At 41.2% G+C, this 115,902-nt stretch overlaps 1 protein-coding gene across 1 annotated transcript; it reads left to right on the top strand.

The window, feature by feature from the left end:
* The first annotated feature begins 17,434 nt into the window (after window positions 1–17,434).
* ldlrad3 (low density lipoprotein receptor class A domain containing 3) lies at window positions 17,435–105,480 on the top strand. Its single transcript, XM_067589332.1, has 6 exons — window positions 17,435–17,902; window positions 51,887–52,033; window positions 62,464–62,589; window positions 64,381–64,515; window positions 102,222–102,624; window positions 103,261–105,480. The coding sequence occupies exons 1-6, from the start codon at window positions 17,848–17,850 to the stop codon at window positions 103,439–103,441; spliced, it is 1,047 nt and encodes a 348-aa protein (XP_067445433.1). The 5' UTR covers window positions 17,435–17,847; the 3' UTR covers window positions 103,442–105,480.
* The last annotated feature ends 10,422 nt before the right edge of the window (window positions 105,481–115,902 follow it).

Raw genomic sequence — 115,902 nt, 5'->3', positions numbered from 1 at the left:
GTCTGATCTCAGTATTGAGATATTGACTCTGAGAAACTCATTTAGCCGGTGGTCATTTCTATCTGGGCGGTAACGCGTCTGGATTCGCATTCTCTTGCGAGTTTCCCTTTACAGAAATAATGGGGCTTAATGATTTACCACATGAGGCATTGATCCCCAGCATTCACTAAGCCACTGCTGACTGACCAAGCACCAGAGCACTCAAACCCTTTTAGAGTTTTTTTTTTCTTGTGTGTGTTTTAGTGTGGCTGTGGCTAAACTGATTTAAGTTAATGTGAGGAGGGAGAGCCAGACACAGGCTATCCCATGCTATCAAAAGGAGGCCTGTTTCGGCGAATAATCATTATTCCATCATCTGTGTTGCCTCTGTCGTGGAGTCCAACCTGATCAACAAAATAATAACAAACCTGAGGGGGGACAATGTGCCTGTTGTCTTGGAAGGAAATGGGGAGGAGAAGATTGTCTGATCTCATTTAGCCAGGAATACCACAAGGTTCCCTTTTTTTCCACACCCAATTACACCTGCTCTTCCAGGTTCACTTCACTGAGCACGTTCACACACAGACATAAAGACGCACACACACAGACACACACACAAATAAACACAAGCACAGCCGTGAGACCCCCGTTTCCTGATGGGCAAAGAGAAAATATTTGTGTATTTGTATTGACATGAATTAATTGCTTCATGGGTTGTGAGATTGAATTAGCTACGTGACATGCTTGCTAGTGGTGATGCGGCTTTGATTGCTGTCTTCAATAGAGCCCATTCCTCTCTGCCGTCATTTAAAAGACAGTTGGAGTCTGTGGTTTCACCGTAATGGAACAGCTTCACCACCCACCAACCCACTATGATATGCCTTAATGATTCTGTTTATTAGCATGTTAAAGCTAGAAGAGAAATAGGACGTTTTTCTCTAATAACAGACCACACATTGCCCTGAGGTGTGTGTGTGTGTGTGTGTGTGTGTGTGTGTGTGTGTGTGTGTGTGTGTGTGTGTGTGTGTGTGTGTGTGTGTGTGTGTGTGTGCGCCGCAAGTGTATGTCTAAATGTGTGTGTTTTTAGATTTGTGTGAGGATGTGCATTAGCCTGTGAAAAATGACAGTTTATTTGCAGGGACATACACCTCCGCCCTTGCCCAGATTGCATGTTCTTGTACCATTCAAGAGAATGTATTGCTTGTCTCGCAGTAAATGCACTTTCTTATTCATCTTTCCCCTTGGCCTCTACACACACAAACACACAAAAACAAGGAAATAGGCATCAGTCAAGGTATGTTTGCCCACATTTTTTCATGTCCCCATTGTTTGCTTTTGGTTCAACCAGTCAACGAAGCTAGACATGACTATTACAATATCTGACATGGTGTTATAAAGACTCAAAGGTAGCGTCACCTTTGAGTTTAACATTTTTATTCCTTATGGTGACTTGCGTATGAGCAGGTACAATTAGCATATCGGCTAAGAAAGATGTGAGTAAAGGAATGGAACTTCAAAAACCAAACCAAGTTATGGAGATAGTATTTCAGAAAAAAAAGACACATATCAGAGTGCAATGTTATCTGTATTTTTAGTCACAACCTGCAGCAACACCTCCAGTTTGTCTCCTTTTTGTGTTCAACAAAGGGCTAAAACACCTCTGAGAACCGCTAACAGAGAATGAATCAATCTCTTCCCAATCGTGGATTTTCGTCTCTTGAGATCCAGCGGGGGAGAAGGTGACGCAGACTATGGCCCATCCCAGACTGACTGACAGCAGGCATCTGTCAGAGGTGGCAGGTACAGACAGCTGTCTGGCAGCCCCAGCTCATGAACAATGACTGGGTGGAGACAAGACGGCCGGGGAATCCATCTCTTGTCTCGACAGCCTCCATCACTCTTACATCCCCAAGTCAGCAAAGACACCTTAGGGCCTCTATCTCTAACCTAGGTGCAATATTTCCCTGTTTGAGCATCCTACTTGGACAAGTAAGGGAATTGTAGGGTAGGAAGAAGGAGAAGAGACTGAAGGGATATTGTGATCAAAAGAGCAGCAGATGGGCAGAGTGCAGAGTCACACCTGGGTTTAGAATGAGGATTAGAGTTTAAAATGAAGCTTGCAATGGGAAAACAAAACTGTTCACATGCAAAGTAATAGAGATGGGGATCATGATGGCGTGGATGCAGTGAGAAGGGGCCAGGATGCTTGGTTTCGTCCAGCTGATAATGGAACGTGCCCCTGAATAAAATGAACATCCCGCCTAGATAACACCTACTGCTGTTGCTTCTGGGAGCTGTAACACATTATACTCTCTCTGTCACAGCTGTGATGAATCATCCCCACAACAAGGATGAATGTAGAATGTAGAGAAGTGGGAGGCAAAATATTGCATTTGCAGGCTCGCTCTCTAAAATCCATGCCCAAAGGTACTTGGAAATGAAAACAATGTGTCTATATTGTGATATCAAAATGGAATATTAAATTTTTTGGTTGACACAAATATGTCAAGATGTGTATGACTTCCGAAAATGATATGTAGCATTAAAATCCTCAAGTTCTCATGTTTGCTTCCACAGAAAAAGTGACAGTTTGACATCCGCCTACGCTGACTTCACTAAAACCTGGCAACCTGCCTTGATCCACACATGTTTTCCCTCCATCTCCTCCTCGGTACCATCTTTCCTCATGCCTCTCATCATTCATGCTGTGTACACAGTCTGTCCCTCTCTGGTTGCCCAGGCTCCTCTGGAGCTTGTTAATTGCATTGGTGACACAGGTTTGTGTGTGAAGCAGCAGTAGTAATTGCTCTGGCCTGGCCTGAGGAGAGGAAGGGTGCAGCAGTCTGGCCCCCAGGTCTGCCCCAAGGCTATGAGATTAGATACAAGCTTCCATGTTTGATGAGATGGATAGCATTAGCAGTTTTATCAGGGACAGAATCTACCATCAAACTTGTGCTGCTGCCCTCTCTACATTTTACTGCAGATACTGTATAAATACTGTATAGATGTTCTGTGCTGTATACTTTGCACAATTAATCAGCAGCTGGAAAACAGTATGTACAATATTTTGATGACCTATGGATTACAGAAAGGGCAACAGTTAGGGCCAAAACACACCGCCACTGAACGGCATGCGTCAAAACAGCCACCCCTGTGATTTTCTATGTACAACCCCCACAGTGGTGGCGACTAGGCGCAACGCACCCCTCCACACTTCCAGCCACTGTCCTATTTCCAGCATCACCGCCTCTGAAAGAAAACACTTTTTTTCCAGAGAAAAAGCTGTTTTGTACTTCAATACAACGTTGACCCAACTGCAGACGTTATATACTAGTTTGTTGCAGCTTTTCACTGTAGTTTTGACTATTTCAATTGTGCCTCTATCTACAAGGCAGAAATGAATTCATTGTTGGTTGATCTGATGCTTTCAAAACATAATCTCACTGCTTAGATTATTATTTTTTCAAGTTATTAATCAAAAATACAATCTAGGAGTATGCATGTACATCCAAACTGAAGAAGGCAGGTGCTGGGCTGAAAGTGAGTGAGAGTTGAAATAAACAGATAAACAGCTCACACACTGCAGGGCTTCGATGTCCACTTATAATTTATTGCACCGATAAATTATAAATTGGGTTATTGGTGCAATAAATTATAAGTGGACATCGGAGCCCTGCAGTGTGCAAGCTGTTTATCTGTTTATTTCGATATTAATCAAAAATAGACAACTGCAATAGGCAACTCACCCATGGCATTTTGTTATCCCGAGCTGTACTCATAGAACTGGAGTTACATCCAGGTAACTACTATATTGATGCTTTGCAGCGTGATGTTTCCTATTGGTGTTGGGGCGGCACATCACATGACATGTGCGGCAGTGGTGTGTTTTCAGCTTTATCCATTCGATTTATTTCTCTTTATTCTAACACAAGGAGATCAAATGCCATCACTTTGCACAATTTGTGGACCCACATGCATGAGAGTGGCAGTCTTAAATACCTGCTGCTGTACAAATAGCTTTCTCTCGGTTCACAGCTTAGTGTCAGTGGCCTCCATTCTTCAGCCTATCCTAGAAAAGACTGGAGATTCTGCTGTGGCATTTGGATGGAAACCAGTGAAATCAGTTGATTTATATATGAAACACCCAAAATGGTGCTGTTTTATGAAAAGAAAAGCCTGCACTGTACTGTAGAATGTGCATACCTTGCTGAAATATACTGAAGAAGAAGTTGATATTTTTGTTTCAGGGGCTGTGGTTCTGGCACAGTTTCATTCACTGGAAAAGTTAATGCAGAAGTGAGAAAATACCAAAGATGAAACTGACTGACTGGGGCCTTTCTATCTGGGGGTTTCCTCCTACTTCAAAAGACATGCATGTTAGGTCTTATTAGGAATGCACCTGCCATTACCCTTGACCAAAGCACTGACCTCATAACTGGATTTGGTTCCTGGGGGCTGCACCATGGCTACCCACTGCTGCTAAATAGTTTGAATGGGTCAAATGCAGAGGACAAATTTCATCCCACTGATTAATGAAATATAACAGGTGTTGCTTCAGTTTTCTAGTTCAAGGTTGCATGGGTTGCTGCCAAGAGTAGTGCTCTTTGGCAGTCTTGAAAGTGGACTAAAGGGGTGTCATGGAAATTAAATTTCGGAAAGTAATGTACAGATTGGAGGTATTGTTTCTCTAAAATTAATGTGATGCAAATGATTTTTTCTCCTAACCATTCTCAGGTCAGAGAGGAACAATCTGTTCTATTTCACAATCTCCTAAACAGTTTTGGCCACCCTCTAGTATGGAACAGCACATTTGAAATTTGCATGTACCACATGGATAAACCAACCAAACGCCCATGCAGTATGCAATATGGGGAGCTTGCTCATTTCTTCTGTGTAGCCTGTCAGGGACTAGAGGTGTTGCTTTTGGTTTGTGTAAGAACAAGTAGTCTGAAATATGATATGTGTTTGCTTGACAAAGGTTTGTCCCTTGCAGCATGTATTTCCAGTCGTGCAACACTTGTATGAAAAAGAACAAAGGGTGTATATTGTAACCCTAGTTCTACGACTGCTGATAAATCCCTCTTATCCAATCATCCGGCTCTGACTTTATGAATGTGTAGTGTACAATGACTATTCATACAACTGGTACCAGGTGGGGTTTTAGTGGGTTTTTCCCGATAAGCCAAACTGGAACATGCACTTCTCCACAGTAGAAGATGGTTACAATGTGTAGTCCAATATTACATTGAAGCAGTGGCAGCCTACAATGCTAAGAATTCCAGTTATATTTGCAAAATGCAGCTACTTGTAAATGTGATTTTAAGGCTATGATAAAGCTTTTTTTGTGAAATTCTAAAATCAGATTTTACTGTACAGAATAGCTGCGCAAATCTAGGATTAGCAAGGATTAGCAAGCACTCTAATGCTTCTCTTAATGTTATGAATGTATAATATTTTCTGGTAGACGAGAATGCAAGGAAACTAGACATGGAAATGGGAAAATATCTAAAAAATATGGATACAGAAAAGAAAATATCAGTAAGATAATTTGTACAGTCAACATGATATTATCCATTCAGTACTTTACTGACATGTTGAATTACTGTCTGTCCTTGTACTTCCCGCCTACACTAAATGTGTCTTCAGCAGACTCCCCGTGGCGACTGCTTAATCAAGATGACAAGCAGCTTTAAAAATCTGATCCTAATTGGATGCAGTGATGATAAGACATTAACTAAACATGCACTCTTTTATGTATTCTCCCCAAAAAAAATCTCACTCAACAAGAGCTTTTCCTTGAACTAAAACCTTCAGCTGCATAGAACTGAATATAAAAGACAAACTGCAGCATGAATTTGTCTGAAACTGTAGCACCTTTCAGTTTCCTGTTTTCTGCTGATGCGTCTGTCACCTCTTTGGTGCTGCTGCACTTCCACCCCAAAGCTCCTTCATGTGGAGAACCAACACTTGCTGGTATGGCTGATTTGCTAATGACCTCCATTCGGTAAGGTGGAAGATAGAAGCTTCTGCAGCGCTTCAGCACATCCTCTGCATACTAGAAATCCAGACATTGCTCATAATACTGCTGCTAAGAGACTGCAATCAATACACTACAGTGTTATATAGTATTTCTAGTGTAGCTCTAAAACATCCAATAGACATCTGTTCACTAAATTTGAAAAAAAAAAAAAAAAAAAGCCACAAGAGGAGAAATAAAAAAAATGAAAGAAAATTTGTATTTTTTAAAATTTTTTATTTATTTTACCTAGGGAGCCATTTTTGATGGATTTCACCAAAACTGGAGCGGCGAATTGGCAGAGTAGATATTTCAGTCTGTGGCTGTTTGTGATTTTGCTTCTCCCTTTTAAGGGAGAGAATAAAGGTGTGGTCTCAAGGGGTGATATATTTTCTGCAGAAAAAAAAAGACGGAACTACATTACAGGCGGTGAGAAACATAATAAATATTGTGTGAACTGAAGTGCAGTTTGAAAGGCATGAAAAGTAAAGAAATAAAACCGTAAACAAGGCATGAGGCAGATGCTGCACCTGGACCAGAATTCCACTGCAGATAGAAAATGTGTTATGATGTGTAGATATAGCTCAAATCATAAATACAGGTGTTATTGCTTTCAAGGAGCTTTAGAATCAGGTTCATTCAATATACCTTCCCAGCTAGACAGCTACCTTTCTAGGAGTCTGTATTCAATTATCCTTTAGCATTATTGATGCATCTTTTATCTGTAGTGGAGGAAATGGGACATGGGACTTCTAACAAAGGGCAGACAATGAGAAGATAGAGCAGAATGAAAAGTAATTCTATTCTCCAAAATGATTGCAGTAAACTAGACATATCAGGGCTCCTGCAAAACAACGGTGGGAAGCACGCTTTGCTTTCAAGGCTAAGAAGAGGCTGCTGTTGAATTCAAATCATGTATAATACACAGAACAGCACAAAGGGATTAAATGTGTTTGTGTTTCTCACTTCTGTCCACATACACTACTGGAGGCTGGAATCCTGTCTTTCTTCGATTTCATTGTCTCTCCAAAACAGGCTAACATCCATTAGTGCTGGCAGGCAGGGGATTGAGATGAATGTCTTCCAATTTTAAGCACCCCTCTGAGTGCCCTGCAGTGTCTCACAGTATACAGGAGGACTGTGAAGTGAGAGCTGGAGCTGTCCCAAGGTAGCTCGGACTGTTTCAGAGTGGCCTTGCAATCTCTACCTGTGGGTGGAATACCAAACACATATCGATGAATGTGCTTGTGCGATGTCATATAAATAGTTGCACGGACAACTCTCGCTTTCTTTTGTCCTTTCTCTATCATGCACACACACACACACACACACACACACACACACACACACACACTGGATCCCTTGAGCAGTGGTGGAAGAAGTATTCAGATCCTTTACATATGTAAACCAATACAGCAATGTAAATATACTCCATTACAAGTAAAGGTCCTGCATAAAAAATAAAAAATTACTCATTTGGTCCCTCTGACTGATATATTATTATATATGACATCATTATATTATTAATACTGAAGCAGTATCAGTGTTAGAGCAGCATGTTACTGTTGCAGCTGCTGGAGGTGGAGCTAGTTTCAACTACTTTATATACAGTTGGCTAGTTTAGTCCAGTGGTTCCCAACCTAAGGGTCGGGCCCCTCCAAAGGGTCACTAATTGATTAATGGGAGAGGAAAGAAGAAAAAACAAAGTTCTGATACACAAATCTGTTTTTAGTTTTTGGACTTTTTCTTTAATCTTTGATTTGTGGTGAAATATGGGATCATTTGAACATTTATTGAAATGAAACCAGGTGAGACTTTAGAGGGAAAAATCACTATTTGGTGGAGCTGTTAACAACTCAGAGACATCTGAAATGTGACCCGACTACACACTGCTTTTTGTAAGACATGAAAAACCAAAAAGGTTAGAAACCTCTGGTTTCATCTTTAACAATGTGTTGTATTTTAAAAGCTTGTTATATTATCCATTGTGTCAAATCTTCATCTAATAAGTAATGTAGTGCAGTAGAAAGTACAATATTTCACTCTGAAATGTAGTGGAGTGAAAGTATAAAGTAGCATCAAATGGAAATTAATCAATAAATCAAGTAAAGTACAAGTACCTCAAAACTGTGCTTAAGACCAGTACTTCAGTAAATGTACTTTCCATCACCACTGTCCTTGAGAAGACTCCAACAAAGTTCAGTCTCTAAAAATGATCACTTCAAATGTGACCACTCTATCTCCATTACCATGCCGTGAGCCTGCATGGCAGATAATGGATAAAAAGATGGCAACAATGCGCATGCAAACACACTCACTGAGAGCCCTAACTGATAACTTCTTTCTTTCTGAGAGGCAGAATCTGTTTATCCAGACTGCACTTGAGTCACAGTCGCACTGTATATAGAATCCTTTATACATGAAAGCTTTGTCTATGACTGAGTGGAATAATGAGTGGATACAATAAAACTTGCTTCTCTTCCCCATATTTAACATCTACTTTCTGGCTTCTGTGGTTGCTTGGAGAGTCTGTCTTAAGCCTCTGGATGCCGTAGCCAATCAGTATGCTCATTTAACCCTGTGCCCACCTCATCACACTAGGGGCCACAACTTGGTGAACGGGGTTTGACTAACCATGATATATGAGTCGCCATTAAGATAATGATAATAAAATGGCCGTCTGATTAAAGGAGCATCCAGTCATGTTAATTGTTCCTATGATGAAAGGTCACGCTCGGTCTGAGCCCAGGCGCCACCAGCAATGGTATTTAATGAGACTTTCTCAATTAAATTATCCATGGGGAAACAAAGACGGAGGACAGCTCTCTCTTCTCCTTACTGTGGGTCCTGAGGCAGTTTGTCGCCCCATCAAATGTTATGGTGGATGGATCGTTCTCAACCTTTTCCAAAAACCACCATCATGAACACTTCAAGTATGTGAAGTTAAGCTATTGTATCAGCACAACACACCGCATAAACATGCACCAACGCTTCCCCTTCTCCCTAAAATAGTGGATTTGGCCTTCCCCTGCCAACGTGCTGAGATGATCTCCCTCCTTTGAGGATTAGAAACGATCAAAGCCATGCTCATTCCACGCTCACATTTCCTCCCTCCCAACAGCAGGCGGGAAACCCCCTTCGGCCCACACACACACCTCTATATCAGCCAGCAGGGAAAGCTTCAGGCATGCTCGAGAGGGCATGGGCAATACGCAAGACACAGGAACTTTCTATTACTGCTCATAAATTCTTATGGTGTTCCAGTGTGTTTTATGGTCACTTCCTGTGTTCATCGAGGGTGGCTCATTTATACGTGGAACACGTTTTGTTTTTGAATTTGAATGGTTCCCGCCGTATCGCTCTGAGGCAGTCGGAGACATGTTTAGACTCCGAACCATGTTATCTTCACACTTCAAAAGATGTCCTATATTTCAACTATGTTCCACTTTTCAGCTGCTATTGTTTAGATGCCTTCCATGACCGCCCTCTTTTCCAGTCTCAGTGTGTCAGTGCTGGCTGACATATAGACGTGAATGTGAATGTGTGTGTGTGTGTGTGCAGACTGGCATCACCCCATGTCACTGTGTGTCACAGCTCCATAGCCCCTCAGCGGTGACTCTAATGAGTTAGCCGAAGGCGAGGCAACAGAACAAAGCGATTTATTTGTTTGTGTACAGGCTGTGTGTGTGTGTGTGAATATATGCGTGCGTATTTCTGTTTGTGTTCATGCCAATAAATGAATCAGAGATGTGCAGCGAGAAAGGGGTTGATATTTGAATATAAACATTTCCTGTGGCGCTTTGGGGATGGGGCCCAGCAGCAGTGGGCATTGAGCTGGTAATTCTTCACCCTGTGATCAAAGGCCTGGTACTCGGCGAGCCCCCCCTTACCACCCTCTCTCTCCGTTCCCCTCATTTTCCCTTCCCTCCCCTCTCCTTGCTGCTCCAATCAGGGCCAAGAGCAGCCAGGCGTGAGTTATAACCCCGTGGCGGTGGTGCTTATTATCCCTGAGTCTTGCAGATCTTACTGGTCCCGCCCGACTGGTAAACCCTCACTGTGCTGACTCTTAGCCCTTCAAAACCAACTACCTTCTCTCATGGTCAATCTCCATGCTCTAGCTGCACCCAGACTTAAACAATCTCTTTCAGTCATGGCCTTTTCAGAAACCTTTAGACAGCTACAGTGCTGCTACCTCGAGCCATCATCCCATGTTTGGTCTGTTGAACAGTCTCTAACCCCACCACAATCAAGTCTATCATGCCCTTGACGAAACCTCTCTTAGCGCCCAGAACTTTCAGTTAAGTTAAGATATTTCATGCTCCCTTTCCTTCTAACCCCTTTCTTACACACCCATCTATATTTATGCACTTGACTGCTGAATCTTAACTATGGACCAATTCTTTCTTCCCTCTTTGCTCCAACTTGCTGTCCGCTATTCCTTCTATTCTAATTCACACTTCAATAGCTCAGACGTGTCACTCACTAGCTGGCGCCATACATATTCGTTCTTTCCAGCATCTTGTAGACATATAGCACTGCTGTAATATTCTCAAGGTTACTCTCAAGGTTGCCCTCCCGCAAATCTGGGTCTTTTTATCTAACACAATAGCCTGGAGCAGTCTGATGAAAAATGCAGAATAGGGCCAGGGCATGGCAGGGAGGCAGGGAATGAGTGGCCCAGTTTGGCCCATAAAAAAACACCTGCGATACTTGGTGGTCCACTAAATGAAAGCAGCCTGCGGGTGTGAGCAGTGGGCCAAGCCAGAATGATTGCTTTAAAACAGGCCAAGCCTGCTGGGAGCACTGGTGCCTCTTTTCATCCAGGCATCACTCATCACATGACCTTCTGGCCTTGATGCTCTCGTCTGTTCTTCTGTGCCCCTGTGCACGTGTGTTCAGACTTATGTATGACAGACAAAACTGAATGAGTTTAGTTCTTTAATTTGGTTTAATCCAAAACCAATTTTAATCTTGACTCTGATAACTAGAGTTATTGACTTTAATGCGAACAATCTTTTTGACACGCTTGGGTAAGAAGGAGAAATGGAATTGAGGGGGGGGGGGGCAATGGAGAACAATGAGGCAAGACACAAGCAACATTTAAAAAAAAAAAAGGATGTGTCAGAGGAGGAACTGTTTTATTTTCTGAGAGGTAATTGCACTAATGCTAACGAATGCAATTCTGGTGCACGTGAGCTGCTGACAAGAAGGTTTTTCAACCAACAAGTATTCCTACACAAACAACAAAAGAGTCAATTTTTCATTGCCTTCCAAAATGACACAAATCAGACAATGAACATTTTCTGATCTGATGATGATTTTACAGTCAGGACATTGACAACATTTGTCAGTGCCTTCCAAAACAACGTTACAAAAATGATTCACTTAAGCATTTTGTAATCTGTTACCTCTATGGTTATGGTTCAGTTAGGTTTATCCAACTAAAACTACTCTGTTGATTTTAGAATCTGTGGTCATGATTAAAAGAAACCAAATCTTACTTCCAGTATTTTGTTTCATGTTAGTTTTTCCAGTATTTTGTTTCATGACTATATATCTAACAAACCAACAATGATTCCAGCAGCTTTATTCTATTTCATTTAGCCCCAAGCACTGTGTGTCTAAATAAAGCCTCACAGAGGACAATCTCGTTTTAACATAACGCCCCTGGTGTATCTGCTCTCTCTAATCAACCATCATTTAAACTCAGTTGACAGTAATTTCATTATTTAGAGTGACATCTAAGATCATATGGGCAACAGTTTATATTAATATTTGCCCAAAGAGAAGGACCAAATCTGAGGGATGAGTCTTTGATGAGTGCTCACAGTTAACCGATGTCTACTAATCATGTATAAGTGAGAGAAGATTGCTCATTGCTCAGCTGGACTTGACCTTGTTTGCAGCTGTTATTTAGAAATGCCACTGTCTGTTGTTTGGAGACCAGATTCAATAGGCTAATGGACCAATGCAGCCTTGAGAGCCAGTTCACCACAGAGTGTAAATCCAGCCTCTTCCAGCTTCACATTTGAACTTATTTGGATATTTATCTCAATATCAACTGCTAGTTGGTCTCCAGTTAAATGACTGTGTAGTCTTGTTTTCAAGTATATGTTTTATTATTAAAGATTATTCAGTGTAAATTGCTCACTCAGTGGATTGCAACCAACATTTGCCATTAACAGACCCAGCAGTGTAAGAAACCAACTCAGTCCAGGGATTGATCTTATTTTTCTATTACAAAAATCTTATGCTAATGCCAATGTCGTTATATTTATTATCAACCTTGTATTTTGCAATTAGCCGTATGTAACCCTTTCCATTCTGTACATTGTTTTGTATAGAGTAATTAAGAAAGTAATTGTTGATGCTCCAGGCATTTCTCACTCAAATTGTTATTGGCCCCTGCCTCTGAATTCCCAAATCAATATCTGTTCCTTATTTGATTCTCAGCCTGGGCCTTATAGATTGACAGTCATGCACGCGCGTGCACACACACACACACACACACACACACACACACACACACACACACACACACACACACACACACACTAAGTCGTGTTTCCATCACTTCAGAGGACATTACACTGACTTACATTCATTTCCTGGAGACTTTTCCTAACCTTAACCATAACTACCACATGCCTAACCCTAACCTTAACATAACCCTAAACTTACCTTAACTTTAATCCAAGTCTTCACCCTAAAATTAACATTAAGGGGACTTGCTTTTTGTCCCCATGAGGGAGGTGAGTACCTACAACATGACTGTGTGAACAGATTTACATCCCCACAATGTCAGGAATACCTGGACCATGCACACACACACACACACACATACAAAGCTACCCTTTCAATCTCTTTCTGATTCAACATTTGATGTCTATCTGATGTCCCTGCAGTGACACCAGGCAAGATGTCAGCTTTGCTAGTGTCAAAGGAACACAGCATTGATCACATAATTGAGTGATTATCCAATTAATGCATTTGGAAGAGCATGAAGGAGACATGGGTGAAGTGTGGGCAAATTTCTACAAGTATATATAACCACGTGTGTCTCTGCATGTGTTTTTACACAGTTGGTCACATAAGCCAGCATGTGAGTGTGAAGTGTTGTTTTGGATGTTTGCCACTAAAGCCAACTTGTTAATGGGCCAGCAGAAACACTTACTCAAATCATTAGCGCACCTTCCCTTGATGTGTCCTCTCTCCTGTTTTTCTCTCGCTATTGCTTTCGGACTTGCGCACTTGCACATAAACATAGATGTCCTTCACTTCAGAGCGCTGGTTATTAAATGTAAGATGAATGTCAAGAGACTCACGCTAGAGAGTGAAACTGCCATTGCTAGTCCTTTAGGGGCCTTGGTATGTCATAGTTACGTCAATGGCAGTCTGACATGACAAGGACGTGTCATCCTGAAATGCTCATGAGTTGTATTATTGCTCTCTCCCCCTCATTTCATGCTGTCATTAGATAAAGTGATATATTAGCAAAGTTCTCAGTGGCAGTGGAATCAGCTATTCTTGTTGGCAAAGTTACAGTATATTTTTAGTAACACCCTAAAGCTTGCATGTGATCATCCGTAATATCATAAGGTAATACCTTAAGTATTTAAGAAGGTTTTGTCCAACTGCATTTCTCCTCTATCCAAATCTTTTTCTATTACAATATCTTCCCTGATTTTTTTTCTCTCTTCTTTGTTCACACCTTCCTTTTTCACCTTCCTCATCTCTTGCTTTCCTCATGCACCTCCTGTTACTTTTCTTGCCTGTGGCTTCCTTACTCATTCACCTTCCCTACTGTTCCGTAAGTGCTGTTTTCTCTCTCCACACACCCACCCTCCCACACCCCCCACCCACACCCACACACACACACACACACACATACTTGCACACACATCGACTCCCTTTGTGATGCTCCCGTTATACATTCCCTTACTTCTCTACATCTCAGGCTAAATCTCTCTCTCTCACTCTCTTTCAATGCCACCACACACCCACAGGCAAAGTCATCCCAGGTTGCTATGCTCCCCCCACTTTACCAATCAGATTGTCTCACTACCTCATTTTCCAAATTTGGCCACTAATTGGGTTTCTCCTGCGATTAAGTCAATAACAACCTTCATATTAGAGTTTAATGTCCCCTAATGAGTCCATTTGTTGGCCAGCGGCTAATTAGGTCTGAGCTGTTTATAGATAGTCTAAACTAATTGATGGGCATTACTGAAAGACTGTGTATCAACCAGTAATGTAGTTGAGTCCATTTCTGCTTTTAGCCTGCAGCTCTCGTGTGCAGAGGCCCCTAAAACAGATTATAGCATTGTGGTTCATGGACCAGGCTGTAATTTGTGAGACAGCACAGCATTAACATTAATGATAACTCCGGGGGAGCAGAATAAAATCCATTTAACGTTGAATGACAAATGTGCTTCCTCCTAAACACGCATTTAGTTTTATTAGTGTTGATTGAATTCAGAGTTTGTGCTGAGGAGACTTGCGTCTGCTTTTCTTAACTGTGGCAATCATTGAAATATTAATATCTGCCAACTGTAGACTTCTCAAGAGTGGTTACACAGTACACTTACACAACCACCAAACATCAGGGCTCATCATAATAGAATGAAATACATAAGGGCCTACAGGCAACAGTTGGGGGATAGGAGGACAACAGGCCCCTAAAGAAGCTATCAAGCTGGAATCTTTGACAAAGTTTTAACAGATCCGACTGACATGCCAAGACCCTACCCCTGGAGTTTAGGTCTGCACGAGGCTTTGGCTTGATAAGGCACTGTGTAGATGAATATAAAGTGAGCTGGAGGAGTCTGATATTGGGACTCATCCCAATCGTATGCCTCCAGGTTAGCATGCTATCAAACGGAGGGGTTCGTGTGAAGCGAGGTTGTCTGTCTGCAAACAGCTGCGGCTCTATGATAAAGAGGAAAGGTTTGGTAGGTGAAGCCTCCTGTCCTTCCATCCCTCCCTGTCTCCTCTCTCCAATTCATTTCAACTTAAATTGGCATGAAAACATCACTTCCAGCCTTGTATTTCCATGTGAATGTTCATGTTGTGTGCATCAGTGCCTGGACAGTGATTGTTAAATGCTAAATTCCTCACAATGTGGAGGTTGCTATAGAGCTAAGTTTGTATATTTGTGTTTGTATTTTTTCAAATCGAGGGTAAAAGGACACAGGATGTTGAATGTTGTACAGATTGAAAAGCCCTCTGAGGCAAATTTGTGATTTGTGATATTGGGCTATAGCCTACAAATACAACTGACTAGACTTGACTTGTACAAAAACACCAGAAATACAAAGTGAAAGAAGGAATCTCTTTCCGTGTGTCTTTCTCTTGCTTTCTGTGCCAGCACCAAAAAAAAATCTTTCACGCTTTGATTTCCTACAAGTATTTGCCTCTTTTAACTTTCATCAAGGCAAACCATCTGTTAAAAGATTGCTCCAAATAGTTTCCCCCCATCTGTTGCTAGTTTCCAGTGGTGGAAGAAGTATTCAGATCCTTTACTTAAGCAAAGTACCAATACAGCAATGTAAAAATACTCCATTACAATTAAAAATCCTGCACTTAAGTAAAAGTACATATGTATTAGCAGCAAAATGTACTTAAAATTATAACATTACTGTTTTGGAAAGAGGACAGCTATAAGGATACACTCACTAAATGGAGTGTGTGTGTGTGTGTGTGTGTGTGTCACTGTTAAACTGTATAAAATAAACAAAAAATATAAACAAGACGATTTTCTGGCTTGAGTCAAGTGAACCTACCGAGATGTGGTGTTGACCGACCACAGTGTATAGTTCTCTGTCAGAAACACAGAAACCTGAACAAATCCAACTTTCTAAGGCAACTGACAGTAACGCTGAGACCTTCTATTTTTTACCAGAAGGCTCAGAGGTGCCGGAGTGACGGTGATGCAACCGAGAGAGGGAAGTAATCCCGGAGGGGAAAGCACCCGAAGCGAGCCTGAGGAGCAGAGCTAATGCTGAGCCAGCCATTGCTAAATAATCAAACAGAAACTCGACTTTCATAGTCGCTTGCTTTGACATAACCACTGTGGTTATAAAGTTGATAGTCGGGGGATTTTGTAAAGTTCTATGTTGCATTGGATTTAATTAGAGGTGTTTTCCTGTTATAATTAGAGGTGTTTTCCCGTTAAAATTTAGGCCACATGTGACTGGTTTTCTATTTGCAAGATTAGCTACAATAGTTGGTCTTATTGAGGCTACACCGGCTCCTTGGGACAGCTGATATTTACTTAAGATAGCATCCAAAACAACTTCACATAGTCTTATAAGGTAGCGTACACTTTGTACTGTCTATTAAGCCTTATGCTTCACAATGCTGAAACAACAGCTCCAGTGGGAGAAAAGCATGTAAGGGCACCATGGGCCCCGCCAAGATCGGCCCCATGTCAACAATACCAGATCTAGCTATTTGAGTCAGTATCAGCCCGATATCCGATATCATTATAAGATCTGTGCATCCTTAATCATTATATTATTAATACTGAAGCATCAGTGTTAGAGCAGCATGTTACTGTTGCAGCTGCTGGAGGTGGAGCTAGTTTAACTACTTCATATACAGTTAGCTAGTTTAGTCCAGTGGTTCCCAACCAAGGGGTTGGGCCCCTCCAAAGGGTCACCAGATAAATCTGAGTTCTGTTAGTTTGTGGACTTTTTCTCTATAATCTTCTGTTTTTGGTGAAGTATTGGATCATTTGAACATTTATTAAGGATAAATAAAACCATGTGAGAAGTTGAGAGGGAAAAATCACTATTCGGTTGAGCTGTTAACAACTCATAGACATCTGAAATGTGACCCCACTACACACTGCTTTTTGTAAGACGTCAAAGGCAAAAAGGTTGGAAACCACTGGTTTCATCTTTATCAATGTGTTGTATTTTAAAAACTTGTTATATTATTGTGTCCAATATTCTGTTGAAAAGTTACTAAAGCTGTCAGATAAATGTAGTGGAGTAGAAAGTAGCCTACAGTATTTCCCTCTGAAATGTAGTGGAGTGGAAGTATAAAGTAGCATTAAGTGGAAATATTCAAGTTAAGTACAAGCACCTCAAAATTGTACTTAGGTACAGTAACGTTACTTGAGTAAAAGTTACTTTCCACTTCCACGGTATCACTGCTACTTTCTTACTTTAAAAAATACTGAATAACCTATCGCCACTCTTTTAGTTTTTACTATTTTTATCTATTTAAACAAAATGCTTTGGCAAAGTTTAACCTTATACATTCTGGGAAAGTGGTCCTCGCTCAAGTCTCCCTCAAATCGTTTTCATATCAAGGAAACCCGTATTGACCCTCGTGTGGTATCAGGATTTGTCCCGAGTTTTATTTGTGTTTGGTCCGTTGTGCTGTCTCTGCTGTGAGTGGGTGTTAGCGAACTTTGCTTTGTACTTAACCGAGTAACGGTGAAATCAATTACCCTCTGTTTTTGCTAGTAAGGACCGTTAGCGGTCCCTGTCCCGCAGTTTGGGAACCGCTATCCCTGCTGGCCGACCTCTGCTCTCCGGCTCTCTGCCTCCGACTCCGCCTCTCTGAGCAGCAACACACGAGCGACCGACTCCCCAGCCTGCCTGCCTGCCTGTCTGCCGCCACCCCGAAGCCCAAACCGGACTCCATACTTCTGACCCAACATACGCCACATGTACTCCTAATTTTACCGGAAGAAAAAAAAGTTCCACTTGAAAAGTACAACAGGCAGGAGCAACTCTTGTTAGCTGTACCGGAGAAGTTTTTTGCTTCTTCTTTACCCCCAGTTTTTGGCCCCGCGGCGGGGCAGGACAGACGGGACAGGCCTGGGGGGGAAAGGAGAGCATATGATGTGGATCTGGTACCTTCTGCTTGGTTCGGGGTCAGGCTCAAGAACTGTTGGTAAGTTTTTAAAAGCACACGGAAACTAATGTTGTTGTCACAGCGCGGACACGCTTCTGTGTACGGGTGGGTCAGAGGAAGGAGAGGAGAGGGAGGGGGGCGAGGGGGGTCAGTGTAAAATCCTTTGAAGTGTTCGCTATGTGGCATAAAGCTATTTTTTTCCTTCGACGAGTGCGTTCAAAATGAAAAGAAGTTATCAGACTTTTGATTTCCATCGAGAGAACTGGGGTTTTTTTTGTTGCTTTTTTTCTCTGTAAATTGGGAGTTGTAGCAGCCGTGGCAGCAGTTTTAGAGTTTTTCGTGCATGTCGAATACATCGCATTGGGAGCATGTCTCCTTCACTTCTGAGTGAGAATAATTTTGCTACAGACACCCTCCATGTCATATCCATCCACTGTGTGTTTTACTGAGATCTCCTCCGGGCTAACTTATGACCGAGAGGTTGTTGACAGGGCAGCGTGTTGACAAGTCAATCTGCTCTGCAGCCCCGCCATGGCAGCTGGGGCCCAGTGGAGGACACTTGTATACAGGAGCCCTTACTAAAGTTCATACATAGGACAGCCAGTTGGCATTTAACTCCTTTTAAACATGTAGCTGTTGTTGTGAGCTGGTTTTCCAATCAGTGACATCAATGCACTGGTCATTAGAGCATGCTGCAGTGATTAATTACATTAATGTGAAATACTAAATGAGCGATTCAGCAATCTAAATATTCTGCACTTACAGTAAAGTTTAATAATAACACTTAATAATAAGGGATAGTTACTTTATTTGCATGCATTAAAGCTAGGATTTACTTTTATTGCCACTTATAGAACATATGTAACTTTTATTGAGTCTAACCGTCAAAGAAAGCATTCAGAGATATCACTTTTCTGTCAACATGCTTTGAGCCATACCCCAGTCACATCCACAGTGTATTGCATCCTAATGTGCTAAACAGGTATTGCAGGTGCATTAAATGGGCGTGGCTAATAGTCTCTATGATGCTCCTTGTACCATACCTTTTTTCATAAAATACTTTTAGACATGTCACAAGACCACAGATATAAAATGAAGGAATGCTAAATTCCGTTTAGCTGCTTTGGTTTCAGGGTCCTGGTATTGTGCAAGCTGGCTCTATTTCATGGTTTACTGGGACACTTGAATAAAACGGAGCCATTGTTAAAGGAGCACTCTGCTGATTTAGCATCACACTGGTATGACATTGTCAGACTCACAACCAGTGTTGGGAATAAAGTAATCTGACTTTACTGCGTCTCAGAGCCATGTTGTAAAGTCCACGTCATTGTAGCCAACTCGTGGTAAAACATAAGCCTTGTCTCTGGAGTTATAGCGTTATATATTGTAAATAATCAGTCACTGAACTCCTGCTGCTATACTTTGATTTCCTGGTTTGAGTCGTGGTTCAGCAGTAAAAGCCGGAGCGGACGTTTGAGTTGTCTTTTTTTTTATGTTAGTGAAAGTGGATTGAACTGAAGTGATTTGGGGTTGTGGGGAAAATAAAACAGACCCTTTACCGTGTGGATTGAGATTGTGGGACGAGTTACACTTTTGCATTCAAAGTAACACAAAGTTACATTGCCTAGTAACTAAATACTTTTTATATGCAGCAATGGGTAAAGTTATTCAATTACTTTTTGTAATTAACTAGTAGCTGTAACTGTAAATAATTACTAATTTCCAGTAACTTGCCCAGCACCGCTCACGACGGACATTAAAAACAAAACCAGATCAAAATCGATGCAGTATTTTTTACTCAATGCATTCTTCTTTCGCGTCAAAACATGCCACCTGCAATACCCACAATGCAACTCGACTTGATCCAGTTGATTGTACAGATTTGGAGGTCTTGTGCTAGTGGTGGCTAATGTAGCCTTGAGCCGCTTGATGAGATGAGAAGTGGCTTACAGAGGTCTGATCACTTTTTTCTAACTCCACACCCCCAGATTTTTTTTTCATTTTCAAACTTGTAGTCTTGAGCTCCAACTGATGCTGACTCAAGTAACATCACTTGAGGTAATTTGTAGACATTGTGCAGCTCCCTCTGGAGACACAAAAGGCTATATATGACTTTGATGCTTACAAATTGATGGAGTTCCCCTTTAATGTTATTAGTAACACCTGTGCTTTTCCATGTCTGCTGTGAAAAGGCCTGTTGCTATAGTTTTATTTTAGGACATTTGTACTCCATCTAAACAAGTACGACACTTCTAAAATGAAGATTAACCACTTAGTAAACAGTAACTATTTTCCTCCATATTGGCCAGAGTCAAGCACGTACATATGAATATGTTTTTGTCAGTGTCAGTGAGCATGAAGTGTAAATATCATTATAGTAGGTGTGGAACAGAGATGTAGTGTGGGCTGCACCCCACCCTGGTTTAGTTTCCCCTGCAGGATGTCCTATATTGGAGTAAATGAGCATACACATGTGATGGTTGTCGGAAATATTCTCTCATAATATTACTATAGTATGTTTCAATCGATATCCTGTTGCTTTAATGTTGTTAGCTTTTGAATAAACAAATGGTACTTCAGCATTTTATTAGCTCATAGACTCACCAGGGTAATAATAACACCAGCTAGACTCGAGTATGTGCATGTGTGTTGCATTTGTGTCTAGGCCTATATATTAGATTACAGAATAGATATTACCAGCCAGTATTGTCCTCTCACAGGACATTGCTGGAGGTTATACATATTCAAGCCTACATATCAAGCCAATGATATTAAATTTGGTGTTCTGTCACAATATTTTGCACTTAATTTGACATTTACCCAAAATCTATTTGGGTCTTGGGGCTGGGCAATACCTATAAAAATGATAATGACAATGTTGACATTTGAAGATATAGCAACAGGAAATTACTCTGGCAGCATTTCCCACCCCACACAGAGGCAGTGTTAAAAATAAGTCAAAATCTGTTTGAATGCAATAGAAAATATATTTCAATGGAAGCTCTTTGTGCATAAGCTTCAGTGTTTTTCCAAATGTGAGCTGTGGAGTCTAAATATTTTACTAACTACTTATAATTGTTGTCATGAATGTTGAAGATCTGCAAATACACAGATGAGATTTTAAGTACAGTTCATTTCCTGCACACATCTCACTACTCAGTAAGATATTTTGTATGACCAGCAATTGTTGAATCTACAAATCACATCACAGTAAACATTTGTTTCCATGCTGTGAACAATGGACAGTCATTTAAAACACTAATCCATTCATTTTAATCAGTTTCCAGAACACTTAATGACCAGTTAGTTTCAGTGAGCGTCCAAAAACACCACAGTTCCCAGTTTGAATCACACAACCTCTGAATGGAACGTAAAGTGAGCCTGGCTGATCAGCATAAATCCTTATACAGATGTATGGCTGTAATACTCAACATAGTGTAGATATTTTGTAGACTAAAAACACCACAGACATAACGCCACATCACAGTCTATGCTAGATCCTCATAATTTACAATAAATACCTCGGTAAATTGCACAGGCTCAGAAAGTTCACAATTTTTCATCTCAGCCAATGTCACCACCCAGTTTCTCTTTTTAAAAATACCGTTGGAGGATAGTAGACTCTGTCATTATTGTTTTATTTGTTTTGGCTCTAAACAAATGAAAAAAACCTGTGCTCCAATTTGGGCTCAGTTTCTGTCCCATAATAATAGTGAATTATTAAATCCAGTAAAGATGACTCTTTTTTTCCCTTTCAGAAAACAGATTTTGTAGATTAATGGCACTGAACTGGACTCTTAGCTTAGCAGTCTTAAGCTGCCAGTGCACTCCATCAGACCTGCTTGTTGGATGGTCAAATAGCTTTTGACCCCCCCACCCCCACCCCGCCCCCTCACACACACACACACACACACACACACACACACACACACACACACACCTTTCTGACCTTGAAATTGGGGGGACTGCCTCTGACAATTTCTGTAACTTTCCAAAACGGACAATCCATTATTCACACCCACTTCATGCAGTGATTGGCCATCTGTGTGAAGGTGAGGAAGGAGCCAGAGTTTGAACGTCTGTTTAAAGCTCTCTTTTTTTTCATTCTTTACACAGCTATTTCTGTCGCTTTTCATGTGTATAACCAAGAGCAACACTATGAATGATTTCAAGGAGAGACTGTCTGTAAATGTGAGCCGGTGTCCCTGTATTTTAAACAATATTATCTCCCCCTCACTATGACAGCAAGGCTTTTCACTTTGCCTTCAAAAAAATTATATAAAAAACTTTTGATTAGGTAAGACAAAACCTCATATGAACCAGTTTTTTTTCTAGTATAACCCAGCCCTTGTGCTCCCCCTCAAAGCTACACGAGATAAATCAGTGCTTTTATGTAATATGAGCTTTAGCCACATGCTCCCTCCAATAATGAAATGTTGCAATGCAGCTAGAAACAAGGCTAGTTTATGATATTCTGGTGTGCAGCCTGAAAAGATATTTAAGCTGTTCAGCTGGTCTGCTTGGGCTTGTACCAGAGGAAATATTGATGTAAATAAACTGAGGTAGAGCGTCGGAATGAATTAGCTTTGCACCAGTTATTTCCTCTCACACCAGAGGATGATTATTGTTTGTTTAGGATCAGCGGCATGATATACAGTACCAGTCAAAAGTTTGGACACATTTTCTCATTCTGGGAAGGTGTGTTTGACTGGAACTGTACATGCCAACTTTATAAAGATTGCAATCCTCCTTTGATGTAAGTCTTTTACTGATATGTGTGTGGTAATCAAATATTATATACTGTATATATACATATATATATATACTTTTTTTAAACTATCTGATACATATTTAAATTCCTTGCATGCATGTTCTTGTCCGTCTCTGTGTTTGTACAGTATCTGTGCATATGAATACTGTTTTCCTTTGATTTATACTCGCTAATAAAACATCCACATGAGTACGTTTAGCTTGTTTTCATGTGTTTAGGCTTTAAAAGTAATTGTACATTTGTAGTAACATCTCCTTGTGACTATTTTCATCATGAATAGGTGCTCACAGAGCTCTAAAAGCTCAGGTCTTGCTTCAGTGAGGAATTTTGGATGAATCCTTGATTACTAACACACTAGTGTGATGCTCACCTAGTGGAAGAGTTCAGGGGTTAGTTCATCCAGCACAAATGTACAGTAAAATATACAAAAACAACTGTCAAAGGCTCATATTGGAATTTCATTGTTTTTCCAGTGTCTTGTATGAGAAAGAGCATATGCATACAAACTGACAGCATCACCTCAATCAACATAAATGTGCACTCCATTACCTCTGGTGCTGTGTTACCAGGCCACACACACACAGCACAGGTGGGAGGCTATTTTCATTCATAACCAAAGACAGACTATTTGGGTCATTTTTACCACTGAACAGCGAAGCAGAAGCACATTGTCTCCTGATTATTGTGCTTTGTATTTCTGCACTGTGGCCTCCCAGAGCCAGGCCAGTAAACTGTTGTGTGTCTGTGCCTATCTTTGCGTGTCTTTGGAACAAGAAAGAGAAAGAGATGTTGTGCTTTTTTTTCTCGCCGGCTGACACGGTTACGCTTCCAGCCATAGTTGCACAGAGAAGGCCAGTGATTAAGGAGGGGCGGTGTGGCTTCAGTTCCCAGAGTTGTTAAACAAAGCCACATGACTGGAGTCACATTTCAGACCTTGGTAACAGTGTGGCTTTAACTGCTGTAAGCACATATTGTGCGGTTTCTATTTCATTATCCTCACATTACGCGTGTTTCATGGCTTTGACCAATAAAGCATATTTGTACGTTGTAGGTTCTTTGAAGCATTAGTTGTATTCTCTCTGTGTGAGATGCAGGTTCTCTGTCCATTCTCTTTGAGCATCTCTAATCTATAAGTCATGATGCTAAATGTTTCATGGATGGAGAGTGAGGGGTAAAATGTACTGGAAAAAGTTGGAAGACAGCTTATTACATATTGATTTTGTATTGATCTGAACTAATTTGCCATGCAGTGATGCAGAGGCTTTGTTAATCCCTGATGGTTGCCTTACATTGATCTAGAACGTCCTTGTTTGCCAAGATCAAACCTCAGTCTTGGATGAATCTGCTTATTTACTGAATAGTAGAGTTGTTTTGAAAGCACAAGCTACTAGATTTTGAATTCGAGATTTTGTCAAACTTTTGGATATATGACGCTCTTGTTTCTCAACAAATATAGTGTTTAACCTATACTTACCCAGTACACTGTATAATATCTACAGTTATTCTCAGTGGAGTTAACCATGAGGACAGTTTGTTCTACAATCACTCGACATCGATTTTAACTGTCTACAGTGCCAGACCCAGAGGCTGAATTGATAAGTGCTGAGACGTTTGTTTAAAAGTAAATCCCACGCAGTGAATGTTTTAGGGGACTTCAAGACCGCTGCAGTCTCTCAGTGTTATTTTTAACTTATGCAGATGTGTACATACCCACACGTTATGTGAACTGTATGTGCAGCAGAACAACTGAGAGAGAACATCAGACTTACTTTTCAATATCAAGCCTTTTAGCGGACTGTTGTAAAGCCGGAAAACAAACTCGACACTCCACTCGGTGTTAAACTCAGCTGTGACTGGAGGAAAGTTGGCTGAACTTAAAGACTCCATGAAATGGAGAATTCAACTTCCTGGAAAGTTGTTAACTTTCTGCAAAACAGTGAGGTTTTAATGGTGAGCTCACACTGATGTAACCAAAAACCCTTGCCAACACAGCCACCATATATTTTTTAAGAAATCCCGCCCCTCCACCCCTATTATCAATTCAAACAGACTCCCTCTCCTTAGTTGATATCCTGTTGTTGTTCAGTTGAGAATAATCGTTTAGGGTAAAGTCACCCTGTATCCGCAAGATGAGGTGGAGTTGCAGCTCCCCATTCATTGTCTCTGTGAAGCAGCAGAGCACTCACAAAAAACACAACAAGGAAGGCACAAGCACAAAGACATCTGACATTAAATGTGTATTTAATGTAAATTAAAGTCAAATGTAACATATTATTTTAACGCAGAAAAAAAAAACAGTTCACATGCAATTTCTGATGCAGTTTCGGCATCGATCCGTATCATTTGTAAATATAAACTGTAGCCATGGAAGCAAGCAGTAAACAAGATGATTGATCTGCCCACAAGTGGAGCTTTGTGGGAGGTATCAGCAGCCTGGCAGCTTTGAATACTTTAAATACTGAACAAGCATATAGGCTACATCTCAATATCAGGGGCTGGATCCAACAAACGACAGCTCACTATGAATGTGATGTTATTTATTATGACCCGTTCTGCTCATTGATGTTTAGTTTAAAAGTGTAATTAACCAGTCCTTACGAGTGCAACACTCTGCCACTAACATGTTTTTATATTTCATTATGGATTAAGGCTTTGATTTATGCACCATGAGGGTAGTTAAACTTGTGGATATGCTCTAATTCTGCCTGTAAAATATCAAGGTAAATGAATATTGAAGTGTTCGTTATCATGCTGCCTTTTATAGTTGGACAAAACCTGTCCTATTCCAGTTCTGTAATTAAAGAGATTCTGGCTAGTTGATGATGCTGGATTGATGTTGAGTTTTTAATTTGAAGCAGTCTACAGCTCTTTTATCTGACTGGGGCAGAGCTGTCAGTCTGTTGTTGAGTTCGGTCCAAAGTTTTGTGTCTTTGAAACGGTGAAATTGTTGACCTTTAAAGATGTATTCAGTCTAGAAATGCAGACTGAGGAGGATCCAACCACTGAATTGGGAAACAGCTCCACAGTTATAGATTATCTGGCTTACTCAGCACATTTCCTCAGTTTTGCCCCGCCCAATCACCTTGGTTACCCGACTTTTATCTTCATCCATGGGCGTGCCCTCCGAGAGGAGAATAATCTGCTGTATGTGTCCCCTGTGTTGCTTTGCCTGCAGTCAGACAGGGATTGGACCCTGGCAGACTGACAGCTGGCTCCCCTGCTGTCCCCCGTGATCAGCAGTCATTTGCTGTACTGTGTCTCACAGCCACTGTGGCAGGCAGTGTGGACACTGACAGGCTATTTTGGACTGAAATTCCAGCATCCCTCTGTCAAACCAAACAAATACTACCTTAAAGGTCAACAAAAACCCAGAGAGAAACACAGATAACATCAGGGCAGCTGATCCTCTGTTTGTTTGCCTACCCGGACGAAAATATACATGGTGCGAGTGCAATTTGGGTCTTTGTATGACTTTGACTCGTCCATTGAGATACTGAGATGACTATGGCCTCGAAAACAGGCTTATCATTGTCTAAAAAGTCAAAGAATCGCTCTTAATCACTCACTTCAGGCTAAATAATCTCTTATTGATTTCTGTGTTTAGTATCAGCCACTAAAGATAAGATGGATAATGAGAAAGCTCAATAAGTGTCCCTAATATTTTTTTAGATTTACAGAACATTAACGTGTATTTTCTATCATGTTTATTTTCTCTACTGTCCAATGCTTCATCGTCTACACAGGGAGATTAGCTGCCAAATGCCTGTGGTGATGATTATGCCGCAGTAAACTTTAGTGTGGATATACCTTTTGCCCCATACATAATTATTTTGAATTGTGATACAGCTCCGGCAGTTTCATCATTGCAGCGAGCGGGCCAGCTTTGTCCGGCAGCTTCGGATGCTGTAATTAAATGCAATTTTCCAAACATCTAATCATGAGGTTATTTTGACTCAACAAGGTTTTTTGATTGCAATCACACAGACATTTTCTCAGTGTCTCTCCTTTTGCTCGCCAATCGTGATTACATAAGCATTCAGTGTCATGTGTGATAAATATGCAAATTGCCTTAATAGCATTGTAGGTGCAACCTGTTTTAGAAACCACAGCGTTACCGCAAATTCATCTATCTGCAGGATTAGATTAATCTGTAGGATCACGGAGACCTTTAGCGTAACTCTTTTCTCTCTCTATTACACAACACGATGATTTAAGATTGCTTAATAGGTCAGGGGTAAACTCTATATCCGAGACTCACACCCGAGAAAACTCCGAGACACTCCGCTCTCCGCTCTTATCCAGGCGGAAAAGTGCGAGGGAGAGATGTGACCCGCCTTTCTTTTTGCACCGGATTGACATTTAGTTGACAGCGCCAGTGGAATTCTCTTCACCTATTATTGCCTGCTCACTCACACGGACACACGTTTGATTTAGCAACCTCTCAGGTGAAATCCCAATCTAGGGATGTAGAAGCTATTATGCACTTGATGCTATTTCTCCAGGCGAGTGCATAAATGAACAAATAAGATCAATCTCAATTCAGCTGACTTGAAATAATTGCCTGTTTGTCGCAATTAATTTCAGAGCTTTGACTCAGGAGCCTTTGATATTGATATTGAATTTCCCATCATTCACCATCACACCTGAAAATCTACTCATTAAATGGAGCTGAATTCAAAGAATTAGTCCTTGTGTTAAATGGATGATAAAAGGGTCAAGGAAGCCAGGGATAATTCCCTTGTCTGTTGGAGGGAGGAGAGGTGAACTGATCTAGAAGCTGGGAGTTGAGACGCGACTCCACCTCTGTCATGTCACAAACATGGCTTAACCCCTTTAGCTGTCGGTTGCATGCTTGTTCTTCTTTCTTCCTTAGCAGAGATTATGCATTTGAGTCAGTGTCTATGTGTGTGTTTGTGTATGTATAAGGTTCAGTGTGTATGCGCAATATGTATAAAGGGTAATCCTCTCTTGGACAGGGACCAGGGGAGGCGAGGCGCTCATCTTCACAGGAACTAATCACCCGATCCCGCCTGCTGTTTACAGAGGCAGTCTCGCCAGCCAAAATCAAATGCAAAGCCCATGTTAATTGCCTTAATGCTGCTTCCCTGTCAACCATGGCTTGGCAGCAGCCCCCAGCACTAGGCCACAAAATGAATTCTTTTCACTTGTACAATGAATACCAAAGACGAAAGGGGGGTTCCTGCTCCTCAAGAATGCAAGACAGGAATCCATTTTTTTTTACCCTCTGATATTCTGAATCAGGGAGAGCAGAAGAGAGGTATGAGAGGGAAAATGTAAGTGGATGTGGATTTGTTGAGGAGAGGGAGAGAGGGCTGGAAGTTCAGTCCCGGCTTTGGTCATTATTGGGCCGGAACTATTAGTCTTGCAAGGGTCTAGTATGTCAGAGACGGTAATTGAGTCCGTCTCTGTGCAGCCTCCTCTAATGAGGAGCTGTAGGCCTGAGATTTGACTAATTTCTTACATGTCCGGGACAATAAGTCAGCCCGGCCATCCTGCGCTTAATGACTCCAGATAAAGGATTGGTGGGATTTCCAAAGACTTGGATGGATTAATGTACTGCAAGAGTTAGTGCACTCTGGAGACTTGTGTGATGACATTCCAAGGCTTTTGATGTTCTGACAGGGCTCTGTGCCACTGATAAAGGGTATGTGTCGTTTGTTTTTGTATTACACATGTATTTTTGCTGGATAAGTATATTTTATTGATTCTTGACATTCTTTTTTTTCCCCATGACAGATAAAATAATCTATCCATGTCATATAGGTCTCCATGAAGGGAAGACAGCAGATGAATTAATTGAGCTGTTGATTGGTTAGTTGTAATTACACTTGCAGTGAAATTGCCAAATGCACAATGGCTTGAATGAAGTAGGAAAAAAATGGTGTATACTGGTATTGGTACTGGTATCGTCATTTTTTTTAAACACTACCCAGCCCTAACAATGGCACATCGGTCACTGGTGATCGGATCTTTCTGATGCACCTAAATTTCCCACGTGACATTTCCAAAGATGAAGAATACGTACCTGCACCTTAAATGCCATATGTTCACTCAGTAACCACACGCTTTTGTAGACGCTTTGACCTGCATGTGTTGTCTGCGCTGCCCCCAGTAGAGTTGAAAATGTCTTATACCGAAACCAGTCAAGCTGGTAAACATCACATTTCACCCTCATGTGATTCTCATCGTCACCGTGTCCGCCATGGGTCAGGAGCTCATCTGTCCTGAAGGAACAGCACAGCAGCTGATTATGATGGATTATGATAGATTCCTCCTTGACTGACCTCTGCAGCCAGTTACACATTCTTTACAGCACTGGCACATACACAAAACACATATACTTAGACGCTCGTAAATTTATTGGCACAGACGAGTGTAAACACACACACACACACACATATCAGTGTTCACGCTCATAAGTGTGTACACTTGCATGTTCACCTTGCAAGTGTTGGGAAGGTACCTTCACACAAGAGAAGACACACAGGGCATGAAGTCATATATGGACACACATGAATATTATACACACTATAAGTTAAGTCTGCACCCATACAAATATATACACACATCTTACAACACAAGATCATGCACCGCCTTTGTGTTGCTTGCAACTATCCCTCTTGCGAGTTACTGTAGCTAAGATCAGTACCATTAAATGTCCTGAACCAAAACCCAGTTAACTCACTACACACTCAAATGAAAGCAAACAAACCTGCAGTGAAAAAAAAAAAAGAAACGACTTCCCAAACCAGGCCAATAGTGCGAGATGCTTTCTGAGCAGGCCATTTGTTTTCATTTGGTTTGGTGTCTTTACTGGTGCCGTGCAGAGCACATTGAGCAGTGTGTCTCTGTCAGAACAGCCAACTCCGCCTCCACCCACAACCACCACCCCTCGTTCATTTACCACAGATGGTACTGGTGTAGATGCGGGAAGAGAAATGAAGTTGGATGGCGCTAATCGCTGGTGCAGACTGACACATCAACAAGCCACCAAAGTGCTGGTCTTTGTGTTTTCTCCTGTTTTGAAATGGAGGAAAGGCCATCAGGAAACAAGTGGAAGTATGTAAGAGTGCATGGTGATATTGACTCAGGGGAAGCATCTCAGGATGTGTCTGCATGTGCAGCAGCAGCAGCGCTCACATGTTATACAGTGAGAAGAAAACCTTCATCCTTCATAACCCCAATAAGCCAATGAAGCTTTTTCTCAATGCATTGTGAGAGTACTTTTTTTAGCCATTACCATGACAACATAAAGGTCCAGGGCTCTCTGTGTGTGTGTGAGTGCATAAAACAGAATCACAGGTCTGAGTAATGCAGCCGATCTCTCAAAGTGAAAGCGAAGCCGGACGAAGTGGGCTCACCAACGAAGAAGAATTAAGCGGCAAAGAGGACACGGAACGTGGGGCCGTCGACACTGTGATCCTGTCAAGACAGACGTAGATGAACGAATACTGTGCACACACCTGCTTAAGCACAAACAGTCAAACTCATGAACACACATAAAAAAACACAAATTAACACGTCTCACATATCCACTCGCTATCACACAGAGGAAAGAGAAGAGCTTAGAATTATCCTTACGCTGCCAACTCATTGCCCTGACCGTGATTAGCAGTTGGAAAAATTGGTCACCTAGTACTCTCATGACCTTTCTCATCACCATTCATGTATTTTCCTGTCACGTCGCTTCTATGTCTAAGTTGGCCTTTTACAGATAGCACATCAACTGAAATCTTATTGGAATGACCTTTAGTTACAACATCATCTGCCACGGTGAGAACTATTCACACACCGTCTACCTTTTAAACTAAGGCCCTCCATTTGACTTATTACCATTTTGTCTCATCAACATTCGGATGAGTAGATATTATATTATACAGCCAGATAGAGAGAGAGGAGACAAACGTAGAGAAAGAGACGGAGAGCACCGGCGAGGGGCCACTGGCACTCTTTTCCTCATCTGCATTCTGTTGAAATAATTATATTGTAATGCCCCCCGTCACTCCCCCTTTACCCTTCCTCCTTAATGTAGTGTCTCTATCTCACATCCCTTTATTTCTTCTCACACTCACCTTGTGCTCTCTTTTTCTGTTCCTCTATCGCTCTCTTTGTCCCAGTGTTTTTGGCAGATATAGTTCATTTCCACTCCTTTTCAACCCCTGCAGTGACTCCATGGCCTGGCTACACAATTAGGAGCTCATTACTTGCTAATACACAGACTAGAAGACAGACAAAGGCAGTCTGTGCCTTTTTTGTTGTGCACGCCCAGCTTCCATCAATTTCTCTCTCTCCCTCTCTCTCTCTCTCTCTCTCTCTCTCTCTCTGCCTCCCCAGGCACTTTTTAAGTAAAAGGGTGCTCTTCCTCCTCCTTCCCACTCCTCTCATCCCTACCCTCTGCCACAGTGCATCTTCTCCACGGCGCATAATGAGCCTTCATGTGCTAAGAAGAATTAATAGTTCAATTTTCATCTCTTAAGCATTGTTTTTATGAAATTAAATTCACTCTCAACCCGTATACCTATGCCATTTGAATATGTGCATGTCATTTTCCAGCTCATTTAGCATCCAGAAAGCTTAACTGCTTTATAATTCTGTTTACCTTGATGTGTTTTTTTTTTTTTTTTAACTGAAAGAACTGTTTTACGTTTTGTTTTTATTGAGAATGTCATTTCTTTATTTGCAGATGTTTTCCCCCCCTGTCACATTCAGAGCTCACACTGTGTGACTAGAGGCAAACTGAAAAAAACACAAGTCTCACAGGTGTAACGTAAGGTCAGCTCCGGCAGCTTCCCTCTGTGCCACTGTTTGCATCATTTCTCACTATCTGGCTGGCTCTGCGGAAATGCCAATTTGCTCAGTAAGGGGTCTCGCGGCGTAGCGGTGGATGAAGGTTGTGCGCTGTTTACCGGTGTGTTCTGCGACAGTCGACTGCATGATGAAAGACACGCAGGGGAGCGTTGACATTTAGTTTTGTGCCGGTGATGGGCCAATGTGGGGAATCGGAATTAATGGGTTAGATATGCTTGTTTGACAGGAGAGGCTTCCTCCCCAGGACTGATGAGGAATACAAGCCTATAGGAAGATATTTGTCTGGCTGGCATTGTGTGTGTGTGCTTGTGTGCAAAGCTCTGTGGGCCGTGTGCATTCTCAACTAGTGTATGTTTGTATGTCTGTGTCAACCAACACTGCTTTTTGTCTAAATTTGAGTGGCTCGCCTGCAGTGCCATCTAAATCTCATTTTAGTCATCATCCTCATTCCCCCCCCCCCTCCCTCCAACTCCATCAGCTCCTCCTTTCTGTGAAGGTAATCCCAAGGTGATGTTAATAGGCTGGGATGCTGTTGAAAATACCCCTGTCATCCCTCGGAGGATTAGACGGACATTTGCTTCTCTGAAACCCAAACCAAGTGGTTAAAAGAAAACTACAACAGAACAACTTTTTTCTGAAAGTGCCTTATACTGTTTTGTCCTTAACATCACTGCACTGGTTTTTATGTCTTCACTATAAAGCCTGCATTGTAATGCATTTATGTTCTGATCCCCATTTTTAATTTAACCACAGATGGAAGCATAAACAGCCAAAATAAACCAATGCTATGGGATTATAGGCTCAGTGTGATCTGTGATCCCAGATTAATGGGAGACCAGTGTGTGATTAATGGGGCCTTGTTTAGCCAAGCCAGGATAATTTGGCCAGTCACCATTCCAAAGATCCAAAAGCAGTAAGGCGGTCATTGCGAAGCCTGTTTGACAAAGGACAGGGTGCTAAATGAATACATAATAATAAGGCAGAGGCTAATGAAACAATCAGTGTTGTGCTTATGTTGCCAAAGAGCTGTGTGTGCATGTTTGTTTGCAAAGTATGCATCTTTATGTTTCCATTAACCTTTATGTATCCATAGGTGAGAACACAGAAATAGCTTCAGGGAATCAGGAAAGAATTATTTGAACAGAAATCTGTAAGCTGCACATTACAAACATGGAGAGAAGAGAGAAGCTCATAAATATTCATATATTTCTCCACTGACCTGACCGTTACCCTGCACGAGTTTATACTTCACTTCATTAAGCCACAATCTTTAGTGTATGTGTGTGTGTGTGTGTGTGTGCTACTATAATAAACATTAAATCAGATCAATCAATCATACAATCAGTCAGATACATACAGATGTAGTTGAAGTTGAATATTCCACATTGTCCCTTCATTTTATTTCAAGATTCAATGAATCTGCTGATTATTTTCTCGATTAATCGTTTATAAAATGTCAGAAAATAGAGAAAAAAAGAAGAGACGTCTTCAGTTATCCTGTTTTGTCAAATCGACAGTCCAACGATATTCAGTTTACCATCATGTATGACACAGCTCGCTCACTTTTGAGAAGCTAAACATTTGGCATTTTTGCTTAAAGAATGAATAAAACAACTATTCAATTATCATTTTCTGTCGACTGTCTAATCGATTTATCGACTAATTGTTGCAGCTCTATTGACTGTGTTTCTGCTGTGCCTGTGAAACGTGCACATCTGTAATCAACCGGTCTTTGTTCTCTGTCTCTTTTATCTCTCTCTCTCTCTCTCTCTCTCGCTCTCTCTCTCTCTTTCAAATTCAAATTTTGCTTTATTGGCATGAATATCACAACAATATTGCCAAAGCATCAAGAATCAATGAAACAAAATAACATTAACACAACATTAAGATTGATGTAGGCTATATTAATTATATATGTACAGTATATCTTATACATATATTTGTGTGTGTGTGTGTGTGTGTGTGTGTGTGTGTTTGTGTGTGTGTGTGCGCGCGCCCTACTCAGTGCTATTTCAGCCCACAGACGCATTATCAATAATGCAGCCTCTTTAACAAGGCTGAGGCTTTTAAGAGGGTTTGTGAGTGCCCCTCCCTATTAGATGCCCGCTGGTTGCTGGGTGGTCACATACTAGTGGAAAAACATTCAATTTCGTACTGAAACCAGAAACAAGCTCGCTGTTAACAGACATTTATTTATATCGTTGTCAAGGCTTTTTCTTCTGAACCTCAACAATTCTAGAAAGCACTTATTGCTTGTAGGGGGAGAAGTCAGTATCTCGCCAGGGATGTATAGAACTGAGCACTGCCTACATAGCTGAAGGCAAAAATGAAACGGTAGCTAGAGCAGGAAGGAAGCACAGCTACTGTACCACTGTATAAAGTTCATATTCCACTTGAAAGTATTTTGTATGCATCTGTGCAGACAACAGAAGGCTAGTAAGGCATAGCAAACCTCAGACTGTCTCATGCACTGTCGGTGAACTGTCTTTTCAGGCAAAAACCCGTGTGGTGCAGCCTGCTTAAGTTTGTGTGGTGTACATGTGTCTGTTTGGATTAGTTACAATGGTATCTCAAGGACACAGAGGTTGTTTGTTTTTCTGAGTAATGCTCTCTGAAAATTAAGGTTATCCCTCAATGTCTGTGGTAATGCCATAAGCTATAGGAGGTTAGGAAAGTTCCATTTATTCTGGCATGTTGATTGAAAACAGCTCTGTGTTTGATGTGTGTCCAAAAGAGGAGCTCCAATGCAGGAAAACAACATTTGTAAAATATATTCCAGAGATCAAAACACTCTGCTTTTGTTCTCCTCAGCCTTTTGTCATGCGCTTATTTGCACAGTTGGCATTCCCTGTTTGAACATTTCATTTTCCTTGCTTTGAAAAAGACCCTCTGTATTAGTGGTGGGACAAAAAATCAGTATTGCAACATATCGCAATATTTCCACTTACGATACGTTATTGATACACTGGCATCAAGTATCAATACTTTTTTTTTAAACATAAAACCCCTCAGAATTAATTCAGCTACTTTGGCTTACCACTACCAGAGCGTAATTACCCTTCGCCTGAACAGACTGGTTACGGTCAGATGAACGGCAATTGTAGGTGAGAAAGAAGAAGAAATGCAAGTAAAACGACCAACCATGAGCACCTGCTGTCAGATTCACTGTGGAGCTTTGACAGTCACTAGAAGCACATTCATGGCCCTTTGTAAAAGTTTCTGTGTGGTACCTGTGTCGTAGCTGAGCTAGCAGCTCTACGAGAGGCTTTCTGGTGTGTGTGAGTGTTTGTGGGGGGGATTGTCAGTACGTAGGCAATAGCATGTTATGTTTAGCCTACTGAATATCTTGTTAAGCTCTGATTAAATCATAGTTAGTTATCAATGGGTCTTGTGTTGTGTTTACCTGCACAGATAGTGTTATTAGCATGACGTCACCTCTCTGTCGTCTCTTATCAGTCTCGCTAACTGTACCAGCAGCTCTGTGAGAGGCATAAACTGAGGCAACAGTTATCAGTGTTGTGATATTTATACTTGGCGGCATTTCTGTCGCTAAAGGTCCGCTGGTTTGTGTGCGTTATGAAATGACAGTTACACGTCTCGTTTGAAAAAAAATGGAATGGAAATGGAATTTGGATTTTATCTACCTGGGCGGGCAGCCCAAGTAGAGTAGAGTAGAGCAGGTATGGGAAACGCTGACTTACAATGCACACTCAAAAATAATGATTGTGTTCTTATGTTGCCAAATTATCCCAGTTTTCAGAAAAGTATTACACGAAGAAGAATGAAATGCCATATCCAGGGTAATTGCTATTGTTTGGGGAAGGTTTGTCAAACCTCATGAGCGTAATTGAATGTGTGAAACTTTAGTTTTTATTATTGTATGTGACCCTATACAGCAAGTCTCATATTCTTGTCTGCTTCCCTTGTGTTTTATATTAAAAAATATGCTATATAGGAGCATATTTTGCACATCAGAAGACTAGGCTTATATTCTGTGTCTCTTCCTTGAGGAATTTATTCTGACTTACTGCCTTGAGAGCCACTGTCCTTATTTTGTTAAATAACAAGCTAAACAATTGCCTCTGCTGCATAGATGGTGAGTCATCTCCCTGTAGCCTATAGAGAGGAAAAGCTTGTGATCCATTGTTTGTTCCTCTCCAGAGGCAGACAGGATTTTGTGCTCGACCTGTAAGAGCTGGCCAGTGCTGTGGTCAATCGATCCTGTTGAGAATCGATCACTCTGTTCTTGGCAGGCTTGTGCTAAAGACTTTTTTTGGTTTGGTCAGAGGGTGTTTTTCGAGATGTCTTTCGACTCCTATTCCATTTCCCAGAGTGGTGAAGTCAGCTGGCAGCAATCAGTCTGGTTGTCTTGATCTGGTCAAGACATGAACTTTCCATCTCAGCCACGCCAATGTTAACCCTTTTCTGCGGTTGCTGTTTTACATGTTTGGGTTTCTTTCATCTCATTTTTTCTCCCTTTACATGTGTCAGACTTGTAATGTGTTAAGATCATCACACATAGTTTATTTGCTAACCAGCCAACATTACACTAAACATGTAGAAGGGACCAAACCAACACATTTTTCCCCTCCAGACACATTTAAGAAAAGTTAAATCATGAGTATTTTTATTAATGTTTTTTCCATAAAAACATATTTGATATCCTCATCAAAAATTCCAATATTTATGAATATTCAAATATGGAGATACCTCCGGCACTGTCTCGCGCCATGTACATACATTTAAGACATGAATATTTTTATTAATGTTTTTCCATAAAACATGTTTGATATCATCAAAAATTCCAATATTTATGAATATTCAAATACGGCGATGCCTCTGGCGCTGTGCCACGCTATGTAGCGCCCACCACTTAATGTCACTGGTATGATCACACTCTGGTGTCGTATGTCCCATCATACGACAACCTCTGTTGTCATATGATGTCACATCAACCCCTTGATTATTATTCCCTAGTGGGGAAGTCTTATTTTTGGAGTGTGAAACCCATTAAAAGCTACAATAACATATACGGTCTGCATATCAAGTTTACCAGTCACACCACAAAGTAAACATGGCATGTGAGAATATGCATTACACTAAAATTGGAATATATTGGAGCGCAATATTGTGCATCCATGGTCACTGAAAGCATTTGTCTTAGATTATCTGCCTCAGTCACATATTGTTACTTATTCATATGCTCTAATACTGAATGCCATGTCCCCGCTTAACTCAGCATCTATTATTTTGCTGGCTGGTAATTATTCCAAATTTGTCATGCTGTTTTTTTCTGTCCCAGTGTTCCTGTACCAACTGATAATGCAGAATGTGATAAATGACCTGTGAATTATAAAATCAGTTTAGGCAGAGAGTTCTTTACAGAAGTGATCTGTCCACCTTCTTCCCTGCAGTCTATTTATACAGCATGTACTGCTCTTCTTCATAAACAAAAAAAAACACATAAAAACTTTTGATTTACTAACTCCTAATTTTAATACTCATATATATTCTGCTCATTCCCATCTCCTCTCTCTCTATTTTTGTTTACTGCTCTTTCTTTCACAAAATGCCCCTTAATTTGCATCTTTATGGGACTTTGTGTCAATTTCTGCCAAAATGAGGAACAACATTTAAACCACCACATATGACTGATTACCTATCAGTAATATATTGAATCCAATCACTCAATCACTGTATCACAATCAGATTTCTGCTGTGACACACTGGAACCAGGGGGGCACTCGCACCTATGGGTATGTTTGTTAAATAAGGAAATGATGATTAAAATATCTCTGATGTATGTGACAAATAAGACTCGTTTTGTGTGTGTATCACAGTTTATGTGAATGTGAGTGAGCCTATTCGGTATGCTGTGCATTGACAAAAATGAACAGCACATTAAAATTGATATCAATTTACTTTCAATGTAGCTTAGAGAATAAGCAACCTACATTCACAAAAGACCATTTGTTCAAGTATGTTAATGTTACACAAGTATTAGTTGCCGAAAGACTTGATTTCACACTTTTTTAAAGCCTAATTGCATTCATAATCTGCTTTTGTTTTGCATTTTCTTCATTAGCTATTTCCACTCTGTTGTGGATTCTAACAGGGATTTAGTTATTGATTGACATGGGTGAGCATAACATGCTTTTATTTATCTGATCATTTTGGCAATGATAATAATCTAACTTTACCTAAGCCTTTCTTAAGAGCTACATTGTTCTCTCATTAAAATTAAGTCTAAAACTGAAACTGTGGGTCTTCTTCGGTTGCTCATTCAGCATAGCTGTCATGAACAGGGAGTGCACACTACTAATAAAGTAACTATATAACAGGTGATGAAGCCTGTGGCCCTTCCACTCAAACACACAGATTTACAGAACCTCCTCCCAGAAAATTATTTCCATGTGTCTGTTGGAGGCTGGAAAGGCCAAACTGGCTGAAAGAGGCATAGGCCTAAATGAAGCCAGTATCATATTATTCAGGGTTTGCTGTCTGTTTTCATGCATGGCTGCCTTTTTCTGAATCTCTCCCCATTAAGGTCTTGCTTGCTCTGTTGCTCTGTGCTTATGCTGCCCTGCCTGTGTGTCTGTCTGTCTGTAGGGTGTCTTTAATTGATGCAGACCGGCTTCTTTACATTTGTGCTTATTTTACTGAACGCTTCAGTGAGCTGAAAGGAACAGGATGGAGAATCTTTTTCCTCTCTCAGGGAAGCTCTTTCTCTCTCTCTCTCTCTCTCTCCACCACACACACACAGCCAAATCACCTCCACCTGCTTGTGTAGCCATCCCATTAAGAGTGGTGTGTAATTGAACAAGATTATAGCCCCTTTTATACAGAGATCCTACAGTATTGCCATAAAGAAGACCTGTCATTATGCTGGCTTGGCTTTTTTACACAGAACCAAACAAACAACAAACCTTGTGTGTGATTTTACACAACATGCTGGCATTCCGGAATGAGATGCCTGACGTGTTACACAACAGCGTTGACAAAAAGCGTGACATATAACATACGCGTCTGAACAATAATGGAGGACGACCTGAGTGTTGATGTGTTTTTGCTAGCACATTTATGCCACTCTTCAAACGCAAGCAAAGTCGCTGTGCATCGTATACAACATGTTTTTTGGCAGGTCGCACACATAACAAATCATCAAAACGTCACACCCCTGAAAAAAAAAGAAAGTTATAAAAACAGTTTTAAGAACAATACATTCCATTCATATTCTGGAATATTTAATTTGAAAGAGAGTTTATTTTAATTCTAATTATAACTATTTTAATTATCTGTTAACTCCCCCTGCTCCTTCATCTGTTTGTGTCTGCAGATGTCTCTCATTTTTCTAAGACTCACTCTGTATTGAGTAGCAGAGCCCAGCCAATAAGCTTCTGGTTAAGACACTGCAAGGAACTCAGAAAGGTTAAAGGGTTGTGATCTGTGAAGACCATCACAGGCATAGAACTAACATACACACTGAAATGTTGCAAAGCCAAAATCAAAGCTAGAGTTTCCTTTTCAATTACTGAATAGTTCAGCTGATGTTTGTTAAATTTCCTTTAAAAGAAAAAAACTGGCTTATCCACTCCTAAATCATCAGGCTGTAACAACACTGCCCCTGCGCCCACATAACTTGCATCTACCTCAAGGTTAAATGATTTCTCCCACTGTGGAGCAGCCAAAACAGGATTACATTACAAACATTACAAATAAGGGCTTAAACACTCTCAAAAGCCATCTGAAAATCTGAGGACCAAACATATTTGGTCTTAACCATCAACAGGTTTGTGATGGGCACAACAACAGTAGAAAATTAGGAAATTTTCTACCAGAAACACTGGTAATAACCAACTAGCCCCAAAAAATGCATAAGCTCCTGCTTAGTTGTGGGTAGGGCATAGTCATCAATAGCCTGCACCTTTGCATGTACTGGACACACTCTGCCTTGCCCAACCACATGACCCAAATAAGAAACTGTGGCCTTTGCAAACTCACTCTTGGCAAGGTTAATTGTCAAATATGCATGAGCCAAGCGGTCAAACAACTTTTCAATATGGTCAACATGGACATCCCAATCATCAGAGTAGATTACCACATCACCCAGATACACCAAGCAACCTTCCAACAACCCTGTTCATCAGATGTTGAAAGTTTGCTGGCGCATTCCACAAACCAAAGGGCATCACACTATAGGAGTACAACCTCGTGGGCGTTATGAACACACGAAACTCTTGCACTCTCTCAGACAACGGAATCTGCCAGTAGCACTTCAAACTTGCTGACAGGTTTAGCCAACCCCACTTGGTAAATACAGTCTTCCATACAAGGAAGTGGATAAGATTATTGACCTTACAGAAGTCTGAACAAAATCTGGGAGTGATATTGGATATTGGTGAAAACACTCCAAGACGCCTTGGCTCTTTGCATGGTAATCAGATGCCTCATTGTGCTTAATGGAATGAAAAGTTTGACCCCTGATTGGACTGAATGTCCCCCTACAAACACCGGAGATGGAAACAAGCTGCGACAAAGCACGCACCTCAGACCTGGCTGTGATCGTGCATAAAGGATACGCAACTGGATACCTTGTGCTCTAGCACATCACTCTTAACAGGTAACTAGTACCCGATTTAGAGGGAGGCAATGGGCCCACAAAATCAATAATTAGATGCTCAAAAGGCTGACTTATAGCTGTTATTGGGCACAGTGGAGTGGGCTTTAGGCTCTGGTTTGCTGGTTCGCTCACATATATAGCATGACTTTATGTAAGCAGAGACATCTTTTTTTCAGTTGGAGCCAAAAGAAATAACTCAGGATGTGGTCATACGTCTTCTTGACACCTCAGTGGCCAGACTCATCGTAGGAAACCTTCAGCAACATACCATGGAACCTAGAGGGTACAACAACTTGGTAAACAGGTTCACCAACAAAATGCTCCCACTGAGGCATCCATCTTCTCATCAACACCTCTTTCTCAACAAAATAACACTGAGTGTGGTTTTTCACCTCACCAGAAGGATGAGCCATCTCCAGCAGAATCTTGAGGGAACAGTCAGTCCGCTGTTCCATCACCAAATCACTGTAAGAAGCAGACCAAGGAACATCAAGACATGTCACATCATGCTGCTGTAGAGTGTCATCATTTTCAGTGGAATTTATTACGTCTGACTGTGCGCGCTTCATTGCACGCGTCACAGCGCATGCCGTAAACACATCAGGAAACTCTGTTTCACTTTGTCATGCTTAATGCTAACCAGGGGCACTGGAACTGTGATAGCAGGAGGTACAACATCACCCAACACCTGACTCCCTGGTATATCATTACCCAAAATCATTGTAACACCATCCATGGATGCCACCTCACCCTGAAACAGATCAGAAAACATCATCATGTCTCATCTGAAAATGGTAAGGCTGATGCTAAAATGAATTAATCAAAAGCACCAGTGTCACACAATATTTTTATGTACACTTTCTCATCACTCCCTACTAGAGAAACAAAACCTTTAGTGATGAAAGGCAAGTAAGACTGTAGCTCTGGGCTAGACATCTGTGGTTTCAACTCACAACCTGAAAACTCAGACACCTGCTCAAACACTGGACATTTGCAACAAAGATTGCTGGCTTGGTGTTAACACTAGCTCCAGCCTGCTTAAGACTACATTTAAAAGCATAACAATCTCTTCTCCAGTGCATTGTTTATGACAATAATTACAAACTCCAAATGAGACTTGTCATCTCTTTTCCAACTCCTAAATCAATGGCGATATGCTTCAGGCACCAGCTCATATGCTTTGAGAACAGCACACTTCACCAAACAATCACTGTTACACAAAGAAGAATAAGCCTCCTGAGCCCTGCCAGTTAATACACATTGCAACATTAACATGTGAGTGGAATCAGGCCAACCCCATGCATCAGCTTGCCACTCAAACATTTAGAAGAAAGTTTCCAGATCTCTCTCATTAAATCTGGGAACTAGCCTCAAATCATCCGCAAACCTTCCCGGGGTCCCACTTGGAACAGAGGGATTATCAGTGAGCAAAACATCAGCCATAACTTTCCCCTCTCTAATCAAAGTCAGTTTTTCTTTTTGCAGTTCAAGTTTTGCCTGTTGAGTTTCTTGCCTCATCTTCTTCAATGACAACACTTTTTTCATCTCAATACCCTGCCACATTTTTTCCACTGTAACTTCCTTCTCTTTCTCTGACTGCTTGCAAAACTTAAGCAACTTCTTCTGCTGTTCAAAAGTCAAGCCAACGCTGGGACCCACTATTTAAGGCAGAGATGAGTCCTCAGTACCCGCGAAGAAAGGAGCATCCTCTGCAGTACCTAACACTTTTTACCAAATTCATTTTCAAATTGGCCTTCACTGTCTCCTTAGCTCTTTTATCACCAACATCAACATTGTAATACTCAGCTAACTTAACCAACTGATCCTTTGTGCACTGATCCAATGATCCAAAAACCTTTCAGATGGTGCCTCTACAAACGCTCTTACAATTTCCTCCATACTTGACCAATATTCGCAACACAGGAGAACAAAGGAATGCAATGTGTTAAGACCCACCAGTGTGCGCAAGAGGAATAAGCAGCCTCCAAACGGAGCTTCCCTGCTATCTGACCGCTTAACCAAAAATCTAGCTACATAACTCCCTAGTCTTGATGAGGCATAACAGCAGGTACTTGTGCACTAGCAGCCCGCTGGCTCAAGAGCAGCAAACAGAAAACCAGCAACCACCCTGAAACCATAGATGGGCTCTCGAGCAAATTTTTGGGAAACTGGGAAAGGAAGCTCTAACCGCCAAACCCCAACACTACCAACCTCCCCCCTGACAAAACCCAAAGGGGAGACACCACTTAACTTACAAGGGGAACCATCAGGTAATGCAAACACAGGTGGATCAACACTTATCCTCCTATGCCTCAGCGAATATCCTCAATCCAAATACAACAGTTGTAGGAAAAAAATAATTCTCCTCAACCACAAACACCATGAAAAATGCGTTGCAAACATGCCCAATCTCAAGGTCTCAAAGTACATCTCCCAGAGCACAACAGACTTATTATATAAGGCTTCCTACGTAACAATCACAAGAGGGTATCCCTCACACATGACATCACTTTCTCATGAGAGTCCAATTTCCCTATTACAGTAAAGGCTTTCCCCACTCACAACCAGTTTTAACTGGAATGACACGTGCTCTCGTGCTAACAAAGCACTCGACTAAACTTAATTTACTCAACAGAAGATAATAAAAACTAATTCACTTAGGGAAAAAGAAAGAAAAAACCCACCAAACCTTCCTGGCATTCTCTTCAAAACAGATGACCCTCCAAATGGTTAGGACCAGCTCACAGGCCACAGCAAAGGAGGGATATGCACGGCAAACTTAGGAACTGAAATTTGGTAAAGTAAATTACAATGATAATTGCATTGAGTTAGCTCAATGGCACCTCAGCTCCACCTAGCCAAGGACCTGTAAGACACACAAAGCACACACAGTACAGTAAGGACCAAGGCAACAGGCTTTGGGGCCTTCACATTGGCAAAAACATTCCTTTTCCTCACAGAGCTCAATAACACCCCTCTATGGACATGCTATTTTAATGCTCCTCCCATACCCTGGGTATTACTTTTCACTTCCAGTGAAGGTTACAAAATATACAAAGACACCCCAATCAGTTTTTTGGTGCTGTTTCAATCCAAGCCTCAACCTATCACCTGGGGCTAATCAATGCAGGTCAGTTATCTGAGCCTGCTGTGGAAGATGGGGTTAAAGCAGTTAGAGCCAAGCCAATAGTCATCTCAGATATAGATTTATATAACTGACCTTTCATGCTCAGAGCACAGGGAATAGAACTCGCTTAGGGCGGCTATTACAAGGAATCTGAGGGCAGAAAATGATGTTACTGCCCACCTCTCTGTTTCTTTTTTATTGCCTCTCTACCTTTTCCTTGCGTAATTGTTCGATGCAACTCTTGTACAGCTGTATACTTATTCTCCGTCCTTTCCCATTTGCTCCCCTTTATCTACTCATCTTTATTTCCCCTTTTCCTTCATGAGCTTACAGTCACCACATGTTTTCCCTTCATTGTCTTGTGTTGATTCCTCATAGCACCCTTTTTGGTTCTTCCCTTCTGCCCACATTGTACTTTCAGGTAAGGGATGTTCTAGAGGAGTCAATCTGTATGCTTTAAGGTTTATAGATCTTATTACCAAATTAGCAGAGCTTTCCATAAGTTCCAGCTGCCGGCCAAACAGCCGACTACTCAAAAAGTCCATCCAGCTACTTTATTATATTAATTTTTGATTCTAATAAAATAGTTTTGATTAACAAATTCATTATGATTCACTATGCGTGTACATTTACGACCACTAGCCTCTGCTTCAAAACAATGCAAGCATGATGATAGAGAAATGTGCCTATCTGTCTGTATCAGTCCCGCCCCCACATGCTCTATATGAACGTGTGTGTGTGCGCGTGTTCAGCTGAAAGGTTGTGTCCTGCCGAGTAGAGAGCACAGCATCGTCTTCAGTGTCTGACAAATATTAGCAAAACAATAGATGACAAAACAAATTAAGAATGGCATTGATTGCACAGACAGGGAACATCCTCATTAGGATGTTGGCAGAAACCTGACACTGCATTTTCCATATACGCCACACAGATGTGAATGAATGAATGAATGAATTATTTATTTACATTGCACTTTTTCAGCCCAGTATCACGCCAAAACGTGTAATACACCCGGCGATCCACTAGAGGATACCGTCTAAGATGCATTGCAAACACACATTAACACAGGGAATGTTGTCAAAGTAACAGACCTATGTCATATGAGGAAAATGTCGGCTATGCTTCAGCCTCAAGCTGTAATTTTACAGTTTCAAATGTTCTAGAAAGCTTTTGTATTTTTTGCCATTGACCAGTTATGCAAACTAATGCCCCAAATCATGTTTTAAAAATAAAACACCCCCTAGCTGGCTACTTTTTCCCACTGGCTGGCGACTCCATATCCTTGTGGAAAGCCCTCAATTAGGTATTCAGTGTTTGGGCAGCATGCTGACATTTGGCATAAAAATATTCGTTGGACCTGAGAGACACTGGCATATGTGGGTGGCTGTACCTTAGGCTTCCTTGCACCGCCCGTCTTTGCATATTTACAGTTGCTTGGGGTGCACTGATGTCTCTAGACTGCTATTTCCAGAATCATTATGTATGAAGTGTACCCAAGGAAAATCTTAGAATGAAAGTTGGAAGCTTGCCATTTATGCATTGACTTGATTTTGGCTCGTTCCAATGGGCAACAGTGGTCAAAGATATTGAATAATTGACAACCCTTTTAAGAGATTGTGGGTATGTGTTCCTAAGATCTTTTTATATCCAGTCATGAAAAAAAGTAATCAGACTGAGCCACTACATTATAATTTTATTATTGTATTTGCATGCGGGATGAGTTTGGATGATTTTTTTCCCTCGTTTGTGACATCACTCAAGGTTAAATTTAACCCAGTAATGGCAGTTTTGGTTTAAGTTTGGTTTAAAGTCCCCCTCTACTCAAGAATGTGTTTCACTTGTTGTTACTTCACTTGGATGTTTGACCCTCACTGTGCAGAATGATGTATGAGCAGGTCTATGAATGTGCAGACTAGGGGTGCTCCCGAATATAAATACATAATTCGGCAAAGCACAGATAGTGTTTTGTTTTTTTTTTTACAAATAATTGTTTCATACAAATTTTTAAAAAATTATTTGTTTTTGGGAAGAAAAAAAAAAAAACATGCAGGTCGCTCACATCGCTATCTCAGTCCCTCTCCTCTGCTCTGCCGTTACATCTATCAGCAGGTCTCAACGAGGGGAGTCATATCCACCTGCTACATGACACACATTTCCTAATTTGGACATCACTCCCGGATTTGGGGGTGTTCCCTACAGATAAAGCTGAGCTACTGACATACACGAAGTGCTCTGAAGGGACTCTCCATAATCTGTTGTTCCCCTTCTCCTTTCCACAAAGTCGGGTTGTAAAATATAGGCAATAAATGAAAAGTGCAAAGCAATAATCGCCTTTGAAGTTCTTCCCTACACATTACACAGTGTGCTGTCTCTGTGTTATGAGTGTATAAATAGGTAGAGGTCTGTCTGCAATGAGGCGATGAGTAAAGTTTTTGCTCAGTAGTCAGAGGAGTTGTCTACGACCTGGGAGACTCCAGTTCAGGACCCAATGTGGGGACCTCCTTCATAAAGTAGTTTATTCATGAACACTTATTGTAAAACTTAAATTTTCTAAAATTAAAAGCGTAATAAAAACAAAAACAGGATTTTTAAGCCTCTTTCCACTCGTATTCAAATACAAATACAAAAACTGGGCTCTCTGCACATCCAGACACATCAATCTGCCGATGGCGGACAGATTCTCTGTGCTCACCTTCAATTTAACATGTGCATCTACAAGCACGACTTTGTGACAACTAGTTTGGAAGCCAATTGTGGTCCAGTGTGAAATTTGAAGCCTCCATTTCACAAACTCAGAGAATTTTCATTGAAGTAGGAGACATCTTGTGTCCAGTTGTTAAACTTTTGAAATGAACAATATTTGTATATTCAGAGATTCTGGATTTTTCAGGGAGGGAGTAGATTTTAAGAATTTTGAACATGGAAAAACTATAACAGACAAATCATAATTCAAAGGAGCTTTTTTGCCTGAAAACATGTCAGGAAGGTGTCTTTAAACTTTGTGTAAACAGTTGTGCTCATATTGCATGTCACCTATGACTCAACATGGGACAAGGAAAGATTGCATCGGGGGGGGTTTTGCCTTTAGAAAATGTTGCAAAAAATATTCCAAATTTAATTTCAGTATTATTCAGAACCACTGGGAAATTAGAATCATGTTTACGCTGGGAGTTCATTTTTATTTCAAATTATAATTGAGGTAAGAGAGGTGCACTTTATATACAGTAACAGCAACAGCAGCTGAGTTGAAAGACGGAGAAGGAAGGATTTCACCCCGGGTGAACTAGTGAAACTTCTTGGAAGCTCAAACAGAAAATGTAAATGCTAATTAAAAAAGTATCTACCTGATGCCTAAAAGATTCCACGCACTATGATTTAACAGTCTAAATAGAACCTTAGTGGACACAAGCATGGCGGAGGGTGGAAAAGGATGGGAGGCAGAGGATGGATGTGCAAAGGCAAGGATAGCATAGTCAATATTTACCCTTAGTAATTGGTCTACACTTCCCCCTGCCTTATCTCCTTCAGTTCTCCCTCACACACCCAGAGGGCTGCTACTGGCCATTTGGGTGCCCTAAGTGTAATTGCTTTGTGGTGAGCCCCCCCCCCCCCCCAAAAAAAATCACACAAATATTTGGAAGTGCAGTCTTCTTTTATTTTCATTATCAATGTTACAAAAAACACAGTATATATTACACTATAGAATTAACTATTGAACATACAAAAATGATAATATTAAAATAATAACAAATAAATGATAATACAATAAACCAAAGAATTATGTTTACATTATCAATGTTACTATTATTGTTAAAATAAATAACTAAATATAAATAAATACAAATAAGAAAAATATGAACTGTACAATTAGTCACACATAACAGAAGAAAATTCACAAAACTTTGCTATACTTTGCAAAGACAGTTGCCTGTATATTACACTACAGAACTATAGAACAAAAAGCACACACACACACACACAAGTGTTTGAAAGTGCAATCGTCGTCAATAAGATAAACCAAAGAAATATTCATTATTAATGTGACTTTGTGACAAATGATTTTGGGGACACTACACTGTATAAGAGTGATGTTACTGAATATTTAAAATTCCCCAAATTTATGCAAAAGCACATTTTTCCAAACTAAGTGTTTCACACTGATGTGTGAAGTGATTTTGGGGACACTACACTGTATAAGAGAGCTATTGAATATTTTGGTAGTATCTCTTTTCAGTGTTGCACTTTATAGACGGTTGCTGCACACTCATCTCACAGCCGGCTGTACATAGAGACCAGTGTTATTAGTCCAGCTCGGAGGAAGGCTCGTTTGGGTGCAAATTAGGTTGTAGCTCATTATCTACCTTACTACGGTAGGAAAGAGGCATTGTTTGCGTTTTAACTATGTTTCGCTTATGAATTATTAATCCAGGAAGTTTGAATCTGAGAATATATTTCCAACTTTACTGAGGTGTGTTTGGCGCCCCCTCCAGCACTCGGTGCCCTACGCACAGCATGTGATGCGCGTGTACATAGCGGCGGCACTGCACACCCACTGTGTGACCACGGTTGTGCAAAGCTGTGTTGTGCAGCAGCGCATAATGCCCTGAGCTATCCACAACATAATAGTAAAAGCATATGGGATGCGTGAGTGAGTCGCTATGGATGGACACTGTCATGTCCATTAAAATTCTGCAGGTCACCTTGGGACTGTTTCAGTGCCCACAGAGAACTGTAGTAAGTTATTATTATGTTAACAAGCTCATAGAGAAGTCCGTAATGAGCTGTGTAGCCACCCTTACTGTGGTAATGAGGTGGGCATGTTCGTTACCTCAACTATAAACCACTGTAAGAAGTCGGGCTTATTACTGTATTGATGGAATGACAAGGGCATACAGGAATAATAAGGTGTGTTGAGCTCGCCAAAAGAGGGACTCACATCCTGGATGCGAGTACCGCCGCACAGGTTTGTTATTGTCGTCGCTGGAGACTCATGGGAAAAAATTAGCTGTCTGTCAAACTTCTTTCTTCTTCACTCTTTTCAGCTGCCCCTCAAACACACACACACACACACAACACACAACACACAGCCCTCTCTCTGTCTTCTCTCTCTCATGCTCTCAAAGCAACTCTCCAATTAACCTGATGCCTCTCAAACAGCCAGCTCTTTGTAGTCATTTTACACGGCTCCCTCTTACACTTTGGTCTGTGCGGGTTCTGAATGGACATTTCCGTGGTATTTTGTTGCGATGTGTTGTCGACATTGAGTGGCCTTAATCACGCCACCTGTCTGTGTGTAAGTATGTGGGGCTGTAAACTCTCACAAAAGCTGTTGGCTGCTGAGGGAATTTTAAGTATACACATTATGGTTGTATAGTTATGAAGATATATTCAGATAGAGCCGGTAAACAATAGTGTGCTAAAGCCCTCTGACGTCAGTGTCCCTCTCTCTCTCTCTCTAAATATATAGGCTCTTTCATGCATGCACCCCTTTGTGTTAATCTAATGGCATTTAACAGATGTTGGTCTCATATCTAAGTAAGAACTAGAGCCATAACAAGCCATTTCACTATTACAAAACACCAATCTCAGTAGGTCAGACCTAACATTTCCACAACACTTTCAACCCGGCACAAGCCTGAATCGAACGCTATCAGATGAACCCCAGCAGCACAAGGTAAAACACGCGCCCTCCCAATCATCATCTCTTATGCACAAAGAAAATAAAATCACTTTGAACTATGAAACACTGTGAAAGAGACAATTATAAGTTGTTAAGGAGATTCTGCTCATTTCAGATCAGTCTATAAATACAAATTTTCACCTTGCCTTAGGCGAAAGAGGTTAAACATGCCTTTGAGCAACTACAATAATAATCTGACCAGCACTCTTTCCCTGTGTTTTCGATTTTCAGTAATGGATGAGTAAATGAAAATCCATTCAGTGCTCGTGCATGTCAGACTAATGTTAAGTGATGAAATTGATATGAAAATGTATTAATGGATTCACTGTGAGAAGCAGCATCCCTCACACTCAAGACTCTCATTAATTAAGGCTTCAACAGGTAGATAAGTTTTAAAATGCAACAGTGATACAGCCTGTGAAAGAACAAAACAGTCTTCATCCTCTTCATCATAACATTTTTAATTTGCTCAAGCCCTCAATTAAGACAGAAGGAACATGAAGGTAAAAGACACCTGTGTCTGAATGACAAAAAGCCATCACTTTAACAGATAGAAGAAGCCAGCAATGTTACATATCCCGTGTCTCCAAAGTGCATATGTTTGCTTAGGTCTTTCTTTTGTTAGAAAATAACAAACAAACAAGGGTGAGAGGGGAGAAGCACCAGGGGAGATAGTGTGAAGATGGTGGTGTTTTCTCAGATAGGTTAAAAAGAACTTGACATTTTGCAGTTTCCAAACATACCTGGATGGCTGTTTATATATCCAAGAGACTCGCTATGGTGAAGTGCTGTCTACAAGAAATGCTCTCTGCAACACCATCTGGGATTCTATTTACTGAAATCCTCTACAATACAGGTGAAATTGAACAGGGACAGTCAGTTTCGTTTTACAGTTTGTTAAAGTTGTAACCAGCAATACATATAACAATTTTCATTCCAATGCACCCATGATTTGCATGCGTATATTCATTCATGTACTCATGTTTGGCAGGTCTTCCCACCACTGAAAGAAATAAAAATCGGAATGCGTTCCAGTCTTTATAAATTACGAGAGCCTTCTCTCTTCACCCCTCACTCCCCTTTTTCTATATTGCAAGAGACAAAAGAGGGGTTTGCATCATCCCCACAGAGGATCAGAAGGGCCGTGCTGCCTCATTTAAGAGAAGATCTATACATGGTTTCCAGAACCTTGCGACGGTAAAAGGGCAGCAAGAGAAGAATGATGTAAGCACAAGTGATTTCTACGTGTCAGTTACTCGGCTGTACTCTGAAAACCGGCTACATCTACGGACTGAATATCAACTAACCGTGTAGAACCTGCGAGCTCTGGTTATGAATTCACAAACGTTCAAAGGTCGGCACTTTCTATTTGTATGTGAGTACAATGGATCTCTCGGTAATGAGTAATGCCTCATCGAGAATGTGTCTCCGTAATGATTAAATAGACAAACAAACCTTTTTTTTTCTTCTGCACATAGTGAATTCATTTATCTGATTTGTTTTGAAATGATGGAACACAGGTAGCATTTTCTCTTTAAATAGCACTACAACATGAATATTTAATGTCTGTATAGCATCCCTATGAAAGACGGCGTGTTTAAATAGCTATATTATATGCGCTGTTTGTAGAATATTAACATTAACATACAGTCAGTGCTGCATTTTTGGAAACCGTTGACCATTCTCTAAAATTGAATTAAGCACTGACAAGCTGCAAGATCAGGCATTGCACGAAACAATTGATATTGATGCACAGCACAAAATAGGAAAGCCTACTGCTGCTCAAAACTTTATTTTGCAAGTTTTATTTTTCCAAAGTCAGATTAAGAATCATTTTAACACCTATGATAAAAAACCAGTTCCAACACTATCATCCTGTTCTGTAAAAATCTGATTAAAAAAAAAAAAACACATAGAAAGTGACACCAGATGAGATAGCAATGACAGGATGTTCTTTGGGATGGAGGTCTGATATGTGAGTCGGTTGTAAAAAACCACTAGTGTCAGTGGATCTAACTGAGTGTGAGATAGAGGCTGTCACAGCTGTAGTCTCATTTGTTTAGAGTAATTAAGCCAAAGTATTCCAGCGCAATTGACAGTGACAATATTGATGTAACAAAATTGCTCAGTGTAGCACCTTTCTCACATTTTCGCATCCCTGCTCTTCACAATTGGAGTCATTTAAGCGGGAATGATGTATCGTGTAACCCAGTCAGTCACAGCGCTGGTTAACCACACCGTCACTCCAGGCTTTAAAGGTCCAAACCTCTTGTCAGCAGGTGCAGCTCCCGCGTCGTGCTCTCGAGCGTAATGAAGCTGCCTTCCAGCTGAACCCAGTTTTTCAGCACTGCAGCATGAGAGTGTTGCCTGGTCTTCGTGAGACTCCTCATTACCGCCCTATAGTTTTTTTGTTTACGAGCTAAACCGCTCACCGCATCGTGTCAAACCTCAGCCAAAAGGCCGTGTTTAACATTCCAGCCCCATTATGCCGCAGCTGCACTGCGTCAAGTAGAAAATGCCCCAAACTAGTCCGGGGCGCATGCTTTCTGCCGAATGTGTTTATTTCTGCTCTGTGTTGGTATCTGTGCATCTATGTCTGAGAAATATATGTGCTTTGTTTGTATGTGAGCGTTCTTTGGTGTTTGTATCCTTATCTGCCTTATTATGATATTGCCCGGCTCTAAACTGACGCTTACATCCACAATACCGTTAACACTATATGACCTCGTCGGCTTTAGTATTCATGAGATTGTCCTCTGTTTATTTTCCCGTAGATTGATATGGCTTTTTAAATAGAGCCACTGCCTTTAATAATCTCTATCTTTAGAGAATGGAGATAATAACAGTCTTCCATTTTGACTGTAGTGATGAATATCACTGGAATGCAATATCCCTCTACTTGTTTGATTTCTTTATGGAGTGAGATTGTAATAGTCTGTCCTCTTCTCCCTTTCTTTCTCTCTCTCTCTGTGTCTATGTGTCTGTTTGTTCATCAGAGAGCCAGCTGCTCCCAGGGAACAACTTCACCACAGAGTGCAACATCCCTGGAAACTTCATGTGCGGAGATGGGAAGTGTGTCCCAGGCGGGTGGCAATGCGATGGATTGCCCGACTGCTTTGACAAGAGCGATGAGAAAGGCTGCCGTAAGTCCAGTTCAGGCTCCGTTATAAAATCCTTTTTTTTCTCTCTCTCTCTTAGATGTGCCGTCATGTCTTCTCAACTCTTGAGCTCATGATCCAACATCGCTGTAGTAGTAGTTCTTCTCCCTTCCCATTCCGCAGAGCCATAAGGGCCATTTAAACCTAATTCGCTGCCACCTTAAACTTCCCTCTTCAATCCTCAGTTCCCTCTCCGCCCCCCCCCACAGCACGTGCCTCTCCTCCTCCCCGCCAGACCCTCGGCCCCAGTTTAGCACCAGGGCAAAGCTTAATACCATCAAAGCAGAGGCCGATTACTTCTGTGTGCAGGAATAGTAGCACATGCATAATTCTACGTAAGGCTACAGTAATAGTTCAGTTTTGATCCTCACTTTTAGTTGGCTTTGATCTTCTCGGTCTGCCGCTCCTCCTTCTCTCCCTTCCGTCTCAGCCGGAGCTCCACACAAAGATGGGATTGCTGATGAAGATTGACTTTGAGTTCTCGCCACACTGAATGGAAAACCCCCCACCCCCCATCATCTCCCGATATATTCATCTCTGTAATTTTCTCACACTAGCATCCCCATTTTCACTCCTCTCAGCGCCTTCACTCTTTATCTCATCTGATGATTTTTGGCTTTTGGCTTGTAATTTGCTTCACAGAGGCTTGTTTTCAATTAGGAAAGCATAACCCTCTTCTTGCAGAGATTTGTTTTATCCAGCTAATTCTCTGCCAAAAATAATAATAATATGGTTTGTCCTCCATTCTTTCGCCTCTTTTCAGTTTCTTCTTCTTCTTTTTCTCCTCCTCCAGCAGTCGTCAGCTATCTCACTGTTCTCTCTTGTTGGCAGCTCAGCGAGCCAGCAGACTACTTTTGACAAAGTTTTGTCCCATGGCATACTAGCGTGCGCACACACACACACACACACAAACACACACACACACACAGAGAGAGGGAGAGAGAAAGAGAGGCACACATAGCCTATATAGCCAAACTGCAGTCATCAGTCTTCTTAGCTCAGAGGTGTCATAGACTACTTTCTTTGGTACATTCTGCTTTTGACTTAAAGAAGTATGTTGAATTAATAAAGTTCTTAGATGGATTAGAAATAATATTCAGATGCATTTGGACTAATTACATCAGTAATAAATACTTAAATGGTCCTGTTTTATCTAATGACGCAGTTCAGCTGCCAGTTTGTAACATGCTCAACCAAAATCTTTCTCAAGCACTATCACTTTGAACCTACAGAAAGGCAAGATTCTCTTTTTGTCTGTCACTGACACTACATGACATACTGCCAAAGTTAAAAGAAAGTCATAAAGCAACACACTCAGGCTGCCTGTCTGGGATGTCAGATGACTGCTTGTGTTTGTTTTTGTCGATCTCTACATTATGTGCTCCGGCATAAGCGGGCCTTATTATCCTCAAATAGATGGCTAGTTCTCAGTCGATATCTCTGGCGACTGCGTCACTAAATCCTCAAACCCCTGGCTCCATTAGGGGCTCTGCAGGGACAAACAGACAGATGGAGGGAGGGAGGGAGGGAGGGAGGGAGAGAGGGGAGAACAAGGGAGTCAGGGAACGAGAGGAAGTAGAGAGGAGGACTCATTATGGTGGCTACAGCATGAGTTCTGTCTAGAGGTCTATTATCTGAAGAGAACACAATGCCTGGAAACTTTGAGACTGCAGTGCTGGATTCTCTGCAAGTGGAATCGTAATTAGAGAAACTCTCCTCAAAGAAAACACAGACACACACACAGTTTTATACAGGTGTGTTTGAATATATATATATATATTTTTACAACAGAGGGGGGTGGTAGATTCTCTAACTTCATAGAAAGTTTTTGGACTACATGCATAGTGAGTTTTAAATGCCGACTCCTCAGAATATACAGTAGTCGCAATCTTTTTCCTCTTTTTTTTTGGGGAGTGAAATTTCACCATCTGAGCGACTTTCTTTACTTTTATAGAACCAAGTAGGTAATGATGCATAGTATGTGATGATGTCTTCCCACCATCTTTTGCAATCACAGTCATTACCATGGAGGCAGTGCAGTGTTGACCACCACAGGATATTAAATTTCCTCTCATCTGTAATGTGAGCCGATGGCTTCTGTCAAGAGGTTTCCAGAAATATGAGTGGTGGATGCAGCTTTTATTGAACACCTTTGACCACTTTTACATTCATTTGTGGAAAATGGGAGTGAATCTTCCTAGTGTCCGTGCCCCTGTAAGGCACGTGTGTGCTTTGCATCCGTGCATATACACACAATAACTAGATATTTATAATATGAATGTGTGAGCATATAAAATTCTATGCCACATCTTTTTTGCTCAAGGACCAGTGCCTATTTTTACTGTGTACATTGCACCAGGAGACAGCTGAAGTGAGAGAGTAGATCCCCAGTAAGCCCATGCTGTTGAGCCAGCAGATTGTGCTGATGTGGGTGTCTCTGATCCAAGGAATAGTTGCGCAGAGCCAGAGGTAAAGGTCGTATATGGTGACACCTCCCTGGTGTCTCATTAATGAGAATTTTGTTTTTGAAAGCCATGTTGCTAAAGGGGAAATAAAAAGAGAACAAATCAATTTGGAATTGCAAATGACATGCTTGAACATTTAAAGATCAATTTTCTTTTTACCTCTGACTGTAATCGTAATCGCACATACCGAGTTGCATCTGTCCGGTCATTACAAAAGTGTTTTGTAAAACAGAACCACCCACACATGAACTTATGATGACACTTTCTGGCAGTTGCTTCGCCTCAGAAAAAAACTCCTTTCTTCATTTTTTTGTTGATCTGACTACATTTTATTCCAGTGCGTGAGGAGGTTCAGAATAGAACCATGCAAACCTGGTCTGCATTTACTTACTTATTGTAGACATGTCCCAGACTGTTACGCCTGATAGGCCAGGAATTGTCTCTCAAATGGTCAGGGAATGTTTATTCGCCTAGAAAAGACCGACTTTCCCTTCCTCCCAAGCCCCGCTGCTCCTCTCTTGTTTGTTTGTTCTTCCGTTCCCCTCTAGCACAAGGGTCAACTTGTGTCATGTAAATACTTTTGCTGGCTCTTAAATAATAGTCTGAGCGGAGAGAAGAGAGGCAACATCTCCATCCTGAGCTTTATTGCATTAAAGATGCAGCTTATTGTATTACTCTCCTGCTGTGCGAGGCCACGACCCCCTTGCAGTTCATTTTTTATCAAGTCCATTTTTTTTTTACGGACTGTAACCTCTGCTGCGTTCCGTATGAAATTAACAGGATTTCAAATGAAAACATTTCAGTTGTTTGCACATTAGAGAGCATATAGCAATAGAGCATCTTCTCTATGTGGGTGTGCTTCATGCAGTGATTCAGAGACAGGCTGCTGACTAATTCCTCACACAAAGAGGACCACAGTAGCACTCTGCTCCCTGGCGTCCATAACGACAGCCTTGGAGAGTGTTGGACGAAATAGATACTGACAGAGGAGAGAGGGAGGAGAGCTGACTGAGCTTACTGGGCCTCAAAGCCAGGATTAGCCCCTTTGCCCTTGTCTGGGCAGGGCATGAGCAGGCAAGAGAGGAGAGATGCGTAGAAGGGCCAAAAGGGTGAATGGACATGGTGTATAACGCAAGGAGTGGGGAATCGAAGAAGGCGGAGTGGACAGAAATGCAGTTAAGAGGGAGAGAAAAGACAGAGAAGCACATTTTTAGAGAAATGACTGTTCTGAACTAGCAGTCCTACAGGTTGAGGTCATGGCTTTTCTGTGTGGAGGAGTCCATGTGTTCACAATTGTACACTCACAAAACTTGTGTGCAACTTTTACTTTGCTTTAAACTGGAAGGGTCGTCAAGCAGGGCCAGTGGCTCTTACTGAACGAAGATCAGAGAACATCAAGCACAGCCAAGGCCTGCTGCTCATCTCCTCATAGTCTGCCAACCCAGTTACATATCCATGTCAACATGTCTTTAATCAAGGCTTTTGTTCCTGTCTCGCCACTTGCTCAATATCTAAGTGACATTACCTCTCTTTTGTGTTGTATTTTGCATTTTGCATTTAGACCACATTTCCTGTAAGAAAAAATCTTGATTGCTAGTCACAAATGGATGTTGCTGCTTGACACTTCCTTCCTTTAGAGCAGTGTTCCCCAACCTGGGGGTAGTAAGATAAGTAGGATAGGGGTGGCTGTGGCTCAGGAGGAAGAGCGGGTTGTCCACTAATCGGAAGATCGGCGGTTCGATTCCCGGCTCCTCCAGTCCTTGGGCAAGACACTTAATCCCAAATTGTGTATGAATGTATGTGAATGGTTAGTTTCCTCTGATGGGCAGGTTGGGACCATGCATGGTAGCCCCTGTACCCATTCAGCATGTGAATGGGTGAATGTGATTCATAGTATAAAAGCGCTTTGAGTGGTCGGAGGACTAGAAAGGCTCTATACAAGTACAGTCCATAAACCAGAGGTGTCACAAGACAATTAATGGGATGGGAAAGATTCAAACATATATTTCATATATTTATTCTATACAAAAGTTGTTGTTTTTTTTCCAGACATCTCTCTAATAATTCCCTTTTTCTTGTTAACTACTGTGTAGTTTCAGTCTTTGGAGCAAACAAGATGATGTAAGTTTTGAAAGGAGTTTTGTTACTAGAGCCATTCAGTCTGGTGTGACCAGTAACTTGTGGTGGCTTAACTTTACATGAATATTACCCAGAGTCAGATTAATGACTCTTCTTTACACGTTTTAGCATTTACCATTATACTATGATGGCCACTTGTGGTCACACAAGGGCGCTTTTCAGCAGAACTCGCATAGTCTCGCTTTAAACGAAAAGTTTTTGAGGAGGGTGAACTGTTCACCGCTCATAGATTAATCTGTGACAAGCAGTTTCTTTGTTTAAGGGACACAAGCCAAAAAATGGTTGGGATGAGTGTTTTAGAGCACTTCATCGTGTTTGTAGTAAACTGTAGCAAACAACAATTAGAGCTAATAGTGGCCCTTTATGACTGAGTATAACATCCAGCTAGTAAGTTATCAATACATGAAATCGAAAGTTGAACCACTGTACATAACTTAGTATAACAGTTCATGTTGTTTGTCATCAGGCAGATTGTTTTATACCAATAGCAGCTTCCACTGCTGGTATATTCAGTCAGTGGGGAACAGAAGGACGGCTTATTAGAGGCTCACACAGAGCCTCATGTTCAGTCAGTTACTTTAAAAGTCAATTGATACTTCATAACAATGAAGGCTATAACCATTTGGACTTTTCATAACGTGATGCACTGTTTATTGATCCTGTTAGTTCTTCCCAACAATTAGGAGCAAAATATATTCAGTTCATTGGATTACTCGCATATCATCGCATTATTGCTGTGCACAGTCATAACACAGCCAAAGCCTGGAGCAACATCAATGCTGCTTTTTGTTTTTTGGTTTTTGTTTTTGTGTGTATGTGTGTACTGACCTCCACACAATGCCCATGAGATACTGAGTTCAAAAGAGCTGCTAAATGCTTATCAACAACAAAGTACTGTGCTCGACAGCATGGGTGGAAACAGCTAAAAAGACTCCTGAGACAGATTGGTTATGATTTAGATATCAAGGCTCACACACTCCCAAATTACCAAAGGGGGGGGGGGGGGGGGGGGTTGCTAAGATTTGGGTGTGTGTGTGTGTGATAGGAACAGCGACCAATGTACTGAGGTTTAACACAAAGAGCCAAATAATGCTGATAGGTGTGTTTTTTTCTTCTTCGTTACTGCTTTGCATCTTTCTGGGTGGGTGTTCTTCGCCCCGGAGTGCGTTCCTTTTTTGTGTCTCTGTGTACATTTTAGGAAGACAGCATGGAAGCAAAAGCAGGTGGGATTGGAAGAGTTTGGGATACTTAAGACTGGAGCATGTCTCGGTTTGCGTGTGTTGTTTCAGCCCAGCTCAGAGAAAAAAAAAACTGTCAAGAATGCAAAAAGAAAGGAGGAGAAAGTGGAAAGAAAATGAAGAGACTGGAGCATTAATAGTTGGGAAAGTAAGGAAAGAAGAGGAAAGCTTAATGGGACTGAGTCTGGTGCATCCCATGTGCTTAATGGTTGACTGATCAATGAGCTGGTGTAATTAATACCAAGGAACAGGGATGAAATATTGATTAAGGTCTTACATACAGTCTCTCTTACTCTGACTCTGTCTCTTGCTGCATCTCTCTTTTTTTCTCTCTCTCTTCTTCTCACTAGTTTTCTATTTTACACTGAATGCTATCCTTGTTCCATCGATTGTCACAAATTAGGCAAAATGATGCTTCGAAATCTTCAAAGGAATAAAAAATGCTCTCTTGTCATTGTGCAATACAACGTCAGGCACCACCAGATCAAACAAGGCCATTTTAGCGTCACATTGCTTTCTATGATGAATTTTACAGCAGGGTTATTATCTGACAAATCGCTTGCTGCTTTTTCACTATATGTCCTTGCTCTCCTCCCTTTTTATCGGTAGTTGTTGAAATATTACTGATATTTTGCACACGTGCCAGCTATATGGTATATGAGCCGCACTCGCTTCCACATCTAGCATGAAGTTTGATGGCTTCGCAAGAGCACCAGTGGCCCATGAACTACTCGGCCCTCGCGGTGAAGGAAGCTCTAAAACGTTGCAACGACTCTCGCTGCACACAGAAGGTTATTGTGTTGTACAACTAACGTGCAAGGTTTAGACAGTGAAATGTTTGGAGTGATTATTTTGATCCCGCAGCCCTCGAGTCTGAAACTACTCCTGCCCTTCTTGCTTACACCCTGACTCCATTACCTATTGATTTCCTCCCTTCAGAAATGCTCAGCAAGGTCAGAGAAACCTTTGAAGTCCTCAGCTGTCTCCACTCTTTCTCGGCTCCTGTTCTCTCCCGCTCTCTCTCTCTCTCTCTCTCCGCTGTTTTTCTTTCTTGTTAGTCTCTTCCTCCAGTCCTTTCTCCGCCATGCGTCTCTCCTCACTCCGTCAATCATGCATGCCCATCACGACCAAGCCTACCTGTGCTGAACAAGTTATTCTGTTCTCTGGGGAAGCGAGGAGAGGGAAAAAAAAAAGGTGGAGAAGTGAGGGGAAGGGCATAGAGGTGCATATTGGTGGAAGAGCAAAAGCATACTATCTGCAACTGGAGTTACGCTGTCGGATTCTGCTTGACATGAATGCTGAAGCCATGGTGGACATAAAGACGGGGAAGAAGAGGCAAATTATAGTGTTGCATTTCAGCTTCGTGTTAAATCATCAAACGATTAAGGCCAAAGTGAGGTGCTACACTCCCTGACCTGGATTTTTGTTTGTTTTAACTGCTACTTGGATATTCAGTAGTTCAGTATTTCCAATTAAATGTTTTGTGGAAGAAATTTTAAGCAGGTATCAAATTTGGCAGCCCAGTGTAGCGCATATGCCTATAATTTTATGGGAGATGGTAACACAAAGAGAGTAGGCATGCTTACGCGCCTTTGTTTGTGTGTCCTCCAACTGTGTTTTGGTGTGATCCAGCCATGTTTTTCTGCTAGTGATAGTCTTACCTCAAGGAATCAGCTTGACTGCTACCTCATTCGTTTTCATTTGTGCTGCTCTGCTGAACACTGGAACTAAGTTTGGAAGCCGTCCAACACCCTGCCTGCTTTTCGTAAACAACTTCTACAAAGGCTCAGAGAGGAGAAAGAAGAATTTGGCACGGAACGAAAGCAGTTCAAACGAAGGAACAGAGTGATGACAGAAGGGATGAAGACGGGATGAAACGGATGGTTATAGGTTGAAAAGTAAGGCAGAGGTGCTGAAATTCATCAGCATTACCTGGATCAGCAGCATTCTTTAAATTGGAACAGTAAAGAGTTTAGGATTCGGAATAAAACAGAGCACCTTCACAGGGAAACTTTAGTTTGTGTTTTTGCCATTTCTTCTGCACTGAACTCGCTTCCTATAATTAATTTTTTGTCTCCTCGCTCTGAAAACTGCTCAGCTCAGGCTACAAAGGGCCTTGCATCCTCAAAAACAGCTAAGCACATTATCTCTATCCCTCCAACCAGCGCCGTCTCTCCCACCCACGCATTTCCCTTCATGAGCTTGCCCTTCGTGTGACTTTTGAGCTAATTTGGAACACAAGCACTGGGTCAGATGATTCATGCCAGCAGTAGAAGCAGCATCCGAAATTAACACCCGCCGAGCTCCAAATGCGGGTTGATTTTATGTTTGTCAAGTAAATCTCGGGAAGGTTATCCACCTCACTGGCAGATAAATGTTTCTACCAAAATAGTCATGTAAGAGAATATCTGAAATAGCTCAGAGGAATGTTTTTCCCTATACAGTGTAGACACACGTACCATACATGCGTCTAAACAGTGCTGTGAAAGCAGCGCTCGAGGTGGAGTTAGGACGAGTTTTTAGTTTACCGTACACGACATCATCTCCTCAACATCACAGCTCTCCGCTTTTTAAAAATATGCTCGGCCGGTGGATTTTTTTCATCTACCAGTCCCCTTGGCAGGTGAGTCAATTTTAATTTCGGACACTGAGTAGAAGTGGTAATGAGGATTCGGACGAGGGAGGAAGCGAATGAGGAATCTCACAGCAATAACACAGCTATCCTTGGCGAGTCTGCCGAACAAATGGAAAAAACACAGTTAGTATCCATGTCCATGCAGAGAAGGAGAAAATTGCATTTTCTAAGAAGAAACTCTATGTCTCCAAGACCAGAACATAAAAAGTAAAAAGACAAGTAGAAAAATACAAGCAGGCAAACATGTTAAATAAATAAAAATAACAGATAAAGCATGATACTTTTGTTTGTGGCCAAATTCATTTCAATTTTAATTTCAATTCCAGTAGCATGTTTTTGTGTCTTTTCTTTTATGTGTTGCTACAGCCCAAAGCCATGTCTGTTTTTCTCCCTGGACTCTAATGAATGTGATATACTATGCAAAATGAGCTTTGGGTGGTTAGGGCCTCTGCTGTCCAGGTAAACAAAGGCTTCCCAGACTACAGACACAAGAAATCGGGCGCTATCCCAGTTTTCTCCCGCGTTCAGTGGATTACATTTCATCCTGGAGACGGGCGCTTCAAACCCTCTCGGTTGTTATGCCTAGCCCTCCCCCCTCGGCACACATAATCGCCGCAGCTTGAAAGAACTCATAAATCAGCCTACCACAATATATTGTAGAGGGAAAAATGTGCGCCCCTGGCATTTGAGACGGCGTAATGCCAACCTATGAGCAGGCCAATTCCAGCCTTTGTATTCAGCTGAGGTTAAAAGAAAAAAAAACCCCAAAAAACAAAGACCATTTGGTGGCTCGCTTTGAGATGTCTAGTATGCCCACTCACTCTCACCCTCCCTGTGTGTTTGACTGTGTGGGCTGTTCCATCCTTTTGTTGCTCCATAGTATTTACAATGCTGTTCCCTCACTGGTATTAACTCCTAGTCTTATTTAACTAGTATCATAACAATGTCTAAGCTGTAATTGGTAGCTTTTCCTTTCTCTGTCTCCAATGAAATACTATGACAACAGAAGCAGCTCTCACACAAAGCCAAATTTACAAGTTTAAGCTGTTTTATTATAATGCAAATGACTTGAAAGAAGACCGAGGTCTGAGAGATGACACTGTTTCTCACACAGATGTTTGTAATTATCACAAACTGTAAATAGCAAAGGTTGTATACCGCTGCGTCTTTTGTACGTCTTTCCTTGTTCCTTGTTAAAAGTCTCACTTCACAGCGATCGAGCCAAAACGAGGTCCTTTATTTTCTGATGTCTTTGTTTGCATCTACCTGCTGTCTTGTTTTTCTGCTTCTGCCAGGGAAGATCAATGTGTTTGAGTTAAAACTCTGGGTTAGCGCTAAACGGAGGACGCCAGGCATTGATGTTCTGCAGGCTCGTCACTCAGTCTCAGGCCTGTCCTGGGAGATAAGACCCGTGGCCTGCTTAGGCTGATCAATGGCAGAATCCATACAAACACTCTCCCACACGATTTGCTCCCTTTGTCTTTGTCATTAACTCGTCTTCTTCTCCTATCAGTGCTCCGTGCTCGCGATCTTACCCCCTCCTTGCCATGTTTAAGAGAACATGAAGATAAGTCTTATATTACAACAGTGACTGAGTAATTAATTGGTCTCCATAACACAGCAGCTGTGATTATTTGAACCTTGTACAATGTTGATTGAACAGTTTACTGTTTTCATTTTAAAATTTAAGTAAAAATGCTTGTGTCTGTTGCACCACTATCATAAAAACTTTAAAAAAGGAAAAAAAAAAGAAAGTTTTAGACTTTTCGTTAGCTGACCTTACTTACTCCCTTCATGCATCACAGCCAAGGCTAATTCTATCATAAAACAGGATGTACCGTGTTGAAATGTGCTGCATCATCCCTCCATCACACATAGACTAATCCATTGTTCCACTGTCTCTCTCTCTACTTCGCCCAACCCTCCTTCTCTCCTTAGCTAAGGTCAAGTCAAAGTGCGCCCCTACATTCTTCGCATGCGCTAATGGCGTCCACTGCATCATCGGACGATTCCGGTGTAACGGCTTCAGCGACTGTCCTGATGGGAGTGACGAGGAAAACTGCAGTAAGTCTCACACAGCAAACAAATCCAATAATAGCAGTCTGTCTAATGTCATGGTCAGTTCATACCGCAGCTGCTAGTCATACAGCCAGTGGATGGAGGAGTACTGAAAATATACTTTACTCAAGGAAAAATACAAATTCTCCTGTCAAACTGTAGTAATTTATGAAACTAGTAATGTACCTAATTGATGAGCTACAAAAAGAACAAATTACTTAGCATTTTAATAGTGTAGTTTGAATGGGCCAGTGAAAAATAATGGAAAAATCAGCACTCATTGATAAAAATGCCTTAATCTATTAAATTCAGGAACAGCAAAGGAAGTAAAAACAGCAAATAAAGATGTAAAATTAAGATAACGATCGCCACAACTCTGTACATCTACAAATGTTTTCCTCTCTTCTCTTCTCTTCTTTCTTCCTTCTCCATCTCACTTTTTCATTGGGTTCCACTGCGGACAAATAAATGAAAGGACCTTGCTTACAAAACTGAACTGACATCCTAACCTCCATCTATGGAGGTGTGACTATTAACTCTGTTTTTCCAGAGGCACAGCACACACATCATCCTGTAGCTATTGCCTTTTTTATGAACAGTGGGAGCAGATGTAGTCAGAGCTCGTCTCTGGAAACTTGTTTTTCAAACTTGTGACTTCTGCTCCGCCTCAGTTTTTCTAATGCCAGTATAGTATTTACTTTCTTAAGTGTGAAGCAGGTATTCTTTATGTCCTATCTTGGAGAGGAAAATGAAGGAGAATTTCATTTTTATAAAGAATGCAGTTTCTCCATTGCTGCTGCCCCTTGCCTTCCCTTACACTCACTATCGAATTCTGCTTTTAGTGCAGATAATAATAGTTGTAACAAAAGTATAAATGTAGCAAATTCGATTACCTCTTCAAAAAAGAATCATCTGTACTTCTGTTTGCATTGCTTGTAACCTCTGACCATCCACCATTGGGTTTAGCAATGTATTTTGTGCGTGAAAAATCACACAGTAGACAAGTTGCTGCCCATGTCGAACTGAAGAAAGATTGGAACACCAGGATCTAGGTGTAGTCTTTATATAACAATATATATTATCAGGAATGTAGATTGTCCTCACATGACCCCGTCCCTGCTTTACCAGTGGGAAACATGCATCAAGCCAATCACTCTCCATTGTCAGAGGCAGTGTGCCTAGCCTGCAGGGCCCCATGGTCACAAATCTAATCTTGCTATTTAAATGGAACTTTTCTCCACGCTCCCAGCACATACTGCGTCATGACTGTGTAATTGTCCGGATCTTCTCACAAGATAATTCCACCTCATTCTGCAGAAACTATAGATAAAGACAAAAGATCGTATGCTAAAAAAGAAGCAGTGGTGCTAGGCAGGATTTAGTGATCTTTTTTTGTTTGTTTGTTTGTTTTTCTGTAGAGTTTCTGCTTGATTTTATCAAACTCTATCAAATTTCCTGCTAACTCACGCTGTTTTTAATGATTAATTTCTTCTCTGAAAATCCCTATGAAAATGTAATATCCATGTTTTTATTTTAAATTTAATCATATCAAAGTGTTATATTTGGGATGGGATCAACGAGTACACTAAATCATTTTCAAACAAATTGATCAAACAACCGCTGGAGAATATTCATTTAATTTGATTTCAAAAACTTTGTTTATGTACTGAAGTTTATTTCTCAGAGGGAGAGTCACTCACATGCTTGATCCTGTTTCTCAGGTAACTTTGAACTGGTAACCTTTCACTGAAACCTTATTTGAACTAACACTAGACCTCTGCTCTGACTCATCCACAGCAGGCAACCCACTGGTGTGCTCAGAGGCTCGCTTCAAGTGTCGAAATGGCCGCTGTGTAGACCGCAGCTTCTTGTGTAACGGCCAGGACAACTGTCAGGATAACAGTGATGAGGAGCCCTGCCCGACTACAGCAGGTAAGCCAATAAGTCAAATGTAGGAGAAGGTCATGAAGGCATGAAAAAAAGATGTTCTTCTTCAAACTGGAAATGGAACGTTTGCCCAGACGCAGAGCATCAGACACAGGAGCAGCCTGAGGATGATTTAGCCACAAAGGACAGTGAAGTGTATCAGAGACATTTCTGATCCCTCTGATTGGCAGTTTAACACATTTCACCAGATTTCCAAAAACAGAAAAAGGCATCAGGAGATAAGATATTGTGTGATTATTCCTGTGATCAGCAGTTGGAAGTTATGAGTAAAATTTTGAGATACTCGTACTTAACTTGAGTATTTATTTTTTATGTTACTTTATACTTCTACTCCACAACATTTTAGAGGAAAATATTGTACTTTTTACTCCACTAAATTTATTTCACAGCTTTATGAAGCAATATCATAGATCAAACAACTTATGATACAAAACCTCAACCAGGTATAACATCAAAATAATATATAAGAATGACACCTGCCATTTAGTGTACTGTTACTTTAGATTATTTAAGTCGATATTGTTGATACTGTACTTTTACTTCTTCAACTACCTGTGAGCACATTGAACTGCAGTAGCAGGAAATCGTGAAAAAATGCAGCTAAATCACTCAAAATGTTACAACCGGAACATGTAAAAAAATTACTTATTGCATACATACAGTATGTGCAATAAGTAACAAATAAGAGAAATATCTGAACATGATAATTACAGTTTACATGCATATATGATGTGTACAAATATATCTGTACTGACATTACTATGACCACATGATTCTATCGTACCAATAGTCTATAAACAGTTGTATATTGTCAGAAAGTGCCAAGATATACTGTACGTAAGTCGTATAAACATTATACGCTAATTGTTAAAATATACTGTACATTGACTATAGAGAAGTAGATATTTTGTGTAGAGAATGTGCAGATTTAGGAATGTAAATAAGAGGCTGTCTACACTACCTTCATCACCAACTACAGATGGAGCTTCATTATCTCTAAAATGTAGAAAAAACAAACACGTGAAAATTATTTTCAGAATTAAAAGACTGACTGTGAAAATGTTTTTTAAAATCTGTACAGAAATTAGTGTTAACAAAAGTAACATCATATAAACAATCGCTTAATTGATTGATGTCAAGAATGATTATGTACATGTTAATCTTTTATGGGGAGTTGTGAAGTTGAGATTGTGAGTGGGAAATACACTGTATTGGGCACACTTGAAGCTTCAGTCGGCAGAATACTTGTCAATTATGCTGATTGATTCTGATTAGTTTCTTCTTGCAGTTAAAAGGTTAGCAGGCTTGAAGAAGTCATCACTATCATGAAAGATGGCCACATTCACAAAAAGAACAACTCAAATGAACTATTTCAAGACAAAAATAAGCGGTAACCACTGTCACTTCAACAAACCGGAGTTTGATGAATTTAATCAGGCAGTAATTGTTGAAAATATTGACAGTAAAGATTTCAGACGGACAAACAGATTTCAGAACAGGTGGGAGCTTGTAGATACAGTATTTAGCTTTTCTATTAAACTGGATAAAATGATGACAGAGGAGTTGGAAGATTCTGTCACTCAATATGTCACATCATCTGATATTTCTGAAGGCAACACTTGGTAAATGTATTCTGCAGTCTATGCTTTGTAAAGATAAAGCAGAGCCACTGACAGATTAAATGTTATGCCAAAGAAGATGTGATTTTACTCTCCCAACTTTGAGGAGCATTCCTGATTATGCCTATTTAACACACAGAAATACACCATGGCATCGTTAGCGTAATGTTGTGAAACATAATGCTTTTAAATAATGTGTAACTTTGCATTGTAACACAAATAGTATCATCCCTGACAGTGAGTCTGATGCTTTCTGGTATAGAATGTCTTATTCATCGGCAGGTACCACTTACAACTGGCATACTATTATTATTCCACTGGCAGCCCCACTTCTCAAAGGCAGCTGCTGCCACTATGGCTCAAGAGTCGGCTTCTGTCAACACTTCAGGTGTACTTCCACTGGCAAGCAAGCTGACATGATTACTGCCAGCAGTCCAAACCCGACATGCATACAACCTCAGGCAACTAAATGTGGACCAGTGTCAATGTGCTTCAATTGGCAACCACTTTTCACCATATATACTGTAACTGTATCCTTCTGTTGTGGTACTGCTGTCACAGTGATTTATTCTGTTGGGAAAAATAGTCTGTCAGAAATAACAAAACTGAGCATAGGTGTGGAATACCAAAGGAAAAAAGTTGACGATAATCTGTCAGCATCTATAGCCCATAAGACAGTAATTTTATTACCAATACTGAGATAGGCAAAGTCAGCAGAAACTTGATCAAAACTCAGGAGGCAAAACATGTCTGATAAACAGGGGAGGAGCTCTGCTGCAGTCGCACAGTAGACTTAAGAGTAAGAGCATAGCAAATCCTGGCAAAACTTTTCAACACCATTAATATCGAAAATAAAAACCCTGTTCACCCTGTTTGACAAAAAACGGATCGGATCATGGGTGCAGGAGATGATTACTCCACATTACCATTACCATACAAATCTAGACTTAATGTGCTAACATTAGTCAGTCGTCTTTTAAAGATTGCCTAATTAGTGAAGCTGATATTCTTATTATTTTAACCTGTGTGTTTACAAGGGACAGAGAGAGAAAGAAAGAGAGTCTATCCATCATCACAGACTTCACAATTTAATGCAGAGGCACAGAATGCTGAATTGAACTGTATAGTGAAGCAGAAATATTGATTGATATCTGTGTCCACTGCACTCCATTTCCTTATAGACAGGTGAACAGCTAGAGCGCTGGTTGGCAGAATATAGCTGCATGTCCTTACGGCGTTGAAGGCATTACATCTCAGAACACAACTAATTCTGGATACTGTATAAAGAGCTGAAATGATCACACACTTGACTTTTAACAAAGAAACTAATTAAAACTAAAACTAACTAACTAACTGAGCCATTATTAGATTAATTTGAGAAAGGTTTGCTTCAATTAACAACCAAGATAGACATAGCATCCGATAATTATTATATAATTATTATATATAATTTATTTTCCTTTGATGTGGCACATTTTAAAAATGTTTTTGTAGCAAACACATTAAAAAACATTCTCAGTCAATACAAACAAATACATTACATTATACAATATTCATGCACCTCAGTCTGGGCTCTGAATAGTGCTTTATGATGCGTGATATCGGTGGTCTTGAATACAATTTGTTTAGCCCATTGCCAGGTGGTTGGGATCCTTAATGATTATCACAGTCTTATTCTTGCAGCGCCTCTAGGCAGGGCAAAGCATGGCCTATTGTATGTTCAGCTGAACAAACCACTCTTTGCAGGGCCTTGTGATCCTGTTCAGTGCTATTTCTGTACCAGAGAGTGATGTTCCCCGTCAGGACTCTCTCGATGGTGCAGGAGTAGAAATTTCTAAGTATTTGAGGGGATACCTGAAATTTCCTCAAGCGTCTAAGGTGAAACAGTCTCTGCATTGCCTTTCTTACCACTGAGTCAGTATGCAGCTCCCAGATCAGGCCCTTGGTGATATGGACACCAAGGTACTTGAAGCTGACCAACCTCTCCACAAAGGACCCGTTGATATTGAGGATGAGGGTACAAGAGGTGTATCCGCCTACCGTCACCACCTGGGGTCTGTCTGTCAGGAACTGAAAGATCAGCATGCACAGAAAGGCAGTGTCCAACGTTACATTTTTTCCCCACTGGCCCAGAAGCCAAAAAATGAAAATAACTATTTTCCATAATTTGATGATTTATTAATTGTATACATAATACGTACAACAGTGAAGTTCCCTTTAGATTTGGTGGCTTTCCTTTAGTTATGGATATGTAATGTTGATATATTACACAAATATGCAAAATATAAAATTAGGCACATATTGAATCAGTAAATGAATGGTGTATAAATGTAGGTTTCTCCATATTTTGTCCTCCTCCCTCTATTGCTGCTGGTCAGAGATTCACTGCTGTAGGTATTGCTGGTAGAAAGGAGGGGTAGACTGGTGTCAGCATAAAGCATGGGCTTAGATTTGGGTATGGACAGTAAGGACATGTCCTTACCAATAACAAGGTGTTGCTGGATTGTCCCTACCGATGTTTTTACTGATCTCAAACAATCTAGCTGCTTCAACTCCACATAATGTTAACAGTCAGATCTCTGCAGAATTGCCAGTTTTGTGTGTTTTCTGCAAAAAAGTGCACTATTATGATAAAGAGTGAAAGAGCAAGATATGGGGGATGCTTGGAATGATGATCTGGCAACCCTCAACTTCGAGCTGTAGCCTACACATTATTGACTAGCAGCAACAGCGATGGTGGAGTCAGTGAGGTGGAGAATCTGAAGATTAGTATTTATAGTTTAAACGTTTCAAACATCACAGAATTGAAAATGACTTCACTGGACAAAACTAAGATCATTTGATATTTCATTTCAGATGTTAGGTGTTGTTAAGCTAATTTGTGATTGTTGCTCAGACATTCTGTCTAATGAAACACCTTTATTACTGTTGGTGAAAATTTCTCCCAAAAGCAAATTAAGACATTTGGTTCTTTTTAAAGAAAAAACACATTGTCATTAACAGTTGAGCTTAGTTAAAAATAATGTTCTGTAATCAATCCAAACATCAATCTTTGAAATTAGTGGGAGAAATATTTACTATTTAATGCCATCTCTCTTCTTTCCCATGAGTGGATGAAGAGCAGAGTTATTATTGCATAATAAGACATGAACGTTATTTAAGTTAAATTAGCTGCAGCTTGTCCACATGATTTATTTGTGACTGTCAGGCATCATTTCATTATGAAAATCCTGTCAGCAGCAGCCTGAGCTGCACAGAGACACACAGACAGGTGAGCTATGGCCTCTCAGTTGAGCTCTGATGTCATAGTGAAATATCTAGCCATCAATTCAGGAGTCGAATGAAAAATAATACAAATAGAGGTTTTTGAGATGATTTAAAGGTAGGTTTGAGCATCACTGTGGCTCTGTCATAAAACTCTTGACTTGTGTCGCCAAAATCCACAAACTGAAAGGACAGAATCTCAGGTTTGAAAACCTTACAGCAGCGAGTTACAGAGCAGCACATTACCTACAGGTTTCTATTCATTTATGTAAAAATCAGAGAAAAAATCATGATACAAGTCCAGTTTCAGGCAAGTCAGCAAATGCATATTCAGTAAAGTAAACATTTTGCAGCGTCAGGCTCTTTATGTGTGTATGTGTGTGCGCACATGTGCCTATGAAAGAGAAAAGAATGAAAGAGAGCAAGTGCACAATTATTTTAGCTGTCCGACAAAAAAAAAAAATCGGTTTTGAGCTTGTTCGTAACAGTTCACTATTAGCATAACAAGCCCCATATAGCTGTAAAATATAGTGGTGAGAGGGGAGTTGACTGCTGGAAGATTTCATATTTAAGTTTATGTTCTGCTTGTTCAACAGCTGTTTGATAAATTGCTTGCATCGTCTCCCATACTGCCAGATTTTGTTGCACTTATGGCAGCAAGCAGTCGTAGTTGACTGGAGTAAAGTATAACCTAATTTCTGTTTTATTCTGTCTGCTGTGGCCTCTTTGCTCTGCTGTCCGCTCTGTGTGTGTGCTTGTGTGTTTCTGTGGAGTTCAGCCCTCATGCATACAGGCACTTAGAGAGAGCAGAGGAGAGAGACAGAGAGGCAAACATCCCTTCCTCTCCCCACAAGCTCCAGTCAGCTGCTCGAAGCGTGTGGTTTGTGTTCATCATGATTATTATGTACAATGTGAAATTTCAGCAGTGGTGTTCATCATTTAGCAGTGGCGCTGTGTCACACAGCGATGTAAACCTGGCCCTACGCTGTGATTCCAAATTACTTATCGCCCACCTGGCCGTTGACCCCAATTTATTTGTCCACCATGACGCTGACTGGCCGTCACTGGCCGATCAACTTCCCTGGCATAAACTTTTACTGGCCCCGGGCCATCGGGCCATTAGTTATGTTGCCCCCCATGAGGTGTTTAATCCCAGGTCCTTGAGCTTTGTGACGAGCCTGGAGGTAATTATGGTGCTAAACACTGAACTGTGGTCAATGAACAGTAATCTCACATAGCTCCCTTTCTTGTCCAAGTGAGATAAGGTGGTGTGGAGGATGTGTGCTACGGTGTCTTCCGTTGATCAGTTGGGACGCAACTGTAGTGGGTCCAATGTGCTGGATAGTGAAGAGCAGATGTAATCCTTGACCAGCCATTCAAAGCACTTCACCACTACAGAGTGCCACTGGGCGGTAGTCATTCAGGCAGAATGTTCTTGTTTTTTTTTTTTTTCTTGGCACAGGGTTGATGATGGACTTCTTGAAGCATGTAGGTATGACAAACTGAGCCAGGGACAGGTTGAATATCATTGTGAACACTGGTGCTAATTGTTCAGCACATAATTTGAGGACCCACCCAATGGTACTGTCTAGTCGTGCTGCTTTCTTGGTGTTCACACACCTGAAAGCCCTCCTGATGTTATGCTCAGAAAGGGTGATAGGTGTGAAAGGTGCAGCCACCCATCCGTTAACCTCGGCTTTAGCTGTTTTTGCTCGCTGGCTGCCAATGGCCTCAAAGCGAGCATAGAAGCTGTTTAGCTCACTTGATAGAGACACATAAGCACTTGACAAGGAGGGGAAGTGGGCTTGTAATCTGTCATAGTTCTTAAACCTGCTAAGCCATATGCTTCTGGGATTGCCTTCCTGAAATTGTAGTTCCACTTTCTTCCCATAGTCCCTTTTTGCCTCCTTTACTGCTCTTCTTACATCGTAGGCTGCTGCTTTATAATTGTCCATGTTTCCAGACTAAGTTGCAGGCTGCAGTGCGTGAGTTTATGGCATCCTGGATGGTTCTGGTAATCCATGGTTTCTGATTGTGGAATGATTTAACTGTGGGTACAGTTGCTTGTGTTGTTTCATAAATCAAATCCACCACAGACTCAGTGAATCCATTGATGTCATCTGTGATGTTGACGGTGGTGTCTTGGAACGTGTTCCAGACTGCATCATATAGTGCAGACTGTAGACATTTCCTGACCTCTCGCGTCACTGGGGGCATGCGTTGTAGTTTGTTTACATACTTAGACCTCAGCAAGATGGCCGCGTGGTTGCTCTTCCAGAACACGGGTAGCACTTCTGCTCTGTAGCCGTTTTTGAATGGCATGTAGCAGTGATCCAGAGTGTTTTTTCACCTTATGGTGCAGTCAATATGTTGATGAAAGTCAGGCATGACCTTCTTAAGGTTAGCCTGATTGATGTCTTCAGCAACAATGAGCGCAGCATCAGGATTACCGGTCTGTGAGCAGTTCATGTCTTTGCAAATATCAGGCAGGGCAGCCTCTGTACACGCCTGTGGTGGGATGTAATGGCTGATGTAAATTCCCTTGGTAGAAACAATAACTCCAAATCAGGTGAGCAGGAACAGGATAGCATTTTAATATTCCCAATGTCACAGCAGTGTCTAGTGATAGAGTACCAAGTTTTATCTCTTTCTTGTCATAAAAATGCATGATTTTTCAGCAATCTGGCAGAGCAGCCTACACTGTATATACACGTTTACTAATGCTGCTTCCAAAGATATATGTCAGTGCACCTACGTGTAACCTGAGTCTGTTCAGATCAGTTGTTATATTCCCAAAGACTCACTGTCAGCACAGATTTTACAGTAGTATTTGTAGTTACAGAGCACAAATGACCTAAATGTTCCTCTGCATATTTTGCCGCTGCGTGTTGTACAACTTGTGAGCTCTGTGTCGCGGTGGCCTTTAAAATTTTTTTTTTTTTTTTTTGTCATCACCGTCTGTGCTTCCGAAGGAGTGAAGGCATCGCCGCGGTTTGACTCTCTGCATTTCTTTCCCGTATGCATTCACACTCACATTCACCTTACATTCTGCTCTGACTTTGCCTCTCTCTCTATAATAAGCACAGTCCTGCAGGTGACAGATAAGGTGTACAATATCCGCTCTAAGCCACCTGAGCAAAGCATCTTCTTCCTCACTTTCTCCCCTGTACCGTTACCTATCTTCCTCTGTTTAACTCCTCTTCCTCTTTACCCATAATTATTTACTTCAGTGTCTCCACATTTGGTAACTCTATCTGAATAGTCTAGTAAGAGATCATCTCAAAGTTTATGGACTAGTATTTGATTATCCTGCCCTGGAGGTGTCAGACAGTTAGATCCACAGCACCCTCCTCCTGGCGTTTTTATGCCTCTAGTGTTTCTATTACGCGTTAGAGTGATTTTAAACAATTTGGCACAACTGGATAAAACAGAAGTACACAGAGCCTCTTTTACTGTTTATTGTTTTATTTGATGGGTAATTGATTTTTGAAATAGCAGAGGGAGTAGGATAGGGAGCGTTTAACTGATAAGCAAGACAAAGAAACGGGAAGTGCACCACATGAAAATAATATAGGGAAGCAGAAAGGGAGTCGCAAGGAGGAATGAATAGCAATGGGCATGAAGATGGAGGTAAGCAAAGAGAGACAGGTGATTTGACAGAGAAAGGCAGGGATTTGGATAGGACTGAGCGAGTGGTAGCGATAAGCCAGAGAGGATGAGAGTAGCATCCATCTCGAGTCGAGCCCCGAGGCCGAGCAGTGTAACTCTGGAAACAGAAATGACATGAAAGCTAGTTTTGCAAAGCTGAGCTTCTCTTTGCTCTTTTCCGTCTGATTGTAGCAGGGGATAGCGAGCGCGGTGATGGAGCGCATGTTTGCCCCTGCAACAAATTCTTATTGAAACACAACCGCAGGGCACACCAGATTTTGCTAGATGCTGGGAGAGCCCTCGCAGGAAGCACGTGCATGAGTGTGTGAGCGCAGTCGGACACACACACACACACACACACAGAGTCACATAGTTCTTTATATTTAATTGCAAAAAGAAAATAACTCCGTAACCTCCAGAAGAAACTTTTAGAAGGTCGTAGCACTGGCAAGTTTAAGGACTTAGTTACAAAAGCAATGAGCAAAGTAGATGACACTTTTTTAAAAAGTAGTTGAGAATCCCCTTAGAGTCGTTTAAGAAAAGTGATTGATTTAAAACGCGCACATCAGTGTCTCTCATCACGCATTAATTAACACAAGTAGACAAAGAGTATCAGATGGTGTGGTGACTGTGGGAGAGTGTGATAGTGATTAATTCTCACATCTCCTCTATCTCAAAGAGGCTTCATCTTGGCCTTATTCTTAAGTGGAGTTGTTCTGAATTAGGGAAAGTGTGAGTGATGTAAAGGTAGGAACAGAGGGCCAGTGGATGGTTTTAGGGCTTCAGAAGCTCACAACTGCCTTTCTGCGTTTTTGAAGATAAAGTATGCTTTGTAGGTGGTCAAAAGCATCAAAGGCATTTCTTTCGGTTGTGTGTGTATACATGTGTAAATGTGCACTTTGTTCATACAGTGGACACACAAATGTGTCAAAATTTCTATATGTCCTTGTACATAACAACAGTAAAAACAGTGTGAAGTTGTGGCAGTAAAACTGTACGATCCTGCATTAGGTTTTATGATGTACTGCAGCTTTCCACACCTCATGAGGAAGATTTATGCTTTCACTGCTGCATACTCTCTAGACTCCATTTATTTTAATATTAGTGCAATAATAGGACAAATAAAAGGTAAATAAATCTTTAAAACTGTAAAGTGTGCAGAGCTTGTGGTTCATAAACACTTTGAAAGCATCACAACATCAATTAGGCCTCCGATTCGAACAAAAGCAGCTAAATCAATCCCACCGACCAAAACGGTTCAGAAATGTTGACATTCAGCATGCATCTTGGAATACATTTACTTTGTTTGTTGGATAAATCCATTTACATGTGATTTAAATTACAATGCACTGTAAACAAAATTATTTATAGTCTTTCTGTTCAAGGGTATCTTGTATCTCTTACAATGAAGGAATCACACCCGAGGGTAGGCCTTTGTTTACACATTGCCTTAATACATCCTGTATATTATACATATTTTGTAATGTCTAGACTCCTATAAAAATACATGATCCCTCTGCAAACTTACAGCCGAAATACACCAGGCATGGACGCAGCATGACAAGTCTGTTGCAGCATGGTCGTAGCAGAGCGCGTCCATTATAATCAAATGAAGCTGCTACACTGACCATGGAAGCTGTGCAGCTCTATTTTTGCACGGCTGGTCTTTTTTTTTTTTCTCTACATGCGAATACGCGGCTCTCCAAGAGGTAAAAACTACATAAAACTGTGTAAAAAAAATGAGTACAAACTGTTTAAAAATAATTAAAATAAATATCTCATTGTACCGGAGGCAATGCGATGCAGCAGTGCAACCTTGTGGTGTTTTTTTTACATTGCACATTAAAATATGTCAATCAAATCAATATATACCCACGATCCTGTGGTTAAAATGACCCAGTTAATTGATTCAGTACCTGTTAACGTAGCCTACACCTCCAAACTCTGCATAACCAACTGCATTATCACAGCAAAACTCAATATGCATGCAGTGTGTATAGCACATCAAGCATCCCACTCCGCTCCACCTACATGATACACCACCTACATGAAATACACCGTGCCTGGTGGATTTCAGCTGTTAGGATTTGTTGTGCGTTATACTTTACATTCTGCGGTCCACGAAACAGAAGTATCACAACAGTTTTTCTTCACTATGTTTTTTTTTTTTTTTACCATTGACCCGTCAGAGTAATTGTTGGCAGGTCCTCAGAGGACAGGCTGACAATTAACATTAGTCTCTTACATGAGTATACTGTCAAAACATTGGCAGGCGATGTCACCTTTGACCCTGATTGGCTTGATGAAAATTGGGCCCCCCGCTAAAAACATAGTTCAAGATCTGCAAATTAAGTGGCGGTGGACTTTTTGGAGAACATGACAGTGTATAATTAAACTTGCCAATTTCTTTTTGTACATTTTGATAAGCTTCTCAGCAAGAATAAGTCATTTTCACAGTGCCTGTCAAGGGAATGTGATGTATTGTAACTATATCTGTCTAAAGCATGCCCATGAGTTTCATTTCAGCCCATCGCCACCACCATAGTCACATATTCACAAACCGTCTCTATCCCCACCACACAATACAATAAGTAGTTTTAACCTTCTGGTTTGTGTATGGAGCGCTTCGTCTCAGAGAAGTCAAATCCCTCATTTTAAACTCCAGGGATGCTCCCCTCCCACAGAGAGTAATCTGCAGCTTTCTATTTGTTATATCCTCCTAAGGCTGTGTAAGAACTACTCGATAGATCCACTAGCACTGCATCTGCTCTTTTGCATAAGCACTATGTATTCAACAACCTGTCTTCACAGCCCTGCCATTTACTGGGCTAATAAACAGCAGTAATTCAGAGGGGGTTGTATATACAGTGACTGTCTGCTGACATCCAGCAGTAACTCCTGCCTCTCCATTAGCGCTGCCAGTAAACTAGACATTAATATGTAATGTCAGTCTGATATATAGAAAGGACAAAGAATGTCAGAGTGATTAAAAGTCCCTCAGTCTGTATTCACCATTGGTATCCTTTTAGCTTGTTAATAGCCTCTCGCACAGCCACGGCCTCCCCCATTGATTGCTGCCAGCTTTTGGGCTCGAATAATATATACGTAGGTGCTATAGATTAAAATGACAAGTTAATCCATGTGCAATTTTTGTGGTAGAGATGTGTGTGTGTGACGCTGAGATGTTGGTCTGTTCATGCCCTTCGTCAGTAGCACTCAAAGAGCTGGCAGAGAGAGAAAGGTGTGGGAGGGAGTGTGAAATGGCGTAGGGGAATATAATGGCAGTAGACTGAGTTGTGGGAGTGGAATGTAATAGTGCCAGTTTATCAGAGCCAACGCACACTTGACAGGCACAAATAGGGGAGGTTGCACATGTCACCGCCCATGGATTTGAACTCTGGGAAAGTTTCGGGTTTTTGCTTTTGTTCTTCTGAAGCATGTTCACAAACCAGTGTTGAGGGGCTCTCGGCTGCTGGTCTGCAGGAGAGGAAGGCCAAGCAGTTGGCAAGATGCTGTTAGCTGCTGCTGGCAACGTTCAGCTGAGGGGGTGCAGCTTCCTGTCTCCTTAATTTAAATTGTAAATAAACTTGTCCAGTATAGTAATAGTACATTTTATATTGGATGGTCTGGCAGGAACATTTAGCATCTATACTGTTGTGGGAAAGAACACAGTGGATTATGTTTGTGCATCTATCTGTTGTGTGTATCCTACTTCAGTGTGGTATTTGTTGTCTGTGCTTAATCTGAGAACACATAGCTGCAGTTCTTTCATCTTTCCTTTCTTGTCATCCTCTCTCTCCCTCTCCCACTCACCAAGGCTAAGTGTCACTTCTTTCAGAGCTGCTGTTGTTTAAGGGCCTCGTTGCCATTGGCTATGGCCACACAGGGGGGTCACTCCTGGGACCATACTCTGCATGAATCATCCCCGTCCTTGAATCAGGACCAGTCAGCCGTCGCTGTTCAAGCTGCTGTAAATTAACAACCTTTCCCTCCTAAACTTATCCTCATTCAGTCACCATGGTGATGGTGGTGACGACCTGCACCCACAGACTGGTGGAGGAATTTCACTCCGAACAAAAGCTCCACTGTTCCTTTTGGTTAGAGTTGTACTTTGAGTGAGGGTTTTTTTTTGTTTGTGTGTGTTCATGTATGTGGGTGCATTTGTGTGTGGGAGGGGGGGTTAGATACATGCAGAATCTGTTGTTTGCATTTTTCTACACCTCTGTTTTGAAAGGTTTTTGGCTGGATGAGCACAAAAAAATGTCAGGTCTGCCATTAAGAGGTATTATAGCACAAATGTCAACCCTGGTTGAGCTGGTTTGATCCATGATCGCAAGCCAAAAAAATTTCACAAATAGGACAAAAAACAAGCTTATTAGCTCACTGATTTGTGCTTCTACGAGCCTCACAATTGCATTAGAGTGTGTTAAGCCTGGCCTCAGCTGCAACATATCCTTGCTCCATCGACACTTGGCTTGAAAGACGTGCTCCTCTCTGGCCCCACAGTACACACTTATTGGTTGGCTGACAGCAGAAAAGAGGTGAGATCACCATGTAAAGTGTGTGCTTGAATGGGGCTCTCTCTAACGCTTCTCTTTCCATCTCTGAACCTAATCATTTTAGTCATTTGCAGTACCTCCACTCTTTTCACAGTACACTAGCTTTTTTAGAATATTGTGCCTGCCTAGTCTGCATTGTGCAAACTCCAATGAGGCTCACAGGGCCATTATCTTTCTCGAACGATGTCACATTAAAGAAAGACCGAGAGGCGTTGAGGCTGCACCAATACTAGATATCGACTGCTCATTAGTCACCCTGCTAAAGTCTTCAATAGCTGTAAAGTGGTGGAAGATACTTTGACTACTTCTTTGCAAAAGTTGAGATTATTAATGAAGTCTTTAAAAGTGGACCTATCGTTCTCTTCCTTATTTTCAGTCATATCTATGATGTTACAATGTCGGATGTTCAAACGTGGCCCAAGTGTCAAATAATGAGGTAAATGTATGTAAAAGTAATCTCGGTTAGCAAAAAGCTCAGGTTTCAGACTGCTCTGAATGCTTGATTACCAGCAGTTTTTCCTACTTTCAAACCAAGCGGATGTCAACTTGTGACGAGTTTCTTTTTATGGTCATCTGCTGCAGCATGTGTGTTCACTGCTCCGCTCTGCTAACATTATGGCGTTTTTGTGGCTTGTACTATGCCTCCCTGCATTATTTCTATCTGATCTGCTGAACTAAGCTCCAAATATCTCCGGATCTTGTTGTGTCAACTAGTTTTATCGGAAGAATAGCGCCGCTAAAACGAGGGATAAACACATTTCATTTCCTGTAAATTCTTCACAGTAAAGGTCACCCATCCCATTATTTAGTCATTTAAAAGCTTCATTTAAAGCAGCAAAAGCAGAAAATGTTGGGTTTTCATCAGCAGTAACTTAACATGACTCTGATAAGGGTGAAAGTGATCAGCAAACAGTAAAATAAGGCAGATATCTAAAAGTACAAACAGGAACGCAGAGAGAAACTAAACTTCAAAGCACAGGGATTCAGTTAGAAGCTACAAAAGTACCGAGAATTGAAAACAGATAGGATAAAGATGTCAAACAACAAGCAGGTAATGAGCCTTACCAAACAGAGACGTCCTGTTGTAATCTTTGTTGCTGCGGATGTTTGTGCTCTCCACTCTCATATTTTGGATTGGATTTCAGCTCCAACAAGTACGGATGTATTTGAGAAGTTTATATTTTAGGTAAACAGTGAGAACAAGAAGCAAGGTCCGACTACTATAGTTTGTTTACGCTGCCTCGGGAGCCTTCTCCCGGAGCCAGAGGAAGCTTCCTGAAGCTGGCCAATCAGAACAGAGTGGGCTTTTACGGAAGGGGGCAGAGGGGAGGGGAATCCAAAACAGCCTGTTTCAGAGTAAGGCTGAACTGAGGTGCTGCATAAAGGGCCAGTATAAGATAAATAAGGAGTTTTTTGAACTGTGAATCATGCAAACCTACTCTAGTGAAGTCCGAAAATAAAAATAGAAAGCTGCAAATCAGCATAATAGGTCCCCTTTAATTTTGCATGCGGTAAAAAGAACTCAAAAGGAAAATTTAATCACTTGTTTTTAAGTTTCTAGAAGGGATGTTTCCATAAGTTTGTACAAGACTTTTTTTTTTATCTCTTTTGGCCTTTTGTGGCTCAAGACAAGAGGAAAAATGCTGTTTTTGCATTTTTAAACCGCATTGAGTTAAAAATGAAGAAACTTATGAAACCAGAGTTAAGAGGTGCACCTAATATGATTTCATTCTCTTTGATGGCTTTGATGAATGTTGGACAAATTTGGATACAGTACTTTTAAGAGATGGTTATGTGCTCAGAGCTCAATTTAATTTCCCTACACAATTTTTTTGACCATATTATCTTTTCCTCAGGCATGTCTAATGCACCTACCCATAAGTAGCAGAGTCATTTAGAAGCTTTGCAACTCTAGTCTGCTGGAGTAAATTATAGTGTTATATCAGAATTAGCGTCACAATTTTGCAGGGCTGAAAGACTGTTGTATTAAAGCAAATAACAGTGGCTAAAATATGAATACAAAATGACAGTAATCAACACTGGCATCAGGTGCTCTGTTGCATCTCATCAGAAGAAGTGGCCCCCTTAAATATCACTCCCTTCAGCCGAAAAATACAAAATCCCACTGAGAGGCTCTCATATTGCCTGGAATTATTAGTGTTATGGATCACTAAACACATCTTCCAATCGTGCTGAATAGTGCAACACCTTCCCATGCATGATTTCTCCATGATGTATCGATTTATTTATTAGTCACCTGACAGTAACTAATCCAGTATTAAGTATTACTAAGAGGCAGTATTATCCCTACATGCATCTACTAAAGTGGCAGTGGACCAAAATGGTGTGCAGCTATTAGGAGTAAACAGATAGACTCCCCTAAGTGATGCATTAGGTGTCAGTCAGCTCTCACTATAATGGGCCGGGTTATTTTCTGCAAATATGTTTTCTGCCAATACTGTAAGTGTGCATTCACCCATGATATGGTTTAGCTGAAGGCGTTTCTTGACAGACAAAGAGCCATGGCAATTATTAATGTGTGATAGAATGCAGATGTGGGTTTGGGTGGTGCTTTGAGCTTTCCATATATGTTTGGCATGCGTGTATCCATCAGGGAAATGCAAAAAGAAGGAGGGCTTAAGTGGAACGGAGGAAAAAGAACAGTGCCCTGGAGAGAGAAAAGAGGGATTGCATGTCAGAGATGTGAGAGACAGAAATGTGAGAGGACAGTGGAGGGGGAGAGAGGTGGTAGAATATGGGATGAAAAAAAAGAGCAAAATGAGTGTGAAGACGACTGAGCGAAAGAGGGAAAGAAAGCAGGAGGGAGAGAGTGATAGAGAGCGAGAGGGAAGCTGATGGAGATGAGGGATTAGGGAGAGTGGCAAAGCCATTGAGTGAAAAAAGATAAAACCCTCCGGATTCATTGTGTAGAAAGACAGGGAATCAAGGGGGAGGACAAAGAAACAGGGAGAAGGAAACAGTAGCTGGGGAAGGGGTCATGGATGCTGCTGAAGAGAGAAAAACCACTAAGGAGGGTGAAGAGAGGAGCTGAGTGGAGGAAAAAGATGAGAAAGTAAGCAGGAAATAGGGTATCTGCAGAGATGGGAATAAGCAGGCAGAAACCTGAGAGACAGGTGCAGGAAGCAAAAGCAGTGTAAGAGCAGAACAGAGAGGAGCGCTGGGGAATGGGAGACAACAAAGTGAGTGATCAGGATGAGTCGATTGAAGTCGAGCCAGTGTGTCGAGGTGGGAATGAAACAAAGCAAGGTAGACAAAAGAAGGGAGAACAGAGGGATGAAAACAGCAAACAAAATGGAGAACAGGAGCGTGAATGATGACTGGAGAGAAAAACTGCAGGGTATGAGATTTTGACAGGATAGGTATACTTTAAGCTCAGAGATTGAATGGAGGGTCTAGATTAGTCCCCGCGTGCAACAGTGGTACTTACTGGATCCTGCAGCATGTTTCTCAATTACCGTCTCTTTTTTTTCTTATTGCACACTCTCCCCTGTCTCTCTGACTCAATTCAATAGGCTTTATTGGCATGACTGTTTCGAGAACAATGTCGCCAAAACATCATCATCACTCTGCCCATGTAACATTAACCTCTCATCGACTTTTCTCATTTTTGTCGTTTCACTCCAATTTCCACCCCTTTCTCATCAGTTCTTTTTACCATTTCACCTCCTCATTCCCCACTGTCTTGTCTCCTCTCATCCTGGGCTTTCTCTGTTCTCTCTTCTTGTTTCCTCTAGTAGCCTGCGGTGGTTTTGTTCAGATGGGCAAGGCTTAAACGCAACACTTAAGATGATAATTCCACTCTGTTCCTCCAGTGGTGGGGTTTTTTTTTTGTATTTTTATCATCTCCTCTAACACCCTCCTCATCCTCTTTTTTTTTCCCCCTCTCTGTCTCACCCATTCGTTCTCTTTAGGTTGTTCTCATTGTGTGATACTGTCATGTGGACACCCACATGCCAGAGGCATGTTAAAAAACCATGCTGGAGATTGAGAGAGCCAAGGGATAGGGAGGGGAAAGGGAGCAAGAGATACAGTGAACAATAGAAAAGAGATTTGTGTGGTGTGTTTCACCTTTGGTCCTTCTCTTAAGCAGCTTTGTTTGGTGTAGTGAATATGCGGAAAGCAAGGACAAGCATGCCTGCAGGACAAGTGTGGTGTATGTGAGCTGCTGGGCCATTAGAACTGCAGGATGTGGTAGAGATGCAGATAGAGGACATCTTAATTATTGTCACATTCAACAGAAAAGCTGAGTTTTACGGACAGTGCACTTTATAAAATATCTATACTTTGTTATTCTAGTACAAAACAAGCTCTTTTTGTGAATTTTTGACTATGATCAGTCACTTTCATTCATCTGGGATATTCATTCACTTGAATTCATTTTCATCTGTGACAGTTCCCTTAACTGATCAACAGAGAGAGACATCTCTGCAGAATTTTGCATATTTTAGATCACTTTCCGCAATAGATCAACTCTTGCATGTCTGTCATGTGTGCCGTTGATCAAAATGGGCAATTTCACCTTTTTTGCACTTAAGTAACTGACTGTTAACTGTTATTTAGAGATCAGGGGCAACCCAGTGAGATGTTTCACTGTTTAAAATGTGAAGTTATTATTAGAAAAGTGGTAGCAACTTTACAAAAAATGAGATGATAAAACGTTTTTGCATGTTTTAGAAATTATTATTAAATGAATCCCTATATTTGTTAATGCTGCACTTAACAATTTATATTTACTGAGTTTGCAGTTTGATACCCAATCAAACCATGCGCCTAGCACAGCCACCATTTTTCCACCATTAAAATAGCAAATGTGGATTTGGACACACCCTAAATGCACTTGCGCCATGCACTTCAGACCATGTGCTTTAGATCGTTAAAATAGGTCCCTAAGTGTCACTGGAAGAGTGCGGATAAGCACATCTTTGTGCATTCAATATCAGAATTTGAGTTTAAAAAAACTTAGAACAGTACAATACTAATTGATGGTGGGTGGTGCAGGAAGAGATGAATATGCAGTATGAATACATTTGCAAATACAATTTCAAGTCTGGTAGCCTCAGTGGAGTATTTAAGTTGAAAAAGTAGAAAAGGAAAACATTGTTCTCACCTGCTTCATGGCTGTCTCCATTCTGTTATACACATTCTTTCTTGTTTTTTCTTTCTTTGTTCCTATTTAATTTATTTATTCATACTTACATAAACATAACATCACAGTTGTTGAGTGTGTATGTCCGTTTTTTATTTTTATTTTTTGCTTATGTATAATAGCTTTAAAATACAGTAGATGTGTGTTGTTGTGTCTGTATATGTATATGTGTGTGTGATGCTTTGTTTTTGGGAAAGTATGCATGGATTGTGTGTACTTTAAGCATTACTCACTATGATTGAAGTTATTGGGGAAATTTGATTGTGCATTTGAGATATTGATACACCAGAGTTTGGTCATTAATCAGCTTGAGTCTCTATAGATCAAGTAACAGGGCAGCAGTAGTGCATTTCAAAACTATTTTATGCAGTGTAAATACTGAGCAAAAATAACTTACAACTGGCTACTTCTGCAAGGGAAATGTCTGCCCTCTATGAGAAATTCCTACATACTGTGTCATCCATGATGTGTGGGTTCTAATCCAGCCTCATAGCCAACAAGAAACTCAGATGAAAGAGAATGAAGAAACCACTCTACGACTGCCCTCTTCTTCAAATTGCAAGATTCTTGAATGTGGGACTTTCAGGTGTTTAAGTAAGATAAAACACCACACACAGTGTAGCTCCTTAGTTCTTTACAGAGTAATCAGCCATCACCATGTTTATCCACCATTCAGGGTTTGCACTGACACAAATGTTTGACTCTTACTTCCTGTAAAAGAACCTCACTGAGGCTGTAATGTGCCTTTATTTAGTCTTCTAATTGTGAAATTCTGTGAACTATAGGCAATTTCCTTGTAGACTATGCACAATAGATGTGAATGTGAAGACCAACTGGGTTTATTCCTGAGGGACAGCTTTCCAGTGATGTTTTATTGTTGCTAGCCTAGTTTCTCAAAGCAGCATCTTCTAGCCCTGCCAGTCTACTGGGAAGCTTTCAGCAGTGTTGATATTCATAGATATATCATCAAAACTCAAGGCTGTGATTTTATTTGACTTGTCTTTTTTTCTTTTTTTGTGAATTGCATTTTTTTGCAAAGGGCTGTCTTGAAATATTATAAAACTTTGAAAAATGGGTTATTTTGCATACAGCACAGAAAATGTATCGGTAATTCACTTTTTAGAAAATGGTATTCATTTATTTCCTTTACCCATATCAACCCCCATTCATTTCTAATGGTAGTGTACTGTAGTTTCCTGCTCTACAGCCATGTCTTTGGATGTGTGATACTTGTCAGCACACCTCCAATGTCATTTTCTGGTTGTAAAAAACAGAACTACCTCAAGTACACTAACTGAAAAAACACCTATAGTATTGAATGTATATACAATAAAGTTAGCATGTATAGTTAGCATGCAATTGGGACACACTTTTTGTTAATGTTCCTGCTTTTTGTGCTTGTAATTGTGTATGTGAAAGTTGAGTATACCGCATCATAACCCGCCCTGACGTGTTATTGTAATATTCCCTCAGGCTATGGATGATGCATAGCTGTAAGCTGCATTATTAATTAGATTGGTAAAAAGTTGACTCACTTGCACTGTGTGCTACAGCTTGATGTGTGGTCTGTCTCATCTGTGGTTGCGTGGGTTAGAGATTGTGTTTCTGTGTGTACAGAATATGTGCATGCATGCCTGAGCCTGGTGCTGATGAATGGGATCATCAATAAATGTGCATATTCTCAAAAGAATTAATTACAAAGATAAAATGAATGTGCGTGTGCGTGTGAGTGCACGGACAGGGATCTGTTACGTTACGTACGGAAATGATGCAGCTGTGTATGTTAACCTATACTGCAGCTGGCCGTTATTGATTAGGACGAACCCATTAATGTGGCTGTCTAACCCATTAAATGAAGCTCCTGTTGAGAGTGAGGCGTGTGCAGGATCAACAGGCATAAAGCAACTGAATTGTTTTATACAAAGCGAGAAACAAAGACATGAGGGAGGAGAAGCAAAACAAACATTCACTGAGCTTTCAGTGATCAAACAAAAAAAAGAATGCCGTCGATAAAGATGGACAAAAAAAACTCAAGGCAGGGGGGGGGTATGGGAGTGAAAGGGAAGGAATGAGCTAAATATACTCAACTAGTAAGCTGCACAGCAAGAGTATAGGAAGAAAAAATAAGCCTCTCCCATTAAAAAGGTTAAACACATACTGAGCCCCTCTGCTTCAATTCAACCAATAAGCCACAGGGCTCTAGTGCATACATAGACTGTATAGTACATGCATAATTGATTTTAGAAGCATTGATCCTAATTGACTGTTGTGTTAAAGCCTTTCCCTCGAGTGACAAGAGCAGTTCCTTTTATTTTCTTCTGGTTAATGAAGCTGTGATGTTGTAAACAGCCAGGAGGTAAGGTGAGGAATGGTTGAGAATGATGTTCACCACATCTGCGCAATTTATCGAACGTTGCTGCTCAGTCTTTTTGGTCTTCAAGAAGACGACTCACTTCTATTTCCAGCTGTGTGCTTCACTTGATGTGCAAGGAGATGCAAATGGGAGAGAAAGAGGATGAGCGAGAAGGCAAAGACTTAGATTTAATAATAGCTAGGGAGTATGCAAAAAAAACCACACGGAGATGGTGACATACTTAGCATACCTTCTGGTGAGGCAAACCAAGATTTCTGCTGGGATTTGTTTCAGCACAGCTCAGCTCCTCATTGTTTGTTCAGACTGTGCAGTGTGTGTGACCAGTGCTCTTCACAGATTGGCTCCACTTTGCCTTCCCATACCTAAAAGGTCATGACTTTAAAGAGTTATCTTAGAAGAAGCTCGGGGACCAGCCCTTATCTCTGACCTCCATGTAGCAGCCTCCCCACAGGCACTGATTTCCAATCTACCCATGCTTTCTCAACCCTAACTGTCATACTCAGAGTAAATATGTACAAGCTGCACAACTGACCATCATGCTGTGCTTCTTATCACGCAGACAGAGGACATTGATTCCACTGTAGCTGAAGAAAGATATGAGTAGGAGCCACAGACCTTCAGCAATGGGCTGTGTTGTTCTGTTGTTTGACTTTGATAAAAGACGCAGGGGCTCCTTACGCTTCTACCAGCCTGACCAGGCCTATTGTTGGAGAGGAGAGGATTAGATGGTGGAATGGGCATCAGGGGTCTTGCTCTGTTTCTTAACCAGGAGAAGAATAGGGCAGAACTAAAGCCAAGGGAGGATTGGCATTGTATGTGGGCACTGATATTTTGAGTGTGTGTATGTGTGTGTGTGTCTTTGTGGGTCTGCATGGCTGCAAAAGATGCGCTCTTTGCAGAGAACTTTTCTGGTGTGTGCGTGTCTGCATAGTCATTACTGTATGTGTATTTACACTATGTGTGTGTACATATGTGTGTCTATGTATTTATCCCACTTGATCTGAAGCCAGATCCTGGCCTGACTTCCCTGCACCTCTCTCCTCACTGAGCTCAGACTTATCATAGCATGGCCTGCCAGGATAAAGTAGATCTGTGTTGTGGGGGCGGGGAGCCGCTGCTCACTGTACCTTTAACAGATAAGCCTTGAGCAGGCTGTATAAGATGGCCTTTGGCCTTGAGCAGCATTTACTTGCCTTTCTGCATACTTAGGGATGCATACAGAAATTAACATACATACTGTATACAGTGTATGTATCAAATATTGCAATATTTTATATGTTGCATTATATCAAAGTGAAAAAAAAATCTGATGTATGCACTACATTAAACTCTTCAGTGATATACATACATGATGAAATTTTATATACAATCAATTGCCACAGTAGCTAAAACTAGACGAGGCAATTTTATTATTATTTTTCATACCCAAGGGCAATTCAAGGGGCTTTACATAATGCATTAAAACTAATTTAAAAGATTAGATCACCTTAAAAGAAATACAAAAAGTTAATAGCAGAGACATAAATGTAGGATAGATAAGGGCAAGATGGTTAATGAGTAATACTTAGGGTTCAGTCAAAGGCAGTGCAGTACATAAAAGTTTTTAACCTGGATTTAAAGATGGTCAAAGTCGGAATGAGTCTGACATCCTCTAGAGGATTGTTCCAGCTCTGTGGTGCACAGTCACTAAATGCTGCTTCTCCATGTTTAGTTTGCACGCTGGCAACAGTTAGCGGCTCTCTACCTGATGATCTGAGACGCTGATAGAGTTCACATGATAAAAGACGATGTTTTTTGGTCTCAAGCCAAAGATTTATAGACAAGCAGCAGAGCTTTGAACTCTTTTGAATGAGCAAAAGTTGGGAAATTTTTTGGGACCTGAGAAAAGTCCATTACAGTAATGTAGCCTGCTGGAAATGAAAGCTTGGATTTGTTTCTCTAAGTCATGCCTGGACATCAGTCCTCTGATTCTTGATATTTTTTTAAGATGGTCAAATGCAGACTTTGTGATTGATTTGATGTGGCTGTTTAAGTTAAGTTCAAATCCAAGATTACATCAAGATTTTGTCTTTGTTTTTAGTTTTCAGAGACATGAGTCATCTAGCTGAAGAAAGTCACATCAAATCACTGATTTGTTCAGTGCCCTCGCAGAGAGAATCTATGAGACTGTAGTCATTTGGTGAAAGGGCAAAGTAAATCTGTGTGTCGTCTGCATAATTATGATAGTTGATGTTATTGTTTGGTATAATTTGGCCTAATAGAAGCATGTAAATGTTAAATTAAAGACACAAAAGGCTAGGAAATGAAATCCAGGTTGAAAATAACTGGAATTATTCAACAACTGGACATTTTCTGTACTGTGATTAGGGAAGAGATCTCCACACACTTCAATTAATCCTGCCTGTGTAACTATGATCTGCTCTGAGAACGAAATCAAATGCTGGAAAAATACTGGAACTTCAGTGACTGAAACACAGTCTCCTGTCACGACAGCTTCTCAGTAGATAAGGTTACCAAGGGGAATGTTTTGCTTGTGTGCTCATGCATGTTCTTGGGTGTGTTTGTGAGTGTATGTGTGGCTTTCATGAGTGCACTCTGTGTGTCACAATTAAACTTGAGAGTACTGCCGCATTTACTCATGGTACTATAAAAATCCCAAGTAACAATTCATTTTGACAGTTAGTCTTCAGTTTAATATAACTTATAACACATTATCTTGTGTGTTATTGGGAAGGGAACATCAAGTGTTCCGCTTTTGACAGATACAGAAATGTGGGTATGTTAATTTACTCTGAGCAATATGAAAATAATTGGATTTTAACTCCCAGTTCAAAGTAACTTTCTACACAAGCACTAAAAAATGTCACATAATGCTCACAAATTGATTCTTTTCACAGAATTCAACACACTATAGGGATGTTACTAACAAAAATACAAGCAAAGTACATTTTGTTTGTCATAATTTCAGCCCTGACACAAAAAGCTGCACCACAGCAACCAATTTAACCAGTTTTAATCTCATGTAGAAACCCGCCAGCCACCACAGTGCTATGGAACAAACACAGCAGGTGAACCTGAGAGTGGCAGCCCAAGAATGACTGATGACTTAACTGCCACTTATGTGATCAATAAAACTGACATCTACACTGGCAGCTTGCACACTCAACTAATAACAAGCAGAAATCAACACGCACTAGTTTGATCGCTGCAGTGTGTGGATCTGGGGATAGGTCCCTTTGGAGAGTTTGATAAGCACTGTCCAACTACAAGCATTTACACAAATATATTACAGTATACAGTGACAACTACAGTACTGCATGTACCTTTACAGCACTATTTATAGGCATCAACTGCACGCCACTCATTACTGGTGATCATATTTGTAAGCAGAAAGGGTTTTTAGATTGATTTCCTGGCAAAACAAGACTGTTAAAACCTCTTCCTTTTTAGTGTATTCAAGGGCACTACGACACCAGAGATTTGACAGTGAGCTGCGTGTGTTTTAATGGAAGATGGACATATTTTTCATGCCGTCTCTGTGGGCTTCTTTCAGGTCTGGCCTCCCAACAACACAGTTTCAAGTTTCAAATGTTCCAGACGTTCCATAAGTGCAGCTCCATCAGATTAAAACATTCAAAACCACCGATATGATGCTTTTCACAATCTGGGAAAAGATGCATACCTAATTGTTGAAAGTCAAAGTTTTGACAGTGATGCTTCAATTAGTGATGAGCAAAAAGAAAGAATCAATGTCATAGTTAACATGGCAGCACTGCACAGTCCTCACTGTCCTACTATTCAGTTATTAGAAGACTAGTCATGTTAAAAACACCCTGCTACTGCTGCCAGATTCCCAGTAATTGAGTTTAGTTTTAAATAGTCTTTCTCTTAGATATTTATAATCGTTTTTCTTCAAAAAACTATGTGACAGCTTAATTTGATGATCAACTCAGCCCTATCCTCCTCTTCATCAAACACTGTCTTTCCCCATATTTTTCGGTCAGGTTGCCTCCAGAACCGTTTAACTTTTCAGTTGACCTTGTGTCTGACTTCTAATAAATCCACTTTAAATTAGAGGACAGTTGGAAAGAAATGGCAGTGTTTAACCTAGATTTCAGGTGTTTTATGGTTATGGTTTCAGATGCATCCATACACACTCTCTCCTGCCCTCCAGGCCACACATATGATAGATTACGTGAAAGCAGGGTATTTAAATTCATTACTGTGCTTGCACAATTCAGTTCTCACTGATTTTAACAGATTATGGCATACTTAATGGTGTTCAATCATTCTTACGACAGGAATATGTTTCAGCAAAGAAGAAAAAAAATGCATTCGTTTTATAAGATATTCACAGTCTGTGTTTTCACATTTGAACCTAATGAACATCCCAATTCTCTGTGAATGTCAGCCAGAGCTGTTCCTCGACATTCAACCTCTACTAGTGCAATTCTGTATTGTATGAAAGTTTTATAAGTTACCAAAACCAATTTTCCCTGAACAGTCAATTGTCCCATGTCAGCCTCCTGTCACTGAGGCTGTCAGATGTGCCTGTGACTCCTCTGTGACTCCTGCATGTCATCCTGTCTGCTGTTTTGTCGCTCTAGCTGCAGGCTATGATTTATAATAGTCTCCCGTCCCTCCTGAAAAGGCTGGTCTAAGCCTGCAGATCCTTTCTCTGCACATATACACAGGCCTGAGTAGGACTTTTTATCTCCAGAGAGTTTTATCAGTCATCTCCATCACATCTAGGCTTTGGGCATTATCTGTGTGTGCACATGCGCCTGGCACACTTGAAATCTGTTTGTGTCCACTCTCAGGCTCGCCTCCACCCTTTCCTAACTCACCTTTCGGCCCCCAAAGAATAGTTGCCATGGTGACTGTACCCGTCAGGTTTGGTGGGACGGGCTTATAGTCAAAGCCTCTCAATGATCCTGACCGACCATTCACACTCCCCATTCTTGTCCATCCTTTTTCCCCCAGGAAAAAAATAACCCACCCTCCTCAACCTTGCTACCCAAATGAAAGGGTTTCAAAAAAAAACTCCCACTTGTGCGACTCAGCTGAGGCATGCAACATGTTATGAATAGAACAATGAGTGACGCGTCCTCGTTACTGCACTTCCTGCTGAGTCTGCCTCTCTGGGATACAGTAGCAAAAGTGATTTTCATAGCCCATCTCTTCACCAACATCTAAAGCCTTTTATTCAGGAAAGTACATTACAGTCTTTGCCTACAGTGCTACAGTGGCAGGGACGTGCAGAGGGTGTTAGAGGGGCAGGGGCCCAAATTCATAAAAGGCAATTTTTTTGCAAATAATTAAATAAACATATGCCTGGAATGACTACTTTTACTTCTTTTGATATTAAAATGTATGTATGTGAAACAAACCCATGACCGAGGTTGATTCAAACACTGCTACATGACAGTTAATTAATAATACATGCAAAGAAATGTGTATTTCAGTAAATTCTCCTCACATGTTAACCAGCCCAACTCTTACCTACTGTAGCCCTCTGCCTGACATCCTCACTCACAGACACTCAGCTTAATACTGTTGGCAAAGATGAACTTCCTCTGGGTGCACTGCCGCCTCTCTCGCCTCCATATTCGTCTCTTACCACCTCTAACTAGAAGGCATAATTGCTTCAGTAATAACAGACAATAAGAAGATGCTGATATTGTATGACTAAGATACTATTACTATGTGCCAACAAATCAGTTTAATATAATTCAAATATATCATAATACTGAGGCTTGGAAGACATTGTGCATTTAAGCCACAATTCTAAAAAGCAACACATAAGCTTTAAATAAGGTGTATTAGACACTGGTTTATAAAAGATTTTAACCGTTACCATCCCTTCATCCCTTCCCTCCCTCCAGAAATACTGAAAAGAGTGCTTGAACCCAACTATTTGCCTAAATATATAATGACATTTAGTAAACAGTTAACATTCAACATTTGTGTAAATGTAGCTGCATTCACTGTTCTTATACACATATTCACCTGTTGAGCAAGCACCACTCATAAAATATGAAGAAAGAAAGAAATGCTTACTGTACATATCATCATACATTAGGGGTTACTTTATTCTACGATATCACTTCTGACTGTAGTTAATGCAGATCAATGTAACACTAGAAATTCAGATTAACTTTGCTTAAACTGAACACACCTCATTGGCTGCTTGTTACAGAAGGGAGGAAAACATCCTTAATTTTTTCAGTCTGTCTCTACCTGCCGGGTAGCTAATGCTAGCCAGCAGCGGTCTGCAGATATCAGGCTGATGTTTTGTAAAGAAATACACAGCAACAGATCAATCAGTGAGCAGACTTTTCTACTCTATCTGTGCTGAAACTGATTATTTCACTGGATGTGTGAGATCTAGTTGAAGCATTTGGTACTGACATCAATAGCTGTGTAGTATAACCTGTATTTTATGCATAATGATGACAGCCTTGCCTTGACAATATATGTGTGTCACCTACCGAAATGGTACCTACATAGTGATACTGAAAAATACTGATATGAAGCCCAGTTATGGTCATCATCATCATTATAGTGAAGCAGTAGCTGTTGTTTGCATTGTTGGATCAGTCTGATATATTATTTGAAATGCTCAGTACTCAACTAGAATGTAATTCGTCAGCTTTAGTACTTTCTTAACCCCAACCTCGCTCTTTATTGTTTCACAGTCATCATCTAATCATTATCACATACTATAGCTGCTCCTTAAATTTATCAGACTCTTGTCTTCTTTGACCTTCCCTTCAACTTCCTGCCATGTCCTTCCCATCTGTCCCTCCAGTCTCCTCTTCCTCCTCCTCCTCCTCCTCCTCCTCCTCTGTGGATGTTCTGCAGATGCAAAAGTCATCCATTAACTCTAACCCGCCTCCCCTCCTGTCCTCTGGCCGCCCACAGTAAGCTGTGACTGAGTGTTATGGGAGGGGGGAGGGGGGGTCTGATAGTGGCAAGCAATGGAGCGGACAAGTTATTACAGGACAGGCAAATAGAGGTCCGATGAAGCATGAAAACCTCCCTTCCCCAAAGCGCTCTACTCACACACACACACACACACACACACACACACACGCATGCGTGGGCATGTGCACACACACACACACACACACACACACACACACACACACACACACACACCTTGGAATATAAAGACAGACAGAAGGACAAGAGTGCAGAAAGACAGACGAAAACATATGCAAACACAATACAAATATCCTGGCACTTTTACTTCTCTTTTCCAGGAAACCATAAAGACACTTTGAAGTTCTTAAAGAGAAAAACAAAAGGCGGGCATATACACTACTACATACTCTCTCACAGTAGGGCTGGGAAATATATCAATATTATATCGATATTGTGATATGACACTAGATATCATCTTAGATTTTGGATATTGTAATATTGTGGTATGGCGCAGGTGTTGTCTTTTCCTAGTTTTAAACGCTGCATTACTGTACAGTGATGTAATTTTCTGAACTTACCAGACTGTTGTAGTTGTTCTATTATTTGCCTTTACCCACTTAGTCATTATATCCACATTACTGATGATTATTTATTAAAAATCTTATCATGTAAACATCTTGTGAAAGCACCAATAGTCATCCCTACAATATTGTTGCAATATCGAAATCAATGTATCTGGTCAAAAATATTGTGATATTTGATTTTGTCCATATCGCCCAGCCCTATCTCACACATTCACACACAATTGCTGCCCATTAATTCCTTTCCTTCTCTGTACATGCTAACAAGAACAGACGTATAGTATATGACACGGCGCAGCAACAGGAACAGGACGACAGCATGGGATATGAATATTAATATTGGGATGCCGAAGGGATCTGGAACAGTCCTGTTGCAGAGCATGCTTTGCTTCCCGGCGTGGCTTGGCAGAACAGTATCCAATCAATCAATCTTTCATATCTCACCAGGGGGAGATTTGTTGGCAGTGAGGATTTATAAAAAACAATAACACATAACAGAGGACAACAAGGGTGAAACTAAAGTAAAGGCATACCTGCTAACATTTAGATTTCAAAATACGGGAAGTTTTTTTGGCGGTGGGGGTGGGGGATAATGTTTTACTCAAGTTGACGACAGTTACACTCATTACTGTAAGTGCAACAAAACCGTCACAAGTAAAAAGCCAAAGGTAGCCTATTTTATCAAACCACCTGTTTAACAAGCAGAAACATGTAGGCAAGCGATATTTTCAGCTGCTTTGCCCGTAGTGCCCCATCCACCGCCAGTACGCTTTAGACAACCACATCATGCAGGTTAAGTTGATAACATGAAAGCTGTCTGTCTGTTTATCTGAGTTTGCCACGTATCTTATGCAAATTGGCGGAGTTTCCCAGGAGAAACAACAAAATGGGAGCACAGCGAGAGAGGGGTGAAAATACAAAAATATGAAAAACGGGAGTATTGGCAGGTCTGGTAAAGGGTACAAACCCGTAATTGCTCAAGAGAGTAGAAGTTAAACATTTTGATGAAACTGCTAAATTTACAACCGGCCACATATATTCTGATATCCAACAGTTGGTTCTATGAAAGCAGTTGCTCAAAAAGGCTTTGGTTCAAAAAGTGGGTGTAAGTCAGAGCAATAAAGTATTTCATTTACTGCAGATACATTGTGTCAAGCAGCCACCTAATGAAAAATCCAATGCCCTCAATGAGAGGACATTGGACCTGTACAGTCTTTGATCTAACACGCAGCGAGAACATCGAGTTTCCAGGTCCCCGCTTGATAAAATATATCTCAGTGTAGCACAGGTTATAAGCAGAGAAGCTGGTATCAAAAGCCATTTATCAGTGTTGCCTGAGCAGACATGTTTCATCTGGAAGATACAGCAGACAAACAAACACCATACATCTCTAGAGCAATAGTGAAAACATGTGAGCTGGGAGGAGGGGAGAAATGGATCCCGTTTATGCATGGAATTAAAGTTTGATCTGTATCTGGATGTCTTATCTAGATAAAGAAAATTATATGTTAATGGAAGGTGCTGATGCACACGAACACTATCAGCATGTGATTGAATCAAACAGACCACCTCTGGAGTTGATCTTGCTTGCAGAGTGATTCGATTGCATGAGATGGTTTCTGCTCATGGGTTAGAAATAAAATCACTGCAGGCTCTGCTCTGCTACCAGCCAAGATAATCTACCAAAAAAAAAGGACAATTCTGATCTCCAAAGTCAACAAGAAAACAGTTAAACATTCACAGCTGCTGCAAAAGCAACTTGTTGTTTTCAGAGAGGAAGAAAAAGTACAGTCTGTACAATAACTTCACCTCACTGCAAAAAACAATGTTTTTTGTTGACGAGCCTTCCATCTCTCCACCTACTCTCCTGATTTGAGCGTGCATTAAAAAATGTGAGCAAATCACAATGCAGGCAGAATGCAGACAAGAGGAAAGTAATAGAATTGTAAGGAGTAAATGCAGTGGAGTGACTGTTATGTTCCAGATACAGATTTAAGTTTAGTAGCAGGTGTCAATGGGGTCAGAAAGAGAGTAAAAGTAGGATAGTTCCAGTTTTACAATGCTTTTTAGAAAAGTATTGCAACCATAGCCACCACAGTCACTTTTTAAGAGTTTGTTTTTCACCCTGTAGATTCCACTGTGCTAGTCGTGGAGTTTAAGGGGAGTAAAGGCACGAGTGTACCAAACAACCCACAAGTTGCCGTTTGTAGTTTTCCCCTCCCCATTTTTTTCAGATTTCTCCACCATGTGGCATGGATTTAGTTAGCTCGCTCTGGACCGGGATGAAAGGATTTCTGGGATTTTGTTTGTATAGATGTTTTTTACTCATGTGAACATCTGAAAGCAGCCTGTGTGTGGGTGCGTGCATGTGTTTGAACTTTATTTCTTATGAACTTAAGGTATGGTCATGGATGTATGTGCCTGACATGTATTCTGTATGTGGGGACTGTATGTTCATTGCATGTGCGTGCATCTGTTTGAAGGCATGTTTGAAGCCAGATGGTGCCCCCTCCCTGATACACCCCTCGACCCAGTACATGCAGTGTGCATTGTGTGTGTGTGTGTGTGTGTGTGTGTGTGTGTGTGTGTGTGTGTGTGTGTGTGTGTGTGGCCAAGTAAACATGTGAACTGTCTGCCCCCTAGTGGTTTTCTTCTCCTCTCCTCTCCTCTCCTCTCCTCTCCTCTCCTCTCCTTTCCTCCCCTTTCCTTTCCTCTCCTCTCTTCATGGTCCCTTCACTCATACCAGACTTAATCTGTTGAGCCACGAGCTGGCCAAGCCTGTCACTGGTTATGCGCTTCATTTTATTACTCAGTCGTTGTGGGCGTAACTGCAGCAACAGAGCTGCCAAATGAGCCAGCAGCCCCACACCTGTAATTAACGTCAGACAAAGTGACTCTGCAATGAGGGAAAGCACTGCTGTGACCAACCTCTATCAGCTGAAGACAGCCGTACCTGACACGTAGCAGCAAACCCTGGAATGCTGGAGCCAGAGGATGATTACTTTTTCCCCCCACTTTGCGATGGCACTTTGTGAATGTGAAATGAGTCTTCAGTGCATAGGGAAAGTACAGCACATCTGTGCTGCCCCTATCTTTCCCCCCAGGAATGAGCCGGTAAGGGGGGGGGTATCTCCATTCCCTTTATTCAGAGGTGTTTTAAGTGTGGCAATTAAGATATGTGAAGTCTTTTATTCACTCACTTCTTTTCATTTTATTTCATTCATTCATCTTCAGATGAGCGTACTCTGACAGTTGTTAGTTAGCATATTCAGTGGCAAGTAGCCAATCAGGATAAAGGAATGTGCTCCATTTTTTGTATCTCAGCAACCCAACAGCATGTCCACAGTTGATCTGCAGCATAGTTTGATTAAAGGCAGACAAAGGAGGGCTTCAGAGCTTGTTTTAATCACTGCATGCTCAATAGCCTATTGTGCTCTAACATCGGCCTTCACTTTGCTTCAGTAGCTGCATACAGTTTACTGTGTTTGTGGGCGTGTATGTGTGCACCAATATTCTGTCACATCTTGCGCTGTAGCGTCCCTCTATGGATTTCTGTGTTACTTTAATATCAACTAAGAAATATTTTGATGTGAAAGCTTCCTTACTTATTGCTCATGGGCTGCACTATAATATATATCTTGTGGTTGAGAAAGTGGTGTTTTCTAAAGAAGTATCTACAGGAATACAGAAGTACATACTTATGTACTTGAATACAGTGATTTAGATTTTTATCATGTAGACAGCATGATGATTTAAAATTTAATTGATTTATGATTTATGAATTATTTATTATTTTGATCTATAACAACTATTGGGCAGATTGCCATGGAATTTTGTACACATATTCATGGTCCCCAGAGGATGAATCCTACTGACTTTGGTGGTCCTCTGACTTCTGCTCTAGTACCACCAGCAGGTCAAAGTTTTCACTTATCATGAAAAATATCTACCTATCTAAACTTTGTACAGACATTCATGGTTCCCAGATGATGAATCCAAATGATTTTAGTAATCCTCTCAATTTTACTCTAGCAACACCGTGAAGTTGACATTTTTGTTTTTTTAGTGAAACATCTAGAAAACTATTTGATGGATTGGCATGAAATTTGGTACAGACATTCATGTCCCCCCCTAGGATGAGTTGTAATAAGTTTGGTGGCGCCATCATCTGGTCTGCAAAAGTACTGACATACCATCAGCCTCAGCTCTACTTAGTGGGTACTGCTGATTAACAAGGTAAATATTATACCTGCAGAATTTTAGCCTTGTCATCATGAGCATGTTGCCATGCTAGCATTAGCATTTAGGTCAAAGCACCACGGTACTTAAGTACAACTTTACAGAACCTCAACAACATTTTTTTGTTTTGTTATTAAAGAATTGTGACCAACAATATTGACATCGCAGCACATTTAGCAGTTGGAAAATAAACTTGTAAGTGTTCTCTGATAGACAAACTATTGCATCACTTTTTCTTAAATACATCAAATATATAGTATCTTCGGCATTTCTGTATTGGACGGCCATGCTGATAGATCAGTCGGTCTGCATTTTTTACTTAGTATGACCTTGCTCAATTAAGCCTGCAACCCTGACATCTCCAGTATCATTTTACTTCCTTTTATTTCACTCAGTAGAAGTAGAAGAAAAAAAGGAAACTGTCAAAGAAAATGAGGATTGTTAGCCAGTTTTAGAAAGGATGTCATAAAGATGTAGAAGAGAGCAGCACAAAAAAGGATCCAGGCAAAAAAGAGTGTGTTCCTGCTACGGGAGGCAAACAGCATGGGGTCTGTGTGACTCTGCCTGTTGTAATTTAAGGCTAGTTGGAGTTGCATGTGTGGAGAATTCTCTTAGTCTGTGTTAGACGAGATGAGATGTGCTCACACAATACTTCAAAAGACACTATGCCTATCTCTCTCCCTTCTCCCTGTGGACACATCTACATCTGTTCCTGTCTCTGTGCTCTTTCAACTCATCTCCTCTGTCCACTGTTGTACTGTCTATGACCTCTCTATGTCCCTATAATTCTCTCCTCTCATGCCGGGCCCGTGGTAATAAGATTGATGCAGGCGGGAGATAATGAAATGCAAAAAAGAGAGAGAGAGAGGGGTACAATAGTAGGGAGAGAAAAGGCAGTGAAAGAGGGAACAGGATGAGATAGTGTAAAGGGAAAGAAAAAGAAAGTGGAGAAAGACTGGAAGAGGAATTAAATGTTTTTGTTGGGTTTTTTTTTTTTTTTGCTGTTGATAAGCATTTTATTGAGTGCATAATCTAGCCTGAGTGCAGTTGTTGTATATCATAAAGGTAAGGTACATGTCATCTCCATGATTGTAAATTACCAACAAGAGGGGAGCATAGCAGAATAGAGAGTGGAGAGTAGAGGAAAGAGCTCTGGAAAGCACAAAGCTGAGAGAGAGAGAGAAGGAGGCATTAGAGGAGAAACAAGAGGGGGAAACAAAAGGAACCAGGAGTGGCAGGGGAGAGTATGAGATGAAGAGATGTGGGGAGAAGGCACTCTGATGTAATTAAAGTGACAGAGTTGAAAGGCTGCACCTTACATCCTCCACCTCCCCCCCCCCCCCCCCTCGCCCCAAGCCTCCACATATAGATGGCTTATGAGTTTATGAATACAGTATAGACACTCTGTAAAAGGTGCAATGTCACTGGGCGAGGTTATTAAAGTGCATCTACGTGCAGACACAAGATGTTTATCCTTTCAAGAGTATACAACTGAAATCTTCTTATGTTGTCAGACAAGAAATGAAATGTGTGAAATTGAGCTCGTAGGAAAGCTTCTGTCACCCTCTCTGAGGTCAGCAGTGTCCGAGCAGCTTGTACACAAATGTGCTCGAGCCTTTTCATGTCAAGTTTGACAAGACAGAAAAGCCTCTGGTGAACTTTGATGTCCAACTTTGATCATGACAGTCCCATCAAATAAAATTGGGTGCAAAGTAACACAGTCAGAGTTGCTAGGAGGATCAGGCACGTTTGAGTCTATGTAGTGTGAGCGCACCAATCACAAGAGATTTGGGTGATGAAAGCCAGTATAGTGGCCCTGTAAGTTTGTTCATTTGAATCACCTGTCCTATATACTAGTATATATAGTATGTCATAGGTTCGATTATCACTGGCTTTAATCTTGAAGAAGGCAATAAGTGCACAAATATTAATCCATATGATTTCAATTAAAAAGATTGCATCTAAGTTATGAGTGTGCAGCTTTTCCCCTTTTTTTCTTTGATTGACACAACATAAGATAAGAAAGCTTTAGTGTCATTGTACTGCTGTGCAGGATGACAACACAACAAAATTATGATGGCACCCCCTGATATTAAAACAATATTAAAACAATCAAGTCAAAATGACTATAAAGTACAATATAACATATAATACAAAATGACTATACAAAATAGTTCTCAAGTTGCTCTCGGTGTGCAAATAAACATTAAACAGTTAGCAGCATGCAATTTGAACAAGTAAAAGTATGGGGTATGAGCATATTGCACAGTAGGTAGTTCAGCCATTGGGCAGTAACATCTGGTTCTGGTTCAGCTATGAAGGTCTTTGATGTGTGAATCCATTCTTCACAGAAATGAAATTTACAGGTAGAGGCTAACAATAACCCTCCTGAGTACTGCTATCAAAGGGCATGAAGTGTGTCCACAAATGTATCAGGTGATTTCATGCAGAGGCACTAGTATATGATTAGGACTCCTCTCTTTTACATCTGAATTACCTGTGTTACTGTGAGACCCCCTCACCTATCCTTGCAAAGGAAGATCACACCTTTCTTTGTGCCATAGCTACATCTAAGAGCAGAAAATAGGCTGAAACACAGAATGCGGAGCTCCATCACACACACAGCGGGGGGGTAGACACACACTGGACCTCTTTCCTCTGACAGAAAACGAGGCTGCTTCAGTGTCTTTCTCTTTCTGTCCCTGTCTTTTCATCTCCTGTGTGATTTGAAAACAGCCTTTCAGTCCTCCATCGCTAATGTACCAAATAGGCTTCCATTGTCAATGTTACAGCATTATGAGTTCCTTTTGTGTGTGTTTCTTTCCGCTCCCAGATTACCGCACTGAAACCTGATAGGCAGCAGAGGGTGGCAATGGTGGGATCTCTTTATTTGTGCTTTTGTTACTAGGTAATTATGGAAATAATTCTTCTTTGTTTTGGCCTTTCTCTGCTGAGAGTCCAGTCCATAATTAATTGGTAGTGTGAAGGACTGGCCAATTTTTAAATCACAAGGGAGGGGTCGAGGGGGCTTGTTTTATTGGCTGGTGCCTGGTTGGGGAAGCGGGCGGGTGGAGCATCTGAATTAGATTAGATTTAATTAAGGCATGGGGCCCCTGACTACACACTGGTACATTAATAGGCTGTATGCCAGGCTGGTTGTTGTTGAGAATTCAACAGTATGGGAGCACACACACACACACACACACACACACACACACACACACACACACACTACTAAAGACTCCCCCAGGCCTTCAAGGTCAGGTAGACAGAGGAAAGATGCAGCATGGTGTCTGGAAGAAAGAGGAAACAAGCTGAAAAATCCCTCCTCTAATGATAGCTCTCTGGTGTGTCCGCACAAATGCTCCCAGAAACACTGAGCTTTGACTGTCTCTTTTACCCCTGACCCCTTTTTCTTAAAAAAAAAAGAAATAGTTTGACATTTTGGGGAAAACACTTATTCACTTTCTTGCCAAGACCCAGGCTAGCTAGCTAGGGCTTCACCCCTGTCTTCAGTCTTTATGCTAAGCTAAGCTAAGCTAACCAGCTGCTGGCTGTAGGTTCAGATTTAGCGGATGTCTGAAAGATCTTGATCTTCTCATCTAACTCTTGGCAAGAAAGCATATAAGTGTATTTCCAAGATTGTGAAACTATTCCTTAAAGTAAGCATTGTGACCTCTGTCAGTGCATGATTTAAACTCTGGTACATATAAATAGGAATCAGAAAGAGAGGGTTGCCTTTTATGGACATTTTAGTTGGTGATGTGGATGTGAATCAGACCTTTAACCCACTATAACAGGGTCACACTAGTTGACTTTTTTTGGAGCTCTGCGCATATGTTAGATTCTCTGGGGCCCTGTAGCTCTAGCTTGTACACGTGGGTGGAATCTCTACCCCTGTGCTAAACACAATATCCCCCAAGAGCCTGTAAGTCTATATAAGCCTGGAATACTTCAATAAGCTCCAAAAAGGCTCGCCTGCTTAGCAGTTTCAGGGGATCTAATGTAATCCTTACAGATAGAAGCATTTTCGTACTATTGATTCAATCTCATGATATCTTCAAATGGTCATTTCCTGGCAAAGCTCTCTGGGCAATATCCTGAAGTGTCTGCATGATGGCTAGTGGACAGAGATGGGATTCGTTTTCAGTTCACATTAGGCGTTGATACACAAAAACCTCGAACACAGAACATAGAAAGTATCCCAATGAGTGTTTTGAACTTTTACGAGGCACACAGAGGTTTGATGTTTACAGCCCCCTGCGGCATTAGTGTAATTTGATCTGAAACAGCAACTGTAAAATACTTTTATGTGGCTCATTCCTCATTAGCACAGCCTGACTGCAGCTCTATAATGAATAGGATCCCTTCCACTCTCTCTTCCTCACTCTCTCTGCTTACCGGCAGACAGTACTGTCTGCCGGTAAGCAGCTGAAACACCATTTACATGAGCCTCACCCCGAGTGCCTGATTGAAATTCTCTCACTGTAATATCAGTCAGCGGAAATGTTTAAGTGCTATTCCCTCATCCCATCTGGAATAATAAGCTGCAGTGCTCTCTGGCATTACAGTAGTCCCTCTCCTCATTTCAGGCAGCGAGTTGGCTGCTCTACGCTTTTTACTGCTGGCCATGGCTCTCATCATGAACGTTAAGTTCCTTGCACTCCTAAGTAGTTTGCAGACAACCCCTTCCCCACAACATGGTAATCTGTGACTGCCGCTGGTGTTCCTCTGCCTCCTCTCATCTGCAACACCGAGCAACTTGAGTCTCTTTTTATCTAAAACTGCTGTAAGCTGTTTTGGCCTCACAAAGAATTATTTAGCCTCTCTGTTCTTTCTCGTTCTTCATAATAAAGAGTGGGGGTCCCTGCTTTTGAACTTGGGGCTTGAAAGTTGCCTCTACACTGTACATTATGCTCCATTTGTTCTCCTTGTCTCTGGGAACTCTTAGCTCTGGAAGAACTTCTGCTTATTATAACTCTCATCTCCAACAGAGGCTGTTGAATCACACATAATACATTTCAAAATGAACCTGAAAACAATTTACTGCTTGATATTCATGCCCGTCTCCTTCACTCCCTCCTCCATTCCCCTGGCTCTGCAACTTCAGAACTCATCCTCCTGTTTCGTCAACCCCCTATTCCCTTATCTATGCTCATATTGTTCCCCTCCTCTTCCTCTCCATCCTTCCTTCCCTCATCCTCCTCTGTGTATCCCTCACCACCTCTCTTCCCCTATTTTGCCATTCTCCTACTTCCTTATTACTTAATTCCTCCTCAGTTAACTCTTCATCTCCTTTCTCTTGCCCCACAGAAGCTCCTGGGCAGGACTTTGTGACACTGGACTATCGTCTGCGGTACTACCCAAGCATCACCTACGCCGTCATCGGCAGTGCCGTTATCTTCGTCTTGGTGGTGGCGTTGCTGGCGTTGGTGCTCCATCACCAGAGGAAGCGGAGCGTTCTGCTGCCCAGAGGCGTAAGAGGAAGCTTGCATCACCACCATCACCACCAGCCCCTGCTGCTGTCCCGTTTGGTCATCTTGGACCGGGGCCACGTCCATTCTGGAGGTCCAGGTATCCCCCCCGGCTCCCCCACCACGGCGGCCCAGTACAGCTCAACTCCTCAGGCGTTGCAGCTGCTCTCTGGGGCCCTGTATCCCTCCGGACTCTCCATGGACTCACCTCCGTCATACTCACAGGCTGTTCTGGATGTCAGGTGAAAGGAATAATGAGTCTAACAGCTGTATAAAAATGTATAATCTTGTGTGTGTAGCTATAAAGTTGGAATTCTGCTGTAAGCAATGATTAAACCAAAATAAGCAGAATAGAATTAAGCAGAAACAGTGATACTCAAAACTGTCTCTCTAGCAAAGTATAATCTAATTTACCATCAAATTATAATACAACATAATAAAACTGAAATCTCATTTACTCATTTTGTTTCATATTAGCAATTTTAATATACACAAAACAGATCTGAACTCACAGGATGCTATCTGAAATATCAGTCAGTGTCTTAGTACTTCTCATGTTATTGGTAATGCACAACTGATTAGTCCTCTAAAGTCATAAAGTCATTTATTATCAAACAAAAGAGGAGATTATAGTCGTATTAATGTCTTTTCAAATGTTGATCATAAATTACAAAAAAGAAAAAGAGAAATCAGTTAAAAACATTTAGTAAAATGCACAATGATATTAATACATGTAGAGAATGATTTGTTTGTTCTCTCAGAAAAACAAGTGAGCTGCTGAACCCAGTCAAATAATATTCCTTGTACAGTCTTTATGACATAGCTCATGATCCTGCCATCATATTCTTCCTCTATCTGTTTCTTCTGTTCTTCCCTAGCCGGCCTCCCTGGTTTGATCTCCCTCCTCCTCCTTACCTCCCAGACAGGGACCTTCCTTCAGAGGGCGAGCTGCCTCAATACGAGGCCCCACAAGATACTTTGAGCCAGCCCACACCCAGAACTGTGGCTTCAGGCACTCAGCCGAGTTCAAACTCCACAGAGGAGTCGGACCAGCTGTAGTGCTTCTCTTGAAGACTGTTGATAGTTAGAAATGAGAGACTGAAGGACCAGGCTGCAGGGCCGCTTGAGGCCAGGACAGTCCACAGCACTGACCTGCTGAGAAGAATCAACAGGGACTGAGAGACTGGGAGACTAAACTCTCTGCTTTGGCTTACTGAAGCACTGGACTGAGATTAGCTCATCCTGCTAGACTGATCTTGTATGCTGGCTCCACCTGCTGGAGTCATGGCTGCACTACACCTTCATCCGTTAATATTCAATAAGTTCATTTCAATTGAATTATGTTCCCCCTGAAAAAATACTGATATGATATGATTCTGAACTTCAAAGAAATAGGAGTTAAACTGTCATTCAGTAACATCATACATGATGAAATCAACAGTGCAATCTGTACTGTGTGTAACTCTGGCAGCACTCGGAGAGCTATGTCAAAGTCATGCAGCATTTTGTCATATTCCTCACTGTCCTTTACATTTCACATCTATAATATTTCCATAGTGGGGTTGATAAGAGATTTTTATTGTGTTAAAACTTTTAAATACTAGTAAAACGAGACAAAATCTGTGTTTTTAAAAACGACTGCTACATTTGAGGACTCGCTGTATTTAGAGACTTTTAGCAAGGACATGTTGCCTTATTCTTATTGAAGCTGATACACTTTTAACAATAGTTCAATCATATATACAGAAATGTTGTGGAAGAGTGAAACACATGTGGTTGGGATATACAAAAGCAGCTTAATCAGAGGTACTCAGAGATTTAAATCTGTTTTTTCAGTGTTGACGTGGAAATGAACTTATTATCTGGCTAGTGAAAATTAACATTTTATAACATCTTAGTGGTACGTCAAACTAAATCCATTGAAGTGTTTCCACTGAGTTGTTTAGAAAAATACAAGATATATTTCTAAAAGATCAGTGGAGGTTTTTGTGCTTTTTCTCACAACAATTTTTCAACAGTATTTCTTGATTGTCCTAAATTCCAGAAAAAAAAATGTGAAGAGGACCATTGCGATTTAATGAAATAATGCTAAGCAGAAATTATATAAGTATATATATATCTTTACCATGTGAGTTTCAAAAATCATTCCTCTAAGCTAAAGAACCACCTCTGCTGGCAAAGATAAAACTGTTTATTTCATTTCTGTCTGAAGACCAATAATGTTTTTATGTAAAGACTAAAAAAGTTAATAGAAAGGATTTTGTTAAGGCCTTATTATGTGCCAGTTTGGTCCCTCGTGCCTTTGTATGTGTTGTGTTTCTGGGCCCAAATAGCCTATTTAAATCCTCCCAAAACAGCAGCCTGATCTGGGATATAATCAAAAGGTCACATGACTACATACATTTGAGAATATCTTGTCTTAAATCTGATTGGTCAAGTTCTACTTGAGATTTTAAATGTATATATCTTTTTTTTGTCATTCAGAAAATACAGCCTCAGTAGTATTAATGACTGATGAAATCCATATCTGAAGGATCTGTGTTCATGTGCTTTTTTGACCTTCGTTCATTTATTTCAACGTGGTTCAACACTGTAAATAGAAAACAGGAAAAGTAAAGAAATCTATTTAAAAGTAGAACATTTTCATTTAGTTTAAAGCGACTTTAAAGAAAGAGATGAATGTAGTTGTGCTTACTTTTCTATTAGAGCCTGCAGTGATAATGCAGGCACAAGAAAAACAATCAAACCAAAGATAATCATTATTAACCTTCTCCCCAAGGATATTACCCTCCAAAGGAATAATTATGTGTCACAACTATTTCTACCTTTATTATATCCCCCATTTGTAAAGATTTATTGAGTAAAACAGATTTCATGTTGCTGTAAAACTGGAAAGCATTTCTCAGGACGAAATTTATACCAGTCTGTCTGTTCTGTTGTTCATATCTTTGTTTTGTTTTTAGAAATGTTTAAGATCAAGTTCCATTTTTTTTCTGATTTGTTCTCATAAGGTTAGCTGTTTACACATTTGTGACATCATGATCTTTTTTTCCTCTGTATTCTGTACATTGAAAGTAATATAAAATTCTGACTCAGAACTTGTGTGCATTGTGAGTTTTTCTGGAGATGGAATATTAATCTTCTCAGCAACTTAATATAACATCAAAATGCAAAGTCTGGAGCTGTAGCACCAAGCTGTGACCTTGACAGACAAACCTTCGATCACACATCTCCAAATAAAGATTTAATAATAGGGATGCCATCTGAGTCTATGGCGTAGGTGGAGAAGATGAAAGCTTTCCGGTAGTAATCACTGTTAGAAACCTTCTGCTGGTGTGAAGTACTAGTCAATAGTGAGACTAAAGTAATTATCATTCAGCTGAAAACCTTTTATGTCTCTTCAAGTATCCAAATTTTCCTTCTATGCCTTCAAGTTTACTTTAGTGGCAGCCAAGCAGAGCCCTGCAGTTCCACATTTCCACCAATAGATGTCACCGTGTCACCATACTGGACAAAGCTCATCACTAGATCGCTCAATTTGCCAAACTGGAACATGTCCTGCCACATTTTTACAATCTTTCATGTCAAATATAGGAGCGAAGTAGCTATTGTTATGTCTTTTTTATGTAAAAAATGTTTCATTCAAGCTCATATCTACTTATATCTTGGATTCATGGCAACTATCTACATCTGCTATGACACCTAGTTCAGTGAATACATGAATGAATATTATCTCACTAGTGGCCTCCTATTTTAATTGTAATGTCCCCCCAAAAAACCCTGCATCTCATCTTGCCCCTCCCACCCCAATATCCGCATCGCATTATGATACATCAGATAACATTTGACACCATCTCTTAACAGCACACACCCATTCCTTCCCATCACTCTACCTGCCCCTCGCTTCCTATAGTCATCTTTTATCTTCCCCACACATCTCCTATTTTCACTCCCTCCACCCCTCCTCCTCTCTCAGCGTTTTTTTTTTTTATTCTCATCGACCCGCTCTCCTTTACCTCATCTTAAACTCTGATGCTGGAGGCCCATGTTTGCTTAGCCCGAGCCCTTAACTACACAGACTTTAATTAAAAGCCTGCACGCTTCTATGTCCCTGTCTCTCTCGCTCTCTCTCTACTCGGCAGCTGGTGATTTGGCAGGAGAGAGAGAATTTCTACATATAATGTGTGTCCATTGGATCAGAGGATGACGTCCTTTCAGTTATGACCCACAGGAAATGACACCAAGAACAGTAATGATGACAATAAGGAAAAAGGAAGGTTGACTGTTACGGTAGCAGTGAGGAAAGTGGTGACGTTAATGTTCATGTAGATGAGATTTATTATTAAGACACATCATGGCGATATTCCAAGGTGATGGAGCAGAGAGACTAGTTTTACTCTCTTGGGAGTCTTTTGTTGTGCATTAACATAGATGTTAGCTATAGGATATAGTGCAAGTGTGATAAAGCTGGCTAGTATCCAACTGTCAATGAAACACTTTCAACTAGTGCTAAATAAGACTTGAGGTTACTGCATATGTCATTTTCTCACATGGTTTCTGATAATATTTCTCTGCTGGGAGAAAAAACACAAGAAATAAAGCACAAGTGGGGATATAAATGTAGATCTAACCACATAAGTGTTCATTTTCACTGCTCACTTCACTCTCAATCATGCAGCCCTTCTCAAGGCCACTTTCACTCACACATATATGTGAACATGCACACATACACTCACTTGGCTGTTGTGCCATAGCTCCAGTGAACTGGAGATAAGACCCAGTGTTTTCACATGTAAATGGTGTGAGCGTGGAGGGGAAGGAGGGCGTATTGTTAGCATGGAGCGGCTCTGAGGGGCTCTGAGGAGCTCTGCTGAGGGCTTGGCCAGCACGGCCCTTATCAGATGAAGAGCAGGCCTCTGAGGGAAGGAGGGGGTCGGCGAGGGACGAGGGCTGGGTAGGGTTGAGGGGGCCAACAGGAGAATAGAACAGCTGGCGGAGTCACGCGTGCAACCCCAAAAACATACAGAGCCCAGACACGCTGAGCACGGTGGGAATCTCCTCGGCTAAGAGATCCACAAACACACAGCCTCTTGTGTTATTATCAGCCACCAGCCAGCAAGTCTGAGCACATAATCACACACACAGCAGCACAGAAAGAGGAGCATTTCACACAATCGCGGACACATATACACACAAAAACACAATCATCGAAGACAATCACAAAGATCCACAAATACACATTTCCATACAGGCGTCTTTACACATCATTAGGCTAAATCACATACACACAGAGAGAGAGAGAGAGAGAAAGAAAGACTGTGGGTCACCCCAACACCACAGAAAGCTAAATCACCATTCAGAAATTGTCTTGTTTCACTGAATAAGAAAATCAGCAATAATTTCAACAAACACTTGGTTTCTATGTCTTGCTCCTGTTCATATATAGCATGAATCACAGAATGGGACAGACTCTAAAACATGTATTCATCCAGATTATCTAAGAGGTTCATGCCGCCCTTTCATACAATAAAGACACTGATCAACCTGACTATACTATATTTACTATAACTATATTTATTTTTGCTCCCAAATCAGTTGATATCACAGTCTGATTGCCACTACAGGACCAACAGTCCTTCCATTCCACAGTCAAGGAGTTTTATGAATCAACCTTGAAAGTCTCATGAATTATGGCTTAAAAACTTTTTTCAGTAAAAAGAAAGAAATAAACTGGTTAGTAAATAAATCACACATTTTAGGTTTATCATTTCTGCAACTTGTTTCACCCAATCGATCTCAATCTCAAAACAGCAGAACTATCATTCCCCCTGTCACAGTCAGTCAGCATACCGATAGAAACTATAAATTCCGCTCATATATATGCATGTATGCGTATATATGCATAAGTCAGACCGGCATTAGCAGCTGAAACAGTAACACTTCCCTGCTTAAGAATAGGCCAGGGTGCTGGCTCTTGTCCTTTCCATTCAGGCCAGTGTTAAACACACAAACTAGCATGCTAATGGGTAATCCCTGAGGACCAGCCACCTTTGTCCCAGCCCTAAGAGGATGTCTCTCTCTGGGCACTGGGTGACAGCCACCAGGCTGCCTACTACTGGACAACCAGCATGTTGCCAGATACTGATCTCAGGCCTCCAGAGGGATGCCAGCAGGTTGCCAGGCCCTGATTGGTATCTGACGGGCGGAAGATTGGCGTCTGTCCTGATTTCCTTTTTGTTTTTTGTGTGTCCTGTCTGTGATGCACCAGGAGGAGGTTTTGCTATCTTCCTTGGTGAGAGGAAAGGGAAAGTGTAGTGTAGGGTCACGTTGTCATGCAGCAGGTGGTCTGTATGTGTCAACAAAGAACTCCAGTTAATCTGATAGACTACAGTGGGAGTGGTATGAGGTTGCTACTTTTACTGTTTGTCTTAAAGCCCCATTCAGTGACATGAAGCATTTCAAACAATCTCTGAAAACAAATAATTGGTTTACAAGATAAAAGAGCAGCAAAAAAATCTTTTAAAACAGGCCACTTAGCACAAAATTCATTTTTTCAATTACATGTCAAATAAGATACTCTGAATGGAGAGGTGTCAGGAGGATGAATGGGGTTTTTGGATATTGCTGAAAGGTGTCCCTGGGGTGATGAGCACTTGTTCATGTATCTCTATGGATTAGGACATTCCACATTGCAAGGTGGACAGTGGGAGTGGGGAGCGAGTCGAGCAGCGGGCTGTCATTGATTTGCTGAGAGGACATTCCTCAGTGCAAGGTGCAATAAGGAAACTGGAGGAGGAGGTTCATCTACTATTCTAGAATACTAGTGTTCCTCATCCTTATGATGTGATAAAATAAACAGAAAGATTACATGGGAAACATGAAATATGGAGAGGGGAGAAGCTTCAGAATTGATGGCAGCATCATGTGCCACATGTGTGGTATTATATGTTGTTGGCAAATGATGATTATTTTAAACAATTTATCCAGTCCTGGTTCTATACTGTCTATGATGAAATATTGTGGCCTCATCCCAACTCTGTACTCTCATCTGTCTTTTCACCCCCCAGAGAACTGAGCTCCACATACAGCAGCACCCAGTACATGCGCACACATACTCTACAAGTACACATGCACACACACACACACACACACACACACACACAGTGCGACCCTGTACTCTCTCCCTGTTAAAAATAGTATAGATTCAGTTTATTTTTGTCTTTGAGATGTACGAAAAATCATTACCTGGTATTTCATGAAGACATTTAAGTGCATCATATAAGCGTATTTTTATAACATTTTTGCCATAGTGGTCAGTATGTATCAGGTTGAGAACAGATCTGCTTGCTTGTGGTGGACTTTTCTTGCAGATTCATCAGGGGAGCTGGATCCCCCACGATGCTAAAAAGTGATTCTTGTACTCTCATCTCCAACAATTCCCCACCTGCAGTAACATTGTTCTTCACACCTACGTCCTCATCTATACACACCGTATGGACCCCTTACACATTCCTACTCTCCAACGCTCGCTCCCTCCTCCCTATTTCCATCCACACTCTTTCAAAATGAAACACACACAACATAGAACCCCCCCCCCCCCCCCCCTCCCCTCAGTCCGCCCACCACCCAGGGCCACCCCATGCCTCGCACGTTCCTCTCAGACAGGGAGCACGACACTGGGCCCCTCCATCCCCGTCTTCCCCGTGGCCCCCCCAGCACGTCCAAGCCCCCCAGTTCCATCCATCATATCTGCCCCCCGGCCTCCATCACGTCCCCACAAAGGCAGCTAACCCGAAGAAAAGAAAAGGCAAAATAAAAAGGGGAGAAGAATACAGCCGCTACCATGCAGAACAGTGCTGGCCGGAGGACTGTCTTTTGTCCCGGGCCCTGCCTCTTCTCGCCTGGTCTGTCCTGCAAACACACCCTCTTCTCCGAGGGAACAACAGCCCGGAGGCTTGGGGGATGGAACCGGGGTGTGGTGCTATCTAAAGCAGTATAGTTTGGCCCCCTCGATGGCCCCCTGGTCACCAGCAGACCCTGTGTGTTGAGCTGTCAAACGGGGCCGCCCTCGCCCTCCCCTTGCTTCCACGGGCACTCCCTCTGGGGGGCAGTAGGGGCCCCCAAACTCCTGACTCAGGGGCCCACAAGCCGAGGCTCACCGTGCTCTGCTGACCTGACCACTGATGCTCTGTGAAGTGGAACGGCAAAACTCAGGTGAGGAGGGGAACTGAGGGCACATCTGCAAGGAACTGATGGATAAAGTAGGAGATTTACATAGGTTGACATCAAAGACACCTTTGACTTTTGTGTGACATGTGCACTCAACTGTAATGCAACTGGACCACAGATTTTATTTCTGATAGCACAGAAAGAGAAGAAAGAAAGAAAAAAAAGCTTTTTATGGCACTGCCTGCGCTGAATGAAAAGAAGACAGAAACCAAAAAATAAAAAAAAGAGCTAAGATTGAGGAGGGGAGCTTATAAGTGAATGGGCAGCATCCATTAAGTGCAAACAAAAGCGGGTGCCTTTCTGTTGGTGCTGATGTTCTGTCGCAGGCCATCCTGCCTTTGTGGCCCAAGGAAGAGAGGGAAGTCCCCGCTTGGTCACGTTCACACCCTCTGCTGATAGAGCACCTCTCACTGCTGGTCATGGATGTTAGAGAGCCCTGCAGCTGTGTGGGCACAAATGGAGGTGATGAGAGAGAGACAGACAGAGAGGCAGAGAAAAAAAAAAGTGATACAGAAGCAGACACCCAAACAGAAGGATGTATAAAAGGTGGATTGGTGATGAAGGTGATGATTAAGAATCAACACAGCAGAATAGGGAGAGAAATGGAATCCATAAACTATTAAAGAAGAAATTAAGCAAACCTGGAATGCTGTTGAGAAAAAGGTTTATACAGAAAATGTGAGAAGACAAAAAATTATTAATGAGGAGAAAGGCCTGGTATAGAGAAACAAAGCACATGTTGCATTGTCCATATTCAGTGTGCTAGTTTATGAGACCCCAGAGACTTGTGAGGCAGATAGTAGACTGGTGGAATGAGAGGGGGCTGGAGGGGTGGAGAGAAGGAACGAATGGGGTTATATGTGGCACCCCTATTGTTAATTACAGCCTAGTACCAGCATGAAGAAAGGTGGGGGCCATCACGTCTTATATATTCTATGTATTCTACTATTGGCAATATTAGCGATTAATTAAATACAATATTTGGTCTTTGAAGATGTTAGAAGGGGAGTAATAGTACTGAACAAGAATAATATTGCACAAGAGTATAACATTAGACATAGTAACACAAAAAAACTTAAAACACACACACACACATATAAGCACATATCAATCCTCAAACACACAGCACGCACCCTAATGGAACCGTGACTGACCACGTTCCAGCTCTATTCAGCAAAAGGACAATAGTGTGCTGAGGCTGCAAAAAGCCAGTTGAATGTGTGTTTCTTATTTTCAGTGTGTGTGTTTGTGTGTGCGTGCTGGGCATGTATACGCGTGTGTGTCTATACATGAAGGCCTGTGTCCAGTCGTCAGGCGCACAGATTGTGATTTTCCCAGGTGAACAACACCATACGGAGCACTGCATCTTCAAGCTCATTAAAGACCATTCTGCGCCATTAGAAAGCATTCAGCAGGGTGTGCATTCCCCCAGACTCTGGTGTCAGGGCACAGAGCCATGCCCAAAGGCCCCAGGGTGGGGACCTATGCTAAACGGGCCGAGGGAAACGCACCAGAAGGAGCTGATCCTTTTTCTTCAATGAGCAATGGTTGCTGCATAGATGGATAGGGAGGCTGGGGGTGGTGAGGGGAGGGGGATGCAACAGCTTGTTTAGTTCCCTTGCTTGGGGAATTCAAAAATTCATAGTAACTGTTGAATAGAGTGATAGATGAGTTATGAAAATAGTAATTTATTTGATCTCATTTTAAGAAAGAAAAGCACACTTGTTGAGAGCAATTAGTTTAAGTTTTATCAATTGTGCAACTATTACATTTTCAGCTAAATCTGAGCATTTGAATGGATAGATGACATAAGGCGTGGAGTGATTGTGATGATAGATCAGCAAAGACAAACAGTCCCCCTTGTGGACAGCAGCCAGATCCTCAAGCATCAGCCGTCTATTGATTCCGCTGACTATAGAGTTGGACCACGGAGCAGTGTGATGCCATTCAGTGCCTGCCGACCGTTGCTAGGTAGAGTGCACTAGTCCATAGTTTGTGTGTGTGTTTGTGTATGTGTGTGTGTTTGTGTGTGTGTGTGTGTGTGTGTGAAAAGAGAGATTGAGTGAGAAAGATAGAGAGAGAGAAGGAGAATGAGCTTGGTAGAGAGGCAAGGGTGTAGCATCCACCCCTGATGGTTATAAATGAGAGTCATGTCAGCACGGGGACCCCAAGCCATCTGTGATACTCACAGATGATCTCATAGTGTGCACACACAGCACACACTAATACTCAAGTGAAAGCTATCCTCTTGGGAGAAATATTGCAGAGAAGAGCAATATATAGAGAGATTTCCCAACTGTCTGTGACAGAGGTACGGTGACAACTTGTGTCCTTTTTTCGGTTTATCTTTAAAGTCCACCTCCACTCAAAAACATGTTTTATACTTACTTCACTTGGATGTTTGAGCTTCACTGTGCAGAATGATGTATGTGCAGAGTTTGACACTAGAAAGCTGTTTTCACATTCATCTGCTGAAAGTGGAAAGTTTCTCTGTGATAATTAAAAATCCAATTTTAAGGGGCGGGCCTACAAGCAGGATTTGTGACATCACAACTAGTTTGGAAGCTAATCCTAGTCCAGCATTCAATTTATACAAGTGTGATCTGGAAACTTGAAGCCTCCATTGCCCAAACACTGAGAATGGATTTTACAGTATAGTAAGCGACATCTTGTGTCCAGCAGTTAAACTTTTGAAATCCACAACATTTGCATATTCATAGATTCTGGAATTTTTAATGAGGGAGAAGGACTAGATAATTTTAAAGATTTTACCGAGTTAAATATACTTTTTTGTAGAAAAACCATACCAGACACACATTATCTGGATGGGATTTTTAAGGAAACTTCAATATTTTTCAACCTGGTTCTCATTTATATAATCATGGCCATTGTGACAGTGGGTCATGCTACTTTTGCATTTACCACTTTCATTGCAGAGATTCAGCAAACACGACACTGCGGCTAGTTTTGTTAGCCGGCAAGCTTCCCCAGAAACAACATGTTAGCTATGGTTGCTAATCCAGAGGCCTGCTTTCTGTGTTTATTTTTGGTCCAATGAAAAATGTAGTTATAAATTTGAAGTTCCCTGGATCACATTGTTTTGTCTGAGTTGCTTTTTCCAGAATCTCTAGTAAACACAGAAAGCAGCCCTCGTAACAGTGCTGTTTCTCAAATCTCTGCAGCAGAAAGTTAACATTACCCAAAGGCTGAAAAATTCGTTCAACTAGAGGCTACAAATAGAAAAGAGAGACAGAGAAACAATGTACTGAGAGAGAATGGGTTTCTGCATCCATACATGGCTTAGTTCAAAGAAGAGACTGCAAAGGAATCTTGTAGAAGCGGGGCAGCCTTTAGCAGCGTAATGTTTCACTGCTAACAGGCTCAAATTTAATGCTGAATAAGATGTTCTGTAGGATATAGAGGATAGGCTCAAACTTTTTCTAGGTCTCCCAAAACACATGATCTATATTCTCTTTAAGTCAATTAATCAGACAGCTTGCCACCCTGTTCCCTCTGGTAAGGAGAGCAGGAATAGGCAGAACCTCTTCTCGCAGTGAGAGCTCGAGGAAGGAGAGTCAAATATTTATAGAGCTACACACCAGGATTCATTTCTCTCTTGTGACATTCACTAATTCCTGCCTCAGCGAATAGTGTTTTGGCAGCCATCGCTAGGTAGATAAATAGCTGTGTCCAATCAGATCTGAATTTATTTTAGCTCTTCTAGAAGTCAAATATAAACATCAACCGGCCCATATAAGAGAGCAAATCATGAATCATACACAGAGGAGAGAAATTAAAAGTCAAAGTGACCTTTTGTGGAGTCACTGGAGAATACTGGCCGGAGGAAGAATGCTGCCATTTCCTCCAAACTACAGTATAGGGTGGTTAAAAGGAAAGGCAGTTGCCAGGGTAACTTGTGGCGGTATGTTTTGGTGAAGGCCGAGACAAAGCAACACGTGACAGGCTCGCCGTCCCCCTACAGCTGTGACCTGTCTCCAACCCTGAGGAGGGAAAGGAGAAGAGATGGATGGAAAAGAAGGAAAGAGGTGTGGGGAAGTTCCAAAAAAGGATAAATATAAGGCAAGGAGTAGACAAAAGGAGACTAGATCAGATAATAGTGTGAGTAAAATGTCAAAATAAGGCAAGAGAAGTAAGTTTTAGTAACACACACGTCTGCAATAATACATGTCTCACCAGTGCAATCCATCCTGCCCACTGCTACTTCTACACCTCCCAACAATGAGGACACAAAGAGGTTGTAAAATAGCACAAAGTTGTAAAAGACAAAGAGGTTTAAAAGAGTGGAATCACACAGAAAGACTGCTGTAACAGTGAGGGGTCAAAGTGGCAGAGGACCGAACTCTTGACCCTTCTGGTGACCGAGAACTGCCACCCATTTAAAACAATACACTCATAATCTTTCCCTCTGTGTGTGTGCGTGTTTGTGTCCGCCCATCTTCTATAGTATTGATTGAGACACCTCCTGGTAGGCGTCTTAAAAAAAAAAAACATCTTCTTCATCAATAATCATGTCTCCCATCCTCCTTCCTTCTGCTCGCCTCCTCCCCCTCCAAACCTCCTCCATCGCAGACTCTCTTCAACTCAACTCGAGTGGGTTGCCTCCATCCAACAAAAGACATCTTCTTCTCATCCTCCTCCAAGGAGACAGAGGGACGGATGAGAAGATGGAAGAGCATCAGCTCATCCCTTTAATCCAGGGGTAGACAGAGAGACTCTTCAGTGAAGAGGTGGGAAATCCACTGATCAGGGGCTTAAGATGCAAACTCTACAAAAGACCTGTGGTTCTCTTCGGGGGTCATCGCAGCAGGACGGGACACCAATCTCTGTCTGTGCATTGTGGAGCACACACTCGTGCACGGCATACTTGTTTCAAAGTGATAATGCACATTATGCAAATATACACATTAACAAAGAAACACCGCCTACATGGTGCAACATATTTATGCATACACATATACACAATGACATTATGGCCGAACATTTTTGGGATATCAATATATATCACAAAAATAGTATTAAAAAAGTATTTATTGACATATTCATATATTATATAATGCATAAAGTGTGTTTTTTGGTGGCATTACTCCAAATTAGTATATTTGTGCAGTAACAATTAAATTACCATGACATCTACCATCTACCACTTGTGGGTTAATTTTGGGTTAACTACTTTTGGCAAAGGTTAGCGTGTACTATCCTGCTCTTGCATGTTGTAAAAACCCTGGATGAGTTCAAACTGGCTGAATTGCTTTTATATTCATCATACGAAT

Source organism: Thunnus thynnus, chromosome 5, assembly GCF_963924715.1.
Source record: "Thunnus thynnus chromosome 5, fThuThy2.1, whole genome shotgun sequence".
Classification (NCBI taxonomy): Eukaryota; Metazoa; Chordata; class Actinopteri; order Scombriformes; family Scombridae; genus Thunnus; species Thunnus thynnus.
Note: the sequence above shows the minus strand (reverse complement) of the source record. Positions and strands in the feature narration are given on the sequence as shown.

What these genes read in the sequence shown, in the direction of transcription:
- ldlrad3 (XM_067589332.1), top strand. Translation starts at nt 17,848, where the DNA reads ATGATGTGGATCTGGTACCTTCTGCTTGGTTCGGGGTCAGGCTCAAGA. An exon ending in GTCAGGCTCAAGAACTGTTG is followed by an intron (nt 17,903 to 51,886) that starts GTAAGTTTTTAA and finishes TTTGTTCATCAG; the next exon opens with AGAGCCAGCTGCTCCCAGGG. An exon ending in CAGGCTGTTCTGGATGTCAG is followed by an intron (nt 102,625 to 103,260) that starts GTGAAAGGAATA and finishes GTTCTTCCCTAG; the next exon opens with CCGGCCTCCCTGGTTTGATC.